This window comes from Python bivittatus, unplaced genomic scaffold, assembly GCF_059951505.1.
Source record: "Python bivittatus isolate LINGU-HERP-01145 unplaced genomic scaffold, Pbiv_v1 ctg000580_np1212, whole genome shotgun sequence".
Taxonomy (NCBI): Eukaryota; Metazoa; Chordata; class Lepidosauria; order Squamata; family Pythonidae; genus Python; species Python bivittatus.
This window is the reverse complement of record NW_028277087.1, coordinates 8,481,400-8,625,578: the sequence shown is the minus strand read 5'-3', so window position 1 is coordinate 8,625,578 and position 144,179 is coordinate 8,481,400. Positions and strand designations below refer to the sequence as shown.

Here is a 144,179-nt window from a genome sequence, read left to right as displayed (position 1 = left end):
AGAAGGTTCCGACTGTGATCTCAAAAACCCCAAGCTAAATGCTCAACAGTCCAGAAGGAAGCTAAGCTGTGGTTATCTCTACATTAGGAGAGAGCTCTGCCATAACAGATAAGAGATCATTTAGAGGAGCTTCCATGAACTCAGAGATCAGCTGACACCCTGCAAAGCACGTGAGCAAAAGTCAACAGCAACAGCCTTCCTCTACTGGTGCCCTCCCCCAGCAAGTCGCAATCAAAGGTAGACTGTACCTGAACATGAAGGCTGCACTTAGCTGGCATCAATAATTCAGCCCTAGTATGCTTTTTAAAAATCTTTTAGCCAAGTGGCAACCCAACATGGCAATGAAATAAATTGCGTGTCATGGTGAAAAGCATGACTTTGCACTTCAATAATAACCTATTAAAGGCTAATGGATGCATTATCGAAGTGGAGCCTTCGTGTTAGGGAGCAGTACATCATCCACAACGGATACAGGGGAGCCAAGCAACTGGAGACATCTTGACGGTCTTCATGCGACCAACTGCCCAGAGGTAAAGTCTAGTATTCTGAATTGCTCCTATTTCTTCCCATATGTCTGAATTCCCACTTGTAATAATCAAGCAGAATGTTCCTATTCAGAATTAAAATTACAAGAAAAACAGGCTAGGGATGAATAGTGAGAAGTGTCGCAAACCTCACTTGCTCCCAAGCAGCATCTAACTGGTCCCAGTGTTGAAATACATGAATCTCCAGCATCATCAGCATGACGCTCCACTTCTTTTGAGAGATTCAGAGTGCTATTAACTAGGCTAAGCGAAATTAAACAGCTGCCCTCAAAAGAAGCGTATCATCAAACAGCACATGCCGGACAGGGAGATAAAACTGGGACAGGGTTGTTACTTTAATGCCCTACTCGTGGGTGTCACGCTAGGCGTAATCAATGCTGGAAATCAAATATCTCCTGGCCTGATCCACCGAAGCTACTGCGCCCATCTAGGCTCCTCTCCTCGTTCCTGTTTCTCCGTACAGCTTACGGTGCTCCCACCTAGCGCCACCCCTTCGTTCCGGTCACCGCATCCCGCCTGCGTCCAGCTGGGGCAACGCCTCTCCACTCTTATTTTTCAGCCCGACTTACCAGCCAGGTGCCACGATTTCCGCCGCCCGTAGCGCGCGCACCCGCCGGCCTGGTCCGCCTCGTAGCCCACCAGGGGTGTGCAGATGCCGTCGGCCACCTGCCCCGCCAGCAGGAGCGCCCCCGCGTGCCGGGTGCTGTAGCCCAGCACCGAGTGGAAGTAGACCAGCAAGTAGGTGAACCACATCGAGGCGCACAGGTCGTTGAGGAAATGGCCCACCGAGTAACTCAGCCGGGCGCGAATAGGCAGGGGCTGGGGCTCGTCCATCGTGCCGGGAGGCGAGGAGCGGGAGGCGGCTCACAACGCCGGGGCCTGGAGCCCGCTGGCCCCAGCTGTGCGTAAAAGCGCACCAGCGGGGCGCATCAGCTTAGGCGTGCGAGGGAAGCGCGGAGGCCGGGCCGGGCCCGAGCGCGGGCAGGGAAAAGACAGGAGAGTTGCAGCTTCCGAGGGAAAGAGCCCGGCCATGCGGCCGCAGCGCGGCTTTTATCGGCTCCGGGGGAAGCCCGCGCTGGTGGCCGGCGGCGTAACCACCGAGTCGGCCGGCGGCGCCCCCAACGGCTCCACCCTGGCTGCAGATAGCCGCGCCTCCACCAGCGGCCTCGGGGAGGGAGCCCGCGGGAGCCAATGGAGAGGCCGGGACGCGAAGAAAGCCGCGCCTTAAAGGAGGACTTGGCTTAACCCGGCGGCCGGCTTCGCGCCCTTCGCTCCGCCCTCCCAGTAAAAGGAAAATCGGCTCCCGGACGGGTTACGTCAACGGGGCTCCCATTGCAGGAATTCAGCTGAATTCCGGGGGCCTCGTTCTTGGAGCCGCGAGTTGCCAACTTACCGGGAGAAAGCAAAAATTTAGCCGTGCTTGTACCTTCCGCGGCGATAAGATTTGCCCCGATTCCCAAGATCTTCAGCTTTTCGTTTGGATGGAGACCCCGGGACAGTCCAGAGGTTGCTCAACTACAGCATTCCCGAGCCCCACTCCCAGCATCGCCATAGAGGTGGATACTGGAGGTTGTAGTTCCGTGACATCTGGGGTATCAGAAGTCCCCACAGCCTTGGGGCTGGAAGGAGAATCCTCATTTGCTCTCCGTGCAGATGGAATTGCTGAGAAAGACCTAGGAGCCCAGACCCCGTAATATTCTCACATCGGCTTCTCCCGGATCAGTGTTTCTTAAACTTTTTTCTCTCAGGACCCCTTCCCGCTTTTATGGACAACCCCGAAAGAACCTTTGTTTGTATGGGTTATATTGATCAATATTTACCATGCTGCAGTGATTCTCAACCTTGGCAACTTGAAGGTGGGTGGACTTCAACCCCCAGAATTCCCCAGCATGCTGGCTGGGGAATTCTGGAAGCTGAAGTCCACCCATCTTCAAATTGCCAAGGTTGAGAAACACTGCCATACTGTATTTAAAATTAAAATATACACATTTGCTGTTGCTACCACTTCTCACGATTGTTTGGTGGGATTTTAATATTGTACTATTTTTCAACATAAGCTGGCAAATAATTCTGATTTTGCAGACCCCTGAAAGGGACTTGGAGGACCCCCAGGGGTCCTAGGACCATCAAGAAACATGGTCCTCGGTGTTTGCAATTTATTGGTGGAGATGGGATTAAATTGGGAGTAAGTCAAAGTGGACACTTCCCACCCCTGTGTTAGAAGGCCCCAGTGCTCTACTCACGTCAAGGCAGCTTGACTTCCCTCCCCACCTTCTGTCCTCAGAGCCAAGCATCTCAACAACCAATGACTGGGCTGGTCAAAACTGGAATGCCACTGATTTCCCCTTCCCTGTAAATCTTGCTCATTTCCCTTGGATTCTAACATATCAACACAGTTCTGTAAAGAGTTGGGTATTGTGATCTCCACTGATTGTATTAAAAATATTTGGGACTTTATACACCCCAAAATATTTCTCAATATGCGGAAATAAATATGATAAAACTTTTAGAAAAGATTGAATTGGATGTAGATAGATGGGTTAGAAATCTCTTAAGCTTGCTGGGTAAAATTAATCCCGGAAAAAGGAATATTGTTCCTCACTTGATTTAGGTCCTTACAGGTGTCTGTAAGTTAATAACAAATACATATTTCCTTCAGATTGATAGGTTACTTAGGATATTTATTTGGGATAGTGGACCCCCAAAGTTTTCCTTAGCTAAACTGAGATTACATTACCAAGGTGGTTTTAATTTATCTGATTTGCAAAATACCACTGGGCTTATATTTTATCAGCTATTATTATGTAACGATTGTTTTAAGGATTTTTCCTGACTTCAAATTGAATTTGGGCTTCCTAATTCACAACAGTGGCAGTATTTTCAAGTTAAGCATGTTTTAATGGCTCAGTATGGGCCAAATGCTTTGGTCGCAACGCTTTCTTATTTGATGGAATCCATAACAGAAAGTAAAACCCATAACACGTCTCTATCAAAACCTCAAAAATATTTTTAGGGTAGGTATTTATGGGATATTCCAAATAGGAACTAAAGAAGTGGAATCTCCTATAGTGCCTGATCAATACTTCAAATTCTTAAAAACATTAAAATGGTATCAACAGAATTGAGATGAAAGTTGATACATCAAAAATTGTATTTAGAGGGTATTGGATTCCTCAAAGAATGTACTTGAAAGGATGAACATCAGATTTTCTTTGTTGGAGATGTAAAACATTGAGAGTTCATAGACCATATGATATGGTCCTGCAATTATTTGGCACTTTTATGGTATGGCATTTTAATTATATAAGTAGATAAAGGAGGAAATCTTTAAATGTTAAAGATGTTAATGTGATATTGAATTATAGATCAAAGCTTTGGAATCTATCAGGAATTATGGTTGTATCGTGCATGAGGGATGGCTAAAAGAATTATGTTGAGAAATTGGAAAAGTGATATCCCAGATGTTAAGGAATGGCTTTTTGGAGGATTCTGGGTGAGTCATGACTGACTGAAGACATCTCTGAACAGTGGAGATGATGACCACTGTGAAGAACGAAGGACCGGAGTGTAGACCAGTCCTTTGGAATCTCTCTGGAGAAGGGAGAGACCGGGAGATCACCCATGAGCGCTCTGAATGGCAGCTCCTTGCGGGGGGACCATAAAATAGCAGTCTCCTGCAGGTTTGAGCACCAGGAACTGAGGGAGACGACATCTTTGCTCTCAGCAGTGACGGAGCCTTTAATAAGGATGCTAAGCCAGCTAAACGAAGGTTCTAATCAGGTTTGGAAATGTTCAATTTAAACTACTTTATGGATCTTAGATACCTTCAAAATGGCAAGCTTAATTTGACACCTGGTGAGTTTTACCTTCTGCTTTGGATTTAAGGAATTTTAAATAGAGACTTAAGCGTTTAAAATAATATACAATTGGCAAAAAGCAAATTAAAAAAAATTGATTTAAGAAAGTTTTAAACAGACTGGGAGACCAAAGAGAGTTGGAATATTGGTTATTTTTACTGTAAGAGTTGAAAAACAAGTATGTCGTTAAATAATATACCCGTGGGAAACAACTGAAATGAAACTAAACTCATATTAAGAACTGAGGCTTGATAAAGATTGCAAATGGGCACTCGAGGGAACAAAAGGACCAGGCAGAAAAGAGTTAAAATGGCTAAGCCGGCTATAACTTTTACTTGTCTCAAAGAATCCTTTGAAAAATGGATTGAGATATTAATAATGAATATCTCAGAAATGATACAGATTTCAGTGGTTAAACTTTTAGAAGATGATGAGAAAAATTTAAAAAAACAACTCTTACCTGACATAGACATTATAGAACTTGAAGGCATAGAAGGCAACAAAATTGAGATTATCAAAATGGGAATACAAAAAGCAAATCAAGAAAAAGATCTGGACATGGAACAGCTGCAACAAGAAATCCTGGATGATGCCTCTTTATGGATTTACAAAGTAGGCTGGTGAAAGCTTTGAAGACGCCACTGGAATGCCAAAGATTGATGAAAGATCAAATCCTGCAATGCCATTGGAATGATTTAAAAGTCAAGATTGTACAGAGGAAAAAGAAGGAATATAACATTGGACTATTTGACCAGGGATAAACTATTGGTTTGATATTTCTGATAACTCCTAATGGACTTTTTGCTGAACCAGGACTGAAAAGATGACAATTTGTGGATTGCACATAGATAAAAATTAGGCTATGGGAAGAAGAGGTTTTGTTTTTTGTTTTAATTTGTAGTTTTAAAAGAGGGTGAAAAGTTATTAGTTTATACTTGGTGTGATGAAGATTGGAACCCATTTCTTTACTATGTTTACTAAAAACTTCAATAAAATTATTAAAAAAAAAAAGAAATGGCTTTTTGGAAATGGGTAGCTTAACCATTCTGGAACAGTAATATTCTGCACTAATCAAAAGATAAAGCAATATGTACAACTTTGGCAGAGATGTTACGACATTTTACAATAATATTTTGTATTTGATTATACTAGTACTACATTGTATTTATTAGTAAACCGGTGATGATAATAAGGTAGAATATTTTTTTAGTTTGTTCGGGTCTTTTTCCTTCTTTTTTCTTTTTCTGGCATGATGGTTTTTTTTTTAACTTTAAGGATTGTTCTGTGTAATGTTGTTGGTTAGTGTATCTTGATGTTTTGTCTGTATTTTGCATTTTGCTAAATTTTAATTAACTAATGAAAAACAGTATCAAGTAGCAGCAAAAAGAAAAAAAAAAGACAAGTTTAAATCTCAGCTTGCATGACGGACAAACCTGGCACTTCATATGAGCTTCTGCTAATTCTGCGGGAACAAACATGTCTCTTTACCACCAGCAGCATTTGATAAAAGAAACAGGACCACCGCCTTTGTGCTCCTTTCTGCTGTTCTAACTGGCCTTGCCTGGCTCCTCCAGTAGGATAATCCAACCCAGCCTCTCTGGATGGGTTGAAGTACAACTCCCATCATCCACAGATGACACTCATTGACACTCTGTTGGCAAGGGCCGATAACCTGTGCCATCTCCATGCAGATTGCTCCCTTCCAGTCTGACTCCAAGGGTTGGGTATGTGTTTGATCACTCAGAAACTAGGCAGATCCACCAGCTTTCTGAACGTTCCCAGAGGCACTTCCTTTGCCGTAAATTGCAACAAGAACACCCATCAAAAACTTGGAACCTAACTCAGAAAGACAGCCTTAAAAAAGGCAGACTCCTTGCACCTTGCCAAAGCTGGCTCTGCCTCCCTTTCTGTTCCTCTGCCCCTTCAGGGATCTAGCACAGGATCACACAGATCTAATTTCCAGCAGTGCGCATAGGCGTGAAGCCTCTGAAGCCAGTGTTGTGTTTCAAGCAGTCTCATGATGCTCCAGCATCAGCGAGCTGTTCCCAGAACGCTTCTACTGACGCTTTTCACTTGGCTTGGAACCTTAGCCTTTGGGCATGTTTGTTAGGGAAGAGGGGAATTTAAAAGCCGTTGCATCTTGTCCCAAGGTCCCTCTTCCAGTGCTTCCCTATCAGCATAGATATGGTAATGCGGAAGGTGCTCCTTTGAAAAACCATTTCAAGTTTCTAGTCCTTAGGAACTTTCTGAAAATAAGTTGTGTCCACTTCAGTAGTCACATGTACACCTGCTTGCACGAATATGGCTTCCAATGGTAAAATTTAGATGGTAGCAAAGAGAGGAGAAAACTCTGTCGGCTGCCCTTCTGCAGTTGTCTGGATTTCTGCAGCCTGTATCAGATAACCTTCCTGAGTTAAAAAATAACACATGACAGTAAACCAAAATGCAATTTATTTATTTGGAGCTAAGTATGTTGTGTGAATGCAGTCCATGTGATTTGTAAATCATGATTTCTGGCTTCATATGTTGTACAAAGCAGCCCACTGAGCTTTATTGAATACATCACGGCTGAAGTTACTGCCGTGGACATCCAAGATGGATGGAAGGAAGGGCACGTAACATTGCACCCATCATGACATCATCATGGTTTCTTCCAGATGCTTTGGTCATTAACTTGAAGGCAGTAACTTTCATCTTGAATAGTTGTTGATGCTATTAGTCCTGACTTCACTGAAGCATCATGTGTCTTTCTGTTGTTCATCACACCTCAGCAAAAAGGTTGCTTCATTCCCACATCCCTTTGGACGGGGCACACATGCAGGTTTTTGTTATTTCACAAGCCCAATTTAAAACATTTCTCAGCATGGCCCTCTTTTACTGCAGAGAACAGTCTGTAGCTTTCCAAAAGATCCGAAAAACCGATTCTACAAATTTATCTGTTTCCCATCTCCCACAAAAAAATTAATAATGCATAACCTGAGCAATGTAGAATAAGCAAATAGGAACAAATGATTGCAAGACAGCAACTCGCTTAGGACTGCTTCTACAGAAGGAAACAATGAATGTATTTATTTATTTATTTATTCATCCATCCATTCATTCTTACAGCAATGTACGTTTAAATTGCCTGATCTCGTCTTGGGCCTGGATGCTAAGCACTCAAACCTGCTAGCTTGGATGGGAGACTTGCAAGGAATAACCATGGTGGGAAGTCAGAAAACATGTAGCCAGGAAGAATGGAAATTGCAAACCACATGGACGTACATTCACATAGTCACCAGTGGTAGCATGTCAACGGCCCGTTGAGCAGCGACATGCTGGTGAGTAAAGCAATAGGTGCTGAATTTGGAAATTCTTGTCCAGGCCTTTCAGATAATGACCAAATTGTAATGGGGGCTGGCCCTATTTTTCCTTAGAGGCCCCTTACATGCTGGTATGATCATCTGATGCTTTGGTTTCCGGGAGCCCCTCTTCTGGGTCCATCGCTATGTTTTCGTAGGCAGTTTGCTTCGGGCTGTAGGGAAAAGAAAATACAATGAAGCTGAGATGGTTCACTTAGCAAACTTTCCATGAACTGCAAAGAGGAGGCCAAAAGTGAGTCGAAAGGCAGCAGAAAGTTAGAACGGTTGGCCATGACACCCACAAGGGACAGACCTTGAGGCCCAGCAGTAATGCTGGCGCTGTCATTTTATTTATTTATTTATTTAGATTTTGGCACCTCCTGATTCCAAGCCGACTCTGGGCAGCTCGCAATATAAGACCAACACAAGTGCAGCAAAATAAATAGAAATAGAGTAAGGGAAATCATCAAAATGCCAGTCCAAACAACTAACATCAAAGCATATGTATTCTATGACAAACATGTAACATGAAGGTTTCATCCGCCCTATCCCACAACCTGGGGGAACAGCCGGGTCTTTAAGACCTTCTGGAACCCCGTCAGGGTGGATCCTGTCTGGATCTTAGGGGGACCTCCTTCTAGAGGACAGGCACCGGGATAGAGAAGTTGTGCTTCCTGGGTCCTGAAAGATGACATGGTTTGATCAAGGGGACCCAGAGTGGCCCTCTCTGTCAGCTCTTACCAACCGGGCAGAAACCACAGGAAACAGGTGGTCCCTTGAGTAAGTGGGCCCCTTGCCATGTAGGGCTTTATAGGTGAATCACACCCGGAAGCATACTGGCAACCAGTGCAGCTTGCAAAGCAGGGGTGGCACGTGGGCATGCCAAGGCAGGTGCACCACCGCTCACTCTGCTTGTTCTGAACCAATGAAGCTTCAAAATGGTTTTCAAGGCAGCCCCATGTAAAGTGCATTGCAATAGTCCAGCTGGGAGGTGACACAGGCATGAATGGTTGTCTGGAGGGCCATCTGACCCAGGACAAAGCATGACTGGGGCACTCAATGGAGCTGTGCAAAGACCCTCTTGGACACAGCTGCCACCTGTTCTTCTGCCAGGGGCTGCAAATCCAAGAGGACTCCCCTCCCATTATGCAAGTACAACCCCATCCAAGGGAAAGGATGGAAGATCCCAGATCTGGGCAGTCCCAAAACCCACAGCTACTTGGTCTTGGTAGGACTGAGTCAGAATCAGTTTCTTCCCATCCAAGCCCACACAGCCTCCAAGCACTGGGAACAGGACTTTGGTAGCCTTGTTTAGCTGGCCTGGGATCAAAGGATATAACTGGGTGTCATCAGTGCAGACCCCAAACTGGCAGATCACCTCACCCAGTGGTTTCATGTAGATCAGTGTTTCTCCACCTTGGCCACTGTAAGATGTATGGACTTCAACTCCCAGAATTCTCCCATGCTGGCTAGGGAATTCTGGGAGTTGAAGTCCACACATCTTACAGTGGCCAAGGTGGAGAAACACTGATGTAGATGTTGAAGAAGAGGGGAGAGAGTGTCAAAATGAGCCTGGGGCACATTTTGATGAACACAGCCAGAGCCATGCAGGCCCATGACAGGGTGGGAGGAGCATGAACAACCATCTTGACCCACTCCACCACTAGATGATATAACATACCACAACCAATGACATAAAATGTCTTTTAAAGATCTATTGAAACAGTAATATTTACCTGGGTCCTGTCTCTTTGTTCTCCATCTCGTCCTTATCATCCTTTCTGCAAAAGGGAACAATATTATTAAAGAATTTGGTGGGGAGGGGAGGGTGAAAAAGCAGAGTAGAAGACCCCCCCTCAAAATATAAGACTCTTATTGCCCCACCCCTTAAACACACAGATACAATCACACAATCAGATTAATCAGATAGGAACCCTGTGACCCTCATTCGTACAATACTCTCAGCTGGATTAGTTTTAGCTTTGATTAGAGATGGATGGGGGCTTTGGGGGGCTTAGTTTTGTTGTGTAAACTCAGCCCCTTCGATTAGTTTATCGGACAATGTTTTGGCCAAATCCGGAAAGGGGATGAATTATGTAACTGAGAAGGGGGGTTGGGTGAAAGCGATGGTGTTTTTTTCTTAACTTTTCCAAGGGGAGCAGAACAGGGATCCAGTTTTAATGTGCTCGTTTGTCACACGAAATGGGTCAGGCTCCAGTCAGAAATTCTGAGAGGCAGAAACAGGACAGAGCTACTTTTGAGCTCCAGAAGCAGCTTTTATTTGGGACTGTCGCTCTCTGGGAAGCGCATGGCTCTGAGGATGGGAGGTCTAAGCCAAGCCTAAAATGGCAGACGAGATGACTTCCTGTAAAGATGCTGGATGTCAACAGCAGATGATGTCAGCCAAATGCCATCCCACAACTTCTAGTGTCAAAGGGGGGAAATTTTCAACAGCCAGGACACACAACACACAACACACACACAAAAATCAATCACCACCACAGCAAACCATTTTTGGGCAGGGCCCTGTCCTCCTGAGCTCCTGATAGTGGGAAAAGCTGGGATTTTAAGAGTGGCTTTGGAGAATATTTTTCTAATATTGCCTATTTCCACCAAAAATTGGTCAGAAATGACCCACTGCTTTTTAGTACGTTGCCACCTAATTTTGGTGGCACCGTGGTGCAGCTCCTCCAGAACAGAAGCCTAAGGCCAGGTTGGCCCGTGGGCTACTTGTTGCTGACGCATTCCAAAGAAGTTTCAGGAAAGCCTCTCTGCACATCTCACTGTTTGGGAAAGTAAGACAATTTTGCTTTCCCTTTTTCCCCTGAGTAGATACAGTATGCAGCTGTTTTGGGATGATCACTCCATAAAGGTCTATGTGGTTGCTAAGAGTTGACACTAATCTGAAGGCACGTAATCAGTCAATCAATGGCTGCCCCAGTTCTGTGTTCAGTGAAACCTTAAAACCCAGAGAAAGAGACCCAGAAGAGACATACTTTTGGAAGAAAAATATCCGATTGATGAGGCTGGCCACGAACATCACAAACAAGAAGACCGTAACAGCTGCTAATCCCACCAGCCAGGATTGCAAAGCAGTTGAGCCATTGGTTGTTTCTGTCACGACGCCTGCCAGAGTGAATAAAATAAAGATTTGAATCACCCTTACTATCTGGGTATTATCTTCCTCTATCACATCCCTTCTGAGTGCTTTGCGGTAGTTGAGGGCTACCAAATCCAACCTGCAAAAATCTGTGTGACCGCTTGATAGCAACAAACAAAGATGGTTTGTATCTCATTGCTGCCATCTATTAGTCCCTGGAGGTTTGCAGGCCAGTTGTGGTAGCCCTAAGTTTGACCTAGGCCTTAGTGCTGGATGTTGTGATGTAATAATAGATAACTCCACCATGGTTCATGTACAGAGTCCATGTTTCATATCCAACAGGAGAAAAAAACACTGCAGCACAGACTGAACTGCCAAATGCATTGCTGGTTCGGCTGTTAGGTTTCTCAATTACGATCATGCAACTGATAAATCTGATTTCAAAATCAGATTTCAGATTGCCAGATACCCCACAGAATGAGAAAGCTCATTTTAGAGGACTCCTGCAAATTCTCAGCTCCAATTTCTGGCTGCTGAGTTTTCAGCAAATGTTGATATCTTGCAGGGGGCCGTTTGTAGCCTCAGGACACAGATGATCCCTGAGACCCTTGTTGTAGTCCCTGAAGCTCCGCGGACCAGGATGAGTGAAAATTGGTGGGCAGTTTTATGCCACCTTGAGGCAAAAAGCATGTGAAAATGAAGATGCACGCCCTAGAATAAATTTCAGTTTGCTTTAAAAAACAAAGACCTCACCGCTCTTCCCCAAATTCCAGCTTTGCTGTTTGCATCACACCCACCCACCCATCATGGCCCATGAGCTCTTCTGGAAGATTAAAGGTGGCCCTCAGAAACTCAGGGGCTGCCCATCTCCAAGTTTGGTATATTATACCCTCCTATTTGCAAGAAATGGGAGACAATAACAGGAAGCGCTGGATTTCTATCTGAAGCATAACAGCTTGAAGACAGTTTGCATGGAACCGGGGGATGTAGAGATTAAGGGTCCAGCTCAGATGGGAAAGACCCAGGTTCTTAGCCATGGAACTCACTGGGTGATTTTGGGCCAATCACATATTCTCAGCCCAACCTGCCTCAATGGATTGTTTTGGCAGGGTTAAAATAAGGGAGACACCTATATGAAGTCCCCTTCAGTTGTGGGAGAAAAGGTGGGATGTATAATTTAACTGAGTGTTTCTTAAGCATTCTGCTCTCAGGACCCCTTCTCACTTTTAAAAATTATGGAGGACCCCAAAAGAGCTTTTGTTGGTAGGGGTTATATTGATCGATATTTACCGTATTAAAAATTAAAATGGATGCATCTGTAGAATATGTATTTATTGAATCGTGTACTTGAAATCAGGAGATACAACTGGAACCGTGGGTGAGTCCCAGCGTGCCTCCATGAGATAGCATTTCCTCTTCAGAGCAGCCGAGGCCAAGGAAATGACGCTTGACAGGAGCAAAAGGAAATGGTTTGGGATGCTGGTTAGATTCCTCTGTGCAACCAAAGGGGGAAAAATTGTTAATGTGTAACGAAGGGGAGAGCCAGTTTGGGGTAGTGGCTAAGGTGCCGGCCTCGGAGCCAGGAGATTGCGAATTCTTGTCCTCTCTTAGGCCTGGAAGCTGGCTGGGGGATTTTCGCCCAGTTGCTCCCTCTCAGCCCAGCCCACCTCACAGGGTTGTTGTTGTGGGGAAAATAGGAGGAAAGAATGTTATGCACGCTGCTGCCTTGAGTTGCATCAAATAAAGGTGGGATATGAATCTAAACATAAGTACAAATCTAGATAAATAAACAAAGCTGTTTTGTTACCAAAGCCATTGCATTACATTTGCTGCAGTGTGTGTTGTCCCCATATCTTGTTAAATAAAAACAAATCTCCAGCCATGTTGGGATGGCTGAAGTTCTCAGATTTCCTAACCATGCTCCAAATGAGCCTTACCAGGGCTGGTTGTGGTTGATGGAAGCTCTATCACAGTGCTTCTCAACCGTGGCAACTTTAAGGTGGCTGGACTTCAACTCCCAACTCTTCAACTTCAACATGGCTGGCTGGGGAATTCTGGGAGTTGAAGTCCACCTATCTTAAAGTTGCTGAGATTGAGAAACACCGGAGTAGATCATATAATGCAGAAATTATTTTGTTAATGATTACATAACAGAGACCAAACATGATTAAAATTATCCTTAACTAAAGATTAAGACCCTCCGTTGTAATGCTTGCTTGCTTGCTTGATTTATACGGCCGCCCATCTTGCAAATGTGACTAACAGCATGTTAAACAATGAAAAAGAACAATATTGGCAAAGAATAAAACACCAAAAATGATCATGGAGGATAAACCCAGACAAAATGATTGACAGAGCCGTGTCCTGGAGCACACCCAGGCCTACAATGCTTCACAGAAGACCAGCAGGGTCAGGGCCAATCTGATCTCAAGGGGTTTGGCGTTCCAGAGGGCATTGTTCAACTGGAGTTAATTAAAAGATGGTTTAATGAGGAACGTGGTTGGAAACAGGATTCTTTCCATTGTCTGTGTATCTTGATTTCTTTGGGCCCATTGTTCCTCTCCTGTCAAACAGGTCATGCGGCTGCACCAATCTGATTTTGTTGCTTTGCTTCTTGAAGTTCAGCGAAAACATTGTAGGCTGTGAAGGGAGCAATATCTAAAGTGGCAATGAAGCAATATCTAAATTGGCAATGTTAACTTCATAGCTTTAGAGCATGCGCAGAGTTCTCTACAGCCAAGCTTCAATACTAACAGCACTTAGCGAAATTGCAAGAGGAAGCAACCAACCACAGACGAGCTAGCTCAGATAATAGGGAAAACAGTCTGAGGCCTGATAAAAGGAGGGAGGACCCAGAAGGAGGGAGTCTGCAGGGACTGACAAGGTATAAGAGTTAGGGGGAACTCCTTTAAATTAATGTAAGCAAACAAGGGCGGGGAATAATGTATTCTGCTTAAGTTTCTTTGACTGGCTGTAAAACTCATCTTTATTATAATGGTACTAAGATCTGCCTTTTTAAAAATACTATAAGAGGCTGTGGTTTTGTCTCCAAGGGTGTGCCACCCTGCTCTCTCTTGGTGCATGGTGGGAGCACCCAGACTTTTGCTTGGCCAAATAAAATGCTGCTTAGAGAAGTCCCTGCTTGAAGTCTTTTCTTTTGTGCTGCTGATGGATTTCACGTTTTCTGGGTAGCCGTGAACCTTACAGTTGAGGAGAGTAGGAGCGATTCTCTATGTCTCCAGACGCTGCTCTCAGACTTGGAGAAAAGACGGGAGGACAGATCGAGTCCCTTTCCCTCACAATCTCAGTAATTCTGCTGACTGCCATCCCCTTCTCTTGCTTCCAAGAGCGTCCACACAGTATGGTCAAAAACGTCAAGATGGTGGCTGCAACCATGTCACCTCCGCCTGTTTTTTACGCATAAAAAAGTGGTGAAGCTTTGGTCCTACTGTTGTGGCTGCCATCCTGACCTCTTTGACCATAACCTGTGGACCCTGCTTCTGTCCATGTGCACACGCATAACAATGGCAGCTCAGTTTGCCACCTGAAGCGCTCCAGAACAAGGAACGCATTGTAAGATTTTAATCAAGTGATTCATTGCATGTGGCAAAACGTGAATATGTACCCGAATACTGTATACTGAAATGGACTATATGCATTGACACACTTCCTTTCTAAGCAAGTGGCTTCTAGAATTCATGGAGGGCATTTAGAAAAAATGAACAAATAAGTAGATATGTTTGTTCGTTTATTCCAACCTGTATCCTGCTCCAATCGTAACGACTCTGAGCAGATACAGAGGGGGGGAAGTGGGGGGGGGGGAAGCCTTCCTTAAGACCCACATTTTTAAAGCTCTTTGAAAATCTAAGGAGGAAGGAATGGCTCAGATATCCAGGGGCCACTGTGCCCTAGGAGGGGGCCATCACCGAGAAGGCTCAACAACACAATCTCTGAAGATTGCTTTCCTTTGGCAGAGGGACCTTCAGGAAGCCTCTCTCCCCGATGCTACTGGATGGGCAGAATCAACCCTGAGCAGATAGTATGAGAGGTATCCAGGATCGAAACCATGGGGGTCTTTAAAAGTGGCCACCAACGCCTTGAATGGTTCCTCAAAGCTGATTGGTAGTCAGTGCAGCTCCTGTGGTAGCGGGGTTACATGAGGAAATCTAGGAATGCCCGTAATTATGCAGGCTGCTGTATGCTGCACCAGCCGAAGCTTATAAATAGCCTCCAAGGGTAGCCCCAGGTAGAGTGCACTGTAGTAGTCCAGATGAGAGAGGACAAAGGCATGAGTGACTATGAGCCAAGCCTCCTGTTCCAGAAATGGTCACAAATTGTAATGGTATGTGGGAACAACCTTGGGAGACAGGAGGAAGAGCCGCAAACTGGACCACCAGCATGTAAAAGATATATCAGCCCACAGAAACAGAGGAGCGTGGGAAACATTTCAGAAGGGATCCTTTCTAGTTTTCCGGAGAGTAAAAGGAAAGGAGGGGAGAAATACTTTCAGTCTTGCAAGATTCTGTTAATGGAACCCTACAATAAAGACAGAATTTGTACTCCTGGTTGTGCTTCTGGTCTGGACTACCTCGAAGGGCTAACACAAATGGTACACAAGAAATAAGTGTGCAAAGGCCTTTCTGGCCAAAGCCGCCTCTTGCTGTTCAAGCAAGAGCTCGTCTCTTTGCTGTTATCGAGTGACCATCCTGAGTTTTGTAGCTCAGAGATCTCTTCAAGCAGCATAAAAGCTAGAAGGCTTGGTACCGCCTTTACCTTCTCTCTGCCTTTCCTCCATTGCAATGTCTCTCAACTTTGGCAACTTCAAGATGTGTGGACTTCAACTCCCAGAATTCCCCAGCCAGCCAATCCTGTTGAAGTCCACACATCTTGAAGCTGCCAAGGTTGAGAAATACTGCTCCAAAGGCTGTAACTGGTATTCAGATTGAATTTCTTTCTTGCTATGGTCAGTTTCCCCAGAGTGGAATTAAGTAATTTTAAATGTCACACTTAAAGATCTATTCCCAAAGTGTGGAAGGGGGGCAGATTGTTGATAATTTAAGATACAACCCCATGTAATTTAAAAATGTGGTGTGCAAACCGTATCTCGTTTGAAGGCTCCTGTTCTTATTAAATTAAACTTTAATTTGATTTACATATAGTGAAGAGAATATAAAATCAAATTAATTAAATTAAATTATCTAGGAACCTGGAGGGGGTAACAGACAATTATTATATCTTCGTTGCACATAATTACTATATTTAATAATGTAATAATGAATGTAATCATTTTAAACCCACTGGGATGAAAGTTATCTCTTGTATTCCCGTAATACTGCCATCTTTTCTCGTTCAACTTTTCTATTAGAATGGTTTTCCAACCTGTTTGTCATTCTATGGAAACGATCAAATTCTTTCTGATTTTTCCAAGGATTTCCAACTCTGTCTGGCTGCGTACAACTAAAAACTATCAACTCTATGAGCAATAAGGAGTCTTTTGGGTTTCTAAAAAAATCTTTAAGGCCAGCTTTGGGTCTAATATAATAGCTTGAGTTGTGCTTTTTCCTGTTTTAATTTTAAAAATCACGCCAAAACAATTGAACTGTTTTACAAGACAACCACATACGATCATAAAATATTACTTCGTTATTTCACCAAGCCATGGGAGCTGTTATGACTATTTCTCCAGATGATGAATTGTTTTTTATTGAATTGAATGCAATTCCCTGTTTGATAACTGCAATTACAACATATGATTTCTTTTAAAATTTGATTGGATACTTGCTTGTTTTTAATCCCAAATTACATGTTCGAGGAATTGCATGCCGCTCAGAGCCGGCTGATTGAAGCCGCCTCTAAGACTTGTCCATAAATTAAAATAAATAAATATTATGCAAGGTTTCCTGTCCCGGAAGGGGCCTTACATAGCTACCCCCAAATCCACCACAGAATGCCCCCCAGATTTTCCCACCTGTTTGCTTCTTTCCCAGAAAGCAATGTTGTTCCATACCTTGGCCATGGGAACAGGGAGCGAAGACAACTCCCACAATCACTGTTGAGTAGGAGAACAAGTTCATTGTGTTTTTTCAGCCTGGAAGCCTTGTGTGGAGTGTGACAGTGTGTTCTTTGCCTGGGCACCTTTGTGGCTCCTACTTTAATAGGAGGAGATGGATTGTTTTCCTTGGAACTTGGACTACGGACTTGGAACCAGAGGGAACTTGATAATGACCCCTCATTAGGGCTTTATGAAACTGATATCAAGCGGTTGTGCCTTGACGTGAGAAAAATGTATAACTAGTTATATCGTGGAAAGGCACATGACAAACTCTCACCTTGGGGACACCAGAGCACCAGAGTGGCTTAACACATTAGGAGACAAATGAGAAAAAGCAAGGGGGTATCAGAGATGATATGCTGATTGTTTGAACCACCAAGGGTCATTTTTTATTGTATCAGGATCTAAAGGAAATCAGAAGGAAGGAAGGAAGGAAGGAAGGAAGGAAGGAAGGAAGGAAGGAAGGAAGGAAGGGAGGGAGGGAGGGAGGGAGGGAGGGAGGGAGGGAAGGAAGGAAGGAAGGAAGGAAGGAAGGAAGGAAGGAAGGAAGGAAGGAAGGAAGGAAGGAAGGAAGGAAGGAAGGAAGGAAGGATTAAGGCTCCCCAGAAAGGAGGATGCAATATCAAATCAGATCTTCCTTGAGTATATGCAGAGGGTATTCCTCAAGGTTAAGAGGAGGAATCATAAAATTCTTGGAACTTCTATAAGCGTGTCAAAAGAGAAATTAAAGAGGAACACCATTTTATCAGAGGGAAAATGACACGAGCTAGAATTTCTCTTCTTAATGGTGTGCAGAAGGCTGATAGTCTTTCTGTGGGCAGGATCAGACCCCGTCATGCTGGGGTGTGTGGGGGGGCTGGAGCTTGACAATTCCAAATTGTGGCCTGAGAGCACTAAGAAAGAATCCTTTAAAATACAACAAGCAATTAAAGTTTGCTTTCCTGTATCTGTGTCATAGGAGGCTTATCAAACGAAGAAAAATATCCCCTGGAAACACTATTGGAAAGTGATGGGAAGGAGAGAGGACAACTGCAAGATGAGGACTTCATCTAAAAGGGCCCTGTGTTTGTATGCAAGCACAGCCTTATTCTACTAGACAGGATAGACCAGAGCAAGCAACTTTCTCGGAAGGAAGTGAAGAGGCGATGGGACCTGTTTCTAGAACCTGTGTATTGTCTTGGAAAGAGATGGAAAAAGATAAGCAGCTTAAAACATACCTGTCTGCTCTGCTTGCTGTATCATTCATTCATTCATTCATTCATTCATTCATTCATTCATTCATTCATTCATTCTGTATGATGCCTTGCTGGCCTGATCTACAAGAGGGGTCACACATTGGAGCTCGTTTTTGTCTTGGGACAATGGCAATGTGATCTGTTGTTGTGGGCTATTATCATCACCCCCTTGTTGTGGATGGATTGCTTCCTGCTTACCCTGGAGTTTTCTGTGCCTTTCCACCACTGCTGGACCTATTCAGACAATCCTCTTCTGGCACCTAATGGACCCAGTTGGGTTTCAGAGGGAGCTGAGGGTTATCCCTGAGGCTTTGACACATGGTCCAGCAGATCTTAATTACCGTTGGAATGAGAAGGTGACAATGGCCTTGGATCAGAGGGTGCCTGTGTGGACATTCTCTGTGCTCTGCGCCCAAATGTCAGTGGACCTCCTCATTTATAGAGGACCTCCAGAGAGGGTGAAGTCGGAGCTGGGAATGTTGTGGGAGTTTGGTTACGTTGCCAGGTTTTTCTGTTTCTGTTTTTCTTGTTTTCTTGCTCTTTTAGTTCTTTGCATGATATTGTTTTACAATAGTTGTAAGCTATCCAGAGTTCTGGTTTTAAGATGGACAGCCATACAAATATTTGAAATAAATATTTTTTTTAACATTTAAAAGACCCTGGAAAGCAAAGGCAATTGAAAAAATGAAACCAAACCTGAAAAACAAGACACTTTTGTCACAGGTACTGTCAAGGAAATGAAAGGATGCAAAACCCAAGTTCTGCATTTCAGTGACTTCTGAAACCTAGCAGCTGCAGGAAAGCGTGAGGTCAACATAATTTGCAAGAAACGCTTGCTTTTAGAGATTCTGAAGGGTAGCAAGACAATGCAATGGATGCCGAGGATGAGCAGGACAAAGGTCTCTATTTTTCCTCCACTGGGGTCCTTCTTCCCCAAAGCGAGGATCAGCCATAGAGGACACAGTGACTGAAAAGTGGATTTGCTGTAGTTATATTTGACCCAAGATGTTCAACTCTAGGGGAGCAAAGAAGTTTCAAATCTAATGGAGGAGTTAAGCTAATGGGCCCAAAAGACAGAAATGGTAGATCTAAATCAGCTCGGCAGCTCTTGGCTGTTTAAGATCCAATAGCCACTGAACATCTTTATACTATTCCAAGCAACCTAGGACAGTTTATATCCTAAACCAGTGTTTCTCAACCTTGGCGGCTTGAAGATGTGTGGACTTCAACTCCCAGAATTCCCCAGCCAGCACTGTCCTAAATTGTTAAGATTGGTGTTGGCGCCTCCCAACATTATAGGCCCCGCCCCTCAAACTTCCAGGGTTCCATTCTAACTTCCCTTTTACCTCTCATGCTCCACCCCTCAATCTATTCCAGCCCCACCTCCTCAGTCCCAAACAATGAGAACAATTATTCTTTTGAATGAAAGGTCCATAACTGCTTTTAGTTTCTTTCGTCAGATACCTCCTGCTACTAGGGAAACAAATCCAAATTCCTATCTTTCTTCTTGCCTGTGAGAAAAAACAAGATGCAACAGGTCAGGAGCAGTATTTGAGTCCAAGGACAGTTCAGGAGGGTGCAGTTAATTGACTACTGATTTATTTGTCCTCCGTGGGCCGAAGTGGGCATGGGCAGCGACATCACTAGATTTGGGAAGGAAGGAAACTTTTGTTCTGCAGAAATAGGGGTCCTTAATTTTGCCACATACGTCTGCAAAATGCACACGTATAAGGACAAACACACCAAAGTTTTAAAAATCGGCCGTTTTGTCACCCAATTTCAGCATCACGAGTTCAGACTGCTCAGAGCACTACTAATAGGTTCGTGGCAGGGGCATTAAAAGTCAAGATGGTGGCTTCGATCACCTGGTTGCAGCAGCCATCTTGAATTCTTAACACACACACGCACGCACACATATGGTCTTGGCTAGGCAGGTTGGTTTCTCATATTTTATTTTCTCCGCCACGCCCTTCCCTTCAAAATTGTCTGGTTGTGACGGCACTGAGTTGCTTCTCATCCTGTTTGTTATAAATGGTCACGAGTCCATGCAGATCTGTACGGTAAAGCACAAAGTGAACTTTGATGCATTTATCGATTCAAATTGTGGGCTACCCATTCCAAACAACTCTGAGTGGCTTTACAAAATTAAAACAACAATAAAGATGAAACAGCTCCAGCAGTTAAAAAAAAAAAAAATGATGTCTATCCAGGGAGCAAAAACACCCATCCAAATTCCCCCAAACTCCTGGAGCCCATCCATCCATCTCCCTCAAAGCTAGTGGGAAAAGTCATTTAGTTTATATTCTTCCTTTTATCAAAACACACTTTGTCATGGAGATAAAGGTAACCTAGTCCATGCCCTGCGAACAGATGAAACCCATTGTTTTCCCATTAGTTTGATCGTGAAGATCTGGTTAACTAAAAGCACTGGATTTCTTCTGCCAATGGAGCTTGGACCAGATGACCGTCAATGCACTTCCCGGTTTTGATTCTATGCAGCCAAATGCACGTGGCCCTGGTTAAGGCAGTCTGCTTGTTAAATTAAGGAGTAAGAATGGCAGAAAGTGAAATTCAGCTCAAGAATTGGGTGCCCCTGTGTGTGTGTGTGTGAAATCAGCCCATTTAAACAACACACAAAGGTATAAACGCATTCCCATCCATGACAGGCTCTGTCTTTGTGGCAGCCCAGATACAATTTATCATATCATTTTCGATTGTTATTTATTTGTGTCTCTTCGGCATGATTTGCTTCTAAGACCCTTGCAGAGCAAATACCCTCTGAATAACGTGGATCCTGCGTCATCCTGCCGGTATTTGCTTTGTGATGCTATACCCGAGATTACCCAAATTGTTGCTAAATTCTTGGAGGAAGTGTTCAAAAGGAAACGTAACCAAACTCTTCCTTGAGGATTGTTTTCCTGCTGTCATCCTTATGATATGCTAATTCCTTGTATTTTAATGTTTGTAATGCCAATAAAGGGTTGAATTGAATTGAATTGAGTTGAGTTGAACAACACACGATTTCTATCCTTGCTTGGTACAAATAAATCCAGACCCACTAAAATGGTAAATTAACTCAGAGCTCCAGATTAGTGTCTGGAGGGAAGTAATGAAGTAAATCAGATACAGGAAAACCACTGCCCAGCTTGTAAACTGTAAGTGAAACTTTCACTCCCAGAGGAGCTGAATTTAAGAAAAGTAGTTCAGACACGGATCTTAATTCCTGAGGTTTTGCCCAGTGCTCAAGTAGTTCTCAGGAGAAAATACTTGTTTATCTTGCAGTGGAACAGAAAAGGCTGGTTCTAGATTTGGAAGTTCAATTTCTAGGGGTCTTTTTCTTTGTGGCAGGGATAAAGATGTACCTTTTCTGCTGTAGTGCCCACCTGGTGGAGCATTCTCCCTCTGAAGATTAGGATGACCCCCCGACCCTCCTGGCCTTTCGTAAGGCCCTAAAGATCTGGTTCTGTGCTGTGACCCTGAGTGTGTGCAGGGACTCACTTCTTGGTTGTACTAAAGGTAGTCCTCACTTAACAACAGTAATTAGGACTGGAATTTCTAAGCAATGCTGTCATAAAGCACAATGTCACGTGACCACTCCACTTAGTGACAGCAATCCCAGCACTTCCTGTTGCCGTTGTTAAGTGAGGACCACGGGTCATTAAGCAAGGGCCTGACGTGACTGCAACTTGCAACTTCCTGCTGGCTTCCAACAAGCAAGGTCAATCGGGAAGATGGCAGGAAGTTGCAAGTACGGGTCACGACAAGCCTTTCCTTAGATGGCTCGCAAGCAGACTGGTGGGTGAGCACTATGGAGTGTGGGTAAGCAGGTCCTACAGATGTGGTATGGAGTGTGGGTGGGTACTACGGGGGTGTGTGCACGCTACCGAGTGTGGGTAACCGGGCAGGTGCTATCTGATCACCTGATAAGGGCTCAAACACAGCATCCCAACCCCTTTCGGAACATCATCAAGAGCAATTGCCATTATTCACTCACCAGCAAAGTCATGGGCCAATTGTCAAAATGGCAGCCTGCAATGGTGTGGCCACCATGATGCCATCAGAGCAGGGGAGGTGGAGAAAGTTAAGGCAAGGGGCCTGTAGGCTGTGAAGACTGTGCAAAAACATGTGTTTCTGCACAAAGTATTTCAGACCTACTATGTTAGGCAATGGGAACGCAGGGGAACAGGTCAGTGTCAGCTGAGGGAGTATGAACCCTTCTGACCACTAAGAGAAAGAGACAATCAATGTATTCTTGAGGTAGACGGCAAGAAAATATTGCCAGAAATAAAGGGAGGTTGGTGAGAAAATGCTCAAACTCGCACATGCCCTTGCTCTGCGGGCTGCATCTGTGGATTAAAGAGCAAACATCATCATTCTGCTCTAAGTATGTGCAGAATCTAACCCCCCCAGCACACCAACCATATGTCAAACTAGCCAGGCAAAGGGCTGTTTGTGGATTTATAACGAATTAAAAAAAAAAGGACAATGGACAGTGGTATTACTTCCCAGAAAAATGGATATAAACCACTTTAAAAAAAACCCAAACACTTGCCAGAATTAAGTGTCCTTGAACACAAAACAGCCATCTATTGATCCTCTTTCTGATGCACCCCGTATGATTCACTGGAGGCATGCATGTCATGATGCAAAAATTTGGAAGAGGAGGGGATGGCAACTCCTCTGAAGGCAGAGAGTTCTCGCACACTGAGATGCAGAGGAATCCAGAGCTCCAATTTTATTACGGAAATAGGGATTTTTCTCAGTTACAGAAATGCAACTCAGAAAGAGGCAGGATCAGATTTGATATTCAGCTCTTCACCATAAAGGAGATGAATCTGATGGTTTATGGCAGCTGCATTAAATGTTCTAGCACTCTCCCTCCCAGCTTAAAAAGAAGGCAGGCACTTCATTTATTTCCACAATCACCCTGGGTACCCTCATTTAATACAGACCTACACAACCTGAAGTTTCCCAAGTGGGATCCAACCTTCAAGTATGATAGCCTCGTTTTTGCTGCCCCACCCCTGCCTCATGCAAACCATTTCTTTTCAGGCCCAATAATTTTGATAGGACAAGTTTCAATCTTGGATGTGTGCAAATCATATAAAGAAGAGATGAAGGGAAATGCTCCCCAGGATCTGGGGAGGTGGGGGAGATAGGAGTGGCTTCATTTGTCTTGGTGCTTCTCAAGTTGCACAGGAACGTGAGGAGCTCTTTTAAGAGTAGTGAATAGAAATGGCAACCAGTTTTCATGGGAAAAGTGTTTTTTTTTTTTTGGTCTGCAAAACTTTTCCATTATCAACATAATTCAAAGTTCTTAAATGACAGTTGTGGCATCTTCCTTCCATCGAGCAGAGAGAAAGAAAAATAAGTTACTGACTGAGGCATGAAGGTTTCTTCTACACTGTCTCCTTCCAGCACTCTTATGGAAATTGCAGACAACAAGTGACCCTGAAATGGCCAATAAAAGTGTGGGAGGCACAACTGAGAGAAGTCCCCCTCCTGACTGCTCCCTTCAGTGGAAGGTCTTCAGCTTGCTCAGACTATCAGCATACTGGAAATCAGTGCTGTTCTCATAATCGTACATGTCCAGTGCCACCTCGCAGCTCTCCCGGACTACGCGCTCTTCATCCTGGGCAAACGCCTCCAGGGTGGCCAGGCAGGAGGCTTTGGCAATGGAGCCCAAGGCCTCGGCGCACTCGTGACGCACCATGGGACTCTCAGCCACGTTCTCCAAGGACGCTGTCAGCTGTGGGATGCAGGCCTCCTGCTGCATCTGGCCCAGCACGTAAGCAATCTCGTGGCGGAAGAGGGCACTGCCACACTGGAGGCCTGGAGAAAGAGAGAAGTCACTTGGACCAAGAGGAAAGAAGAGCACCTGCTTGATAGCATAGCCCGGGATTGGCTGTTCTGCTTGATGGCAGCAACTCAGGGATGCAGGAAGAGAAAAACTTTCACAGGCTAGTTTTGATGCAGGCACGTAAAACCAGTGCTTCACCATGGGGAATGTTCTTTCCTTTAAGGAGTGCTTCCTCCCTGGGAAATCAAATCCACATCTCCAACTGGACAGAGGAAGGTTCCAGCCACTAATGATCCCCACATCTTCCATTTCAATACCTGTAGCTGGATCCTTTCCACGGGAGATGCCAAGGATTGAACCTAAATCTAAACAAGCTCTCCCAATGAATGAATGATAGTGCATTGTTTCTTTCCAAAGGTCACATGGGTATAAATATATATGAGGAGGAGGAAAGTCCTATACATGCAACCCACTTTGGCTACTTCTCAGCTCTCCCCGAGAAGGGTGATGGGCCAATTGTACTGAGATTGAAGACCCGTATCTGAGCCATGAATGGAATACTGGGGAAGGCTTGGAGTTTGACCAGATTCCTGAAACTCACTGAACTGCAAGGTTTCAGAGACACGAACAAAAAGGCATAATATAAATGTAACAAACAAACGTATAAATAAATATCATGCCTCTGCCAGGACAGTCTGCAGTGATAGCATTTGCCATCCCATATTTCAGCCACTGAGTCATAGTCTTTCTCCAAGAACAGAAAGGGTTGTAGGGAGCTAAGCCTGCAGAGTTTCTAAGTGGGAATGCCCCCATGGACTGGGAATAGGGTCAGGATGGATTTTTGAAGATGTTGGAGGGAAGTGAAATTCATTTTCCAGATAAAGAACCAGGTGTACGCTTCCAGATAGCTAAGCCTCTGCATGTTTACTCAGAATTAAGACCTACTGAGTTCAGGGGGCCTTACTCCAGGTAATAGCAGACAAGATTGCTGTGCTGCCTAAGATATCTGCTACACAGAACAAACAGAGCTTCTGTCAGAGTCATGTTGTACCTTGTCCCCTGCCACAAAAGGAAAAAAAAACATTTTCATTTAAGCAGACATGCTTCAACCTGCACAGCAAATGTGCTTTAAGGGAGGCTGCATTTAATTGCAAAAGCTCCTGAAATTTTCTCACAGTAATTTGCAAATTACACTTACAATTAGGTATCAAACTTAAAAAAATCAGTAGCATTAATTTCTCTTTCATTATTTATATTTCAAGTAAGGTAGGGGAAGGGAGAGAGAATAAAAACTGTTTGCCTGCTCCTGTTCACACACCCTTAGGCCATTTCCCCTCTCGTGATTTAAAGCATCTCCACAGCATCACCCAGTCATCCTTGAAGTGATATAAAGCCTGTCCTCAATACCGTTATTTTGATACTATGATGGTTCATTGACTCTAGAAGTTGCTATAAGGCACTAGTGAGGAACAGCCCTAAGAGCCGTACATTAGATATATACGGAATCTCCAACTAAAATAACAGCTTCACAAATGGCCTAGTTTAACTGGGTGCACTCAGCATTCAATTAATGAATTGGTGGAATGAACCCAGTTCCACCCCTCCAAGGAATCACAGCCCCGGGAAAATGTTCTGCCCTTGCATTCTTGATCCAGACTTAGAAAGTCAGCTGCTTACCATCAGCAAGTGCCAAGACTGCAGCTTCTCCTCCAATGTTCCGTAATGCAAACATAGCTTGATAGCGCTCAAAGAGCGACCGTGACTCATCCAGCAGGGTGAGCCTCAGCTTCCCCACATCCTTCTCCTCAGCAGGAGGTGCTGGGTCCACAGAGCAGTAGGGGCTGATGGAAGAGTTTGCCTTCTGCTCCTGAAACCATTCTAGCCTTTTCACAGCCAGCTGACATGTCTCTGCTACCTACACAGGAGGGGAAATGGACATGTGAAACTAGTCTTTGCCATGGTTCAGAACAGTGTTTCTCAACCTTAGCAACTTTAAGATATGTGGACTTCAACTCCCAGAATTCCCCAGCCAATATAGTTGGCTAGGGAATTCTGGGAGTTGAAGTCCACATATCTTAAAGTTGCCAAGGTTGAAAAACACTGGTTCAGAAGACTCCATGCACAGAGAATTGCAAACTGGTTGCCCATGTTTTCAAATTAATGGAAAAGTTTTCCAGTGGAAGGTAGGGGCTCTACAACTTTCTCCTAAATGCAGGATTAAAAGGTAAGTATTAATAAATAATATACATAAAATAAAACTAGAGGACATTGCAGAATAAATTATGATTTGAAAAGATACAATTCTCTTGTTCATTCCCCTAATAGTTCTGAGAATACCATGGATAGCCAAGGAAAAAAAAGGAGGATCACAGAACAAATCAATCCAGAGTTCTCACTCAGGGCTCAAATTACATACCCGAAGACCCAGATCTCTTGAGAAGTGTATATTGCTGGGAAAAGTGGAAGAAAAGAGAAAAGGAGGAGACAACCAGCAGCAAGGTGGATGGACTCAATTACAATGATGGATGGGTTGGAAGATGTGAAGGGCCATGTTGAGGACACAAAATCCTGGAGACAGTGGTTATTATGAGTTAACACCAACTTGATGGCACAAAATCAATAAAAAAAAACCAGTTCTGTTTCAGAATGATTGTTATTTTGCTTTTGAACTACATTTCAAATTACTCAATTCAGTAATTTTGATTTATTGATTTTTGGTAGGATGCATAGGAGTTATTGATTTTCCCCAATCCCATATTCACCTCGACAACAGGGTCTTCAGAATATTGTTTCAAGATGTCCAGTACTTTTGGATTCCCAATAGCACCCAAAGCTTCACCTATGGAATGCAAGAGAATGAACACAGGCCAGTGATGCAAGAATCCTTTCACATGTACAATCAGTACAAAGATGATAAAACAAGGGGTCTCTTTAATCCTTCCAATCAACTGTGTTACTTAAAAGTGGCTAAATCAAAAAATACAATATATGGTCAGAATAATTATAGATTATTCAAACCAATGACAGCATAATGAAAAGGTATAATGCAAAATTGGTCATTGAAACAAATTGCTTTCAACAACTGAAGGAAAAGACACAATGCAGATGTGTGAAGAAAGCATTCTAGTACTAGAATATAAACAACTAGATGAATAAAATTTTAAAAGGGTGTAATTCATACTAGGCCAGTAAGCATTATTATATGCTTTTTCTTCCCAAAAGAGTGGTATATAAAATAAAAATATTGTATTTAAAACCTCTCCCATCAATATTAAAAATACTAGTCAACACAACAGGTGCCTATTTAAAACCATTTTGATCTTAAGGCAATTTTGCAACTATCCAAATGGTCAGACATATTTTTAGTGCCCACAGAAAACTGGATAACATGGTGACATGCCACACTCTATTTGAGAGCGATCCGTGATTGGATGCTCTCTTGAGATGGTTCTGACTGCAGGCCTCCTAAAGTTGACCTTAGTTTCCAGCAGGTCTACATGAAAGGGAGCAAACATCAATGCTCTATGATCTTAACTATTTTGACCTTTGAAAATTGAAATCATTATCAGGAACAAGTCAAGAAAGCAAAAAAGAAGCCAATGAAGGTAATTCAAGATTCACAGTCACACCTTGGTAGGAGGGTGTAAGATACTTTCTGGTCACTTTATTTGGGAGCAACTGAAGCTTCTGAACTGTCTTCAGTAACAGCTTCATGATAAGTTTACTTGCTAAACTTTGAGGTAAATTCTGAGAATCAGACACAATTGAATGGGGGGAAAAAAAAACAAGGAAGATGGAGACTAAATCCAGCTTTTCTACAAAAAGCCACAGCAGATGTCTTTGGCTCAAGCCATTAAAGTCAAGCTCTGCTACTATCACAGGCAAATTCTCAGAGTTTTTAGAACTGGCTGAAATGCCTCACTTCAGTGGTACTGTTCTTGACAAACAAATGCTTTTACAGGTAGTTCTCGACTTACAATGACAGCTGGGACTGGAATTTCTGTTACTAAGTGATGCAGTTGTAAAGTGAGACCACATTGCTTAGTGACAGCAATCCCTGCAGTCCTGGTTGCTGTTGTTAACTGAATTCCACGGTCATTAGGCGAGGCAACTTCCTGCTGGCTTCCCACAACCAAAGTCAGTGGGGAAGCCGGCAGGAAGTTACAAGTCTCAGGCTGGCAGGCAGGCAAGTGGCTGATGCCGGGTAGAGGAGGAAGTGAGGGGGTGCGTGGGGGTGTGAGGGAGGGTCAAGGAGGGTGTGCGGGGATGGATGGCAGTGTGCAAGAGGTGCTATGCAGGTCAGGGAGGGTGCGTGGTACAGGTTGGGGAGCTTGTGCAGGGGTGCGGCACAGGTTGGGGAGGATGCGCAGGGGTGTGCAAGAGGCACTGCAAGGGTTGGGGAGGGTGCACAGGGGTGCAGTGTGAGTTGGGAAGGGTGCATGAGGGTGTGGCGCAAGTCGGGGAGGGGCTGGGGGAGACTTACCTCAGCAACTTGCGATCTTCCTGCCAGCTTCCCCTTTGACTTTCTGGGGAAGCCAGCATGGAAGGTTGCAAATGGTGATTGTGTGATTGCGGGCTGCTTGGCAACTGGTTGTTAGTGCAAATGGGTTGCCAAGCACCCAGATCAAGATCACATGATCGCGGGAATGCTGGGATGGCCACAACTTTGAGGACCGGTTGTAAGTTTCGTTTTTCATAGACCAGCCTTCCCAACCAGGTGCCATCTGAAATACTGAATGTCAACTCCCATAATCATCTCCAACCTGGCCAGCACATAGTTCCCCATTTCTCACCTGCTTCATGTCGCACCATGGGTTCCTGATGAGTGTTCTGGAGCACACTAATGAGGACTGGGATGGCCTTCTCATCTTGCATCTGGCCAAGGCAGTATGCCAGCTCATGCTTCAGGAGAGCAGAGTCATCTTCAAAGGCTCGACTGATCCACTCAATGGCAGCTGGACCCCCCAAATTACGTAAGGTGAAGAGTGCCCGGAAGCGTGCCTTCAAGGGTCGTCTGGGATCCACCAGAATCTGGCCAATCAATTCAACTTCTTTCTCTATCACCATTTTTACTGCTTTGCTGGTCTGAAGGGACAGAGATGTTGACTTTAAAACTCTGGAGGACCTAAACAGAGAAAAAATGAAAATGTCTAAACAAATGTCATCTTGGAAGCAAATTTGACCTTGCACATTTTTTAGAAAGGGAAGTAACAGCATTGCCATTTTTTAATTCATATACTGCTCAATAAAGCAAATCAGTAATATATTTAATTAATATAAGTAATAAGTAATAATCCACTATAAATCAGGACAATGTGCATATGTACATGATAAATTCATTCTGGAGCAAATTAATAATTTGTACACAGGTGCTAAATATACAAAAATACATGCAAATCAGCACAAGCCCATTTTTCTCGTGAGATCTGTCAATCTTATTTTCCCCCCTTAACAAATTAAAGCTACAGATATTACAAGCAAATTCATACACACTGCTTAACCTTTTCTCTTAGCCCTATCTAAGAAATTTGCCCTCAGACTTAGTCTACTGCCCTGTTGTGGCTGAGAACCCCAAAGATTCGCAGCCAATGTTAGACAGACTGTGTGATACGATAGAGTACAGATTTGAAAATTAATGTACTAAATGTCAAGATGGTTGTGTTAGAGAAATATGGAGTGAACAATTGCATGTTGCAGATAAATGGTGAAAAACTAGAGGAAGTAGATGAATTTGTCTACCTTGGTAGAATATTTACCAAAGATGGGGAAATGGATGGAGACATTTTAAGACATGCAAATGCTGATAGGAAAGTTGTGGGTAATATATGGATTGTTGCAAGGAATGAATGTTGAAAGAAGAAAAAAAGGCTACATGTAAGAAGAGTGTGCTTCTGCCTAATTTGGTTATGAATGTGAGAGCTGAGTAGGTCAGATGAGTAAATGCAAATGAGCGAGAATGAGATTCCTAAGAGCTGTATGTGGTAAAACCCAAAAAGATAGGGTCAAAAATATATGGGTGCTGAATGAATGTGAACTGAATACAAATATGAGTGGCCAGCAGGAAAGAATTGTGAGATGGTTTGGTCCACCAAGTATAGTGTATGATTGGGGTGGAGAGGCAGGGAAAAACTTAAAAAGTTGAGGTTGGATGGAATTGAGGTAATCCTCAAAAACAGAGAAGTAAGAAGTTTCAAGAACAGGTAATGTATGAAGATGATGGTATGGAGAGGTACAGTGAATGGCTCAGTTTAAACTAGATTTAACTATATATTTTTTTCTTCCTATCTCATGACTTTGGCTTGTTATTTCTTGCTCCTTTTCGGCATAATGTTTCTTATCCTGAAAGAAAAAAAACACACAATGGGCACCTATAGGGGGCTTTTTATAAACTGAAAGCACCTATTTCAGTATTTTTCAAACTCAGCAACTTTAAGATGTGTAAACTTCAACTCCCAGAATTCCCCAGCCAGCAATTCTGGGAGATGAAGTCCACACATCTTAAAGTTGCCAAGTTTGAAAAACACTGCTTTCTTTGAATCCGTGGAACTCACCACACCATGAAAATACGTGTGAATTAGTATCGCCAACATATATGTAAATATATACAAATCATCTCTAGTTGCCATGTCAATCATGTGTAAATCCATGCAAATCAATTTGGCCTCGCACCCAGCAGGTATACATTTATGCAAATTAGCTATATCCAACTCCCTCCGTCAGCTCCTCAGTAAAAGAAGCTCACCTGCCCCTTCCCGTTCTGTTTCCATAGCAACACGGAACCGCAAGGTCTCCCTTTTACCCCACTCACCGAAACCCCACGCGTTCCTCTGCAGCGCCTGCGCACTCACCCCCGAGGGCGGGCTATCGGAAGGACGGAACCAAAGGCAAACAGGAAGAGGGTACGCGAAAAAAAGCTACCCCTTTCCTCCGCCTTGCATATACTCTCGTTCTTGTTAAATATAGTGGGGGAAAGGAGGAGGAGGTTTTTTCAGGAACAGCTGCCTCAAATGAAATATTCTTTTTTTTTTCTTTGCCCCAGAAATGAGCGAGTCCGATGACCGAGAGCTGTGTGACAAAGAGAGGCGCCTGCGCATTGACACGAAAATGACGAGATACTCTTTCTCCAGCTCATAGGCTGGTCGAGGGACGATAGACGTAAGAGTCTACAAACAGACACACAACTTCTAACTTTTGAGTTGACTTTGGAATTTTTTTTCTCATTTAGTTCTACGTCCCTCCTGTAGAGGAAAATGTATGACAGTGTTTTTCAAACTTGGCAACTTTAAGACGTGTGGACTTCAAATCCCAGAATTCCCCAGCCAGCATTCTTTCCCCCACCCCAGATGCTGGCTGGGGAATTTCGGAGTTGAAGTCCACACATCTTAAAGTTGCCAAGTTTGAAAAACACGGATGTAATCTTTATTGTCAATATTCGAAAAAATTACATTAGCTTTAAAACAGTGTTGTCCAAACTTGGCCACTTTAAGATGAGTGGACTTCAACTTCCAGAATTCCCCAGCCAGCCATGCTGGCTGGGGAATTCTGGGAGTTGAAGTCCACTATCTTAAAGTGGCCAAGTTTGGACAACACTGCTTTAAAACAACAACCAAAGAAGGAGCTGCAGTAACATACTCCAAGCTGAGGAAAAGAAACAGAAAAGTTGATTATTTTTTTATTGTGTGCCATCAAGTTGTAACAAAAGAAAAGAAACCAGGAAAGGAAAAGAAAGGGGGTTTGCAAACTTCAAGTCAACGTTTTATGATTCATTTACAGTTCTAAATTTTCATTTTTTAACTCACTGAAAGTGCAACAGTTCTCTCTAAATCAACACTGTGGGAAGTTGTTTCTTTTAAGTTGGGCAGGATAACACACCCGCCTGTCAGAAAACGACAGACACGGGTTCGGTTATCCAGTAGACAGAAGTTTTTATTGGGCACGTTTGCAAAGGTGGGTCCCTCCCGCAGCAATGGAGGAACCCCGAAGCAAGGTCTGACAGGTTTTTATACCCCCTATCTGTCCTCCCCCTCCTACGAGGGCTTGGCTCACAATCTCACCTTTTTTACCGCCCCGGAGCGCCGCTAATTAACCGCAAAACCGCAGACATTCCACTTCCGAATCCAATCAGCGCAATACACATTCCAATCCCCACTTGACCCGACAGCCGCCCCCTGCCGTTTCTCTTCACTCTGGTGCGAACGTGCCTTTTGCCTGCAGTCTTTCCTCCCTCCTGCCGTCCCTCTCCACTCTGGTGCGAGTGTGCCTTCTGCCCATCCTCCCTCCTGCCGTCCCCCCAAGGCTGCCCCATGGTGCACAGCGCTCTCCCCTAGCAAACATGGTTCGTTTGAGGCCCTCACTTCTCCCTGCCTTCTCACAATCCCCCCTTTTTCTTTTCACGCCTCTGTTGGGCCTCAAACCTGGCTAACAGGATTGCTCCCTCGTCCCGGACCCGGGGCTTCACACACTGGGACAGGTAATTCCCACAAGCAGGGAGGCATTGCATTAAGCAACATACTAGGACCAGTAAGGCAATGAAGCCAATGGCTAGTACAGAAAGTTGTTTTAACCAAGCAAAGTTAGGTAACCAACTAGTGAGCCACGACCAATTCCATCCCTCTGGATCCTCGGATATGCGAGAGGCTAAGGTCTTCAACTTGGCTAGTTTTGCTTCAATATAATTCTCATTGTTGGTTAGGTTAAAGCAACAAAGACCTTGAAAAGATTCACAGCCTTGTCCTGCCCTTAATAGGAGATAGTCTATAGCTATCCGATTTTGAATGACCGCCCTCCTGATCTCAGTGACTTCTTCAGTGAGGGCTGCAATGAGAGAGGATGTAAGGTTGACACTTTTAGCCAGGAGGCAGGCCACCTTCCTTAGGTCCAGATAAGTTCTTCCGCTTAGTGCAGGAACCCCTACTAAGGAGAGGGCCAGAGCCATGGCTTCTGTTTTGGACAAGAGTGTCACATCACTCTCACAATCAGATGGCAGCTCCCTTTTTCTTTTTTTCTTTTGATGGGTGCGCTTGCATTGGAGGCAGGGCATATAGAGAGGTCAGGCGCCCTATGGCACAAGGGCCCCCTGAACTATAGGCTGGAACATAGGTGTAAGCTTCATGTCCACATAACAAAAAGAAACCTTTAGGTAGGTATAGAGGGGTTGAGGCGTAAGGGATATTATAGACCCCTCCACAAGTGAAAGCAGGACCTTTTGAGGGCAATGGGGGGTACGGTTCTGGGTATTGTTGAAATATACACATTGAGTTGCATTGGTTGTCCCCAAGAGATTTAGAGCCATTTGCCTTTGATTAGTCCAGGGTCTTGGTATGGGAGAAGACCCAAAATGATAGAACATCCCCCCCCCCACGGGGATCATCCCCAGTGATCAAAGCTGTCTGTGCCAATTCTACGCCTTTATGTTGGTCATCTCCTCCCCTGCCTTAGTGCAGTTCCTTTTAAGTTTTACTTTGAGTCCGTCTCCCGGTTGGGCAGTCCATGGTCGGGGGTCGGGAGCTCACTTAACCCGATGGTAGTGGGTCCAACCCCCCTGTCGGGTCCGAACCGCTGATTCAGTTGTCAGGAGAACTTGGTATGGTCCCTCCCAAGACGGCTTCAGCTTCTCATCCTTCCACGTCTTTATCCGGACCCAATCCTCTGGCTTGTGGGGGTGTTGGTCTTTCAGCAAGGGGGCCGTTGAGCGAGGAGTCCCTGTTTTCTTAGAGACAAGAGAGATTGTGACAGTACCAAGAGATACTTTCTTAGGAAGGCATCCTTTAGCTCGGGGATAGGCTCTCCCATTGGAGCCAGGAAAGGTTTTCCCATCATCAACTCGAACGGGGAGACCCCCACATCCTTGCGAGGGGCTGTCCGCATTCGAAGCAGGGCAACCGGAAGTGTCTTTGTCCAAGGTAGCCCTGTTTCCAATCCCAGTTTGGTGAGATGTTGCTTCAACACCCCGTTGGCCCTTCCCACTTTCCCACTGGAGTCAGGATGCCAAGGGGTGTGGAGTTCCCATCGAACCCCCAGGCTCCAGTACCACAGCTTTACAGTGTCTACCAAAGCCTGCACCCCCCAGTGAGACCCTTCGTGCAGTTTCTCCACCATCCCCCTCATGTCAGCACGGCTCACTACTGGGGTCCCCTCAATTGTAACCCAATGACCTGCTTCCTCCCTGCAACCTTCCCTTTCCAGCAGCTGTGAGTAAACCCCGTTCCAGCCAAATTTTCCTGAAAGTGTGCACTACTCCCCAGGCGTATCGCGAGTCTGTGTAGACGGTGAGGGACACTCCCTTTCCCAACTCTAGTGCCCGTTTCAAAGCGTGCACTTCACACAGCTGAGCCGACCAGTCCGCTGGTAGTGCCCCCTTCTCTATTGTCTCTCCCTCCGCCGTCACTATCGCATATCCTGACTTCCTTTGTCCCTGCTCTACTCGGCTAGACCCATCCACAAACCAGACCTCACCCTCCTCCAGCGGGACCTCCTGCAGGTCCTCCCGGGTCTTTGTTTGCAGCTGCAACAGGGTGGAGCACTCGTGCTCCGCCGGCTCCCATTCTTTCCGCTCCCCCGCAAGAAACTCCGCTGGGTTCAAATTCCTGTCTGTTCCTACCACCACATCAGGACTTATCCGGAGAACTGTCTCATATTTCAACATCCTTCCTTCTGTCATCCAAGCAGCCGCCTGCTGACTAAGCACACTTAAGATCTGATGGGTTGAATGGACAATCACGGGGCTCCCAAAAGTGAGTTTTTTCCCTTCTGTCACTAGCACAGCAGCGGCAGCCACTGCCTGCACACAAGTCGGCCATCCCCTCACCACTGGTTCTAGGGCTTTGCTCAGGAAGGCCACTGGTTGATATTTCCCAGCCCGTCTCTGAGTCAGCACTCCAATGGCAGTTCCCCCATGGGCTGTAACGTATAGGTGAAAGGGGGGGCCAAGTTCGGTAGAGCCAGAGCCGGGGCCGTCACCAGGCTCCTTCGTAATTCTCCCCACTTCTCTGTGTCCCCGTCTGTCCATTCTACCCTGTCAGATGATCCTTTCAACTTCTCATACAGAAACTGAGCCTTGCTCATGTACTCATCTATCCATAGCCGGCAATATCCTACTAGACCCAGAAACCGCCGCACCTCCGTTTTAGTATGAGGGGCTTCAACTGCATTATCCCCTGTATCCGAGAAGGATCAATCAACTTCTCGCCCTTCCGGAGTACATGTCCTAAATACTTGACCTCCCTTTTCACAAATTGGACCTTCCCTTTTGACACCTTCAATCCTTCCTCAGCCAACCAGTTCAATAAAGCCACTGAGTCTTCTCTCACCTTTACTTCCTTCTCTCCAGACACCAACAAATCATCCACATACTGCAGCACCCGAGAACCCCAAGGGGCCCGGAACCCCTGGAGTTTCTCTTCCAATGCCTGTCCAAACAATATGGGGCACTCGGTGTACCTCTGGGGCAGCACCGTCCATCTCAGTTGTTGCTTCAGCCCACGCCTCCCATCCCGGGACAGCGGGTATTGGGCTTGCCGCAAACCCGTCACCCCTGGTTTCAAGGGGATGCTAATTGGGGCGATGCGAAACCGACCCGCCCCCCCCTCCCCTGCCCATACCTCAGGGTTCACAACCTCCACGTCCGCCTCTCGCAACAAACACATCCTTTCTGCCTGTTCCACATTCCACAGCTCCACTACTAGACTACCCATTAGATCCCTTCCCAGCAAGTTCACTCTCGCCTGTGGGATCAGTAACACATCTGCAGTTACCTCCTTCCCATTCCACTCCAGTCTCACTCCCTCCAGTACGTCTACCTTGACCGGAGAGCCTCCCACCCCCATCACCGATACCGACGTGCCCCGGGATTTCGCAATCCCTGGGATCGGTTGGCACAGCGATGTTCGAGAGGCTCCGGTGTCCACGAGGAACTGCTGTTCCTCGCCAGTGGGACCCACCGTGATGTTTACCAAGGGTTCCCCGTGGGTCCCGGTTGGGGAACCATGACCCCCCTGGTCGTACAGGGGGAAACTCCTCTCATGTTCTCCCGATGTTCAGCATTATTGGGATCCCAATTTGGGTCTGCCAGAGGGAATTTAGTATCTGCGGCCGGGGCATTTGGGACATTTGCATTCCTTTGCTCCCAAGTCCCGAGCGCAGCTCGCCAAATCTGGCCCCTCTCTTCTGGCGTATAGAGGTGGGCTAAAATGTAATTCAGTTCCCCCAGGAGTATTCCACCGGGCCGAGAAAAAGTTCCAATTGTTCGGCGGCGGTATGGGCGTTCTCTTGCATACGAGGGAGGGTCTTTTTTTTTTAATTCCCTCAACTCACTGGGTTTGATGGGAACCGTTACGTAACTGGTGACGGCCACCCCCTGTGCGTTCGTTCCGTTCGGGACTTCCCGGACGGGGAAGGCACTGGCCGACCTTAGAATAAAGGGCAAGTTCTGAATGTCTTGGTTCAGCTGGTCCAGCTCTTTCCGCAGCCCGGGATAGGGTGGGGGCGCCGGAGGGGGAGCGGTAGGAAGAGGAGGAGGAGGAGGAGGTGGCGGCCCCCATTGAGGTCCAGTCAGCCAGAGGTCCTCCTCATCTTCCTGTTCTTTTTGGACAAAAATTTTGGCTAACTTGGGTCGAGGCCCCTCCCAATGAACATGGAACCAGACTTCCACATAGGGTTCCTGTGTTAACATTTTATGCTCCACAATGTAGTTTTTTTTTTTTTTTTAGTTGGGTCACCCAGTAATTACTGGGGATTCCAAGAGTATCCCAATGGTAGGGGAATTCGGGGTCCACTAGTGGATATTTTGGCCATTCTTTAGTGCACAAAGTTATCATGGTCGGTTTTTCCAGACCCCTGGTGAATGGACACAACCAGGGTGTCTCCCATTGTTGCAACAATTGTCCTAATGGAGAATCCGTGGGGATTCCCCTACTGCGTTTTTCCCACTGGCCCCTGGCCTTACACTCTTACTCTGCGCCTTACCCATCCTTCCTGACTACGTTTCCCACCTTACAGAAGGTCCCGGACTCTTCTGTCCCCTTGCGGCGTCCAACGCCTCGTAACCACGCTAATCTCCCCGAGATTATGGGTAGGCTGTACTCACCAGACCTCCCAGAGGTCCCCTCGTCGGCCGACTTCCTCTTTACTTCTGTCTGACTGGCGATTGGAGTCCCGTCCTGGACCCGACTCCGGGGAAAACGGGAGACACCTCAACGGGGTGTTACGGCCGATTACTCACCGGTTCCCCACAGTCCGGTCCATGTCGAGGACTCCTGCCTGGCTCGCCAATTTTGTCAGAAAACGACAGACACGGGTTCGGTTATCCAGTAGACAGAAGTTTTTATTGGGCACGTTTGCAAAGGTGGGTCCCTCCCGCAGCAATGGAGGAACCCCGAAGCAAGGTCTGACAGGTTTTTATACCCCCTATCTGTCCTCCCCCTCCTACGAGGGCTTGGCTCACAATCTCACCTTTTTTACCGCCCCGGAGCGCTGCTAATTAACCGCAAAACCGCAGACATTCCACTTTCCGAATCCAATCAGCGCAATACACATTCCAATCCCCACTTGACCCGACAGCCGCCCCTGCCGTTTCTCTTCACTCTGGAGCGAACGTGCCTCTTGCCTGCAGTCTTTCCTCCCTCCTGCCGTCCCTCTCCACTCTGGTGCGAGTGTGCCTTCTGCCCATCCTCCCTCCTGCCACCCCCCAAAGGCTGCCCCATGGTGCACAGCGCTCTCCCCTAGCAAACATGGTTCGTTTGAGGCCCTCACTTCTCCCTGCCTTCTCACACGCCCTTCAATGGATGCATCCTTCTCGGATGCTGTGGCAGGAATGGACACCCACTCCCTTGGCCAAGCTTCAAACCGCCTTCCAATTTCTTGTAATTTTACAGGAGTATCCACAGAGTATGATAAAAAATCAGAGATGTGAGTATGATAAAAAATCAAGATGTGGCCACCAAAGCTCCACCTGTCTTCTTATGGGCGACCAGATGTCGCAGTTGCCACCTTGGCTTTTTCACCATATGCTGCGGACATCCCTGGCGTTTGCCTGAAGACATCTTGCAAAAGACACGATCATAAATTGGGCTGGAAGGACCCCGGATATGTAAAATAACCAATGGGTGAAAATAGCAGCCAATGATGCAACAAGAGCATGAAAATGGCAGTGTAACAAAGTAGTGTGGACGTGCCTTCAGTTGGCTTTTCTGCATTCCAGAGAATGTTTCACAAAGGGGTGTTTTTGGAAAGCTTACTGGAACCAACCTTAGTTCTGCTCGTGTTTTCAATATCATCACAATATTATCAGCGCACTACACTGCACTACGTCCTCATTTTCCTTCTTCTCCCTCTCAACCACAACTTGCAACTTGAAGAATGTAATGATTTAGATCAGTGGTCCTCAACAGATGAAATGCACCCAACTAGAAGCGACCCTTTCGTGAATATCACAATTGATTACGTGCCATCAAGTCGTTTTCAACTTCTAGCGACCACATAATTTTTTTTCCATGATGATCTGTCCCCAACCTGTTCATTCAGGTCTTCCAACGGTGCCCCCATCACCACTGTAACTGAGTCCATCCACCTTGCTGCTGGTCATCCTCTTCTCCTCTTTCCTTCCACCTTTCCCAGCATCAGAGCCTTCTCCAAAGAGTTAAGTCTTTGCATAATGTGTACAAAGTAAGATAATTTAAGTCTGGTCAGTTTGTTTTCTTGGCCATCCACAATATTCACAGGAGTCTTAAGTTCAAAGGCATCAGTGCTCTTCCTATCCTGCTTCTTTAAAATCCAACTTTCGTTTCCATACATACAATATCACGGAGAATATCATGGCTTGCCGATTCTGATTTTTGTGCTATAGGTATAGACACATCACATTTGAACATCTTTTCCAAGAATATCACAATACTGCTTGTAAAAGCATTAACTATCTTGGACAAAGTTGGCTCTCTGGGTCTATCACAGTGAGACTCAGGTATACTAATACAGAAACCTCCAGGGGAGAGGGACTACATAACCAGTTTCATCCCTACTGGGACTCTTCAGACAGAGGTAGCCAACTTTGTGGGATTTAAATAATGTACCAGGAATTGAACTCACAGCCCCTTGCAGTTTAATGAACAACAACAGCGCCTTAGCAATAGAAGGTCATGGCATTCAGTGAAGGGATATAGCACCTATCAGAATGGAATATACCAGTGTTTTTCAACCTCAGCAACTTTAAGATGTGTGGACTTCAACTCCCAGAATTCCCCAACCAGCCACGCTGGCTGGGGAATTCTGGGAGCTGAAGTCCACACATCTTAAAGTTGCTAAGGTTGAGAAACACTAGCTTTAAGAGGCCATCATTGCAAGAAGCTAGGCTGGCTATGTTTATGTGGAAGTGGGTGTTCTTTGTGACTCCCAGGTTAAGGAACATTCTCCCCATGGTATTGCATATAGAGAGAGCAGGGCCCACTTCAACAACTAACATGTTAGGAGATTAGCTGTTCTTCATCTGGAACCACAATACCTACATTATCCAGGTTTTAGTGGAAAGTACTGAGCTTTGCTGCAAAGGGTGAGAACCAGTTATAAGCAGAAATAATATCAACAACAGTCAAGAGATTTGTTTTTCATTTTTAATGTCAGTTAATAAAATATTTGTATAGAGCCCCAAAATTTCAAAATAGTGCAAAACATCTCACTATCATGCATCCATTGTTGGGTAAAACCATTGCTCAATCCACTTCAGGTATGTATGTACAGAACAGACAACATGAAAACATATTCCAACGTGTGCTACACAAATAGAATTAACTTCATTTTATTGTTTGGGGTTTTAAAATTTATTCTGCTCCATTTTGTTGTTAGTTTCAACCACATGCCGAACAGAAACGACTGAAGAAGGGACTGGGGAAGATGGAGGGAGATGCCTACCCTTGGCTTCTTGCGATCTCACTTTGCAGGATAGGGACGGTGTAAGATGTGTTTGTGCCAAAGTGTGCTGGAAACAGAAATGGAAATTTTTGCTCTACCTCCGCTGCAGTCTTACAGGATTTCAAGACAAGGTTTTTATTGTGCGATTATCCTGCCATGTTCACAGAATTTTGCAGAAGATCCAGACAGCTTTCATTTGTAACCTACTTATTTTCCTGCTGTTGGTTCCATCTTGCCCCAGAAAAAATCTGTTAAGGAGGGAAAGATGAAATCACTGTGCCATGCGTTTTGATTTGCTAGCCACAACAGCTACCTGCCCGGAAGCATGTTGTCTAAGGTTCCCCCCCCCCTTTAATTTTTCAAATGCAGTTTATATAAGTCTGGTGGATTGTGCATATGTCTGTGTGTAAACATTCAACTCAAAATCCTGATACTTTGGTCCCAAGCAATTCATAAGGAATTAAACATTTTTTGAAAAGAGGAGGAACAAATGGAAAAAAAAACAATTCTGACTAATAGGAGGAGGAGCTAAGCTTGGAACTAGGTTTGTGCAATGTTTGGAAGAGGTGAATAGGAGAAGGTTTCTGGAGAGGGGACAGATCGTTCTTCTAGGTTTAAGTGGACATCACTGTCTTTATTTATTTACTTAGGTCAGGGCACTCTTGAGTGTTCTCTAATATAGCAATGACAGCACACTACATGTCCAAAGATTCCTTGGAAATCTCTAGATTTCCAGAAGTTGGAGGAGACCAGAGATCATTGGTGGAACACCTGCTTTACATACAGAAGATCCCAGATGCCATTCTTGATGCCATTCGATGCCTGCTTTTAACAGGATCCTGTGGGTGCAGATAATCAAGGGCAAAATGAGAAAATAATTTGCCTGATGTAAGGCACTTTCCTAAGAAGCCAAGATAGATATCAGGTTATCTAGAGCTGTCCAGCTGGAGAGAGTTAATCCCCTATCAGGTAGCAAACAAGGAAGGAGAATGGTGAGCCATATTTCGGTGGCAGGGGAGCAAACTGGGATGAGGGGCAGTTAAGCAAGGAACTGGCAAAAGCCACCAACTAATGCGCTGGGTGATAAATTCCAACCCATATATCTATATGGCCATAGAAGTATAAGGACAGAACTGGCCAAGTTGTTAGAACTGGTGTGGCTTTCAGAAGGGGCGGCCCTCTAAGATGTGACATCAATCAGGGGATTTAGGACAGTCATGATGGATCAGTTAACTTTTCCAAAAGCGGTGCCATCTCAGCAGCTCCATAAACAACTGTTTTCTTACAGAACGCTGCTCCCTTAGGCCTCGTGCCTTTTCCCAAATATCTCTTCCCTTTAATGCTCTGCCCGTGTTCCTTTACTGGAACCTCTCAAGCCTTGAACTCTTTCCAGAACCACATAGTTCCCTGCCTACTTAAACAGCAAGGTCCTATTTGAGTATTATCTTCTTACAGAATCATGATGCTGAAATGGATGCTGCGTGGACACTCCATGTTCTCATACCTCTCCTTCATTCACAAGAACTACTTCCCTCTATATTCACAGGAATTCTGCTAGAGTTTCTGAAAAAACTCCCTGAAATCTCAAGTCTACTGGCCAGCTCATGCTCTGAAGTTGCATTAATACATGGCGGTGTTCCAATGACACGCTTAAACCAAGTCAGCTAAAAACCAAGCGATTGCATTCACTTGACAGGCTTGGTTAGTTAAAATGTCAGTTAGTTTTTCTTATGGCTCAGCATGTGCAAATGTAGCCTGTTTGATTAGTTTAAAGGTCAATGTACAGTGCAAACTCAGAAAATAGGTTAATTCAATAAACCTGGTTAAATGTGTTGTGTGAATAGAGCTGTAAGTATGACACACTGGAAAAGGACCTGGGCTCAATCCCACTGATCAAATGATCCTTTACTTGAGTAAAATAAAATCTCTTGAATGGAATCAGCACACACGCTCCACTGTCGTTGCTAAGTTTACAGAAGGATTGTTTACAAAGTCCCCTTGACTGAATTTTTCCATGGAACCTGGCATTCTGAATTACCTGGTTTTGCTTCCACAGTGAAACACGGGCATTTAGGACTCCCCATTTTTGCACTTCTAAGATTCTTAATATTCTCACCACAATTTTCAATCCTTGAGCTGCCCATTTTCTCCTATGCATTACTTTTGTATGCACACGTGTTAACAAACACTACAAAAAGAAGTCAATCATGAGAGAATCATGATGGTAGCAAGATTGTAGAGTGGTGTTTTACCAATGCTCAGGGATGATGCTCATGAACAATGATAAAACCTCACACACAAAATATTGTGATCCAGTCAAGATTTGGGGGGGGGGCAGAGTTGTCAATGCATATACAAATAGTAACTCAAGTGTTTGTATCTGTGCATGAGACAGAGAAAAAGGTGCAAATGAACTGTAAAACTGTAGCAAAGTGCATGCTTCACTTCTGGAATTAAATTTAGAACGTGTCCTTAATGTGGAATTAAAGGAAAATGCAACAAAAGAAAATATTCTAAAACAATACAACAGAGAAAAGGAAGCCACAGCCCTTCAGATGATAGATTACAATTCTATCATATCTGATTGCTGGCCTTCCTCGAAGGCCGTAGCAATAAAAGATTCTCGTGCTGATCCCAAGTTGGTGAAATTCATAGCTGCCGCAGTCTAGCCTTGCAAGTGAGGGCTGATAATTTGGAATAGATTGCGTGAACTTCAGGTAAGCCTTTTGGGCACTGCTAACGTTGATACAACTTGGTGCTAGAATTGCAGGGAAGAATCTTACAATATTTGTTTAGCCCTGTCGAAACAGGGCGAAGACAAAGGAAGCTGCCTTTCCCAGCACTATAGATTTGTAGCTCACTGCTACTTCCACTTGGCACAGGGATTTGGCTTTTACATGCAGATGGTTGCTAGTTCAATCCCCAGCATTTTCAGTTCACAAATTAGGCAGCACATGGTGGGAAAGACCCTTCTTTGCCTGAGACCTTAGAGAGCAACTGCCAATCCAAGCTGGAAATACTGGGCTGGTTGACAAATACCCTGACTCGTTGGAAGGCAGCTTCTGATGCTCCTCAACCAGAAATGTGCCAGGAAAGAGGGGACAGTGGGAGTTTATGTTGAAGTGCGGACAGTAGCATCTTTGATTTTTGTCAGGATCCTTTCTTGGCTCTTTCACCTCTCTCTGCGTCATGGGGGGATTTGGCAATGGGCATGTATTTGAGAGGGTAGGTGGGTGATCCTTGGCAGCGGGAGCAAAGCTCCCAAATAAAAGAGCGAGGAGCAGGGAGGGCTGGGGCGGGGGAGAGAAAGGACAGCTCCGAAAACTCTATGGCTTTGACATGGCTGTATAAAAGAGGGAAGGGACCAGGAAGAGAAGGGAAGGCAATTCTAGCAGAAGGTGGGAGGGAACGAGGGGTGACAGGGGGAGGCAGATTGGTCTTAGCTGCTGCTGCCCTCCTCGGCTGAGCGTGTGTCCGACTTCAATTTGACAAACTCCTTGGCCACCTCATCGTTGTTCCGCTGTGAGAGGATGCGCAGCACCGTAAGGCCCGTGTCGTCCATGTGGATGCGCCGGCCCAGCGGCAGCCAGCAGGCACAGCTGCCCCGCTGCACGATGTCCTTCAGCTGCAGAATGGCGATGCCCACTGTCCGGTCTTCCCGTGCAAAGCAGTAGTCTTTGACGCAGACCTGCAGCTCGTAGCACTCTGGCCCCGTCTCAGTGCCGAGGGTGCTGCGGAGGTGCGGGGGGGGAGAAGGACGGGAGAAGGCGGTCATTCACAACTGAAATCCCCTGCCTACATCTTATGAAAGGCACACGGGCTAAAACCTAGATTCAACATTAGCTCAGGGCTCTCCTTGTCCCACTAACGGTGACACATGTTTTGCTCTCCTCATTTTCACAGTTCAGTTCTAAATTGCTGCCCATTAACTATGACTACAGAAAACTTCACCCACATCTCTGTTTTCTTTTCCCATGCCAGATTCTATATCTTGGTCACGCTTTTGGGAACTGACACTTTTATTGTTCCTGTTTATGCAGACTGTTAACTAATTAAGGCCTCAGATTGCTGCACTATGATGTATCAGCAGGAAATAACTGTTACTTGATTTTCAGCCCATACTGCTCATTCAGCCAACACCTGCAATGCAATTATCCAATATTATGGCTGCAAGCTGCAACATTGCATTTTGCAATTTCATTTCCTTATATCTAGGCTGCAAAGGCACCTTCCCAACAAAGCCTACAATTGTGCCTTTTCAGTCTGCAATTTCACTTTCCCTTACTTAGTTTACAACGGCATCTTTGCAGCTTGAAATGGTGCATTTTCATTCTACAACTGCACATTCCCTGTACCCAAGTTCCTAGTTTCACCTTAGCAGCTTGTAACTGCACCTGCTATACAGAGATGAGCCCACAGCACATATTTTTACCTCCTTAATACTCTATATGGCTGTGTAATGCTTCAGATTGAAGCAGAAGCCTTCCTAGCCGCCATATAATCTTGGGAAATGATGCAAGTGCTTTAATGAGACACTGACAAAGGACCTCTTCAAATCCAGTTCAAGGCATTACACAGTCCTAATGATCCATCTTGCCCTTTCCCAGCACCAAAACTACAGTCTTTAACTGCAGGAGAATGCAATTCCTTTACTGCTCCCTTTTTTTTAGTGTGTCCCCTCTTTGCCAAAAGAATTCTGAGGCCAGGACAAACTTTGCACAAAAAAATCCAGTCTTGCCTCTATTCAAGACAGGGAAATCAGAAACACTCACAACTGGATGCTCTCATTGTATTTGGGGGACCAGCTGTTGTTCTTGGACTTGGTAGCAAATTTCCTTTTCTTGTCACTGAGATGTGGCCCAATGATGTTGACTTCAATGAAAGGCCGGAAGATGCCAGATGTTTGCCACTTGAGATCATTGGCAGCCACCACTAAGGCAGAAAGGAGAGAGAGGGGAAATGGCTTGAGGTTTTCCTTACCTCCAAGGAAATAATGTGCCATTTATTAGAGCAGAAAAAGTGTGGAATTGGCAACCTGTAGCACTCTGGATCTTCTAAGCTACAATTGGCCATGCTTCCTAATACACTGAAAGTTGTAGTTCAACTGTTTTTGGAGAGTCACAGGTTGCCTAAAACCTAAGTAGTGTAATGCTATTTGCATTATTCAAAAAGCTTCATGTATATACATCTTTATGACAGCCCTATACGATAAACCAGTTGCTATCATGCTCACTTAGGACATATCTCTCTCTCTGTTTGCCTTTACTTTTCCATGTCTACACAATAAGCTTTTACAAAGACAAATGTTTGTGGCTGGGTGCTGTCACAGGCAAAATGCAGACTACAAACACAAAGGGAACATAAGAACAACATCATTTTGATTCTGGATAGTATATTGTCTCCTCCTTAAGCCCAGAAATGAGCTTGCTCATATAAACCAGTGAAATAATCCAGAATTTTAATGAATCAACATTGGACAGCAGTATGCTGCCTCTCCTAGTAACCAATGACAAATGTATATGGCCTCAACAAACAGAGGTTCTATCTATTTCTACCGTAGCTAAAAAGCCATAATTTATGGCATCTTTTCCAACTCTATATGTGCACATTTCAGTACTGTATTTTCCATTTTTTTAACCCACCCCAATCTGAAGACTCTGGGCAGGGTACAACACGGATAAAACTAAAATGACAGAATAAAAACAACCCAGCAGATGTGACCTCCAAACAACGGAAAGAAAGGTAGAATAAGATGGTTTTAGTGGCTTTCTAGAATGAGTCAGCTCTAGAAGCCTCAAGTGATGTGGCCTTCTGCCACTTTGAGATATGCTGGTCTCCTGGTGATCGTCACTGACCTTTGACTGTTACTTTGTGCTCGCCAGTGCCAGGATGGGTGAAAAGCTCAACATGGACGGAGACTTCTCCCACAGGATCGTCTACTCCAGAGCCTGAATGGCAAAAGGAGGAGGGCAAGAGGTCCCGGAGTGGCCAGGCAAGAAGAAAGCAGAAGAGTTTACCGTTAGTCTTTGCCTGACCAGGCTCCCTGTCCATCAACACCATGCATGGACTCAGGCCTGCTGATCCCTTTGGAGTGATTCTCGTTCAGAGGCACTTCTGGCTTTGGGTCTCTTAATAATGAGCCCTTCCCTGCTACCAGATCGACCAAGTTAAGGCTTCCCCTCTCACCAAAAATTAAAAAAAAAAAGTTTCCCTGAAAATTATGCCATAATAATATCCCAAAGCCTGTCGTCTGTCTATTTATTTAATCGTAGTTATATACTGTATATTGCCCCAAATCTTAGAAGACTCTAAGCGGTTTGCTTCTGGGCCGTGAACCAAAGAATAGCATTGACCTTGCTTTTCCATCAAAGTCAGCAGGACCTTCCCCTTTGCAGTTGTTCCCCATCTCCCACCCCCCAGAAGCAGGACATCAGCTCCTTGTTCAAACAGGCTTCCTCCATGAAGGAATTTCACATGCAGCAAAGGCAAAAGGAAAGGGGGAACGGGTGGGCGGAAAGAGTCAGTCTGCACAGGCACAATGGCCAGCGGTGTGGTTAGATAGCATGGAAAAGATTTCAATCCAAGGTGGGAGCAGCAGTGTCAGAGGGGAGGGGAAAGGGAAAGATGGTGGCAGCAGGGTGGCCACAGGTTGGAAAAAGGAAGAACGGAGAGGGTTTCTGCAGTTTTCCCAGGGTCAGACCCTCAGGAAAGGGGGCTAAGGCTGCGGATCTCAGAGCGAGGGAGAAACAAGATATTCCATGTCCCCTTCCAAAGTAGATGGCGCGACAAAAACAGCCCTAACACCCAACAGGTCTGTAGCTTTTGGATGATGCTGGCCTATTCTAGCACACATAGAATTGGAAGATCATAGAGCAGGAAGGGACCTCCATTTATGCTTTCTTGCTGAAGGAAAGCACGCTAGCTCCTGGACAGCTCCTGAACAGTGTGTGCCATCAGGAAGCTCCTACTGATGTTTAACCAAAATTCTTCGCTCTGTGTGTGTGTGTGTGTAATTTGAATTCGAACACACAATGTGATTTAACATCAGTCCTGGCTTCCCACTCACAGAATCTTAGGAACTGGAGTTCAGGAGTCAGAAAATTCTGTCCTACAAAGCTTGTAGAGAACAGCAAGACCAGACATCCTGGAGACAGGCAACAATCCTGTGCTATGATCTGCCCGTAAGTCCTCAGGTATGGGGAAATAAAACGCTTCTGTGCATGGAGATTCTCTTAGATAATAATGAATGTAGCTAGTGTAGGACACTGATTCCAACAGTGCCCCACATGCTGGGCACAAAGAACAGTCTCTTTCATTGTATTATTCTCAGGATAAATCAGTTGCCTAAAGCTTTTATATGAAGAAAATAGCAGTCTCCAGTAACTGATAAGACAAGAAGAAGAGAGAATGATTTAACATGGATCAAAACTTGAATTCTTCTCATAAACTTTCTGGAAAGGACATTGATTTCCTAGGATTGAAATCTCTCCTTTCATCCCTATCAGCCAGTTTATACTTTAAGAGCAGCAGCAGCAGTTCTCATTGGCCTAAATTTAACAATATTATTATCCAGGGTCTACCAGGCACCATCACTGCAAATCTTTAAAAAAGCCCTGAAGAACCACTACAACTGATTGGCTTTTTTTCTTGATATAGCTTCTTGGACAGCTAAGGGGTCGTAGCTACTGTTGTGCATGGGCTTTAGTATTTTCCAGGAGAGCATTTGAAGGGCTCTTGGAAATCCATCCTCTTGCCCAACACGAGATTGGAACTGTAGGATGCAGTATCAATATCACTAAGACGGCTGCTCAGCCTCTATTTAAATACCTCAAAGAAAAAGAGCGCAAACCCTCTTGAACAGCTCTCACTCCTCCTAGTGCTTAACTAAAATGAGTACAACCAAATTCTGCCTTCTGGAGCAACAGAGATCAAGTCTGCTCCATCGCTGGTGTGACAGCCCTTCACATATCTGAAGATTGCTGGCAGGTCTCCCCTTAGTCTTTTGTTCTCTGAACTAAATGCATGCAAGTGTTGGGTGTTTATTTATTATGATTGCTATCGCTTTGTTTATTTGTAATGTTCTTTGTTCATTTGTAATGTTCTTTTTCATTGTTAATATTTATTTTATTGGATTTGACTGTATAAGTTGCCTGAATAGGTGGATTACATTAAATATGAGCCTTAAAGTTGGCCTAAATACATTTTAAACAACAATAGAAATAATGAAATAAAGAGGAGGGGTATAAAATAGGTACCAGTCTTTGGTAATTGCTTAGATCTGCAGCCTTGCCCCCTGCATGCTTAAGATCCTTAAAAACCCATGCCTTTTGTTGCCAATAAAAGGTTTTAAAAAACCACATACGTACACCCACCTCCCTGATCATCCCAATTCCTGTATCACATGCTCAGACTCGCTTGATCCAGCAACCAAGGCCACGAGGCTTAAAACCAACAGGTCATTTCCATATGCTAAAGGCAAGCAGGGGATGGACAAACTGGTGGAGCAAACCCCCATGGTGTCAACCAAATGCCCCTTCTCCGCCCCGCCCTCCTCCTCCTCCACCGGCGATGTGCTTGCAGAAGGATATCATTCTGATGCATTCGGTGCACTTGCAGAAAGAGGCTCAGCTTGAGGGTACCAGCACCTGGAACAGGGCTAGTTCAGAAGATCCCTTGCCGGAAGAGAAAAGGAACATGGTCTTGGCTTTGGCTGCAAGGTTGCCCCCCTCCATTTCTCTTCCAGATCTCCACCGGGACGGCATCCTGTGCTTCTGACTAGCCTTGGCCAGGGTGGTGGGATGAGGGGTGCATTTGAGGACGGGAAGGAGTGTCAGGACAATGGTATGACACGTACCCTTCTCAGGATAGGTTTCTTCACTAAGAGTAAATCTAATCCCTTTTCCACCATGAACTAGTAATGAGAGAAGGAAGGAAGGAAAAGAGAAACCAAGGAAAAGAAGGTGGTTGGAAGGAAAAGAACAAGGACGAAAGTGCGTAGGAGGACAAGAGAAGGTTGGAGGGGAGGAATGAAAATGGGCAGGAGGTGGAGAGAAAAAGAAAAGAAAGATCAGCCCACGCATCTGCTTTACAAGGCAGCTGGAGAAGGCAAAAGGCAGGTTAGGACAAACGCCAACTTGAATGCTAGGGAAGGAGGCAGAAAAAGGCTGAACAGGAATTATTTAGCTATTGTACTAAACTGATTAGCCCCCTCAATCACTGAAGCAACTTTAGACTAAACTAATGTCCAAGATGCTGAATCCTGGGACAGCCCTGCAAAAAATTCACCTTTCTGGCTGAGCCAATGATCCAGTTTCTCCTGTGAAGCAGAGGTCAGCAACCTTCTTCTGTGTAGGGGCCAGAGGCCATGCTGTCACCACTGCCACCGTTTCCAGGGGACATGTCGCTCTGCCTGTGCCAAAGCAGCTTGTGAAGCCATCGCCAAAATGTTCACCTGAGGAGGTGGTCAGAGGTCTCTCCCTCCCTCTCATGGCCAGGATGAATATATTTCTTTTTAGGGCCACAGGCTGGATAATTTGGGTGGCAGGCCAAGGGCCATAGGTTGCCACTCCTGTTTGCACATATTCTGTTTCTGTGATGGAATGGTGTTATGAAGGCCAAGCTCGGGGAGATAAGCGTTTCCTTAGCTCCCAGCAGGAGCGTGGGAAATTTAAGAAGATGAGACTGGCACCACCCTAAGGAATTCACGGTGTTGTGGCTTGTTGGCTTGGGAACTTAGGTTCAGTCTGGAGAGATTCTGTCTTGAGGTGGAAGCTAATAAACGCAACAGAACTGTATCTGCGCTGTCTCAGGGAGTTCTTTGGGCTGAACCTGACAGTTTCCCACAGAAGCAAATCAGATGCCCCCTTGCAGCAAATGGAGCATGAGGCCAGCAGCCTTCTCACCTTGGCTGCCCAGAAGATTTAGTAATAGCTACCGAAGTAGCCTAATAAGTAGATATCAAAAGACTTGCCCTCTATTAGAATATGCGCTGTAGATTCTGGATCGAAACAACAGCAGAAGCCCTAATAGGAAACCCATAAGCAAGTCCATGAAGTTAACTCCCTTTCTTTAATGTTTCCTCATTCAGCAGAGTGAGAGTGACTCATGTGGACTGCCACTGAATGTGGAGGTTCCATTTAGCTACATAAAGAACACAAGAAGGACTCTTGAAGGTCAAAGTACCCCAAGAACAGCATCTTTAGTCTCCTTGGAAAAGTCTGTGGCCTTCACCAATTCCCACCCACCTAACCTCACTCCTTACCCCCAGTTTCTTAGCAAGCATATGTAGACCCATCTTGGAGCTTACCCTGAGTGGACTGTGTCTGGACGAAGGTTTTGATGAGCAAGTCTGTGGCTTGCGTGTAGAGCGAGAGGGCATAGCGCAGGGATTGTAGATCTGGGCTTTTCTCCAAGAAGGTTTTTTTAAGACCAACTCCTCCTGCATGGAAGTATTGCTGATGGGAAAAGAGAGGGAAGGGCAAAGCAGGAGATCCAACTTCAGTACCAGCCCTGTATCCTCAAGACTCTCAACTATTGGCCACACTTGGACTGGGGACTGGGGGAGAAGGCTTTTAACAGCAGGGGGAGTCCAATTTTCTTTGAGGGTTTGTTGTGTAGCTATGCTTTGTTTATTTATTACATTTAAAAATAGAAATTATAGTTCTCCTTCCATATGTCTGTAGTCATTCAGGCTGCACTCACACAACAAGCTTAATCTCATTACTGAATTAACCCTTTTCTGGTTTGCATAATGAACTGTACTATAAATAAACCAAACTGACTGGGTTTGGACAATGCCCAGTGCAAGATACAAGTTAACTAAGGTTAATCTTAAGCAGACCTGTGCAAATGTAACTGTATGATCTTCAGCTCAATGTTGTTTGAGCCTTTCCACCCAATGATCTTACTGCACCTCTGTTGCTAAACAATACCATCATCCTAGCACTGCATAATACCAAAAGCAAACCACTATGATGAACTCCAAAGCCCTTCAAAAATTGCTTCTTTTTTAATAACGATTGTTTTGTATATACTGATTTTTTTTAGCTCTGTTGTATGCCACCCAGAATCACTTGTGAGATGGGCGGGCATATAAATTTGATGAATAAACAAACAAACAAACAAACACATACACACACACTCTAAGATGGGCTTCTTCTACCTTACTGTGAGGTGTTGGGACTGGAATCTCCCAGATAGCTAGCTTCTCCAGCCATTATACCACTTGACCTCATTTCCACTCTTCTCTATTATGACAAATATCTATGAAATTACTGGGTATCAGCAAAGTTATCCTACTTTATCTTCCCAGCACAGCTAAGATTGGATCCAAGATGGTGATTTCCTCAAGGCTATTCAACAAGGAGCAATCTGAACCAGAACTTCCCAATGGTTTATCCACCATACTACATTGATTCTAAAATGACAAATACTGGAAAACGGGAATTCAAATTAAACCCATACGTACACACTGAAATTGCTTGTTCCCAAGATCTTCTCAACTGGTTATCAAGATCTAGAATTTGGCTGGGATGCAGGATGGGGAAAACACAGAGTTACTCACCTTGATAGTATCCAGAGCAAGTTCCACCACAGCACACTGTTTGGGTGTCAAACTCTTAGCTTCCTCACGTACCATATGATCCTGGCAGGAAGAAGCCATGATATGTAATACCTGTCTGCACAAGATACCCACAACTTCTATTTTCTAAACATATCTAAAAGCCACCCTACACATTCACTTTGAAGATGCATTTGGAAACCTAGACATTCAGAAAGGACATTTGGATGGTTTGAATGGGAGAAGAAGATTAAGTTTTTTGGACTTTTCTAAGTTCCCTCACAGTTCAATTCCCTGGTGGCTACCTTTCTTCTTAGAATCACCCTCTGAAAGAAGAAAAAAATTCTATAGCCACAAGGCACAAAAAGATAAATTTCTTCCTAACAATATAGTTTCTCTCTTCCCAAAAGTCTGAAACAAGTTAGGATTTGCCCTTCTTTTCTTCCCCAATCTTTAAATTTGGATTTAAGAGCCCAGTAAAGTTCTCTGTTATAAGATGAATGCAGAAGGTGGGTTGATCAGTTATTGACTGAGTTCATGCAACCCATGGTTTATTGAATTAATCTGGTTTAATGAGTTTCCACAATAATCTGAATCTTAAATGAATACACTGACTTAATTGGTGCAATATAAGGCATCACAAACCACAAAACCACATTTTGACCTACTGTGTTGTTTGACCTCATTCATTGTCTCACAGTCTGTAGTGTGTAGACTAGTGTTTCTCAACCTTGGGAACTTTAAGAGGTGTAGACTTCAACTCCCATTTGAATTCTGGGAGTTGAAGTCCACACATCTTAAAATTTCCAAGGTTGAATAACACTAGTGTAGACAGTTGAAAGCAGTAGCAAAGTCAATCCCTATGGATGAGAACATTTACATCTAGTTCTTTTTCCCTGCATTTCAGTAGCTTTGGGGCTGTTACTCTGGGGGCATCTAGAATTCAGAAAGTTTAGCCTCTAGCATCCTTTGTTTTCCTTGGTTGTGAAATTTTGGTACTTTGAATTCAGGAGCAGGGTGTTTGCAGGGTACAGTCAAAAAAGGCAAGATGGTGGCCACAACACTGTGATTGAAAAGTAGGGTGGGCCAGAAGAAAGAAGTTTGATCATTTGAATGTATCTCTTTCACAGATAATTAAAATTAAATTAAATGAGTTGTTAAATTAAAAAGTTTTTAGTTTTTTCACCCCTTCTGTAGGGATAAAAGTAAGAATTGAGTGGCAACTTTTGGACTCCGCCCAAGGCTTTCTGGGAACGTTTATGTTTTTAAGATGCTTTTTTCTCTCATTTGGAATACATCAGGGAAAAATTAGATCCTTTGGCCCAGGTGCTATAAAAGGATTGATAAAAACCAGCACAAAAGCTATTTTGATGGTGATCAATTCTGCGACTCTTTTAGTGTGATGTTTAACTAATACTTGTATGTGTCCCTTCTTTAGAACACACATGGACATTCCAAAAATATGGTCCCTCAAATACTTAAGTTCATATGTAATATACCAGCAATTAGGAGAGAGATGTCGATTAAATAAAAACTGGCACATTTGATAAGTTCTTCTAGTTAAACCAGAATTAAGAATTAAGGTGACATGGATATAGCAGACAAAGTGAAGGATTGAAAAGGGGGAAATGCATTCATTCTTTTCAGCACCAGGTATATTCCTTTTTTTCCAGGCATTTTTAGTTATTTTTAATTTTTAGTTGCAATGTTGCACAGGGTCAATGGCTTTTATGTGTTTCATTATATATTTCTTGCATTATTTGTAATACACTTTACTGGCTTTTTACACATGGCTTTTGGTGTTTCAGGCAACTTTGTATAACTTTGTATTTCATCCCAAAAATTCTAGTTGCAACTGGTAATTTGGGTAATATAAAAGTATAAAAAACAAGAGCAATGATAGTTTCTGGATAGAAATGTATTTGTGTTCTTACCATTTCTATGATGTCATTGTCCCTCTCTGTCCTCTTTCAATATGCTGGTAGAGCATCGGCTGGCTTTCTGTCTGATCCTGACTTTGCTAAGGAACAACCTTGTCCATTGCTAACATTCCGCTGCATTGCTTACCTTGAGTTTTGAAAGCTGCCCTAATTCCTTGGCTGCATTGAAGATCATCTGTGTGCCCTGGAGAGCAGGAGGAATGAAAAGAAGAAAGAACATATAATAAAAAGAAGGAGGCAATTGCATACCCATTAATATTATATGGAACCAGAGATACCTTTTCATAATTTATGGTAAGAAAATCAGATGACCTTCTATTTAGGGGAGCTTGTAATGTGCTTTCTCAAAAATTCACAGGGGTTTCCATTATAATATATAGTCGGTCTATTCTGCCAGTTATGTTATGGCTTCTTGGTAAGGGACTGTCAAGTCAATCATACATAAGTTATGGCAGCTAAGGATTTAAGGGATCTATGACAATTTGGGCTACTAGTAGCAAATTTCTGGAATTTTCCTCATTGGATAATTCCTTTATTTCTGAATAATCTACTTTCATTTCTAAGGGGAATATTATTTATTTGTAATCCTAACAAAGATAATTAGATATGTAGATACATACCTTCCAGTTTTCAGAAAACCTGTTGTTCCTTTTATCAGGTCCTCATAATCTTTAAAGAACATTTTAAATGAAAATGCAGAATCCTTAACATAACATATCCTGACTTAACATTATTCACAATTTTTACCTGAGTGGAAAAGAAAGAAACCTCTAAACTTATTTCTGAATTCAAATGTATTTGGTTTTAATCTTACAACACTGAACCAGAGTCCCTGCTTATGATCTGGACCAGTGTTTCTCAACCTTGGCAACCTTAAAATGTGTAGACTGGCTGGCTGGGGAATTCTGGGAGTTGAAGTCCACACATTTTAAAGTTGCTAAGGTTGAAAAACACTGATCTAGAACATGGGTGCTCCTTACTTTCTATCACAAAAATGTAAGAAAATCCTGTTAGACTACATAAAGTGATATGGTAGATGTGGTTCATTAGTCTAGAACATTTGTTCTTCTATCATTTAACCCAACCTCCCCTAGCCTGGCACCCTCCAGTTTTGTTAAGACTATATCTCAGAGTTTCTGAGCTAACATGTCCTCTGGCTACCAGTCCTGGGAAGACCATCTTGAAGCTGCATGGGAGGGAAGCTTGATTTGACTTCTGCTATTGGCCTTATTCAGCACCTGGACAGCACCCCACAAAGTGTAAGGTGAGCAGATACCATGACTAGAACAATGTTTCTCAACCTTGGCTATTTTAAGATGTGTGGACTTCAACTCCCAGAATTCCCCAGCCAGCATGAGGTTGAGAAGCACTGCTCTAGAATGATAAGGAGATGCCACAATTGCTTTGAGGGACCATCTCTCTCTCTCTCACTCACTCACTCACACACACATAGTAAGTACACACAGTAGACCCTGACATCATCCACTCAAGAGTTCTTAAACTACACAAATGTGAAATTGCTGACCTCCTAACAAAGATACCTAATGTGCTCCTCACATTCAGCTCACTGAAAGTTATCCAATGTGAACCCAATTTTTAAACAGGGAAATAGGTGAAATTATAAGCTGATCAGCTTAATGCCTGTTATGGGAAAACTGGTAGAAATGATAATCAAAGAAAAAATAACTAAGCCCATAGAGGAACAAACCGCATGGATTCTTTAAAGGCAAATCCTTTTTCACCAACTTCCCAGAGTTCTTGGAGAATGTCAACAGCCGTGTGGATTGAGGTGACACCCCTGCCCCCCACCAACCACTACTATACAGTATTCAGTAATGGAACAAATCAGAGATGATATTAACAAGGTATGATCTTTTCTGACATGATTCTGACAAATGGTTAGTTCTTTTTTGTAAACGATCTAAACTTACTGGCTATGTGCACAATTTATGGCAATAAGTTCCACAAATATAAATTTACAGAGTAGTCCTAACTCCTACCACTTGAGTCGATTTCCAAGAATGATCCTGAACACTGAATAACATGGTTCATCTTCATACATACATATTCAATTCTTTACAGTTGCAACATTAGTGAAAACACCATAGATAGCTTCTTGAAGGCAACCGATTTGCACTGGTAGAATAGTCATACATTCTACTGTAAATCACAAAATGCCTAGTAAGAGGACATTTGAACAGCCATAATTTCTAATCCCAGATTTCCCAATAATAGGCCCCCAACACTGCATCTTGTGGGTTCATTGTGAGTGGCTATCCAGACTGTGTTTTGAATCATTGCTACCCTCAAAATCCAACTTATACCCCATCACTATTTCAGAAGCCCACTCAGTCTCTGGAGCAGGGGTGGGCAACCCACAGACCACGTGCAGCTTACCAACTCACTCTGAGGCTCCAGAACACCCCTGGAATGGACAGAACCAAATATTTTGGCCTGGCATTTTTGTATTTTAGGGATAGGGGTGTTAAAAGACAACATAACACTTTAAGTCAGAGCTCTCAGACTTGGACTAAGGTTTGAGTCTCTCATTTCACTCCTTTGGCACAAATAAACCAAGCCTTTGGGTTCTGACTGCTCTGATGTCATGGTATTATTGGCCGCACCACTACACCAGATGTTGTAGCCAGCTTTAGACTGACACAAGCATACGTGTTTCTCCCTACCTACAAGCTTTGCTCATTTCACCCTCAAAACAGAAAAGTGAAGTTACCATTGCTTTCTAACTTGTAAAAGTTCTCTCAAGTTTGTTTGAAAGTTCCCTGCTGAGAACTTTTGGCTTGGACCTTACACTTGTCCTTCTTTTGCTTCCTTGAAGATTAGAGGTTTTGCTGCAAGGAAGTGAAAGCAAATCTCTTCAGACAATGAATTCTGCATCCAGTTCCAATCTGAGATGATACAATTACAGAATTACTCAGGATTTGTTACCTAAAAAAAACAACCTCCTAAAAGGATCTTGCTATGCTGCAGGTAGGCAGTCTATGGACCTCCAGATTACTTCCAGGCTGCTCTGATAAAATTCAATGACACTCAATTTCCATTTTTAAGAAAAACAGAACAAGTAAACATTTCTGGTTGGTTCAAGACCTCTGGTTTTAAAAAAATACCATAAAAGCCCTCTACCAAAGCTAGAAAAAATAGCTATTTTCACTGTACAAGTCTTGGTGGGGCTTCTGTACCACCACCAGATTCTTTGCATCCCTGAGGCTGATTTTTTTTTTTTTTAAGTGTGGCTTCAGCTGCAGAAACTTGTTCTCCCTGTTTTGTAATCTCTGATTGAAGGAATAACAACAACAGAAATTCAGATTATTTTCCTCTCAAACAGGAAGACCAAATAGTTTTCCTCGAGTCTAGGTCTCTTCAGAGGCTTGGGGCCATGTGTTACATCAGTTTCAAACATTGGCCATTCTGCTGAGTCTGGTGGGAGTAGGAGACAATGTTTGGAGTGACCCAGATAGGGAAAGCTATAGGAGGTTCTTCTTTTTTGTTAAATCTGGATCTAGCTATCCATGGTTGACGTTCTAGATCAGTGTTTCTCAACCTTGGCAACTTTAAGAAGTGTGGACTTCACCTCTGGCTGGCTGGCTGGGGAATTCTGGGAGTTGAAGTCCACACATCTTAAAGTTGCCAAAGTTGAGAAACACCTTTCTAGATGGTTGATGTTCTAGAACTTTGCTTCCTTTGTAACTGTCAACACATTTCTCATGAGCAAGGCATTCAGTCTCAAGACTCAAGAGGGTACTCCACTGCATGAAGACTTTTAATTAAAAATGAGCAGATTTCCCCTGTGCCATTTCTTTGCTGTTTTTGCAATTTCAGTCTTGACCAGGTGTTAAGAGATTTTCTAAAATTCATTCCAGAACCAGAAGATATGCAGAAGTCTGCAATTTCCAGTTAGTTTGTATTTCCTCTCCACACACAAGCATGTAGAAAAAAGTTTATATCAATTATGTCCATGAGCGCACAGATAACTGCAAGAAAAGCAACCCTGATGTACTTGTAGTGAAGGGAAAAATTCCCCATGATGCAATTTACAAGTGCAGACCACATGATCTGCTTCAGCCCACTGGGGACAGAATACAAAGTCCTGCACACTTGAGGGTACAAAGAATTTTTATACTGTTCTATAATAAATGCTGACCAGTAATGATGTCAAATGCCAATAATTTATTATTTTTGAACTTCCTCCCCTGTCTGCTGCTGCTGTCAGACATTCTCAGCAGCTCATCTTTGGGTGTCATCTTACAGAAGCACTCTTGGATGCTCTGAGTTTCATCCAGGACAGCGGCTTTGACACACACATGACCCCACCTGCCCTCCTTCCGGCTGGTGTATATTCTCTGGGTGCTGGACTTGGGGTGGAAACCTCTGTACATTGTAAGGAGCTTCCAGGTCTTCACATTGGCAGCCTCTATGTCCTCCTTTGGCCAGCTCACTATATCAGCAGGGAATCTGATGACTGGCAGGGTGTACGTGTTGATGGTGTGGATCTTGTTCTTCCCATTGAGCTGGCTATTCAGGATCTGTCTTATCCTTTGGTGGTACTTGGATGTTGCTGTCTTCCTTGCCTCCTTATCATGGTTCCCATGTGACTGTGGGATACCAAGGTACTTGTAGCTGGTCTGTATGTCTGCTATGTGGCCTGCTGTTAGTTCCACCCCATCAGTCTTAATTACATTCCCCTTCTTTACTACCATCCGGCCACACTTCTCCAGTCTGAATGTCCTTACTGTAGATCCGTGTCAGGTGGATCAGTGAATCGATGTCTCATTCATTCTTGGCATACAGCTTGATGTCATCCATGTAGAGGAGGTGGCTAATGGTAGTTCCACTCTTGAACTTGTATCTGTATCCAGTCCTTGTGATTATCTGGATAAGGGGGATCAAGCCTACGCAGAACAGCAGTGGAAACAGTGCATCACCTTGGCATATGCCGCACTTGATGGCCACTTGTGCAAGCTGTCTTGAGTTGACTTCCAGTCCCATTGAGTTCTTGAGGAAGGTCCTTAGTGTCCTGTTGACTTTGTATAGTGCCAGGCATTCACAGATCCATGTGTGGGGCATTGAGTCACAGGCTTTCCTGTAGCCAATCCAGGCTGTGCTCAGATTGGGCTGCCTAGACCTCAAGTCTTGGGTGACTGCTCTATCTATGAGCAACTGGTGTTTTGAGCCTCTGGTGTTGTTCCCTATGCCCTCCTGAGCTATGCTCACATACTGGCCCATAGTGCAGTTTGGTGGCTATGAAGCCTGATAGGACTTTCCATGTTGTGGGGAGGCAAGTTATTGGCCGGTAGTTGGATGGTGCTGTTCCCTTGTGGGGATCTTTCATGGTCAGCACTGTCCTTCCTTGTGTTATCCAGACTGGGTGGGAGCCTGCTGCTAGCAGCTGATTCATCTGTGCTGCTAGGCATTCATGCACTGCTGTTAGTTTCTTTAGCCAGTAGGTGCGGATCATGTCCGGGCCAGGTGCTGTCCAGCTCTTCATGTTCTTGACCCGCTGTTGGATTTCTGCTACTGTGATAGTGACTGCTTCATGTTCTGGGAGATTGTTGTGGTCTGCTTTCAGGTCCTGCAGCCACTTTGCACTGGTGTTATGTGTCTTCTCTTTCTCCCATATGTTCTTCCAATACTGTTCAGTTTCTGTTGCTGGTGGCTCTGCTGTCACTGTGTGGTTGCACTGCAGTTGGGAGTATACCTTGGATTATTCTTTGGAGAACAGGGCATTTATCTTCTTGGCCTCTGCTTCTCTAGTGTATTTCCTTAGCTTGGTAGCCAGTGCTGTGAGCATTTGTTTAGCGGTCTCTAGGGCCTCAGATGGAGTCAGGCCCTTATATTTTTTTCAGTAGCTGAGTCTTATCCTTAATCTTCACACCCTTCTGTAGTTCCACCAGCTGACTAACTTCTCTCCGAGTTGCCTTGATCTTAGCCTCCAACCTCATTTTCCGGGGGGGGGGGTAAGTACTGCTGTTCTTATTCACTGTATAGCCAAGCATCTCTAGGATTAGAGCGGCTGCAGTGCATACATGTTCATTGGTTTGAGTTATGCTGGTAGTAGGGGATGTTGTGAGGACTCTAGTGGCATCTTCTAATATACTATCTGATGGTACTCCTCCACTGCATCTTGGTAATTGGTCTTGAGGGTTGATTGTAGCTGGTTTATCCATGATCTTATGCCTCCTATCACCTGCTGTGCTCTGTAATGGAGGGAGTGGCAGTGATATTCCAGCTTCAGGTGTTGGCTGCACATCCAGTTGTTCCTGCAGGTCTTCTTGAGTCCGGGATGTAATGTGTAGTTGGTCTATCTCAAGTTGTGAGAGCAGCTTCCTCTTCACTATGTTGAAGTGTTGGGTAAGTAGCTGTTTCTCGGTTAGTGTGGGTGTAGGTCTTCTATCCATCCATAGTTCCCTCATACATTTCATATATCCTCTCTCATTAGGTCTATTGTTGTAGTAGCATTCCATCAATTCCAGGTTCTCTTGTCTCGTCCATGTATGGTTTGTTCCAGTAGCCCACTTATCACGAGATTGTCCTGGTTCCCCAACATCTGGTGCGGACCTTGTTAATCCAGGTGATGTCCGAGCCAGTATGACTCTCTTAGTTCGTGACACTCTCATATGTGAGGTATGCAGGTGAAGCATTAAGGGGTCTTTTCCCAAGGACTCCTACTGGTAAGGTAGGTACCAGTTAGGATTCAAACCCTGGTCTCCCACGTCAAAGGGTGGCACTCTAACCACTACACTACCTAGCTGCCCTTATATATAGCCAGCCTCCTATATATATTCATGTGAATTTGGAAAAGGAGAGAGGAATCATTTCAAACTTCAGGAATTTCTTCTGCATTACAGAGACATTCTTGTGTGCTTAAAATGTTGCAAGGATTGCAATAAAACTGTGTGCACAGTTCTATTTACACTATTTTGTTTACACTCTTTACTGAGGTGTAGACTCCGTATAATATCAGTGAAACACTACAGGAAAGGACTCTTGGCACAACCAGGCTGCGTGCACTTCCCTATGGTAAGAGAAAGAGGAAAACCTAAGAATGAATGGAAGGATTTTGTATGCCATCCAGCAGCACATGTGGAAGCTCTTAACATACTTTGGCAGCACCTGGCCAATCCCTGGAGCAGATGGGGCCAACCTGAGGGGTGGGGGTAGGAGTTGTGTCTCTTCTGGGCTTTGGAACAAAATGGTGCTTTAAACTTACAGCAGTTTAAGGCCCCCATTTCATCCTTTACCCCTTACCATTAGACTATTTTCCCACTATTTTCTGAATATGGGCAGGAGGCTTTAAGAATGAATTTGGATGCTATAAAAATCTGCAAAGTTTAGGGCACCCATTCTATCCCGTAATATCCTCAAACCCCCCAAAAGGACCAAAAAATCCATCACATTCCACAACAGACTACTTTCATCTGGATCTATTACATCCTTCTATTTTCTCTTTGTTTCACAGACACTCAATATTATCAATCGATTTTCCATCCATCCATCCATCCATCCATCCATCCATCCATCCATCCATCCATCCATCCATCCTCTTTATGGCTTACTCCTCTTACATTCCAGGCTGCAATTTTCCATGGTTGTCTCTAAGTGAGTCCATAGGTATTGACCCCCACCCCAGCTTTGATCAATTGAAGCCTTCATATACTGCTTTTATTCTTATGGCCAGGAACTATCCTTTTTTTGTCCTAATTGTGCACAAGACTCTTTGGAAGTCTTTTCAGCTGAAGATCAGGATGAAAACATTTTAAGTAGCAACACACACAGCGTATAGTGCCTCCACCCCTCTTGAAAAGCCACAGTAGATCCTACCATATCCACTCAACCATTTTCCCATATATTCTCTTTACACCCTTATACCTCCCTTTCTGCCCCAAAGGCTTGGATGCCCCCAACCCCCAACCTCCCATGCCCTCTTTCTACCCACTCCCATGCAGACAGTCAAGCAAGCAAGCTGAGCAAAAGATTTCAGAAGGAAAATATATTAAAAAAATTGCTTTGGGTTTTGGTTGAAAACAGAGACCAACAAACATGATTTGAGCACAGGTTTTAAAAGAGCAGCCAGCTCCAGGTAGCAATTTCTAGTAAGAAAGAAGGACAAGAGAGACAAACGGACATAAGGATTCAAAGGACCACAGGCAAGAAGGACCGGGAGGTGGGGGATCTCTATGGGGAGGATAGGCAAGAAAAAAGTAGATGAAGCAGAGTAAGAATTAAATGGAGAATCCTTACTTCAGTGTGACTGGGGAGCTTCACCCTAGTCTGTGGAAAGAACAGCACTGTTTGTATGATTACAGCATCTAGAAAGCCTATCATAGCAATGCAACACCCTCCCTTCCCCACAACCACGCTGACATCAGATGCCATCTCCACAATGGCGATGCTGGCTGGGGTGATGGGGTTTTTATTCTGACACATCTGGACAATACCACATCTGGAGGAAAGCTCCATTTTTACAGTAAATTTCATGACCAGTTTAAGAAGCATCGATCTGTATTGCTATTTTAAATGGGTGAACAGAAAATTAAGAAATAGATTAAACTGGAGTGGTGATACTCTTCATAACACATCCCAAAGAACAACCCTTTTGTTTGAATTTACAGCTTACACTTTAGATCACATTTTCCCATCAGGTTAATTATTATGGGTTCATGGGGCTACTTTTGAAATTCTCCTCCTCCTTGAATGCTGGGTTTTCATATTCTCTACTCTTGATCCAAATTGGAAAAGTATGCATCAGTGATAGTCCACTGTTCTGTTTTTTAAATTTCTACCTCTGTAGGACTCTTCTGGTAATCTCCTAATCTTCTGCTAAGCGCCTCCTGTTGCATATACAACCCAGCCCAGTCAGAATTGGGTGGCATCCCATTAAAAATATGATAGAAACTAATTCAATTTTTGGAATATAGGCAGGCTTAAGGATTCATGTACTCCCTGTCCCAGGAGAGTTCACACACAACATGTGTAGATCTCTGATCCAGGAAATCCTCTAATTCAGGGCCAAATTATGAAAAAGCCAAAACGTTTATCTACACAGATTTAAATAAGTGACAGAGACAATCAATGGAAAGCAAATGATGTCTTCAATAAACACCACTCATCCAATCTTTGTTTTCTAAGTCAAGATCAGAACAGCAAGTAAATGAATCTTATTCCCGCCACTACTCTTTGCTTTGAACATGTGGTTGAGAAGAAGAGAACATCCTGCTTCTTAATTCCTTTAAGGAAGGAACGGTTGACTTTTACAGAGCTGTGCACACTTCAACAATGATTGACAATTCGTTCAGACACACAGCATATTTCTGCAGTTCATTGAAATATGCTTATCTTTTTCAGGTTTACAGTATATGTAAGTATTTAAAAAAGAAAAAGATGTCACTGCTTTAAGAATTGCCTTAACTTTAATAAATGGGTTCCTTAAACAGGGGCCTTCCTTTTTTGTTTTTTTTCAGGCTCACAAAGAAGTGAGAAAAAAGTTGGTCTCCTTTGCTGCTGCATTTGTATGAGATCCAAAGCACTTTTCCAGGATCATTGTCAAAATATGCGCACTCTCAATCCCACTTTATTCACATAACACCTTGGATGGGGCTTGCTGATCAACTACCCTCAGCTTCTGTCTAACTATCTAGCTTCTGATCTAAAGTTTCCAAAAAGAGAGAATTAAGCCCCCCTCTGGAGGACTGGCTCTATACCCAAATTACTATCAATATCAATATTCCTTTTCTACTGTTAAACCAGAATTTACACCTTTCATCTTAAGACCTTCATTCTTTTCTGCCTAAGGACACTGCATCTTCTAGAAATGGACTTCCCTTTGACTTTGGTCTTTGTTGTAACTGCTGAAAAACAATCTAAATGATAGCATGAATAACATCCAACAACTTGTTGATATGAAAGAGCTAGATTATTTTATCTGACTTTTTTTGTTCAAAATATATTTTTTCTGTTCAGAAAAGCTGTTGTATATGGATTATCCTCAACTACTGAATTACCCATTATCATCTCATTTTTGAACACTCCTTTTTTGTGTTCTACTTCCAGAAGGATTTAATGCCACACAGTTGTTGGTCACTAGGCAGCCCTAAAAAAATAGGAGGGGGTCCAACAGTAGCCCCAGAACACAATCTGGTATTCCTGGATCTTAATTTTATAATATCATTTCAGTGATCCTTCCTAAAAACTCACATTTTTTATTTATTTACTTTACATAATTTGTATTTTGTCAACTTCACTGGATTTTGGGAGGCTCACAAAAGTATATGGCAAGTTAAAAAACCCACCCCACAATAAGGAAGCAATAATCAATGAATCAATTTACAGAAACAAAAGATAGTGCACAATGGTAATAACAAATCCAACAGAATTAAAAAGAACCACCAGAAGTTTGAACTTTGGGAATCTATCTATCATCTCTCGTCTGTCTGTCTGTCTGTCTGTCTGTCTGTCTGTCTCTCTCTCTCTATTATCTATCTACTGTATCTATGGCATTTGGGGCTCCTTGGGCCTATGGGAACACAATTCTACAGACAGAATGCCACCCGCACCCACTGCCTCATATTTTTATCCAAACTGAAATAAAAATCTTGGCCCATGCAGTTTCATTCGCTGCAATTGTTCTGGCGTTCTTCTGCACCGTTCTGTGCCATTCCTCCCAAACAGGAAACAAGAGGTGTGTCTGATGTAGAGCAATACTAGGATAGAGGGGCTTGGAAGATGGAGATGAACTCCCAGATCAGGTGGGTAGCCCAGATTTGTCCCACAGGCCTACCTGTGATATCTTTTGTTGGGAGTAAGACCTACTGAACCCAGCAAGGCTTATTTCTCAGTAGAGCCAAGATTTCACTGTCTATAATCTGTGTATACTGTACATACTCTGCCCTGTATATACTCTATGTATATTCTGCTCTGAAATTCACTGTATGTAATTCACTGCCCTGAAATTCAAGGTATATACCCTACCCTGCTCTTCCCCATATACCCCATACAAAGAAGGAAAGTTACACCCTTCTTTTAGCAGGCAACCTTTCCAACATAGACCAATCTGGAGTGATTTGGAAAAGATGTCCAATCACAAATTTCTACAGGCCTATCTTGGAGTGAAACATGCACTCAATTTCTTTTGTCCCATGGACATCACTGGTTAAAATGGATTGGTGGGTGGCTGGACCACAGACTGACCCGATCTGTTTACCAGAGATGTATGGAGCTACACATCATGCATAACAGTGACATCTCCATGTTAGCTCCTACCTCCATCCCTGTTATCTCTTCTCTGTCAAATTTAGGATGATAAGTACCTTTGGGCAGGAACACTGGAGTTCCACCTTCCTTAAACTGCTAACTGTAATGGAGATTGGCATCACAACTAACTGTAATATACATCATGTTCTCTGAACTGCTGCTGTACAGTATGGACACAGATACAGGTCCCCTAGAAGACAAAATCCATGCTCCAACACTAAACAGCCCCCCTCAGACAAAAACACACAACAGTATATATCTCAACAACACAAACTATGAAACGCAATGATCAACCCTTATTGATGTCAAAGCCTCGGGTGACTCCTTGAACCTTTAAGCTGGGCTGGGTGAGTTGGTGGTGGAGGCAATGTTAGTTGGGTCTTTTGCTACAGACAGACAAAAGAGTGAGAATGGCTCATTACCTTCTCAGTCCCCTTGCCATGCTTTCTTAAGAGGGTTCCCTGTAGAAACAATATCACAAATTGATCAATATGGAAGAAGAGAAACATGTCTAGGTATGGGTATCACAAGGGAAAAGGAGTGAGGGAGGAAAGGAGGGATATTTAAGTTCCATTACCCTGGGATTACCTCCAGAGAACAATCCTGTCAGAAGATGTAAGCTAAACCTGGCACTGAATCTGTACTTTGCCCCCAAAGAATTACTTATTCTCATCCAAACAGCATCCCAAATTGGTCAGAAATAGATTTAGGTCACAAAAATTGTCTTATGACACCTAGCTCTGGAAACAATAATTCCTGCCCTTAGTGCCACATAGCTGGACTACTACAATGCATTCAGCACAAACCTGCCTTGGAAGACTACCCATAAACTGCAGTTGGTTTGAAATGAGCAGCCTTCTCATTGATGAATGAGAATTGCTGGAGTCAGGAAATGCCTGTGTGGTCAACCATGCATTGAGGTCAACAGAATTCTAGATGCAATACTGTAACCTATAAAGCCCTAAATGGTTTGGTCCCTAGGTACTTGCAAGTAGAGTCAATCCATCTGCTTTGTATTTTATAGCTTTTTAGAGTTTTGGGGCAGGGGCCAATAAATATTGTTTCTTGGTTGTGGTTGCTGTTTTATGGAATAGCCTCCCTTCTGCTCAACTTGAGGCCATGTTAACACTTGATTTTCCAAAACCTAGTGAAAAATGAGCTCTTCCAGAGAAAATTGGAGCAAGATAGGTTTGTGCCCTTGGATATTAGAGTTTGTGTTTATTGTTATTGTGTTTGGATTTTACTTTGCTTTTACTGTTTTGTTGAGTACATCATCATATTAACTAATTAACTGGAACCATCTTCCTTCCTTCTTCCAAATTCTGCAACTGTCAGAATGACAAAAAGGCAATTCTGCCCCATCTTCCTGTAGCCATGTACAGTATGGGTAGAGCTGTCATGCATTTACTAGTTCTGTTCACCCAACATGCTTAAGATAGCAACCTAGCAGGTGTCTTCACACACATTAATCTTGGTTAGTTTTAACCTTGGTTAGGTTGGTGTTGGTGTGTGTCTGGCTTAGTGTGTTGGACAAACCTGGCCAATAGAGTTCATCTATTGTACGAACTCTGAAAATGCATTTTTTAAATAATCAAGTATATATTTTAAGGTGAAGTGCAAAAGTTATTTATATTCATTTGCCAAGTCCAACATAGCATTGGTAAGATGAATAAATACTTATCATGTAAACTGTTCTGATAAAGGTGATCCTTCAGTGCTTGACTTCTGTTTACATAGAAGATTTAGACCTTGGGTGCCAGATCCAATCAAAGCCCAACCTTACCCAATAGTCTCTTCGACTAGAGACCAACCAGATAATTCTGGGAAGCCCACAAGTAAGAGATGGGAGCAATCATATGGTCTTCAGAAGGGTGATGTAGGGGTATCATGATTGGCAAGGGAATAGCAGCTGTAATTTGAGATACTTCCAAAGATCCTTTGGCCAAATGCAAAAACTGGATTTCAGAACAAATGCTGGGGCAGGGATGGTATGGAAGAAACTAACCAACTTCTGCCTTTGTTGCTACTATTTTTATATGTTCCTGGAGGTTCACTGCTGGTCCTGGCATAATAAATTATGTTCCCAAGCTAATTGCCACCACTTTGCAAACCCACAAATCCAGCAGGGGTGGAGGAAGAAACAGGCATTTAGTGTTTATTTCCAATAAGGAAATAGATCAAAGGGACTGGATTGCCATTTGTAAGATATGGGAAAGGGGTACTGGGAAAGGATTCATACAACACATTTATTCAGGTCAGTTAAAGACCTGGCAGCTATATTGCACAACTTATTAAATAGTTTTTTTGAGGCTTAGACGCTTGGTTAGTGTATCAGTGTATTGATTCAATGTATTGTGTAACCCAGAAAACAGATTATTTTAGAAAATTGTGTTAAGCATTTTGTGTGAGCATAGCTTGTGTGTGTGCACCCTTCTCCCTCCTTCCATCAGAGTGTCAGATAAAGGACAGAGATTTAACAGGATTTGGAGATTTTTGTAGAAAGTTGCAGTGTTCCTTAGTAGGGCAGATTTGGGTTCATTTTTTCAAAAAATTTTTTATGAAGAAATTTATAGTCTAACAGTTTTCCTAAGTATCTCCTTAAATACAACTGAATTAAAACGATTCCCATTTCATCTGATGTCCTCTTGATATACAGTAACTGTAATGCAGTAAACTGCATTAATACTAACTAGCCCGGCCTGGGGATGGTGGGAATTGTAATCCAACATACCTGGAGGGCGCCTGGCAAGAGAAGGTTGAATTCACAGAATTATAGCTAAGGAAGGGATGAGTACCTTAAATGCTTGGTGTAGGATCTGTTAAAGCAAATTAGAAGGTCATTGTCAGAGCACTGAGAAGGGACAATGCTTTGTCTATGGAAAAGAATGCTGAAAACACAGAAATAATAGTCTCCAAGGGAGGGGGGGGGAAATGACACCCTAACCTTAACCGTAAAGAACCGTGCAGGTGTGGCCTCTTGACCAGATAGGCCTGGGAATGTGGGTGGCCCTTATCCTAAAGTGTGTGGAGGGGGGAGGGATTTACTTGATGAGAGTGTACACACACTGCTGATATGTGCCCTCAGCCTGTATGTTTTGGAAAAGTCAGTAGCTAAGGTCCCAAAGTATAAGGCAGACTTACACAACTTGGTGTCCACTAGATGGACACCATCTACAGATGGGCATCATGTTGGCTGGGAATGCTGGGTATTGCACAGCCACCAAATCTGGTGGAAACCAGGTTGGGGAAGGTAAGTCTCAGATATTGCCTCTGAAGAGCTCACACTGATATAATGTGCAATAGGCATGTCCTCTTCTCATGACATTTCCCCACTTTTTGGCCAGTGCACAGTAATATATTTGTAGCAAGGTGCCCACCACAGACCACTTGGGATATGCTGTCTACCCAAGATTTCCCCCAAGTCTGCATCCTCCCATATCCAAGGAACATTTTCACCAGAGGAGTTGCTCCTTCACAACTCCAAAGAATCCAAGAGGAAGGGAGACTGAATTTGGAGAATGCTCTTCCTCAAAAATTGACTTCCTCATCCTTCCTGTGAAAGTATCACAGGCAGATCGGACCACCTTGTTCTTCAACTCAATGGCAGGAGCAACCCTTCCCTCCTCCCAGCACCCCGGGAAACAACCACATTATAGTTTCTGACATGGAGGAGTGAGGGACAGACTTTCCACCAAGACGTCATAGCTGGCGCCAAGCAGCTCAGCAACAAGGGGAAGAGGGCACAGAACAAGAAAAGGCAAAGGCATTGGGAAGGGGCAGGAGCAGGAAGAGAAGGCACGGGGACAAGATAGGCAGCCACCACAGTACAACAGAAAAACCAGCTCAAGTTACTTTGGGTAGGAAAGATACTAGACGCAAGGCACATGGACAGGGCGGGAGAGAGAAAGAGACAAACATGAGAGACAGGGGTGACCTGCCGTACTTACAATCATCTGCCAAGGTGAGAGGAGCGGAGCAATTAGAAAGAATAACCATCACATGAGTAGGCCATCACCTTCATATCCATTGTGTTCCCACCCAACTTATTCTCATCCCCACAGCCTCCCACAAATACTACAGTCCCACCTGATACACAACCAGAGAACTGATGGCAACATCCCTGTACAACACAAAAGTGTTGTCCCATCTGTGAACACAATATGAAGAATGCCTGGCAATCATAGAAACACCCATGTTGATTTAAGATCCATCCCTGAAGTTCCTGTCCACACCTCCCTTAATTCAATGACATGATTCATCTGTTTAATGACAGGGACTCAACTTTCATGCTCATTTTAAATTAGGCTTACATTTTTAGAAAGACCATTTGAAAGCAGAACTGCATATTGAGAGGTATGTTCTCACCTGAGGATCTCCTGGGGAAAATGAGCTAGTTAGAGGAAGGACATTGTGGAACTTGGCCAGCCAACTCACAAGTAAATACTTGGCTTGCAAGATTTTACCACTGAGCTATTCATCAGCTCAGCTTTAGAAAGAAACAGTGAATTTTTTTCTAAGCATTTGCAAAAAGGCCGAGTTATTTCTCATGTATTTGTCGAAGCGCAACAAAAGTATATTCTTTAGCTAAGTCCATCTTAGATGCAAAGAACGTAGGTACAAAGAAAATTTCAGTGAAAGTGAAATGAGAACAATGTAAAGGAAGAATGAGATGAGTCACAGAAATGGGTATCTAGCTTTTATACCATCTTTTTCTAACTTCTCACCTTCCAGCTGTTTTGGATTATACTTTCCAGCATCTCTCACATCACATCACATCCAAAAATCCAATCTGGCTGAGGATGATGAGTTCATGGTCCATTGCAGGTGACCAACATCAGACTGAGGAAGACTATTCTGTTCCAAGAAGCATCTCTCCTATTCTTTGCTTCCCAAATCACCTACATTTTTTCTTCCCACCCAATTTGCAATCAGAAATCTTGAAGGATTCTAAGGTGGCCAAAATATAAAGGCTATCCTGCCTGGGATGAAGAAAAAAGGAAAATACCAGTATTCCTCTTTAATGATCCTGGCCCCATACTCCCCTCGATGATCTCCTTTCAACAGGAATGTTAAGCTTCCCAAAATCTGGAAATTTAGTTTATGCCTTGATTTTCCCTTAATTGCCAGTATTTCTCAAGACTTAGTGCACCCCACCCCCCAAGGTCTCTAGAAGTCGAGTTTCTCTAGGAAAAGAACCATTGAACAAGGGCTGTCCTGCACTGACCAACATAGCTGGAATGAATATATATCATTCCAACTATGTTGGTCAGTACAGGACAGCCCTTGTTCTATGGTTCTTTTCCAAGTCAAACCACTGTCTTGATTTTCCCTTAATTTCCCGTAATTGCCTCAGTATTTCTCAAGACTTAGTGCCCCCCTCCCAAAATCTCTAGAAGTTGAGTCTCAAAAGTTAAGTTGCCACGCAATCCAACACTTCTCCTCAAGGTCTGTTTTAAACTGGTGATGAAATATGGTAGACCAGCCTTCTTCAACTTCTCAGAGAAATTGGATTTCAGGTCCCCTAGTTCTCCAGCCAGCTTGGCTAACAGCTGTGCCACCTGAGGACCATGAGAATAAGGAACTTGCGTAGGGGAAAGCAATCCTGAACTATTCTGCAATATGTAATCATGATGATAAGTAATATCTCAGTCAGGGAACCATCTTCAAAACTCCCAGTATTGGAAGAATGTCCCAATGTTCATAACTGAAATGCTGGGAAGTTTAGCAGGAAGCGCTTAAGGATAAGTTTCAGGTCAGAGTTAAAAAATGATGGTGAGCAACTAGGTCTTCTTATAGGGCAGCAGCTCTTAGAGCAATCTATCAGAGAACTATATCAAAGAATGTTTAACAGGAGAACTTACACTGTCCGTCATCAGATAGTAATAATTCCTGACATGCAAAGAAAGACCAGTCACTCCTTCGCCCCCTTTTTGGAAATTCACAGTTGGAATCAATTGAATTCAGATTTTTGATAAAATTGAGATTTGCAAAATGGTCTCCTCAAAATTGGTCACCCTTCTGAAATTGTAATTTTGGGGAAGATGGAATTATTTGAAAAGTTGTGGGCAAGGGACTTAAATTAGTGGTGGAGAATGGCAGATTCTTTTCCTTTGGTGCTGTATTTGTGTTCAGTTGCTGGCAGGGATGAGTCTATAGCTCTTCTCTGCAGCTACTGACAGACAGTTGTCATTTTGTCCCCCAGAACACTGCAGGGGGCACTGTTTGAAGGGAAACTGACAGACGCCATTAACTCTTTGTAAAATCTGCCATTTCCTTTCCAAGAAGCCCATCTCTTTTTCCCCTAAAAACAAGGTTAGAGGATTAAAATGCACTGCTTTTTAAAAAAAACATAGTTATAAGCTGTAGGGGAGTGTTGTCCAAACTTGGCCACTTTAAGAAGAGTGGACTTCAACTCCCAGAATTCCCCAGCCAGCATGAAGTCCACTCATCTTAAAGTGACCAAGTTTGGACAACACTGCCGTAGGGCAATGCAATATTCCAGCTTTGAGGGCAAAAATGTGCTTCTGAGCATGAATCAGTGCATCTTTTTGTGGGAGAATGATGCAGCTGTGTGATCTCTGGGAGTTTGCTGATTTCTTTATTTTGTACCCATCCCAATTCTGATGGACCCTAGGTAGCATACAACAAAATAAATTAGATTAAAACGTAGAATGAAACTAAAACAATCATATTCCTATTGAATACTCTGACAGTGTCCGCAATCACCTTGGATCAAAGGTGTGATGGAATAGCCCTGTCTTTGCTTGCTTCCAAAAAGCAAGGAGGAGTGGGGCTCATCAAATCTCGGGGGGCAGTTGCAGACAGGTGCTTGCAGGAATACCCCTGCATGCTCTGGAGTACCTTTTTGCTTTCAGAGCCTGAGCACAGCACAGTCCACCTTTTCAAATCTTTTAGTTCCAGTTCAGAGGAAAGACCCTTTTCTGACTTCCAAAAAAACTTGAGAACTTCCCCTTCAGTCTTATCAACTGGGACTTTCACTAGAATATTCATAGCTATAAGCCACTGTTTTAAGTTGGAAGGTGAGAGAACCCCAGGAAGAACACTACTGTGTGTAAGTAACATTTTTGCTTTCATCTCCTCTTTGCCCCAACTCTGCATCACATGTCTCCAAGCATTTCCTAAGTCTGAGCTCCCAGAGGGCTGGTGTTACTCTTACAAAGAAAAGGGGAGTTGGCCCACTTCTGATTGGAGATGGGACCTCTTTGAATTACATTCTCCCACTGGAACATGTATTTGCATATCAGAGAAAAAGCTAAGCATTGATCCTGAAATGCTAGTTTTCTATGAGACAGTTATTTGTTTAATCATTTAAGGAGAGGAACATTTATTCATGCCAGCCACCATCTGCAATGTAAAGAACAACAATCCAGAAATACATCTGTTGATTGTGAAAATGACATCTCTGATTCAGCTGTAGCTTCCAGAGTGATATTTGGGGTTTACCCTCTCCCTGAATTAGGCTGGAAAAGCTGCCTGTGCCAAACCTTGGTTATCCAATTATGACATTGGAAGGTTGTAAGCAAGCCACAGGAACTACTCCTAAACTCCCTTTCCAGTTCAGTCAATTTACGTCCCATCTTAGCCGTTTCAAACTTTTTAAGGGAATTGGTTAAAAGGAGCTTCACCCTGGCCTGCTATTGTAATTTAAGTACAGAATGGCCTCTGAATATTGGAGAAATGAGGAAATGTCTGAGACATCCTAAGGCTTCCTGTGATTGAGTCACAGAGAAATTTAGCTCTGAAGAAACATAAGGTCAACACTGCACACAAATGTGAATCATCTACCCAAGACTGGATCCATGTTTCCAAAGTATCACATCTGTCATATCTTCATCACCCATCAAGTAGAGAAGAGAACCATCCATAATGGAGAGCTGCCTTTATTCAGGGAGGCTCACCTGAAATTTCAAATCTCATTTCCCAGGTTCAAAACTGCATGGAGAACTTCCACAGATCAAGGCCCCTGCTGCAGAAAGTGCCCTCTAAGTGTAACAGGCAGTGAGAACGGTCTCCAAAGAAAGAAAGGGGCAATGCCCTTGTCTGTACTCCCCATTCTCATTTGTTAGGAGATGGGTTGGGTCTGAAGAAAGCTATAAGATCTGATTCCACAGAATTCTAATTTACTTCCATTTGTCTTGGGAAGAAGAGGCTATAACAGGAGCTTGAGCCCCTCCCACAAAGTTTTGGCTTTTGACCATTTGCAAGAATAGACCCAAAGCTTTTAGGGACATTGTAAGTTACAACAATTTTGTTTATGTGAAACAAACATCTGAACAATGAAGTCCAGAAGTATACTTATTTCAAATCCAAGTTGAGAATCTTGCTGAATTGTGTGGCCAGTGCATAATTTTAACAGGATACCAAGTCACCTTTAAGTTGGCCTCTCACAGAAAATGTCTGGTTTTCCACGTTCCCAGCATGTTGGGAAGTGGATTGCAGGGGCAAGAAAGAGTATCAGCCCATGCTAGCAGGACTCACCGTCTGGTCAGTAAGTGGAGGAAGTACAATTGTCTTCTCCATTGTATTCATGACAAGCTTCCAGAGCTCCTTCAGCACTCGTTTCAGGACAGTCTTCTCGCAAATTTTAGCAAAGAGAGTCAAGCTAGGATGAAAAAAGTTAATGGAATAAAGAAGAGGGTGAGCATTTTAAAGTTAACAGCTGAATGAAGATGAGAATCTCCAATACTTTTGGGCCTGGAATAGAGTGGGAAAATTTGGGCCCAAACACCATATGTGCTGCTCGGAGAGGGATGGTCAAGAAAATGCCTATTCATGTGCATGCACTCACATGAACAAAGACTCCCCAAGCATCTTCTCCCTCCTAGAAATCACATGGCAGTTGAGATTGCTAGGAAGGGAGTTGAAGCCACCCATGTCCCCTTCTCTATTGATTTGGATTGCAAAAGTCCAAGTACTCACAGATGGCAGCAAAGAGATGCAGAAAAGTCTAGCTCTTTGTGATCATCTAATGGTTACCTGGATTTTTATCTTGCAGGTCTGGACACTTTTGCCCATGCCTAATGTAGCAAAGTTGCAACCACTGCCAACTTCAGCCTGTTTCTGAAAGGCCCAGTAATCATAGAGTCTTCCTAATGAAAAAGGCAGAATGTTGAAAGCAGTTGCTTTTTGACTGACTTTTCTCTTTATGTACTGAGCTACGTGGGAAGAAGCTGATATCTGGGACCACAAAGGTGCAGGCCGATACAATATGCTCAGGACAAACCACAGAGCACAGAGAAGACTCTATGGCTGCTGTCCAGTACACCAAATCCCACTATGGAGGTGCTTCTGAGTTTGTTTTAATTGAATCTTCTCTCTGCATATATAAGTAAAAACATAACCTGCCTAGAAAAACTACACTGATAAAGCAGATTGCGCCTAACCTTCAAAAATCCAGTTCAGCAGCCAGCTTATACATTAGCAACTCGCCTGAACAAAAATCCTTCTGACTGTTGCTCAAAGAATAATTGAGAGAGAGAGAGAGTTAAACACTATTTTTAATAAAGGTCAAGAATCAGGAAGTGTTTTAGTAAAGTAAAAAATATATATGCAGGGTAAAAAGTAATGGAAATAATTTTAGAAAATGAAATAGAAATGCAACCAACCAACCAACACCCAAACCCGGGTAGCTAAGATTTCTACCTTACCCCCCTGAATCTGCACTCACTTGCTATCCAAGAGGTCCATAATAGGCTGCAAGACGTTGTCAGCATCCTGAGCCACACTGCTGCAGGCACTGGCAGGCACATTCCCGGTGCCTTTCACCTGGCTCAGGATGTCTCCCATCTGCTTCACACAGTCCTCTATATGTGGCTGAAAACTGGAGAGAAACAGAAGGGCTCACCTGAAGTTCTACTAAAGCAGAGACACAACCAGCCTCCCTTAACATGGCATGGTGCTGATGGGTTCCGTTGGCAACTCCCATAATTTCTGGCTGGGAATTGTAGGCTCAAAAACAGCTGGAAGATGCAAAATTGAGGAAGGCTGGGCAAGAAGAGTCTTGAAGCAATTTCATAGATCTTGTGTTCTCACTGATTGATTGGCCTGGTCCAGTTTGCAGTCCCCACCCCACTGTATACATCCAACATCACATGTCCTGCAGGAACATAACCTCAGGTTAACCTCCCGTTGTCTTCCAGACTAGTCCTACCTGGTTGCAAATACTCGGCTTAGCTCATCCAAGACATTGTTGAGCTTCACCTGGAGCTCCTTGAGGATATCGCTGGCTTCTGTGTCCAACTGAGAGGACAAAAAATAACAATGTTTATGAGCAGTAACAGAAATCAACCTGCTTAGATAATAGAAGCCAGTTTCCAGAATTTATCTCAAATAGAGTATGTATATATGTATGTATGTATGTATGTATGCATGTGCTTACTTATTTACTTATAGGGGCTTATATGCTACACCAAACTAAAGGGACCCTAATATAAGTCTGTTGTATTTAACTGGCAAATGCAATGCTTGTCAGTTTAGGGCAGTGTTACTCAACCTTGGGAACTTTAAGATGTGTGGACTTCAACTCCCAGAATTCTCCAGCCAGCCTGGCTAGGGAATTCTGGGAGTTGAAGTCCACACATCTTAAAGTTCCCAGGTTGAGTAACACTGGTTTAGGGATTGGCTAAACTGGCGTGATGTCACAGAAAGTTTGGTTGCTCAGGGTACTAACGATATCTGTCAGTTTGGCTGGAATTAAAATCTTACCAAGAAGATTGGCAGAGGGCTGAGATCTGGTCTTAAGGAGGTAGAAAACTCACTATCTTTTGGAATGCTATTTTTGCCTACCCTACAAACTTCTGCTTACTTTATTATATAGTTTATTATTCCTAAGATTAAAATTTTTTAAACTGCCCTGGAAATCCATTTGGTGAAGGATGGCAACATTAATATTTTAGATAAATCAATGTAATACAAGCACTGAAAGTGAGAAAAAGATGGAGGGGAGTGGGGAAAAAAGGCTGGTCAATTAAAAAAAAAAGGCAGATAATTGGGCCAAGGAGACAGTCTTTTCCCACATGATCTCTTGATGTTAAACCAATTACAAACTGATTTAAATTTTGCATTTTAGACATTTGAAATAGCTTTTGGCAATTAAAAGGGAAAAAAATCTAATAAATGTTCTACCTGCTACCAGTTTGAGACTTGTATCCACTATCCAAGATGAGAAGGCAAAAAAAGGAAATCAAAGAATCCAGAAATTGATTCTGGGATCTTTTGAATTAGTAACTTCAGGCATGTCAGACTGGGCACAGCTTATCCATCAAAACCCACCTTAGCCAAATGAAAGAATTGCACTCAAACGGGTCATATAATTCCAGCATGATTCCTTATGTGGGTAGGACAAATGTCTTGGCTGATATTTTGTATATTCTACCAACCAAGGAATGTATAGATTAGTCTACTTCAGTTCCACATTTATCTATTCATAAATCCTTTCCTTCATCAATCTGTTTTTTTTCTCATTCATGTGTTTTTGTTTAATTTGCATGAAAAAGTCCATATTAAAATTCCTATTTAAATATTATTTATATGGGCGTTTCATCTGAAATTACATTTTCCCTCATTAAACACACATTGTCTCAACAATCATACATATTTCTAAAAAATTTTATTGCTGTTTTTTGGTCAACGTTTGAAGAATTGCACCATGGGAAGTTAATTCCAGCTGTGATTGGCACATTCCTAGGAGGAAGATCCTATGAAGGATTCCCTTAGCCCTAAACACAAGATCAGAAGGAATTTACAGAGGTGATGCAGAAACACAAATACAGATAGGCAAATCTATTATGTTTTTGCCCAGTTTCTCATTTGGCAATTTCAAGTTCCATTCAGACCTCTTTCCACACTATTTTAGATATTTGGGTGAAAAAAAATGTACATGAACATTGATCTGTTTTTGGTCCAGTGTCGTGTAATCCTTAAGGTGTTGGATTAGGGCGGGGGAGATCCAAGTTCAAGTCTACCCTCAGCCACGAAAGCTCCCGGGGGGACTTGGGGCTAGCCATTCTCTCTCAACCCACATGGTTGTTTTTGTGGGGGGAAATTGGAGGAGGGAATGCTATGGACAATGTGCTGAGCTTCTAGGGTTCTCCCAAGGCTGAATGTTAACCTAACAAACAAACAGACCAATATAAGTATATATAAATAAATAAGCCATTTTTTCAATAGGAAAGTGCATATCTTTCCCTCTGATTTATCAGTTTCATTATATTTATAATTTACTCTTAATTGCACCTTTTTGCAAAACACAAGAATCTGATGAGTATGAATTTTATATGGCACAAGTTTTCCCTTGTATTTGGGAGTCCTGAAATTGGAAGATTGATCTGAGAATTCTGATAACTGGAATTTCTCATACACCCCCACAGGTCAATAGCCTTTCCCTTACTGATGAGAAACCAAATCCACCCTCTAAATCTAGTGGATGAGTGGAGAAGAGACCTTGCATATCAACAGAGATGATGTCTGCAAGAGATGACTAAGACCCATCATCTCTCTCTGCGCCTCTCTGGCCCACTTCCAGCCCAGTTGTCCAAGATCTTTTAGAAATGCAAACCTCTTTTCCCCCCATAGCTTCAAACATCTTCTCCAGCTGGACACGCAGCTGCTGTATGTTGTTCATCAGGATACAGGGCTGGAACAGAAGAAACACATATACACAAACACATTTAAAGGCTGTTCTATCTCTGATCAACACGCATATGAACACTGGGGATGAGATGTACATCAACGGATTGTGGTATGAAATGAAGCAACTGTTGCCTTGGAGAGCAGGACCAGAACCAATTGGTTGAAACTGCAGACAAGTAGATTCAGGTTAGATTTTTGGAGGAATTTCCTGATGGTATGAATTATCAAGCAATAGAATAATCTATCTTGGGAAGTGGTATGTTCCCTTTGCTGAAGATCTTCAAACTAAGGGTGGATGGCCATGTGTCCTTAGCAGATCCCGCACCAAAGAGAAGCTTGGACTAGATTACATCTGAGGTCCCTTCCAACTCTATGACTCTACGGTCTTCCACTTTCAGGGGCAATGCTAGTCATCCCCCCTCAGTTCTGTTAAACCAATATTAGGGAGACTGCAATATAGGAAAGGGTAAAACTCTGAAACAGTCAAGCAATCTCCCTGAGGCTAGTATTCTTCAGATGCATTGGACCTCCATTATTCACTTCCAGCAAGGAAGGCTGAAAAGGCCAGTTATCCCCATCAATGTTCACCCCCTAAATAGCTCTAACTTCTATGAAAATTGCAGAGTTAGGAGGGTCCTGAAGGCTACCTTAACACATTCCCACTTGTTGCAGGAATCTCACAACTTCAATATCCCTGTTTCCAACTTTTGCTTTAATCAGTGTTTCTCAATCTTGGCAATTTTAGGATATGTGGACTTCAACTCCCAGAATTCCCCAGCCAGCCATGCTGGCTGGGGAATTCTGGGAGTTGAAGTCCACATATCTTAAAGTTGCTAAGGTTGAGAAACATTGGTTTAAATACTTCCAATGAAGAAGAGCCCATTATTTTCTGAGACAGTCTGTTTTACTTCTCAATAGCTTTTACTCTGCAAAAAAATCCCCATAACATTTAGCCAACATCTACTTCCCTGAAATTTCCATACATGTTCATTTTGTTCTCTATTCCAGCTCCAGTATATCTGCCCTCCAGATATTTGTATTGGAGATCCAAATTCAATGGCAATGAATCTTCATACCTCATGATCTCCTAACCACAAAGGGGCTGTATGGTGCAAATAGAGGATTAAGGATTTATTTGGTTTCCCCTCTTTCTCTGGCTCTCTGCCTGCTCTTTGTCTAAGAAATTGCTAGCTCTGAGCTCACATTCTTCTACCTTTCTTCTCTGGCATATGTAAATAAAACACATACTCTTGGATTTTCACCCTGGTAGATGTAATTAGCCGGGCATTAAGCTTTGTCCATTCCTATACTGTATTACCTGTAAATAAATCTCCTTTCTGTTAGAGTTATAAACCTGCTTCACTAATCATTGCTCAGTGTTGATTCCTACTCTCAGGAACGCTCACACATGCACACACAGAACCTTTCAACCTCCATCATTTTGAAGGCTACTAAGAGATGTCTCCAGTTACCAAGCTAAACCTACAAAGCTCCTTCAACTGTTCCTCAGAAGTTTTGGTTTCCAAACTCTCTGCTTTCCTGTCCACTTCCCTCGAATCCCAATGTAGTTTTGTCAGCATCCTTCTTAAAATGCAGCATCCAGAACTGAACATAGCATTTCACTTCACAACAGAGTGCCATCGTGTTGTCTTTTGCAACTTGGACACTATGCTTCTGCTGATGCCAACTGAGATAATACTCACTTTCTAACACATACAGCACATGAAAATGGAATCCATTTTTAATGCTGGTCATTTATGGCATCATCTTATAGCCAAAGACACGCTTCTGGTGCCGACAAGTGTCCTGCCAATGGTATGCACTACTTCCTTTAGCAACTGCCCCACCTCACCCGCATCCTGGAGCCCATTGGGCTCTTTGGGACACCCAGTTCTGCAGGAAGATTTTAAAAGAAAAAGAGTCTCAGAAACTGAAGGCATGAATGCAATACATCACCACTTTTTCCTTCTCCTTGGAGCAGTAGGAAGCAAAGCCCTTGGAGATGATCTCAGCGTACTGCAGCAGGACATTGCTAATGGTCTGAAAAGCAAAGTAATGTCAATAAGAAAAACAAAGAGGATTTGAGCTGACATTGTAATCGAATTGTGGCTTTGCTGGATTACAGCAAGGCCTTCCCCAATCTGATGCCCTTTGCATGTGTGGGATTACAATTTTCAGCATTACTCAGCCGGCAAGCCCCATATGGGAGATGGGTGGTCTATATAGTCAGTATCCCCTTTTGAACAGTATTATACAGATATCGCCAGGCAAACCATGACAACAGGGATTGAAGATAAGGGCACTCCCAGAGGTATATGACTCTGAGGAGGGAAGTTCCGTATTATCTATTATGTTTAATATCTGGAAATAGATCTGTCGATTATGGACATTGAATGGTGTTTCTGTATCATATCCAAGATCCATCTAAATCAGCCTTGATGTCCTCCAGATATGATTCCCCAGCCACAATCCTTATCTGGCTTCCCCTAGAAGCTAGGTGGATGTCTTCATAACTCGCTTGAGCCAAATAGAAATTGTCCTTCTATAGCTGTGAAATCCCTTCTAAGAAAAGGTGGAACAATAGGATCAAGACTGAAGGTGTTCTAGTACTACCTAGCAATTGCTTTTAGTTCAGAAAGGTTCCTTGGCTGGTCAGCTTCTCTGTGATTTGTTCCTTGCTATCATTGGCAAGGCAGAAATCAAAAGCACACATCAGTAATGACCATAGCACTGGAACTGCCCCTTACCTTGGCAAACCTGCGCATGTAATGGCCTACAATCTGTGGATCAGGGCACTCCAACTTCTTGATGATTTCAAAGCTCTGGTTGAGTTGGGAGAAGACATCAACCACAGAGCAGGAGAAGAGGGCATGTTCTGAGGTTTGTTGGAACTAGAAGCAGACCCAGAGAAATTGAATGAGAAGCTAACTACCTTGAGACGGAAAACAGGAAACTGCTATCAACTGAGTTAGAACATTCATCTTGCTAAATTCACTCTTGCCTATTCTGGCAGTGAATTACCATTCTGAATTTCAAAAAAGATTCTTCCCTTGTTCTACCTAGAGATAGCAAGGGCCAAACCTAAGAACTTTTGTGCACAAAGCTTATGCTCTATAACTGAACTCAAGAGATGGGATTCCAGTGAATCGACAAGATTATTTATCAGATAATAATACTTTGCAAAGTTGTTGTGTGGATAAATGTTTGACATGCTAATTGTTATGCCACACTGGTTCTTTCTAAAATCTCTCTCGCTCAAAAGCTGCCACAAAGAGCTGTGCTCCAACAGAATTCAGTTCTAAGGTTGCTTCTTTTTATTAAAATGCTGCTGGAACCAGATGCATTGATATAAATCTCCAGCTTGATACATTACCCCATCTTTCTTGTCCCGTTCTAATGCCCCATGCAAGAAATCTCGTGACACTTCCTCATTCTCATCCAGCCATTGGATAACAAAAGGCTCAAACCATCTAGGGAAACAAATAAAAAAGAAGCGTAAGACTGAAATCAAGAAAATCTCTCTTGGCCAACTCAAGAGAATTTGAAAGTAGAGATGGGTGAGAATTTTGTTCAGTTTGAGTTTTTCATCAAAACTTACTGAACTCTGCAAATCTCATCACAAACAGGATGAAAAGAATTCAAGTTTTTTTTCTTTAATGAATGAGGGAAAAGTAAAAAGTAAACAAGTAAAAAAAAAAAAGTAAATCCTTTTGAAGTTCTCCACCTATAAGTTCCTTACCAGCTTTTGGAGCATAAAATCTCCTAGTGTAGTTTCTGAAGAACATCTAAAAAAACTGGCCTTAATTTTCTAAAAACTAAATGGGGGTGATATTTGAAAGTTTTCTTCTAAAACATTAGAGTTGGAAGGTGCCATTGAGGCCATGAAGTCTAGCCCCATGCTTAGTGCAGGAATCCGAATGAAAGCAACCCTTAGAGATGGTTGTCCAGCTTCTGCTCATTCACAAGGCACTTGAGGTGTTCAGTCTGAAGAAAAGAATATTGTTGTGAAGCTCAGTGGGTGGTGGGAGATAAAATAGAACCAAATAAATAATTTGAATAATCTGAAGTGGGGCCACTGAATGGCTTAGTCTGGACAAATGGGTACGACCTGGAAAAGGGAGAAGAGGTGAGGCTTGCCTAGAGGTAATTACAGGTATGGTTCCTACCCTTAAGCAGTTGCTAAGCAAGAACTGATTATTAAGAATTCTCCATTGTTCTACTTTATACTGGTTATACTTTCTAATTCTGCACTTTTTATGGAATGCGGTGCTTTTGATTCTTTTAATATATCTTTTACCTTGAATAATGTTCAGATGAGTTCTGCTCAACGCTACAAAAAGCAACTCAATATGCTTTTGGAATGGTACTTTACCAATGTTCAGGAGCATGCAGGTGCATAAATATAGCAAAAAAAGAATCTCCATGCAGTCACACCCATGAAATTGTTGATAACTTTTCCCCAATGTTTTATCGATGGGTCTGCATTCACTCATAAGAGGATGCAGACTGATGCGTGTGAACCAAATGACCTGGACATTTTACAGTTGAAGATACACATTTTTCCCAATTAAACCAGAATGAAGGAGGAAGAGATAGAATATAATAGCCTGAGATGAAATTCTGAAATAAGAGAGCACCAGTTAGCAATCATAGGCTACAAATGGCCTTCCAGGGCCTTATATATGGTTCTCTAGAGACTGTTCTTCCCTCCATATTTGCTATATCCCATCAATTTCTGGAAGACCCTATTCCTGGAAAACACAGCAACCAGTGCCGATATCACTACAGAATCTTCTGTACTGAATGGGTTTGATGATCCCAGAGCTTTGCAGAGACAGGGCCTTTCAGGAAATTAACAAATGTGCATGAATGTGTGTGCATGTTCACATACCCATATATGGGCAGTTCCTGACCCACCACCCAACAATTTATGCAATTTTACTGCTAATATGGTTGTCCACCTCAAACGGGCTTTGAAAATTTCTGACCTTCCCAAACTGTAAGTATCTACTTGGAGGCAGATATTTAAAGTTTGGGAAGGTCAGAAATGTTCAAAGCCCATTTCAGATAAGTAAGGTTGAGATTTAAGCACGAGGAAACAAAAAAGGGACTTACGCGGGGTATTCAGGAACCCGGCTCTTGAAGGAAGGAAGATCTGTGACATATTCATTGTACAACCATTTCACCTTAAAGTGCAGGTTCATATAGTCTGCACTCTTGCATAGACGATGCTTGTCATGCTCTATGAGGATGAGGAGTAGAAGAGGAGAGAAAGACAGCGAAAGAAGTAAGAAGCAATGGGAGTTCACAGTTCTTGCAACAGGCTTTCAGGTTTTAGTGCTGAGTTAGCCAGGCAGAATTATGTCCAGGGATAAAGCAAGATCCAAAAGCAAATCCTGGGAAGAGGCAGAAGAAAAGTAGGGATGGATGGAGGGTGGTCATAGCTATGGGCCAGGGAGGAAATGAGATAAGGGTTTAAACCTGTGAATGAATGGGAAGGTGGGTGGTCTCCCACCAAGTGTTTTTATGTGCATTTAACCTGGGTGTATTGTTTGGCATGGTCCCATTTTTGTCCAGAAAGATCAGAAGCCCAAGGGATCACTGATGGAGGGAGAAGATACATGATAATTGCTCTGTAAGAATGAGCAGTGCAGCTTCTTCTGAAGACCCCAAGGAGACTTACCTTCCATCGCATACTTCATGTCCTGAGCAAAAAGGTTCCACATAACTTCTGCACTGATCTTTCCAACATTCAGCTCTTGAGGGAATCTGTTAAGAATTCAAAAGCAGAACTTCTTGGCCACAGAAGCACTTTTATGTCATCATGAAAAATTAACCAAGATACCTGAATCCTGCTGAAGACCAGAAACTTAATGATTTGTGCATTTTCTTCCCCCTCTTTTGGACTCTCTTATCTTGTACTTACTGGTTGAGGCAAGGCGTGTATGAATTCTTATCTTCCTCAATGATTGATACTATCAAAGTTATAAGTTTAGACCAAAAGTCTAGATTCTTGATGCTGGGACCCTGCTCCTCTGGTGGCAGTTCACTCTTCTTGGACTAGAATGATTGTATGGGAAGGAAGAACAATGAAAAAAAATACACATCAGATTAGCGAACTCATCAGTGTGTCCCCTTGTAGAAACTAGAAGATCAAGGAGAGATGGAAACTGAGTAGGGCATAGCATCAAGATTAGAAGTCTTCCCCAACATGATGCCTTCCAGGACATCCCCAGTTCCTATATTTCCCAAAATGACCAAAGGTATCTTTGGTAGAGCGCCAACCCACTCACGGGATCAGTTTGGTATTCACGACTGTAGAGTTCATGGCAGTTGTTGAAGATGTACTCATAAGTTGAGTTGAGGCAGGCCTTCACACAATCCTTCACCACCTGACTGGCTCGCGGTGGACTCTGGAGCTCTTGGACCTGCATAAGGCAGTGATGAAAAGGGGTACCAATTATTAGAAACCATAGACTAATATAGTGCCTATTTTAAGAAACTTCAAACTGAAAGAGGTGTAAAGGATGATTAGAGATTAGAAACTAAGTCTTTGAAGGCAAGACTGAGGAAACTGGATATGTTTAGCCCAGAGGAAAAAACATGTGAGGGCGTATATGAAATACTTGAAGGGGTGTTGCACAGAAACAGATCAAGACCTGTTGACTATCATCTCAGTGTGCAGGACATAATTACAGGAAAGCAGATTCCACTTTAATGTGAGGAAAAGCTTTCTAGTATTAAGAGCAGTTTGGCAAGAAACAGCTTCTCTAGGGAGGTGGTAGACTCCCTTTCATTGGGTTTTTAAAAAAGAAGGTGGATGGCCATCCCTTCCAACTCTATGATCTTATTATTTTAATTTCCAAGAACACCTCTTGACTCAACAGGCATATTCTTGGAAAACCTCTATTTTTCTGAATCACTCTCTGGATTGAGAACAGCCAGAGAGATCTGGGTTTGGCTGGGCTGTTTCTGGAGCTTTGGAACAGTGGATCAGGCTATTCTTGCACAGCTCTAAACCCAGATTACACCCCACAGCAAGTAGTGGCAGAAATGAAGAAAGCACAAAATGACATTTCCTTCCAATTTTCTAGGATGGGGAGGAACTGGAGATTTACCTTCATCCGAAAGAAAGTGATGCTGGTCAAGAGGTCCACCGTTGATTTAAGGTCCTGCAGTCTTTCAGGACTGCTGGCAGGGAAATTATTCTGAGAAATAGCAGAAATTACAGTAATCATTTGACACTCCTTAACACTCATCTGTGAACCTGTGCTTCCTACTACCTCCTTTAATCTGCTTGTACAAATCTTTCCAGCATCTTTATGGACTGCTTTTTGGCACTACTACAGTTCTTAACAAGTCAATCCTGTGTATATCAACAGAAAATAAGAATGGGAAAACATTTGTTTTCACTGTATGGGAAATTACCCAGTTTGTAATTCCTGGGTTGGAAAGTGCCAGGATCTTCACTCAAATTAAATTAAAAAAAAAAAAAATTTAAAGGCTGAAAACATTTAGAGTCACTAGATATCATGAGATGTTGAGCAAAAAACAGAACTGGGGGAAAACAAAGGAAAGAAGTACTGCAGAAAAATTCCTTTCCTTGGGTCCACCGGCATATTTTCATTTAAGTGAATGTAAAAAAGGTGTAACACACACACCACACACATGAAATAACTGAAAAAGAAAAGTCCTAATAAAATTTATATATATACTGTAGCATCAAGACAGCATTGATTGCACTTGTGGATGACTTCTGGTAGGGTTGGGATGGGAGCAGCGTATCCACCCTGGTCCTCATTGATCTCTCAGCAGCTTTCAATATCACAGATCATGGTATTTTTCTGGACCAGCTGAGGAGGTTGGAGGTGTGGGGCATGGTTTTCCTCCTTCCTTCAAAGCCAGTTCCTCTCAGGTTGTTTTGGGCTTGAGTTTCACTTCTCGCCTTGTATCTCTGGGAATGAAACTGGCTTATCTCCTTCAAGGTCATTTTTGGTACTCTCTACAAAAGCCCTGCACAGCATGGGTTACTTTTGGTACCACCTCTCCCTGATGGTTTCTGCCTGCCACATCAGATTGGGCAGAGTGGGCATCCCATCAGTGAAGCGGTATCACTTGGTGGGTCCTAGGAAGTGTGCCTCCTCTGTCATGGCATCTATTTTATGGAACAGCTTCCCTCTGAGATATGGACAACTTTGATTCTCTTGGTCTTCTGGAAGACCATGAAGACCTGGCTATTCCTCCAGGCACTGGGGCCACGGTGTTAATGGAGCTCTGATGTGTATGTGGGTGCACTTGTTATGTTGTTATTGAGATTTGGGGGGAGGGGAGACTTCAACTAGATTTTCTTTAATGGATTCTGAATTTGGTTTTGGTTTATCTTTCTTCATTACCCAGAGTCCTTTTGTAGATGAGCAGCCATATAAATACATTAAATAAATAAATAAATAAATAAATAAATAAATAAATAAAAAAAATTTTTGTTGTTGTTGTTCAGTCGTTAAGTTGTGTCCGACTCTTCGTGACCCCATGAACCATATCGCACCAGGCCTTCCTGTCCTTCACTGCCTCCCTGAGTTTGCTCAGTTTCATGCTCAAAATAAATAAATAAATAAATAAATAAATGCACCAGAAAAAGGTGGGAGTAAGTTTAATTTTCAGTAAGGGAGATGTTTAGAACATTGTGCTCTTATTAACTACATAAGCAAAAAAGAACTAAAAACTTGCTTCTTTTCATACAACAATGACAGATGAAAATGCAAGAAACCAGCCTTTGATACCTCAAAGAATCTGCTTGTTTCCCCATTCTAGGCAAATGCCCATCCTTACCCGATACATTGAGAGATCGATCCTCAGGGAATTGTGTAGCTGGTCCAGCAGTTTGACAAACCGTTCTTTCTGCAGAAAGAGAGAGCCCCAGAAGCAGGTAAATGAAGTTAAAATAATGGGAACTTGAACCCACCCCTCTGTGCCCAACTGTTGGTCTTGACCTTGTTCCGGCTTTGTCAAGTTAGTATAGCAAAACTTATTAATTAAGAAATCATTCTTGTACTTTAGGGCAGAGAATTGGTTGAGTGATGCAAAGCTAAGAGACACCTACAAACAACCTTATTCAGCCTATCCTCTTTTGGATGTTGGTTGGAAGAATCCTAAACCCCCCTTCCCTCCAAACTACCCTTATCATCTTCTTTTCATGAGGAGCACTCCAGATTGGGGCACAATTATTGTTGCAGACTGACAGAGAAAGAGCAAGAAGCCCACATTTTGGAGTAAATGACAAGCGACTGGAAATCCCAGTTCCCTCTTTATGGAATCCTGGTTTAGCTGCTTATGCCTCAATCCAAGAAATTGGATTTGTGAACTTGGCAAAACCTGAAAGCTGTCTAAGCATCAGACCTGTTTTATCAGGGAACAATCCCACTTGGCTATCTGACCTTAAAGATGCTGTTGTAATGCCCACTGTTACAGCAGTAAGCTCCAGAACTTTGTTCTGTTTTTTGCAGAGAGAAAAGGAAAAATCTGATTCGATTCTTCAATCCAAGGATGGGTAACTTATAGCCCTGAATTTCTTCTTTGTTGATGTCTGGGAACCTGGGAAAGATTGCCCACTCTGGTTCCAACTTCCTATACCTAACCAGGATTGGTTTAACCTACTGGGCTCTATCAAGCAAGATTTCCTGGTCAAGACGCTTCTGCCATCATTACTACCCCAGTTCCCAAAGATTCTTGAGCAAAGCAGAGGAGACAAGGGACTTAGCGTTGGTGCGACATTGCATGCAAAGAGCAAAACAGTCCTTTAGAAGACGGTCACCCATTAGGGGACCTCAGTCTTTCCCCAATCCAATTACAGATAGGCTAGCTCCCATCCTTTTTAACTGTGTTTCCCTGCACCTCTTCTACTATTCCCTCTCTGGCTATCCAAGTCCTGGCTGATGCTCTGTTTCTTAACAGCACTGGGCATGCACAGCCATGCATGGTGCAAAACACTGGCCACAAACTGCCAGACAGATATCAAACAGATTCCCGCCTGGCTACCAGGCTGCAGCCAAATTTGCTGTTCTTTTTAACATGGCACAGTGATATTAAGAAACTGGACCCATGCCTACCATTAAGACAAGTAGGTGGAGAAATGGCATTTATTAGGACTGTGTTGTAAGTATGGGTGCTGATAATCTGTGTATCTGGGATCCGTGTCAGTGGCTCGTCAGCCATGTACTATCGAAACAGATTTGTTTTACCCAACTCTTCAGTGTAACTTCTGTGATAATGCATAATTCTTTCCATGGCTAAGAACAGCAGATAGTTACAGTGGTACCTCTAGTTACGAACATCCCTCCTTACGAATTTTTCAAGATACGACCAGCTCCGGCCCCAAAAATTTACCTCGACATGCGAACTCCGCCTCTACTTACAAACCGGATCCGCGGCCATTTTCCCTGCTGCCACGCGGTCACGGCTTCCTGTGGGCGAGTTTGCAGTAGCAAGGAGACGTTCGGTGAGGCTTGTGGTGTGTTTTGTGGTGTTTGGAAGGTTTTTATGGCATTTGGAAGGTTTTTGAGGTTTAAAAATAAAATGCATATGTTTCAGAACTGTTTAGCCGTATTTACATTGAACCTTATGGGGGAAATTTACCTCGGGGTGTGACCAAATTCAGAGGGCGGATTAGCCATATTTTCATTGAACCTTATGGAGAAATTTGCCTCATGGTGCGACCAAATTCGGAGGGCGGAACGGATTAACCGTATTTACATTGAACCTTATGGGAAACTTTACCTCGACTTGAGACCAACTCGAGTTGTAACCAGAGTCACGGAATGGATTAAGTTCGTAACTAGAGATACCACTGTATATGGACACATCATATATTTTCTTTTCCTTTACTCATGCCTCTATCCTCAATTCTGCTATTGCCTCTGTTGTTTAGGCTGTGATTTTCTCAGGGCCAGAAGACATTCTCTTATTTGTGACCCATGGATGAAGCCATTCCAGGGTAGTGTTTATTCACTTCTATGGGAGGAAGAAAACCAACAACACAGGAGCACATTTGACACCACTAGGATAGTGGAGGGGAAATGTGGCACTCCAAGGTCTGGGGAAAAATAAATCCAAACTCCTTCCTGATGTTGCAGTTGCACAGAAGTGAATGGGAACTGTTGACAGTTTAACCCTGGTTTATATAACTCCACCATTTAAGGTCACATAATGGATGTACTGGAAGTGTATTTCATGTTTATGGGGGTTTTAAGTTCTCAGTGGCCCTGACTCCCTGATAGGCAAAAAGGTAGAGTATAAACAGTAACAACAAATAATACATGTTCTATGTGTTGATGAAATAGCAAGGGCAGATTGAATGACCTGAGGCTTCATAGCAAAAGCTACTCCCTAGAGCAGTGTTTCTCAACCTCAGCAACTTTAAGATGCGTGGACTTCAACTCCCAGAATTCCCCAGCCAAACACCGCCCTAGAGTTATATCAATTGACCATCATAGATATGCTCTTCAAGCTGTTCTATAATAAATGTAAGAAAATGTGCTTCCCTCATTTGACTTATAATGCTCTTCAGCTGCTGAATGCTAGAAAAGTACCTATAACTGAGTTTTGATTTGAATAATTGTTTGTTATATCTTCAGTTCCTTCAGGTCCTTGGTGGGATTCTCATTCCATCTGTGTTACCCCTGTGCTTATGTTAATTGATAAAATGTTGTAGGGAAAGCAATTTTGATGGAATTGTGCATTTCACTGCATAAACGTTCTTTTTGGGCTACATTTCTCTGCTACAGATTTATTTTCTTGCATTTCAGTAAAACACCACACAGAAAAGAATCTTCAGAATATCAGATGTATAATCACATCAAGATTCCATTGATAAACTATTGAGGGAGGGAAAATTTCATGCAGGAATACAATGGCTGCATCATAAATCATTTTATGTAATGTTTTATTGATGCATATGAGTCCTGCTGAGAATCAGTAAAGTGCTAGAGAAAAAAAATCTTGATTCAGTCTGAGGGGCTTTTTGAAACAGTTTAAAATAATTTGTGTGTGGGAGGAATGATTGCATCTAGATTTATTTTATGTGCTATTTTACTCATGAAAAAATGATGAGACTTAAATTTATCCCCTCAAACACATATACTGTATTAAGTGTCAGCAGTGACAAAAAACATAAAGGAACTGAAAGATGAAGTAAATTATCCATGAAATTAGGAATGTAAGAAAACAAAAAACAAAAAGATAGAGCAACTGACCCTTAATGTATCAATTTCATTCAACAACCAAAACCAGAACCTTTAAATGTATGATGATGATGATGATGATGATGATGATGATGATGATGATGATGATGATGATTTCTAACTGTCTTTTTAAGGCAAAGATCTGGGAAGAAATTCAAATAAAGAGCATTTCAAAAGCATCTCAGATTTTAACTTCTTTCTTTGGTCCAGAAACTTTGGGTAACCTCAACCTCTTAAATGAAGCTGTTCCTTGCTAAGGCTAGTGTTGGAAAATACATTCAACATGGACTACTCAATGAACAGAACATTGAGTAGTCCATGAAGTAGAACATCAACCAGGGGCATCTCAGAGGGGTCAAGATGGCAACTGAAGCCCAGCTCCCTTTTTACATGCATCACAACCACCATCATCACTTTTTTGTACCCCCTGCAGTGGACACCCTTGACACCCCAATCAAACATTTCCCACTGTAGCATGTCAAGGTTTTTTGGGAAGCTCCTGCTTGGCTGAAATAGCTAAGGAATTTTAAGGGAAACAAACTTGCTTTCAGAAAGTCTGACATGATGTCTTTATTCCATGTATGAATTCATTTTTTGTTGTTGTTACTGTTGTAAAGAATGTCTTTTGTGCATAGTGGCGGTCTTGTGTGTGTGTGCTACAATCTCCATTTTAAAATAAGCTCAGCTAATTATACAGCTACCCTCCCAAACTCTCCTATCTTTCCACCTATACTTGCTTCACAGCTCTCCCAAACTCCCTCTCCCCCCAATTCCCCCCCAAACCTGGTCTCTGCAGGCATGCATTGCTGGCTCTTCCCCTTCGCCCCCTCCGCCCCCTCCCTCCCTCCTTCCCCTCCCCTGTCCTGCCTCTTCCTCTAGCGCTAAGGCACAAGAGACAACGAGAAGCCATCCTTGCAAAAAAAAGAGCACAGATGCACATCCGGCAAACATAGCCTCCGTAGCACGCCTTAGCACCGGCCACGGCACACAGAGGGTTAAAGCGACACAGTCTGGTTTTTTGGGGGGGAGGGAAACACCCAAATTTTAGGCTCTCTGAGAGGAAAAAAAGAAGAAAGAAACAAGATTTGTACAAAGCCTAACATTTGCTTTATCAAAACAATACGACTTTTGCAGCGGTGACTCAGACACATAAACGGAAAGAGGCCCACACAGACCTTAACCAGAGGACAAAACTGGCTATGTGAAGAAGCACATTCAGAGGCTTGTTAAGACACATCTCTGTAATGACGAAAGGAGATCGGGTTCCCTCTCCCCCCGCCCCACCCGAACATGTGCAATCTTTGCTGTTTGGGCTGAACGGTCCCTAATAGTTTCAAGGTTCAGTGATGGAAACTGCGGGCTTATGGCACATGACGAGGCCAGATGTAGCTGTGAAGTTAGAAGTCTTTGGCTTCGAACTATGGAGCAGGAAAACGGTGCATGAACAAGCCTCCGTCTGCTGACTTTTGAAAAGTGCACGAGAAAGAGAAGATGCATTTTAGAAACGCTGTTCAGGTAAAACATGGCGTTTATCATTTGAAAGAGACCACAGTTCAAGGTCACTTCCCCCAGGGCAAATGTGTAAGGACCTCACTGGACAAATCCCCACCAGGAACAAGAAGCAGAAGGCTAAAGCTGAGGTCCTAATCTTGTGAAGCAATACTCTAAACCAGTGTTTCTCAACCTCAGCAACTTTAAGCCGTGTGGACTTCAACTCCCAGAATTTCCCAGCCAGCATAGAATTCTGGGAGTTGAAGTCCACACGGCTTAAAATTGCTGAGGTTGAGAAACACTGCTCTAAACCCAGAATTGAAATCCACACCAGTTTTGACACACCAGTTCCCAGTTGCTCTGTTTTATAAGGTTTTCTAGTTTTCAGATTACAAAGGTATATTACATCAAAGCCGCTCAACCATGATGCTATGTATCTGCGATCAAAGAATACACGCAGGAGAACGCCTGAGCTTGACTTCTCTGTTATCACTGGACAACAGCTGCCTCCTCTGATTGGCAGATGCTCCCCAAGAGCTCAGCCAATGAGGTCTCTTTGCAAGATCTACTATAATGCAAAGACTTGGGAGATGTGAAGTACCTAAGATGAGGCAATGGGCATGCACTTTGCCCAATGCTGCCCCTTTCAGAACTGCATGCAGCTCCAAGATGGCCCATCCCTCCCTGATTTTAATTCTTTTGCTGCAATACTGTCTGTGGATCAGTGCCCATTTTCTCTGGAAAACTCCCTTCCTGTTCAATATTGGAACTTCTTCTCTTTTAGATGACTCTTTGCTTTTCTGAGAGGGACAGAAGATGGCTTCTTCAGTGTTTGATTCTCCAGTGCCTTGGCCAAGCCAGGATCCCCCACAACCCTTTCCCATACCTGACCATACCTTGGAGGCTTTATTATGTGGCTACTTCCTAGTCTTTATAATGCTTCCAGACATCACAATTTTAGGGAAGCTGCCCACAGAACCTTGCCTGAACAGGGGTGCTCTGAGGGAAGTGATCTCCAAAATGGTCTTGCTTTTTAAAAGTTTTAATTTGGGGGGGATCAGCCACATCTCTTTCAGACAACATCCTGTCACCATTTGAAAGCCTTCCTGGTTTAGTAGTTAGTTTTTACATCTGTGTATAAAGAGGACTCTCAGGGCTGCACAGACCACCACTCTTAAAAGAGCAACAACAGTAACGTCTTCTGCATTGTTAACCCTGCCCCCCAAATCCTGAATTTCCATTGTCCAAATAAGAAGCAAGAATGGTTCCAACTCCTCCTCTTAACTTCTAGAAGTTATGATTATGATGATTTCTTTCATATTATGCTGTTTTCTTCCATCATGGGACACAAGGTGGCTTGCAGAGAGATGCCCAGGCAATATCCCATCTGGCCCTCAGTGGAGTTTGGACATGCTTAGCTGCAACTAGGTGACCCCAACCCTTGCTGGCTTAAGAGCCTTTCAAGATCAGACCGAAGGTTGATCTAGGCCAGGACTGCTTCTCAGGGCTCCATCCAGGTGCTTCTGGAAAATCTACAAAGCTTTGCCTATCATCTGGCATTCGCAGGTTCTAACCTGGTTGTTATTTTGACTTTCCAATCTATGCTTGTAATGGGCTGTGAGAATAACCTTGAGAAAGAGCCACAGTCAGATAAGAGAAATCTGAGTCCAAATGGATCCAGGAATGGGGGTGGAGAAAGTACCCCAGAATTGACCCTCCCTAGTTCTCTTTAGGATAAAGGCAGAGAGGGGGGAGGCACATTCAGAGTTGCAAGATTCTGTTATTGTAACCCAATAATAAAAGTAGTTTTAGTATTCATACTTTGGTGTTCAAGTCTGGTCTATTTCGAAGGGCTGACATAAATCTTGCAACTCTGAACAGCTCTTCCTTCTGTTCCTCAAGGTTATTCTCACAGCCCATTACAATGCTGTGCCCTGGAATATCCTGGTGGTCTTCCATCCATGAATTAACCAGGTCTGGTATGGTTAGTGTTTTGAGAACAGTGAAACTTGGCTGGCTGCAGGAGAGATCCAAGTTCAGATCTTCCTCTCATTCCTGAAGCTTCCTAACCTTCACTCACTCTATTTCCTTTACAGTCCAGCCTACCTTTCAGGATTCTTATAGGGATAATGTGGGAGAAGGAAGTACATGTACTACTTTTTGCTCCTTGGTGGACAATGGGGTAAAGATAAATAAATTAATTGAAAAGGAAGGAAGGAAGGAAGGAAGGAAGGAAGGAAGGAAGGAAGGAAGGAAGGAAGGAAGGAAGGAAGGAAGGAAGGAAGGAGGTTGTTCTAATTATTTGGAAGTCTAGAACCACTAAACCAGGGAGCTTTGGCCAGGTTTCAGGTAATGATCACTGCTATGGGAGGGGTCTAGGAAAAAGGCACCACAGAATTGGCTATATCATATTTCTAGTCATTCCTCCCTGGCCAATTGTTTTTCCTTTATTAAACCCAGCCCTGTTTGAGTTTGTTCTTGCTCACATTGAATCATAGCTTACCAACTGCTGCATTGACTTATGCAGGTTGAGCAAATGTACCTTCTCTTTCTATCTGAGAGGTATGTGCAGCGTAAATACCACCTCCAACCCCTGGCACACATTTCTCTAGAAATCATTCAATAATGCTGTGAGGGTTTTCTTTCCAAAATTACTCTTGGGGTTGAGCAAGTGATTGCGTGCACAGAATCGGGTGTCCTTTTTCGTCAGGCCGCCCCCTCTATCATCATGCACCCCCACCCCCAGGAAAAAGAAAAGCATAGAGTAAAAGTAAGAAATGAGTGTTCTACGCACCATCGGACTTACCCCGAAATTGGAAGCAGCAAAACGGTCAGAGGCAGAGACATTGGTGGAGGCAGTGGTATGCGCATAATAAGCATTAATGTTGGCCAATAAGGTACTCATTACAGCAGGCACCCCTGGGCACATGTATTTTGAGGAAAGGCAGGCGAAGTGCCTGCAGCATGGAAACACAGAGGAAAAAAAAATCTCGAGGCAGTTTCTAACCCAAGGGCAGGAACAGTCTGGAGCTGGTGGGCACATGTGGCATTTTAAGAGCATGTTGTGTGCACTGTCACAGAATCATTATTACCATGGGTTTAGCCTTTCAAGGTAAGCCAGGTCAAGAAACAGATATCACAAAAGCTATTGGAACTTTACTTTATTATTATAGGGTATCACAACAGAATCTCAAAAGCTGACAATGTTTTCCCTTCCCTCCCCCTTGTACCAAAGAGAATCAAGGCGGGCTTAACCTAAGTTTCTTTCTAACAGCCCCTTCAGTTACTGGGCTTAATTTATGTTTCGCTAATTGCCATGTTCCTTCTCCAAGGTCACCTCTGTAGTTCTCTACACTGGACCTACAACCACTCTAGTGCTGCAGTCTTTACATCTTTCTATTGTCTCTCCAGCCGCTCACAATTTCTGACCTGCAAGTTCCCTGTAGAAGGACATAACCCATCCAGGTAAACTGTAATGCAAGAGCTCTACTATGTATGAGAATTTTACCAACATTTTCTAAACAGGAAGGACACAGAAGCTCTACCTCCGAACCTCTGGAAGAGTCGCTCTGGGATTCAAGGTAAAGTTAATACACAGTCCACTCCTATATTCCACAGATACTCACGTCATGGCCTGATAGATAGACTCTACTCCGTATCTCATAGCAAATTCATCCACAATCTCCTGGGCTGTTTCATCAAAGTACACTTTCCAAGCGTCATCACCCTTTGCATCTGGGATTTTGACTACGCCGTTGTTCTGGATGTCCGTCACGAAATGGAATAGGTTCTAAGAGCCATTTAGAGAAGGGATAAAATTAAATCAGAAGACTCACACTACAGAAGAGGCTGAAAAAGGAGAATGGTTTGTAGCGATGTCAACAGAACATTGCTATTATCTTGTAGAAAGACTCAGGCAGAACCATTGTGCTTAGATGTGTTAAAACTAGGTATCATATCCATAAGTAGACCTGCTTTCCTTTGGAACAGAAATCATGTTTTATGGAATGTGTGGGTTTTTTTAACGAACAATGTGTCAGGCTCTTTAACAGCTACTTAAAACCAAGTGATTCTTTCCCAGTACATTTCTCAGTTTTCTTTTTAAACAAGATTTGAGAAGAAAGGGATGGGAATACAAGAGTTCCAGCAAATGAACTAGTTCCCATTTAGAACCAGTATCCCTCTGTGGACATTGCGGCAAAGACTTCTTTATTTTCTTTCTAACAGCCTTCCCGTGATCCTCCAAGGAGGCAGGCCACTTCACTGTCAGTGGGGAAGTCTGCAGCTGACTGTTTAGATCAATGTTTCTCAACCTTGGCGACTTTAAGATGTGTGGACTTCAACTCCCAGAATTCCACAGCCAGCATGGAAATTGAAGTCCACACATCTTAAAGTTGCCAAGGTTGAGAAACACTGGTTTACATTACGGTCTCATGAACCTTTACTGCTCTGGGAACCAACCAGTACATTGCTGCCCAGTTCTATAGCTGGATGAGATGGCTCCATGCATCTCCCAGTATAGAGGGCTGGGACAGACATGAACCATACCATAAAAAGCAATCTCTGCATTGTTATATGCCTTTTCACTCACTTCATGGAGGCAGGTGTACTGCACATGGTATGGTGCCACTTTCTCCTCTCCCTTGATCTCCACACTGATGTGCAATCGGATAGCTCCGGATACAGCTGACTTATCTGTTCGCTTGTCTGAAACAGTTAAGGGATGGGGAGAGAAGAGAGGCATTTGGTGTTACAGTTACAGTATTTGCAGGATTGATGTAGGAAAGGGGATTTTTATGAAGTCTGTGTGAACATCCCAGAATAAGCAAGAATATAAAGGGTTAAGGTTAGGGTTATGAATATCCCAGAGTAAGCAAGAATGTGAAGTGAGCCAGCTAGTTGAGACAATACAGCCTTATGCCTCTGAAAGGCCCATAAAATCAAGAATGCCAGCAGTAGCTTCCCCTCCCTTGTAGAGCTTAGGAGCAGTTGGATTGTTGCAAGCATTTCTCTGGACGTACTTCAGTTCCATTTTTTGTCAAAGCAAATGATTCACTCCAATATTCCTCAGTGTGAACTGTCAATTGTCTTACTGATCTGCTAGAGATGATAAGTGTGGGGCTTCAACTGCAAGCCTGGCCTTCTTGAGCTTTCCATCTGTGAAGTCAAGGGCCAACTACCAGATCTAGATTTTGTACTTCAGACTGAATGTGTTGCTAGTATAGAGACAATGAATAACTCTAGATCTCTTTTCTGAAGATCTCGTCTGCCCACTTAGGACTTTACAGATGCCTATGACCCATTCAGATGGAAAGCTGTCCAAAAGATGTCCCTGTTGAGGCTGGATGACTGCTTACCCAGATTGTACCAGACATCCATCTCTCCGCTCAGCGTCCGCACCTCAATGATTGTCTGACCCAGGAAGTCATCAGATTCTCTCTTAAAGCGCTGCTTTACCCTAGACTTGATGTCATCATCTTCATCCCATACCCGAACTTTAATTCGATCGGAGGAGTTATGACATTCACTGATCGTGGAGAAAATTGGGAAAAGAGGGGAAGTAACAGGTAAGAGCTGTTTAATGTCACTATGTATGGGGACATAGATGCTAAGAGAAGGGTGAGTGGTTCACATTAGGGAGATTATTCTGCATCCTGAAACTGAACAGAAACTGAATAGTGACTCCTGAACCAACAGAAAACCTTATGATTACTAAGCCCATTACACATTCCCTTGCAAGATCTCTCTATCCTCAACATTAAGTATACCCCTCCCTCCCTCCCCCAATTTCTCTCCATTTTTAACTCTGCAATATTAGTTTTTCAATCAATGCTTTCTTTGCTTAATTAAAAAATCCACCTATATTATGGAATGAACTTACAATCATTATTCATTTGTCATATAAATTATTAATGTCTAACTGGAAATATAATTTTATGGAAGTTTGGGAAAACGGGGAGTAGCTGAAAGGATGTTAGATACTCTAGACCTTTTTCTCTGTAGAGAAATGGAGGTCTACCAGCAGAGAAGGAGAGGATGATCATCTACCTGCCGTGGCAGAAAATTCTACAGCAATCATCAACTGCTTCCTCTGCTCTGTGGGCAGTGAACTTTACACACGCATTCATTAAGGTAACTGGGAGGAAAAAGAAGATAAAAACTCAAATTGGGGGTAGAATGGAAAATCTTTCTTCAATCTTCTCCCCTGGGAAAGTTTAGGTACATTACCCTGCCACATATATATAAAGACACATCTAAAGGTCTTCATACACAGGAATGACTCCCTCCAACAACTTTTGAATTGTTGCTAACTAAACATGTTCCAGTTCCAGAAGCAAGCTACAATCCTACATTCTTGGATAGGCAACCTTTTGATATCTGGGAGCTACACTTAACATTGAACCAAACGGGTCCTGACCCTACCTACTTCTAACTAGCCTGGGTTCTGGAGATCATCTGTTTGGTGCCTGCAGGCTACAATAAATATGTTTGAGGGGTGGAAGAATGAAGGCTATAGTAGGCAGTTAGCTTGTAATTTCTGTATCCTGCCTCAAAATCATGGGTATGTCTTGTGGTTTGGGAGGGGAGAGGAAGGATTTAGGCCCTGAAATTTATCCCCCTGCCCCAAGAATATAGCCCACTGGAATCAAGGTAACTTCTTTTCAAGTAAAAGATTTAGCTTGGAAGCGTAGAAGTCAGAGCTAACCAATCCTTGGGACAATATCTGGAATGGAAAGTAGAACTTTGCTGGACACCTTGAACCTGTTTAGCCACATTCTGCTGTTAACTGATCTCAGATCTGACTAATGCAGGCTCTTAGCCTGCTAGTGTGCTGGCGTGAATTACTGGTGTGTCAGCTAACAAGGTAACATGCCCATCCAACATGCATTAGAGACAAGTGCCTTATGATTCACTTACAAGTGGAAGTTCTCCTCCCAGACGGGGTTCAAATTTCCATAAATGGTTTTTGTTCTCTTTTTCGTCTTTCCAACCTGGACAGTAACATACGGGTCGCTGGAGCCCGTTTTATCCTTCGCCTGCAGGCCTTGTGCACAAACAACTACCAAATATATAAGCCACAGACACACACACACACACGTGCCAGGTTGATCGGGTGGAAGGATACACACATACCAGCACCCCCAAAAAACCAAAACAAACGAAACCAATAAGACAACACATGAACAAAGAAAGCAAATGAAAACAAAAGTTAGGGATAGATAATAGACAAAAACAAGTTTAATATTTATTTTCCTTTTCTAGGTTGATTTGAATAAAAACAATGTATTTTCCCATTTGTGTATGAAGTGTTTTGGTTTTTTTTAATCTGTGCCTTCAAATCAGTCTTGACTCCTGGTGATTGCCTGGACTAGTCCCTGCAGTATTCTGGGCAAGATTTCAGAAATGGTTTGCCATTGCCTGCTTCCTAGGGCTGAGATAGAGTGACTGGCCCAAGGTCACCCAGCCGGCTTTGTGCCTGAGCAGGACTAGAATTCATGGTCTCTAGGTTTCTAGCCTGCTGCCTTAACCAGTACCCAAAACTGGCTCTTGTGTGAAAGATGGCCAGCCCTAATTTATTGGTTTGATTCATAAGCCACCTTTCAGTATAAACCGAGCACTCAAAGTTTTAGAATTGTGAGGCAGCTGAAGCGATATTCAGTGCTTCTCTAAAAGTCACGGGGATCCCCTCCATCCCAAAATGTGAATGAGGGAAGATAGCTTTATATGCTTGTATGTCTTGACCCTCCTCAACCTGGACCAAGGGAAATTAAATGTGGATGCCTCCAGAGTCCATAATTGTCTCCAGAGATGGGGAGACACCTGCTCAGACTGATCTTAAACCTACAAATGAATTCAAAGACAATCACCCTTCAGTATTCTCCCTTTTTTGAATTTCGTAATGCAGTTTTATGAACACCAACAAAAAAGCATACAAAATTACGCATACAAAAAAGTGCATGGGGAAGAAAGAAAAGTACTCGCCAAAATTCAAATACTAGTGGAAAAAATCTACACAAGTGTCATATAAGAGGGAAAATTACTTGTACAAATGAATACATTAGAAGTGCATCAAATAATGTTTAGAAAATAATACATTAGAAGGTATGTGCTTCAAAAAGACATGCAGCTTTCCATGCAGACCTTTTAAAAAAGAAAGAAAACACCACAGAGATATGAAAATAGGGGCAAAAATAGGTTGGAAAAATGAGCAACAGAGCAAAACTAAACTTAACAGACTGGTCTGTTCCTACGTATATGCCTGTATAGAAGAAATCCAGAAAGTTGTCGGCATGGTACCTGTGATGCTGATCTTGGCTGACCACTTTGAGGTGCCATCCAGAACGCTCTGCTTGACCGCCTTCATCTGCTGGGTGTGAGTGGTCTTAGAGACAGCAAAGATCTCCTGGATTAACTCAAAGATTTCCGGTTTATTCCGCTCACGGATCTTCATACGGTCTTTCAGCACCATAATAATATTCTGTGTGCGATCTTCTGCCCCATGTTTAGAACTTTTCTCTGCTGCCCCTGAGCACCAGAAGAAATATAGCATTGATAATCTCACATGCAACAACAGTTATTATCATTACTGGTTATTATCTGTGTTGATAACAACACAGGTAGGCTAACTGTGATACTTTAGCAATCCACAAAAGTATTTTTTCTCAAATGAATTTTGGTTTCAAACAACACCCTTTTCCTCCTGTCCCCAAAACCATCATGCAAGGGGATCCTCACTTTGCAAGCAATCGGCGTTGAGCAGGTCTTGGCACTTTTCGTGGCATTTCACCCCACACTCGGTACACCGCATTCCTTGGCGTGCAATGCCCCAGAGGAGGCCTTCACACTCATAACAGTAGGTGGGAGTGGTAGCAGTCCACACCTCAAAATTATGGGGGGTTGTGCAAGAGATGGGATAGATTAAGGCTTGGAGGGTCTTCTTGTAAACATGGTTTTTCTGTGGGGAAAGAATAGAGAGTATACAGGTTGGAATAAGAAAGCCAAATGTAGTGGCTACATATTATAGGACTTTCCGTGCTTGCCCTGGCAACATCTTTTTTGTGGCTTGTCCCCATGGTGTTGTCTTCTTCTTGTCCCCAGCCCAGGAATGAGACAACCTTCATTTGTCCTTAGATGTTCCGGTGTGAAAGCAACATTTCCTCCCTTTTTTGGTCACTGTCCAAGGGCAGCTTCAAGATTCATGCTATGTCATTCTTATCTTGGAGGGAAGTCATGAGACTACAGTGATTGGAAACAGAACCAACAGGGGCAGGAAAAGGTTTGGCAACAATTTCAGGCTGTGATAGTTTTTTGCTATTTTTGGGTGGAGAGCTTTCAATTCAATAGTGGGGAAAGGCCCTATGTTCTAGCAAGAGCCCTCTCCTAGAACCATTCTTCTTTGACACATGTTCTATAATCAGAAAAAAGAGTAGGCAATGTTTTTTTTTTTCTTTTATGGGTCAAGTTTCTCTAGGGCTAATATTTTGGGGGCCACCTGCTAACAGAGGGCACAGCATTGTGAGCAGAGCAGGGACTACAACTGGCTGACATCACTCCTCCTCCTTTCTGACACTTTCCCCCCCTACCTGAGACCTCCTTTGCTTTCCCAGGTTCTCCTTCTGACTTCCTTTTGTTCTCATGCAACAGGCTGTCAGAGAATAGAAAAATCAGTGCCTTCCATAGTTCAGATTTTTTGCAGAGAGATTTTGGAATTGAGAGTTCAGGGCTGTGGAAGGCCTTGGGTCAAGATCTTCTAGCCTCTAATTTTCCTGGAGATGCCAAGGACTGAGGTATGGTTTGGGATTATACATGCAGAAAGATCCCCCAATCCCTCCCTTTCTGTTAGATAAAGTTTTAAAAAAAGTGGGGGGGGGGGAGAAATTAGGTCCCAAGACTAGGTAAAGAGAAATAACAGGGGCTTCCTTAGCCCTTGATTAAAGATTGGAATCTACATGAAGCTAGAAAAGGTCCAGAGAAATAAGTAGAAGATTTTGCTTCAGGAATCTGTTTGTCTTTAAGGAATAGGTAAACCAGTCTATCCAGAAAACTAAGTTAGAATTTTAATATTTATTTTCCTCCATGTGTGTCTAGTATCGAACCTTTATTGTCTCTGGTATTTATGTTCTCCGTACAAGCTCAGCAACTTGTGCTTTCTGTAACTAAAGGGTGGGCTCAATGTTCTTGCTTTGCTCTGGGCCCTTCCCCAATCACATCGTCCTTTTCTACATGGGTGCATTTATTTATTGGAGTTATATCTTATCTTTCCTCCAGGTGCTTAAGACAGTATGCATACCATGCCTGCCTCTAATTCCCCCATCCCCAACCACCCAACCAGGTAGGCTGAGCTGAGAGAAAATGACTGGCTCACTTAAGGAGCTTCCCTGGTTGAGGGTGGACTTGAACCTACTATAAGTGTCCCTGGTCCTACTCCAACATCTTAACCACTATACCACGCTCACTCCTTATACACTCCATCCCATAATCTTAGGTCAGTAAGGCAGCTGTTTCATGTCCTACCCTGGCTCTGTCTGACCTCAATGGTTCCTTCTGCTTTCTTCATGGAATGATCCATATGATAAAAAAGCAATGTTCTCCTAGAGTTGAAGCAAGGCTCCTTCTTATTATAACTTAGGAGGGGGCTAACATTTATTCACCCAGGCCTTTTAACGTTCAGGTGTTTCACGTTACAAGTTTAATGTTTATTGTTCAGTGTTTTATAGTTCTTGTTTCTAACACGTTTTTATTGTATTTCTGTAAGCCATTCACAGCTGTTAAGCAAATGCTCAGGATATCCATTTCCTACATACATGTTCTAAGTAAACAATTAAAAGGATGTTGGAACACTTACTAGCTCTTCATTGTTTAAAGTGCTTGATGCAAGTGCTGATGTAATACCAGCTTTCCTGGACTGGACTAAGGACTGTTGGAAAGAAGCATAAAGAATAATTAAAGCAAAGCAATAAAGACCATACATGTTCTTGATCATGAATGAACCAGATGTGTCTTCATAATTGCCATTCACTTTAGAGGCAAATAAAACACTTCTAAACATAATCCTATACTTTATATTTTAAAAAGTCCTTAGGGCTCAATATATTGCTTTATGTCATTGTCTTGTTTCCTCACGTGTATTTGTTTTTATAGGGGATGGATGAATTTCTCCATATGTTCAAATACGGGTACAAGATGTGACAGAATCTTTGGGACATCAGAAAGTGGCCAAGCGCTCATAAAGACTAGCAGAATCCAGATTAGCAGACATCCCTAAATTTTAGCAGATGTGTGAACTGGGAATGGATTTGCAAGGAATACATGTTAAAAAAGAAATACTCACCATAGCCTGTAAAGTATTGGAGGGTGAAAAAGCACAAGAAGAGAGGAAAGAAGTTGTTAATATGATGCAGAAAATCAGACTTTTCTTCCAGACCTTCCCTATGATAAGCAAAATGGCACAAGACTCATTAAAGATTTGGGGGACTCATAACTCTTTTCCTATATCAGAGACAGGGAACCAGTAGTTCTGGGGCCCTATCTCTAGGGAATCCCTAGTGGTTTATCTCATCAGCTCCAGCCAATGGAGTTCATTGAAAAGGTGTGATTTGGAATTCAAAAAGCTTTAAATCCACAGGTTTCCACCTTAATCCAAGATCTATTAAATCCACTTTCTCCAATCTTAGGTCCTCCAGATGTGGTGGGACTTCAGAAGTTTCAACACATTCGGGGGTCACCGTGTTGAGGAGAACCATAGGAACTCTTACTTGGTTTTAGACTTCATGTCCATATTCCCTCATAATCCCACCACAATTTCTCCACTCACCAACACCAGCACTTTTTTAGTGTGTCCATTAGTGGCTTGGAAGGAAAACAATTTCTACAGACTCAGCAACTTCCCAGGGGATGAATAAAGCAATGCCTATTATGCCATCACATATTTCTACATGTCAAAGTATACAGTCCACAATATGCAAGCCTGTCTTAACCCATTGGCTGTTCAAAGCGCTGTTCCAACCCACGCTCAAAAGTTTGGTACTTGAAAATAAGACACAGACCTCAGCATCCCCCCTCCCTCTACTGCAAAAGACACAAAGAAGCTGCCGCATCAAAGAGGAGTAGAAGCTCGGGCAAAAGACAGACAAAGGAAGGACAATAAAATCTAGATGTTGCAAGCAGGAAGTTAGTAAGAGAAAGGCAAGCAAAGGTGCAGGGTAGAGGGAATCAGACCTGTAGGTGACCGAGATTTATATCATACCAGAACCTAGCTTTCAAGGATTCCTGAGCTTCAAGTTAAAATTATTTGAAACTAATTTTACTTTTTCATATGTTTTATCTATAAAACTATAATTCCTGAACTTCTTAAAGTGACTTGTGAAGCATCCCGTCTAGGCTCTATAGCACCTTTTAGATGAAATAGAGATCTCAGATAACAAGCCTTGGGAATTGTAGTTCTATGGAAGGCCTGGGACCTAATTCTTTGTGTTCAATAGTGAGCTATAATCCCAAGGTTCCTTGATGACATTTGATCACTCTGATCATTCTCCAGCTAAGGAGCTTTGGGATCTAAAGAGCTTTGGAGGGCTTTGGATTTCTAATATATTTATTTATTTATTTATTTATTTTATTTATTTTATTTATTTATATGTCATATTTATATAGCCGCCCATCTCACACAAAGTGACTCTGTAAATATATATAAATATTAAAAAAACCATATGGGTGGTATGTGTCTTCCTCAATCTTGGGTCCTCTACCAGAAGCCTGGGAGTTTGAGGGTTCTGCACAGTATCTTAGCTGTTCCTAACACTGCCCTCTTTTGGACAGAGAGCTCTGATGTTGTTCCTGGGATCTGTTGGAGCCATTCTCCCAGCTTAGAAGTCACAGCTCTAAGTGCTCCTACCACCTGGGACCACTTTAGCTTTTACTTTCCAAATTTTGAAATGTTTTCTAACATAGAAATTTTAATATATCCAAGACTGTAATCCCCAGAATTGCTTGAGTGCAGAAGTTAGCAAAGAAGGGTAGCAACTAGGTAGAAGGATTTTTAGTTATTACATTTTATACAAATTGTTTGTCTTAGAATTGAATGATCTGACACAGCTTCCTGTAACAGACCACCAGAATTGAACTTTCAAGGAAGAAACTGAGAATGATGTTAGGAAATCTCTAGATCACTTTTTGTGATCTATAACTATTATTAGGTCTCCTTGTTAGGGACCTGGTACAACAACTGGAGTAACAAGGCAAAGAGAAAGACAATGACTTCATTGTCTTTAAAAAGACATAAAACAATACAGTTCTATCTTTAGTATATCAAATATTGCCTATGTCATTTCTCCCTCATCTAGCGCCCTTCAGATATTTTTGACCACAATTCAGATCATCCTTGTCTGGAACTAATGAGAGTTATAGTCCAAATACTTGGGGGGAATCACATGGTGGAAGGTTGACCTGAGTTTCTTGTACTTCTTCAGGCTGAAGCTCAGGAATTGCTCAGTACTATCCCACAAGGTAAGCTGTGTCACCGCAGCTTCTCCATTCAGAATTGACCTCATCCAGACTGGTTGCTGGTTTCTCTTAGTCTCCTCTCCTGAGGAATCAGGAAACACATACAGGACTTCCTGTTTTAATAGCACGTTGTTGAACAACAAGATTTATCTGAGCTTCCTCGTCTTTGGTTTTTCTGAATCTGCTCTCTTTTCCTAGCTACTGAGTACAGTCCATGGTGATAAGATGAGCAGAGGAAAGTATTATCCTATCTCCTGTCTGGAGATGCTGGGGACCTAACCCAGGTTCTTTTATCTACCACTGAAGCATGGTTGCTTTTGGATAACAAATATATCTTCCCAGTATTGTCTACTCTGACATTTTAGCTCACCAGTCCTGCTACCTGAGATACTTTACCTGAAGAATCTCCTTAAAAAGTAAGTTCTCACTGAACTATGCCTTCCCTGTAAGGTTGTCAGTAAGGGAAGCATACGAGGAAAAGTGCAAGAGATGCAGTGAATCAAAAACATGTTGAAGGGTAGACCTTGCACAATGAGGAAGGGTTGTACCTTGGGAATAGTGAGGTTTGGGAGTGTAGAGTTAGGAGGAAGGAGACAAAATTGGAAAATTAAAATGCAGGAAGACATTTGGTGCTCCTTGTTGGACAAGGATTTTGTACAGCATCTGTTAAACCAGGCATTTGCAATTGGTTGCCTCCAGATGCTGTTGGGATCCTGGGTTTAGGGGAAAAGGACTCCTGGGGTATTCTCCCTTTCACCTCATTCTCACCAGATCGCTGATCACTAGCGGAAGAGATTTACGTCCAGCCTTAATGTCGGGCATGCTGTTAATGCAGCGCAGAAACTTTACTGCTGCTCCCCTGAGAAAGATGCACCCACAACAGCATCAGCAAGCAGAAGATGGAAGAGAAATAAAACAAGCTTTATTAGCGAAAGCAAAGCAGAGGCAACTGAATAAGATGTGGCACACTGGAGCCGAAGTAATGGAGGATGTGATCTTTCCTCCCCCGTCAATCCTGTTTTCAGATTTTGTTATGAGCTACATTTTAGGGCAGAAGGGGGATCATGAAAATTGTCACAGCAATTATTATTTCTTGGTGCTATTCTATGCCTTTGGATTTTAAAGTAATTAAAAATTACTCTTTGTAATAATTTGAGAACTGGTGCAATGCAACTGCTAGAGAGACATTTCCACTGCAGGGTTTTAGAACTTGTAGTTTGGTGAAGGAGACATCTCTGCTTAATCCTTGTTAACCCTTAATCTGAATTCTTAAGAAAATGCTTTTGGGGAGTTTTTTATTTCCAGCCACCTTTCTACTATAATGACCACTTATGTTAGCTAACTCCACTAAAATATAAAATAAAATTCAAGTGATATTCATATATGAATGACATTAAGTTAAATCACTTATAATCAGGATTTGGTAGCAAGTGAAGCTTTGTAATAAGCAAGTCCTAAAACTGTCTGTGCTCACTAGTCAGCAGTCAATAGTAGACCAAGTGTCATTTCTAGCAATTTTAAGAAACAGCCCCACTTATAGTGGTCTCCACAAGTGGCAGCATCTGGCTGATTTAATTTAACTGGGAAGTTAAACAGAGTTAGGCCTGGTGAGTACTTGGATGCGAGGCCTCCATAGAATCTAAGAGCAATAGGCTTGATTGGAAGCAAAAAAAGACAAGAACAAACAATTTTTGTATTGTTGCCAAATAAATGATATGGATGTGCCCATGAAGTCACCAACAGCCAATCTGGGTTTGAAGGAAACCTTCTTCTATACTATAATATAGTATTAATAAAATATAATATAATATAATATAATATAATATAATATAAAATAATAAAATATAAAATAATATAATATAAATAAAATATAATATAATATAGCTGTACCCCCCCCCTTGGAATATCTTGCCCCTGGAGGTGAGATTGGCCCCCTCACTCCTGGCTTTTCAGAGGGATCTGAAGACCTGGCTCTGCCATCTGGCCTGGGGCGAGGAGGGGGATCATCAAGTGTGGGGTTGGCTAGTCCCTTAGTGGCCAGGCGTTGCTGCCTACCATCAGCCTCCTGGATTTTCTCCCTTTCGTTTTTGTGAATGTGTATTGTTATAGGTTTTAATTGTATATTTATTTATTGTTTTAACATGTTGTGAGCCGCTCAGAGTCCCCCATTGGGGGGAGATGGGCGGGGGACTAAATAAATAAATAAATAAATAAATAAATAAATAAATAAATAAAAATAATAATATTGTACTCCAAGGAGGATTTAGTGAAAGGTTACATCGCTGTTACTAGATCCAATTTCAAGGCAGTGGTGCCTTTGGTGCAACAGCCTTAATCGTCCAAATACTTTCCTGATGACCACCGAAAATCCAACAAACAACTTTGGAGGGCCCCAGGCTAGGGATGGCTAAGACAGGTTTGCAAATGAATAGGTATATCCATCTCTCTCAATAAAGAGGAAGATCTTATACATATAATAAACCCTTGCCTGCCTTCCCATAGCTCTCATCTTTCCACACGGGAAGTGGGACAGCAATGAAATCAATCAATCAATCAATCAGTCAATCTGTCAAACAAGGCTACATAAGACATTTACAATTTCAAGAGAATTTGCACTTGGGCATTTTTCAATTCACTGTCTCAGGCAATAGATTACACCAGATCTCAAATGACAAAATACTGAATTCAAGGACTTAAATATTATGAATATTTATAAATATATAAATATAAATAAATATATAAATATTAAATGTGACATTCATCCTTCCATTAGCTGGCTCCAGAGAAACATTTAGTGGAATTCTTGCTGTTCCAGAGCAGATAAAGCCAGCAGCTGCTGGAGAGAGAGAAAAGAAAGATGTTAGAAGAAGAAACCTCACCAAATCGCTAACTAGGGGTATGGGTTTTCTTTTGCGAATGTCAGGCATACTATCAATTATGATCAACCCGCCACCAGGCCTGGAGAAGAGACAAAAACAGTCAGATCATACAGGAAGACAGGAAGGTGAAGGAAACAAGGTTAGGATAGGGAAGCAGAGAAGGGAGAGGAAGGGAAGGCATCAAAAGATGAGGCAGTGAAAGTATCTGGAGAGGCACCTGCATAGGGCTCAGCATTGCCTCTGTGTTTCTTCTATACTTGGAATGGGGTGGGGCGGGAGGAGAGAACTCTGATGTTGTCCCTTGCCAGACAACCGACTTCCTTGCTGGAATGTAGTAATACAATGGCTGATTTTAGAGACACAAAATCATCACTTCCCAAGGCCCCAGACCCCCCTTTCTTTTACATCATGGCTACGTCTTATCAAACCAAAATCTGAAAGGGTACAAAAACTTGCACAACTTGGCAAAGGCAGAACTGTACACTCTTCTGAAACAACTTTGGGTGAAGAAGTATGTACTGGAAAAAATATTGACTTGCAAGTATAGAGGAGTAAGAATATGGGGGAGCACAGTTCAGATACTTTTGTTCCAGAGCAGAAATCATGATGTCATCTTTCAGAATGGTATTTGCCCATGTTGGAAGCATGGTGGCCAGGAGACAGGTCTGGACTGGCACATTGTTATTTTAGTAGTCACGCTAAGTTTGACAGTGAATGCCATGGTTGATGAGAGAGATGTAAAACTATTTTTCCTAGACTCACAGTTTTAGAGAGATATATGTGCATATATCCATGTACATACTGTATTTATGTCCCAAGCACATGCATACAGCTTTCTGTGATCCTGAATTTTTGGATTTTGTTTTGGGATGAGAGCCATAAGGATGAGCTCTGGGATATCAAATTTCACAAATTTTACCAGCAGGAATAAAAAGCGATCCCCCACTCAGAACTTAAGAACAGCACTGCTAATTAGGCTAAGGGCTGTCTAGTCCAGCATCCTGGTTTGAATAATCAGTAGATGTTTCTGGGGTTGTCCCAGGCTCTCTGGCTGGTGTTTCCCCATAACTGCAGTGTTCTTTACCTGGAGGTTTATGATTCAACAGGGCAATTGTTTATTTATGATTTGGTCTAGGCACCCTTTGAAAACAGTCTAAGGGGCCACTACGAGCTCCTGTCATTGGCATCCCCTCAAATTAGTGATGGATTATGTGAAAAAGGAATTCTGTTGTCTATTCATTGCCAATCAACTTCTCATGTCGTTGGATCATGGGAGAAGGAAAAAATATTCCTTTTCCATACCCTTATCCCTCCTGCATAATTTTATACACATTATCAATACTTCACACCCAGCTTAATATATTCTTTTAATTAAAGTTTAATTTTTAATTTCTTTTCAATGTTGAAAATACAGTGTGCAAAAGTTGGAGCAATCCTGGAAATTAAATTTTACTGCTCAGAATTTTGAACAATTACAGGTTTTTGAAATCTGCCTTTTACTATTGAAATCTCGCCATTTGAATTTCAAAAGGAAAATGTAAAAGTCTTGCTAAATGGATGGCCATAAATCTTACTAAATACTTTTGTAAGACATTTGTCAAATCCTGCCAAAAGCTACTGTTACTGCATGCCATCTGTCAAACCTAATGTGATCTTTAACTGCTAGATGTCAATTCTTGTAATAAGTACTGAGCATTACAGTAATGTCATCTATCAAATACTGTCAAGTAGCGAGTTCTGCATACTAGATCTGGTTAAATGGAAACTATTCCAATACCCCATCCGTCAAAAACAATTGCTATGTTCTGCAAAATCTTTGCAGAGCGAGATTACATTTTACGGATATCTGCCATCTGAATGTGCAGATGAGATGAGATTGCTGATAGCTTTTTTTTTTTTGGTGGGGATGGGATTTTTTGTCTTGGCTGTATCATGTCATAACATTAATAATACAAAAGATCTATTATTCAGTACCTACTTGGATGGGGAAGATCTCAGCGCTATGCAAACAACCCACAATTAGGACAGAACCCTCCCATGGCAATCTACGAGTCATCTGAAGAATGTTTCAATTTTACCCCATTCTCAAGAACTCACCCGCCTTTAAACCAGAGGGATTTTGATTCTCCAGAGCCTTCACCTCGAGCCTGAAAAACAGAAAGCAGTGAACTTAGCTGAGTCCCTGCTGTGACTTGTTGCAGCCGGAGATTCTGCTACAGAAATCTTTCTTTTCTCTGAACCAATGTGCTCTTGTCGTTGCTATTAATATTAGTGGCTTTGGATCAAAATGCTCCATCACTCCACCCCACCCCAAAAAACATGGGTACCCTAGTTGCAGCTGCCAAACTGGAGGAGTCCTTCTGACAGTTTTTGAAGAGGGCGAAAGTGGGTGTAAGCTGGCCAGATGTATTGATTGGGCCCTGCTTAAGCACATCAGGTAAAGCCAAGCCCCACATGGCTGGGCAAGACCAAGGAACCAAGAGCTACACAGATTTCAGTAACTACCTTTGACGCTCATCTGGGGTCAGTACAGAATCTTGGAGAATGTAACAGGAATTTCTAACCTTCATGGATAATGAGTTTGTTAAGGTGGACTCTCTTTGGAGACTCTTGAGGTACAATTTCCCAGATGTTCTCCTGGGCTGAGCTGCCAACTATGAGATAATGAGTTGTCTGCTAATTCACTTGCTGCTCCCTGTTCCATTTCTTTCCCATCTCACCCAAATGTGAACCTCGGCTAGCTCTTTTGGGACATGGTATGTTGCAGGGGCATCCACAGATATATGGATATATAGATATATAGATATAATTCTCTCTCACACATGTAAGCACTATAGATGCATAAATTTATGCATTCTTGTGTGGGAGAGTAGTGTTTACATGTGTGAGAATGGTTGTTTTCTGCAGAAGCAGGATTCACTAATTTTCTGACAGCATTGTTTAAATGACCATGAATGAAAACAGCAATATACAGGCAATTAATTTTAATCAATACATATTCAATTAGGGTGTAGTTTGCTTGCTTGCTTGTTTGTTAGTCCTGACCCTGCCCTTTTCTGGGGATTATGACTACTGAAAAATGTCTCTCTCTTTGTGTATGTGCAAGAGAGATACACACATACAATTGTGAACGATGCACATATTTGCAAGGGAAGGGAAGATCTCCATGATTGTTTTGCTGGTGTTAACCTTAGTTTGCAGAAGCTAGGTGACAGGATTTTGTCTCGATATATATGTAGACGTATATCGCATACACGTATACCCATATACATATACACATGTACACAAATATGTAAATATGGCCTTGAGAATCTTTCTTCAGTTATTTCTGCTTAATTTTTTTTTAAATGCAAAGTCTCTGGTGGGTTTAAGATGGAAGAAGAACTGGGACAATTTACTTCTTAAAGGAGAATGTGTCTGTCAAATGATCTACTACATGCTGCAATGATGGAGTTAAATAAGAAGTTCTGACAAGCCCCAAATAGGCACATTGCTTCACGCCAACCGGCTTTTGCTGCCACACCTTTGCAGGATTACATCTGTTCTCTACTTTTCCTTCTTCAAATAGCCCTGATCTGTCTCTCCTGAAGAGAAGATAGTCTGATGCATGTTTGCATGGAATACTGTCTGATCCAGACTTGCCTTGTTCCATCTGCTAAGTATTTCCAAATCACTGCTTTCTGCAGAAGCTGGAGAAAGGGGGAGATCTTCTACTTTTACTCAGGGTATGGAAGAGATGATCATTTTGTAATTTCTGTTCATGGTCATTTTAAAATTTCATTCCCTTGCTTTCTCATTCATATTTCTAGTGATTCCCCAGGAAACCCAGCTGCCGTTCTCTGACAGCTGCAATTTCAATGCTTTCCATCTCAATGGCCACCAATTTGCAGAAGTCCATTATATCCCCATCTGTAGCAAGTGGCTGCACCAAGCTGGACCTGGGCTGAACTTGAAAAAGCTACGCCAGGTCCACCCTAGTTTCTACTTGGATGGGAGACTACCAGGAACTACAAGAATTTAAGCTAGCCTGGGGAATTATAAAAAAAAAAAAAAATCCTAGAGAAAGGCAGTAGCAAATAATTTCCATATTATTACCAAAAAAATTACAGAGATGCCCCCATGAATTAAGCTTGTAATTGTCAGATGAGAGCGATGTTGGACTATGCGGATCAAAAATCAGGCGTCTGGTAGCTCCTTTTGTAATAAATACAATAAATCTAGTTGGTACAGGTTGAAGCATGATTTTTATAGATGCAGATTTCTTCCCCACTATGGGAAAGTGTATACATATAACTGAGGCCACATTGAAGCTGCGAACCTATACATATACCTGGGAGTAAGTCCTATTCAACTCAGTGGGATGTACTTTTGAGGAGATATGCACAGATTGTGTGCTATTAAATATATGCTTTGCATACCTCATTTGAGGCATCATTGGTTTTCACAGAAGAGTGATTTCCCTTTTTTTTTTTTTTTAATCTGTTCAATCTTGTCCAATTCTTGGAGACTTGCCTGGACAAGTCCCTGCAGTTTTCTTGACAAAGTTTTTTCAGAAGTGGTTTGCCATTGCCTCCTTCCTAGGGCTGAGAGAGAGTGGCTGGCCCAAGGTCACCCAGCTGGCTTTGTGTCTGGGTGGGACTAGAACTCATGGTCTCCTGGTTTCTAGCCTGGGGCCTTAACCACCACACCAAACTGGCTGTTTACCTGTTCTTTAATTTTCTTCTCTTAATCCAGGGTTCCTCAACCTTGGCAATTTTAAGACAGGTGGACTTCAGCTCCCAGAATTCCCCAGCCAGCAAAGCTGGCTGGGGAATTCTGGGAGTTGGAGTCCACCCATCTTAAAGTTGCCAAGGTTGAGGAACCCTGTAAATCCATTACTTCTCAATGCTGGTTAAACTAAAAGAATTTCTAAAATTAATTTTGGAATTGAAACATAGGCACTTTCAGTTCTTCACTTCCTCTACATCAGTGTTTCTCCACCTCAGCAACTTTAAGATGTGTGAACTCCAGGAATTCCCCAGTCAGTTGATGCCCACACATCTTAAAATTCCTGAGGTGGAGAAACACTGCTCTTCATCATTGTCACTCACTAGACTATGTATAGACATTGATGAAACTGGAAAAAGGTAACCCAGATGAATTGTACACGTTTTCATGAAGGGTCTTTTTGGGTGGTGTTTCATCGAGGCATACAGGACCACCCTGACAGTGTGAAAACATACAGAAAACAATTTTGACCTAAGCATAAATCTAATCACATCTGAGTGCATTATCACTGCACACCATACAAAAAGAATTATGCTATCAAGTATCCATGTACCTTTTTGCAGTACTGATCACTGGTAATGTTTTTATGTATTACTGATAACGTGTGCACAAGTCAAAAATAAACTGAAGCAACTACTACTATTTGCTGTCTACAAAAATCTGACCATTTAAAATCAATATTAATACAGGAGGATTCCTGATGTACCCATTCTGTTTTAAAAACAAAACCAGATAATTCAAAATGGCAAAAGCCACAGAGAACCTCAGAGAGAAAACAGTTGGAAGCATTTTTAGCTGGAAGGATATCTAATGTAGGAGGGAAAAAAAGATGGGTTTCGTCAGTTTATTGATTTAAACTTAGACTGTGCCTTTTTCATTAGAAACAAGGTTCAGGACTTTGATGCAGAGTGGTATAGAAAACTCTTGTCTATATAACAAACAGCAAATGGCGTTTCCCAAAAATGTCCCATGTATGTTCCCAGCTTCACAAGAGATACCTGCCTCTTGGAGTTGCATGCAGACTTTGTTGAACGCCCGTAACCAGTTGGCTTTTGCTCGTGCTTTGGGGTCTACCACTTCAACTTCCTCCTTCTCCCTGTAACCAGAATGCAGAGGTCAGGCACAATGCCCAGTTTCTGATCTCTGGCTGAGAATTTACAGGAAACAGCCGCACCAAACTGCTTTCTGCTAAATAATTTTACACTGATTTTTTGTAACCTTTTAGTTCCATGTCATGAAATAGCATCACACTGTATTTAAGAACCCAAAGAATATTGTTCAAGGGAGCCAGCCAGCAGAAAGGTGTTTCCCTCTAAGTCAGAGTTCCCCGAAGTGGTCAATATTGATCCCCAGGGGTTGATGGGACTATCCAAGGGGTCAGTAAATGTTTGGCGGTCAATAGGTGGCTGATAAATGATGGAAGGTCGATTAGGGTCTATTAATCTTTTGGGGTCTCTGTAGAGCTCCACGCCAGTCCCTAGTCCTGAAGGTAAGGTAGGTATCAACAGTTTCAATAATAAAGGTATGTTAAATCTTATATTTTTCATATTTTAAATATTACCTATTTTTATGGTTATTATTATTCATAGTACTATTAGTTAAAGTCGTATTTATTAAATTATTTTCATATAATAAATGTTTGGGGGTCGATGAACAATCTGAAACTTCATGAAGGGGTCGATGAGCTGAAGAGTTTGGGGACCCCTGCCCTAGGTGTTAGATTTAGCAGTTGAGGCTCTGCCCCATCTACTTAAGGATCCAGGGATTAAAAACAGGCCTCAGTCTTCTCCATCCAGTATGAATTATGAAATTAACTTATCCTGAGTCCAAAGTTATAGTCCAACACATCTGCAGAGCTCCTGGCTTACAAGGGCTATGCAATGTTTCAGAACTAATTTGAAAAAAGCTCTTTTAGAGGGGGCAGGTGCAGTGTAGCATCCGACTGCATCTCATTAAAGCAGCCACATCTTTTACTGGAATCACATTCTGGGAGAAAACATAGAGTTGTAGTCGGGTGCTATACTTGTATTTCTATATGTCCTTTTTGGAATTGAATCCAAAGCACCACACCACCTTATTGTTTACACTGATGGCCAGAAAGATCTGAACAGGATCATGCAATCCTGTTAAAACACTGAAGCTGAAGCTTGAATCCAGAACACCAGCAAGTAAAGCAAATGCTCCATCACTGAGCTACAAGATCACATCAATGTCAGGAAATGTTTAACACTGTTTATAACATTCTCTTAATTGAGTAGCACTATTAAAAAAGAGGGGGCATCAAAGATGGGAGCAGCTGCATCATGTGTTCTATCTTGCAAGTTTTTAGAATTACTTCTATGTTTTGGCAAGTTTTATGCCACAGATCATAAGTTAGGGTAGGCAAACCTAGGCCACTGCCAAGTTCATAGGCTCATGGAAGACCGCAGTACTGTGTTAATCCCAGCATCGTTTATCCCTGGAAGTTAGCAACTGGATGGCAATTGGACTGAAGGATCCACAGTTTTATTTGTCATATTGTCCCCAATATAATGTCATTCTAGTGAACTATGGGAAATTTAAATAACATTCCCCAACAGGAATTTGACTTGAGGTAAGCAGTGAGCTGGCCAAGTTGTGGATCATAGGAAACTACTTAAGTTAGTCAAAATCAAAAATATTGTGATGAACTCCAGGTCTCTTTAAACTGGGTGAATGGTAAATCAAATGCCAAATGTGGTTCAGTTTAAGGATTGTTAATTGATGCACACCAGGGCAGAACCTCCTAACTTCACATATACATGGATGAAGTCTGAGATGCCCATAACTAATGAAGAGAAAGATCTTGAAGTCATAGTAGATAGCTCATTGAAGATATCAGCTTAGCTTGCAACAGCAGTGAAAAGGGGAGATTGCATGCTAAAACTGCAAATACTGTAATACTCATACAAATCTTGACTATACCCCAACAGTATCCGGGAAATGGTCAAAAATGTCATGATGACAATTCGAACTGCGCAAACAAAGTGCTGTTCCTTTGTATGCACATATATACATACGATCAGACTTGACCCCACCTTGATTTCACTTAGGATGAAGATCAAAATTGAGTTCTTCTGAAGATCATTTATACACTGAATGTTTGCTGCTGAATATATTCCTGAGACATATTATTAGGGTTTGTCTGTTATTTAGTTTTTAAATTGATTTATCTTTACTGTGGATGTTTTATGTATGTGTTATTGAGTTCTTACCAGGGATGCTTTATCAATTATTTACTGTGGAAATTTTATTTGACAACATTGTCAACCACCAGGAGTCCTATGGGATTCAATGGTATGAATGAATGAATGAATCAATCAATCAATTAAAGCTATAAAGCTATCTATACTAGTGGCCATCACTACATCTTATGGCAGTATAATTTCCACCAGTTAATTATAAGCTGTGTGAGGAAATACTTTGGGGGAGGGGGGCTCATCTAAATCTCCTCCTAATCAGCTTCGTTGGATGACCCCCGTCCTAAAGTTTTGAGAGAGGTGACAACTGAGGCAGGACATAGAATGATGCTGTATGAATGGTATAGAGGAAGTGAACAGGGAGGAATTTCCCCTACCCCTAGCTTTGTTTTCATTTTAGTCTCCCGCATTTTAATCTCCTGCACTTCCCCAGTATGATGCTACACCAGGGACACTGTGGGGGATTAAAATGAGGTTTCTGGCTCCCTGAGGCAAAATGTAACATGGCGGATGTACATCCCTGTTGCCAAAGGGACCCACGAGGGGGCAAAGGCTCTCTCAGCTCAAAGCTGCCCCATAGCAGGACAGAGACTGACCTGGGCAGACTAGGAAACTCTGACTTTTACTGGTTCCAATGACGAAGAATCTCTTACTTCTCTTCCATCTTGGGGGGCTTTTCCTGGAGTGCCTTCTCCAGGGCTGGGGTCTCTTCCGCTGGTTGCTCCTCCTGCAGAACAACTGGAACCTCATCCACCTTTTCCTCTTTCTGGACCTGCTGTGGCAGCCTTGGTGGCGCCTGCTGCTGTGGCTGCAGCTGCTTCTGCTGCACGGGCGGTGGCTGGGCCAGCGGCGGCGGCTGCTTCTGCTGCCCCTGCAGAGGCATTTTGGGCTGCAACGGCGGCTGCCTCTGTTGCACTTGCGGTGGCTGCTGGGCCTGTTGGGGTGGCTTCTGCTGGGGCTGTTGCTGGGCCTGCTGGGGCGGCTTCTGCTGGGTCAAAGCAAACGGCGTGGCTTGCTGGAGCTGTGGGCCCTTCAGCTGTGGCTCTTGGGGCTGCGGATAAGCCTCCTTGGGGTAGGGCTCATGTTCAGCATCGCCCGTCTTGTCCTCGGGGTAGAACTCTTCGTTCTCACTGTACTCTTCGTTGAACTCGTCCTCCTCCAGGTAGAAGTCGTCCTCTTCTTCGTCCCAGCGCGGGGAGTCCTTGTGGTAGCTCACGGAGCTGTGGCAAGAGTGATAGGAGTCACCGTCCCGCTCGTCCAGGCTGACGTCATCGGGGTCAAATTCGTCACTCAGCTGCGAACTGCCCTGGCTCAGCTCGGCTGATGAGGCGTAGCGACTGCTCCCAGTGGGGCTGTAGGGATGGGCAGGGGTTGGGACAGAGAAACAGAGGCAGAAGCCAGGGAGAAAAAGATACACCGGGGCTTATAAATGAGCTTACAGAGAACACTGTGGACTCACCCAGCTACAGCCAATCCCCACTTCTATTTCCCTACAGGTCCACCTAGCACAACTAATGAGCATCATCTATGTCTCTATTCCCCCACCCCCCCAAAAGGATGGGTTGAAATTTACATCTATACTGGCCTTCCTAACATCCAGAACACCCTGAGTGGCTGAGCAACCAATCCTACAGGGGTAACATGCTTAGATTACATTTCCAAGTAAGTCCCATTTCGGGCATCATTTCAATCATCTTTCCTAAAGGTCTGGGGAACTGTAATTTCACAAGGGGGCTGGGAATTTCTCCATGTGAGATTTCTAGCTTACTTTTAGATCTGTGCAGTCCTTTGATTGGGAGCCCTGGGAATTAAAGATCAGAAGGAATCTGGGAACACCGTTTCTGACTAACAAATGTTATTAAAAGGCATCTGCTTTCATAAGCTGCTGCTCAATAAAGGAACAGATTAGGGGAAATGTGTGAATAAGCAAATGCTGCATTAAGAGAGCTTTATAGGTCAAAACAACATAAAGTTTAGGAATTTGCAATTGTATGTAACTCCAAGCTTACATGAAATTGCATGTAATCTACTCCTAGCTACTAATAAAGTACACATTTTTGCAATCAGTTCCAACTGTGGTCATACCACTGTGCCGATATTCAGTGCCATGGGATGAAGATAGGTTGATGGCATCTTGGTCCACTACTCTCCTTCAAGTTAGCCTTCCAGTGTTCCCAGTCACTGAACAATGATCAAACTGGCCAGTCCTGAATTAGAGTCATCCCCACATGTACAAACTGGAGAACAATTTGCATCAGTTAGACTGACTCCCTTCACAATGCCCAGAGCCCATTCCTAACTCCTTTTTTTTTTTTCAAGGCAAGGTTTTTCGGAAGTGGTTTGCCATTGCCTCCTTCCACCTTCTGCTAATTCTACAGATTCAGCCAAGCCACCAGCAGCAATCAGTCACAGAACAGGACAGCAGCCATAGACGCAGAAACATAGAACAATAAACACCCAGCCTGCCCCTTCAGTGATTCAGTTCCTTTAAGGACATCACAGTTATAGACAGGACTGGGTGATAAGGCCAAATAAAGTTTACACCTGCTGCTGGTATAATAGGAGAGAGGAGATAGGTGGGAATAGAGAAATAGTGTACACTTTTCTGATCAGTGGTCCATACATGAGCATTTACACAGACATACACATACACGCACACACAGACGTGATGGAATTGTACAGATTATTTTACAGGGATTACTTTGTGTTGGATACATGATCCCTGTCCACCCAATTCTTTCTTTAATGGTGCAGAACCTGGTGTCCTACTTTCCATCTCTATTCTGCTAGTGCGATGTAGCAAAAAGGGTTAAAACTAGAATAACCAAAGGCCATTCGCTTTGGGACTGTTCCTGCTAATTACCCACAGTATTATTTCCAATGGCCTTAGAAAGCTCTGTGCCTTTTGATACACAGATATCCTGTAATGGTTGATACTAAGCTCCTTATCCTTTTTAATCTCTTGCTGGTTGTTCATGTCTCTCTCTCCTTGCTTTTACCTGCCTTTTATCCTGGATTTGCCAGTTAACTATTTCTGATGTTTAATAAATAAAATTCAGGCTATATTTTTTGCTAGCTGAATGGAGTAGCTGAATGTGCTTGCTCTGATCTGGACACAAAGATTGACTGTGAGCGTGCTGGGTGCCAACTCAACTGGAAATCACCCACCATAATTTTTCAACACTTTGTATGGTGTTTGATTGATGTGCAACAGGATGTCACCACAAAATGAATCCTGATGCAGATGTATATATGCACCACAACACCGCAATGGCTTTTTTTGCAGAGTTTTACCAACTTGCTGAAAAAAAAAGAAGCAAAGTAACTGCAGGAATTTACCCATCAGTTAGAAATTTTTTGTCTTAAAATGGAAATTCAGCAAGAGTAGAATAAACAGAAAAGCAAATCCATGGGTTGGTAAAGGAAGAAGATGGGAGAAATCCATTTCTCCAAACGCTTTGGCCAAAGAATATCAATGCACTTGGATATATTAGTCTGATTCAGATACAAATTATATCCCATTGGTCTCAAACAGCCTTTCTCAATCTCCTGCCCTCTGCATTAGTCAAGATAGCTGGTATTTCTTAGTATTACAGTCCTACTATATCTAGAGGCAACATGCCTGATACAATATTGGATGAGTGGACAGAAATAGATGTCCCCGATTTAATGTCTTATTTTCAGGTGGCAAACTAGGGCGCTGTTCCAGAACCATGATTTAATCTCCAAATTAGTCAAAGCATGGAAAAGACATTTATATGTATATTTATGAAAAAAAAAAATCAGGAAGCCTCACCCTGTTTCCTATATAAATTCCCCCCGTCCAAACAACAAAGAAGAATTTAGTGCTCTCGCACTGACTTTTTCTGGGGTTTGCTCTTCCCCCCCCCCATTTCAGAAAGAAAGTCCAATTAGCATTAGGGAAGAGTACCAAAGAGGCATTGATGTGTTTTATGGAAATGCATTATGGTTCTGCTTCTGTGATATTCCTGTTCTTGTACGCAAGGTTGAAATAAAATTCTGATTTCACTCCTCCAAATAAACACACAGATACACACACACACACATACATAGATTGTACCTCTCGAGCAAATGTATTCATGTATCCAAATGAAGTGGATGAGGCCTAGGGTGGTAAAAGGGGGTGTACCCCTTCAGACAGCCTTGGTGATCCCACCTGCTTAAAAATAATACAGACCCCTGGATACAGATTACTAGCATTTCAAGGAGAAAGGAAACAAACCTACACTCTGGAATGATACTCATACAGGTAGTCCTTGATTTACGATTATTCATTTAATGACCGTTCGAAGTTATGAAGGTGCTGAAAAAAGTTACTTACGACCAGTCCTCGCACTTATGACCATCGCAGCATCCCCACTGTCATGTGATCAAAATTCGGGTGCTTGGCAACTGGCATGTATTTACGACAGTTGCAGCATCCTGGGGTCATATGATCACCATTTGCGACCTTCCCAGGGGTCTTCCGACAAGCAAAGTCAATGGGGGAAGCCAGATTCACTTAACAACCATGTGATTTGCTTAACAACTGCAGCAAAAAAGGTTGTAAAATCGGGCACGACTCACTGAATGATTGCATTGCTTAGTGATGGAAGTTCCGGTCCCAATTGCAGTCGTAAATCGAGGACTACCTGTACAAAGTTTCCACTTATCAATTTTAGTCCTCCGAAAGGAATTCCTCTTTTCCTCTGACAGGGTCACATTTGATTTTCACACATTCTCAGAAGATAGAATAGCACGTTACAGAAGAAAGGGGTATAGGGATCAGAGGAGGGGACACAGAAAGAACAGAGGAACAGGTGGTTTCACTGTCAGGGAGGGACAGCCTTAGATCCCAGAAGCTACATTACGGCAGACTGACCAGACTGTCTCTAAGCAAGCGCAGAGGCCTACGGGAAGCACATGCAGACACGATATGGGACACACCTGGATTAGACCGAAACCACACTTCCAGCATTGGCAATGGGGGAGGGACAAAGGAAGGTAGCCTCACAAAAGAATGTGGGTGCCTGTTTGTTCAGCTTTTGGCCTGGTGGAGAAAGGGAAAGGCATCTAGTCTTAATGGTTTGGTTGCAATTCTGGAATCTTTGATGGGGGAGTGCACCCAATCGCTTTATGAATCTGCACTTCAGTTTTTAAATTTCTGGATGTCATAAAGTGAAGGGGTACAGACGCAGCTTGCAGAACATTCAGTTCCTCTGTATGTTTCCCTCTCCTCTGCAGTCCTGATGTGCACATTAAACACCAGTAAAACACTGCAAGGCAGTTGGGATCAATCACAGGTTTGATTCCATTATGTCTGGGACAAACGCCTGCAGAGGCCACTAGAGATTCCTGGATGACAACAATTGTTGGCCCAGAGTTGCGGCTAATGCCATACCTGAAAACCAGAAGGGCACATTTCCAAGAGGGGAACCACCTCTGGACACAGTCAGGTTTTGATAATGCATGTTGGCCCTCTCATCTACAATTAATGAAGTGTAATTGCTAACACACTATGTACAAACAAATACACCATATTATGGCTTGTGTCAAAGGCCTGGTTCTCACAACATGCTAAGACAATGGATGTGTTTCCCAGAGCACACTGAATTACAGACTTCCCAATTCCATTTTAGCTTATTCAAGCATATTGTGCAAACTCAGTGTACGTGCAGTTCCACTGAGCAAAATGCTCACATAGCAAAGGAAGAGAATGGAGGTGGTGTTGATGGGGGAATCTACTTAGTTAAATTCTTCAGATCCTGATACAGGTAGTCCTCAACTTACAACCGTTTGTTTAGCGACTGTTCAACGTTACAGTGGTGCTGAAAAAAGTGGCTTACAAACAGTACTCACACTTACAACCATCGCAGTCCCCACAGTCACATGACCAAAAATTGGGCACCTGGAAACCGGCATGTATTTACATTGGTTACAGAGTCCCAGGGTCACGTGATTGCCGTTTGCGACTTTCCCAGTCAGCTTCCGACAAGCAAAAGCAATGGGGAACTGCATGATTCACTTTACAACCACATGATTAGCTTAACAACCTCCACAAAAAAATATTGTGAAATCAGGTGTGGTCACGTGATGCCTCGCTTAATGACTGCACTGCTTAATGATTAATTTTCTGGTCCCTATTGTGGGTAGGTAAGTAAAGGACTACCTATAGTGGTTTTGTAGCTGAAGCTCTTGTAACTACCTTGATCAGGGAGGGCAAACTGGTCAGAGAAGATAGCAGTTTTAACCTAACCCACGATCCCTAGCAAGCAGGCAATTACCTATGGTTGCTAAGGGTGATGGGAGCTGTAGTCCAAATGGACTAGAGAAAGGGAAAATCTGCACTAGACTGCTTCATTTTTAAAGTGGAGGACATTGCATAGAATCAATGCAAGGACATTGCATAGAATCGATGGCTGGTGTGGGTCTTCCGGGCTGTGTGGCCGTGTTCTTGAAGTTTTGTTTCCTAATGTTTCGCCAGCAAAGCATAGATTGCATAGAATCCTTTAAATCATGCTTAGCCTTCTTTATGTTACAATTGCCTGTTAGGAAAAACTCCCCGCATGTTGCAAAGTGTGTATGTGTATGTGTGCGCACATGTGTGTATTCCACTGAGAACTAATTAAGGAGAGTTCAAGGCCTAGCAAAATCTGGATTTCAAATTCAGTGCTGTTTGGAAAAAGTAAAATATTTGGGGGGGTGGAGTGGGAACAGCAAAGGAGTCATAGCAGCCACTGCTGGATAGATGCTAATGGCCTAATCCAGTTTGCAAAAACCAAGAACCACGTGACTCTGCAAAAGGCACACAGCGAAAAACAAGAGAAAGACCCACCTATCAGATAGGTCTAGGGAGCGCCTGCTCTCGAGCGAGGGCTGGCGGCTCGTGCGCCTGCTTGACCCGGAAGCAGACTCAGCGTCACTGTGCCCGTTTGCGGCAGAATCTACACTACCATAGCGTCTGCCGGGGAGGGGAAGAGGAAAAGGATCAGCATATAAAATGGCAGAGAGAAAAGACACCCCCCCCCCCGTCATGGGAATTCCAAAGGGAGCAGAAGGAGAGGGCAGAACACAAATTTGCTAGCCAAGAACTAAGACAGGGAAGTGGGTTTCTACCTGAGACCTATTTTATATCCAGATAGAATATGTCCAGGCCAACCTCTGCAACTCAATGCCATCTACTTAGGCTGCCTCGTAGCTCTCATCATTCAGAGCCAGTTTGGTAACAATGGTGGAATAATTGGAGTTTGCTTGAAGAATGCTGGCCTGGAACTATTCAAAGGGTAGACCTGATATTGGGCAAAAGAGAAGGCTATTCTGAAATACCAAAAACAATGTTGAACTGGGCTGGTTGCAAGGTTTTTTTCCTCCATGATTTTCTCAAAGAAGTAAAATAAATCCATTATCCAAGCTGGCTAACAAGAAGACCCTGTGATTTGCAGAGGACACGAAAAATCACACTAATTTGTCAGCATTATTAAAAATGCTAGGCTATGATGAATGATTAATGGCCAACAGAAGGTTTGGGGATGGAATGGAGGAGGGTTTTTTTTTTTTTTAAGCATATGATTTGATTACTACTATGCAAGCAGCAATTAGGAGATCCACTGTTGTCCCCCCCGCCTGCAATCTAGCCCAATTCTTGGAGTGCTATCAGGGTTTCTAGCCCCCAGGCCACCCACCACACCCCTGTTTTATCATGCCTCCAAGCTAAGTTTTAAACTCTTCCTCCAAACTTTGTGCATTCAGGGGTCCTTGGCAGGATTCTCCCCATCAGCTCCAATGTACATGAGCTAAAACCCAACCTGAGGAGAGGGAATAGCTAAGGACATTGAAGTCAGTTGTGCCGCAGAGAAGAGGTCTGTTTGTTAACCATCGCCCAAAATTTGGCTCGGGATCCTTTGCAATGTTTCAGCTCTTGAACGATGCCACTAATGCAGTGTTTCTCAACCTTGGGAACTTTAAGACGTGCGGACTTCAATTCCCAGAATTCCCCAGCCAGCCATCTTAAAGTTCCCAAGGTTGAGAAACATTGGACTAATGAATGGAGTTGATCCTGCCAATTCTTTGGCCTTCACTCCTTCTAAATAGGACCCTAGTTCAAAAGGAGCTGTCAAAAGGCCTTGAGTGGTAAGGGCTATTACCAATGACAGCTAGGAATGGACCTTCCGTGCTCTGCTGTATACTCTTGAATAACCAGATGCAGAGATCAAGAGCAAAGAAACCACTTTTGTATGTTTGTGAGCATATGTTGGGTACTCTGGGTTGGAGACAGAGGGTTGGACTTGACAGTCTGTTGCTTTGCTCCATGTCTAGCATGACATATCAGGTTCTCTTCCCGTGTTACGACCTTCTGGGGGTAGGACAAGAATCCCTTCCCTGCCCAGATACTTAGATACTTTTCCTAACAGTTCCAGGCTGCATCCACTCTACCTGATTGGCCGATGGTTGGAATAGTCCATCTCGTAACTCTGCATGGAATCTGTATAGGAGTCCCGGGATGCTCGCTGTTGATGGCGTATGGGATACTGGTGGACTGAAGCATTGGGCTGGGAGGTTGTATAGTAAGGGGGTGGAATACTGTTGCTGGTCTCACTGCGGTAGTCACTGTCCCGGTCATCCACAGTGCTGTCAGGGTCATCATCTGTAAAAAGGAATCCGATACCATGATATGAAATCACAATGGACAAAGTGTCCATTACTATAATGGGATATGTGAACATTCTTTACGTGGGAGGGACATGTGAGTGAAGTATGTGTACATCTGTGTGCGTTTACAAGCATCTGTATTTCTAGAGTGTCCACATACGTAAGTGCCAAAAGGATGCAGTGTCCTAATGTGACGGGGAATAACAGAAAAGCGACTCAGCTGGAGAACAGAAAATTTGGTGGTTTCCAGAGGATACTTATAACTGAAAAGAAGTGGGGAACACAGAAAGAGATGAACAGATTAATGATCAAAAATGGAGTATGAAGATCTCACGAGCTGGTTGAAGAAATTTAGAAACAATATAAGGGCCTCCCCAAGCTGGTACCCATCAGATGTGCTGGATTTCAATTCCCCAAATATCCAGCTTGGCTGGGCATTTGGGGAATTGATGTCCAAACTAGAATACGTTCAGAGGACATGAACGTGGGGAAAGAAAAGAAAGCCACATGACTGTATAAAAAGGGTGGGGCAGGAAGCTGTTTACACAGGTCACAGTATGGCATGGATTTTTTTGCAAGGGTGTAAGTAGAATGGAGTGGAGAGAGAAAGAAAGGGCATGGGGAATGTACATTGGGGGTGCAGGTTGGAGGCTGAACATTTCCTCGGCATGCAAACCTACTTCCTCATTCAACCATTGTGTCTTGAGCTTGCTATATCTGCGAGCAAGCCAGCACATGATGGATGCACTGCATAATTATCCATAGTTCTCCACTTTTCCCTCACTGCTGGGTGATTTCTCAGTTTCAGAAGAACGATCCTGATCAGTGTTCAGTGATCCTTCTTTTCAAGCTCTCAATCAATAATCCAATTAAAGCTTACATATATTACAGCTGAATCGTTAACTTTTTTAAAAAGAACATTTATGTCAGTGCAGAAAAACAGCATTCCTTGGCATTTTGGGCAGCCCTTGTGAAAATGTTTTCATTAATTAACTTGCCTCCACTCTCAGTTGCTCTGTTATATGCCCTGAGTGGTATTATTTTACAGCCAAATTAGTTGGTTATAAAAACTAAGCTGTCCTTCTATTCACTATGTGATGCCTGACGGATGGGATTAGCTTCAAAATTGGTCCAAGGAGGATGATATGGAAGCTACAAAGAGTGCCAAACATGCATATTTTTAAAATAAAAAATAATTTCTCCCCCAAAGCAATTCCTGTCCCAAAGAAAACACACACTAAGACATCAGCTTGGCCGTGTTCAATTAAACCATTCAAATCGTTTGAATTGGACAGGAACAAACCCCTCCCGATAGTAACATGGCACGAAGCCTCAGGAATCAAGTTATCTCCTTTTTGATCTAAGTGCCATCTCACTGGTTGGATTCACAAATGGACTAAACAAAACTCCTGTCTTTGTATTGTTATGCCCCCCACAAACATGAACTGAAACAATGGCTGAGTTCCCACAACATACTCAACCACAAAGGTCTCAACCCTGTTTTAGCCTAGTGTGTGGTACAAACTCAGCCATCAGCTAAGTGTACAACACTCTGAGCTTGGTTTCTGAATTAACTCATTTTCTGGGTTCACTTAATACAGTGAACTATAAACTTACCAAACAGACTGGGCTTGCACAACAACCTAAGCCACGAGCAAAACTAACACTGTGGAGTCCTTGGTGCTCTCTGACCTTGGTTGTTTGCTTGCAGACATTTCATTACCCAGTTAGGCAACATCATCAGTGCTAATGGGGTCTGCTCCCTATTTATATAGAGTAGTTTGCCCTGCCAATGTTGGTGGGGGTGTGATTTTTCTCCTGAGTAGTTCCTTGACTAGGGTAGTTCCTTGATTAGTCAATACTAACATTAATCAAGCTTAATATGTTGTGTGGATCCATCTGCTACGTTTTTATCATAAGTGTGTTATGTGAACGTAACTGTGTATTTGAAAGAGAGTGTTCGGTCCATGACTATATATTTTAATAAACTTATCTGAAAGAAAGATTGCAGCTTAGCTGGCACTGACAGAATCACTCAGCATCTACACAAAACACAATAGTGTAGTTTTTGGTGGAGGCCATTGACACAACTGGTTAAGGGCTGGTTCACACATCTATACCCACACTTTTGCTGCTCGGCATTTAATGAATGGCTGGACTGATCCTCACTAAAACATTGTGTTAGGGTCTGCATGAACATTTTATCTATGGTGTTAGACCTATGGGGCCCAGGTCATCCCTTGACATTACAAAGCATCTCTTAGACCAGTGTTTCTCAACTTTGGGAACTTTAAGATGTGTGGACTTCAACTCCCAGAATCCCCCAGCCAGCCATGCTGACTGGGGAATTCTGGGAGTTGAAGTCCACACATCTTAAAGTTCCCAAGGTTGAGAAATACTGTCTTAGACAATGAACAGCCCAAATATAGTAGGTAGATACAATTTAAGGAAAGCTGCTGGGTTCATCCAATGCCTCAAGTCAGTTAAGGACTTAAAGACTGCATTTGCACAACAGGCTAGACTTGGTTAGATTAATATAGAAAATGGATTAATGCAGTTTATCAGTCAATTAATTAATTTTTAAAATGTTGGCTAAACCCAGCCATGGTTCCTAGTCATCAATAGTTCTAGCCTCAGACAAGCCCCAAAGGAGGAACGACTCACATCTATTCATGTAATCCTAACGTCAGAAAGCCCCCAATTCAAATTTAATCACTGCATTGAATGCACTAAATAACTTTAGGTAAGTACTTTCCCTCCAGTTCACTCTCTGTATCTGGAGTCTAGTCAGTAACAACACTGAGAGCAAAGGCTTCCGGAGGGTAGAATTTTAAGACTCGAGAGCCTAAATCACAAGCAGTATTTGAGGCTATTCTAGCTTTAAAGGTATATGATTTGAATACCTGAAACTATGCAAAAAATTTTATTGCCACTGTTGCTCCAGTTTGCTAACTGAAAATATCTGCTTCGCCTCTTGACCTCCAGATGAAAAGGAGGGCCATGTTAAGATTTGACCCACACCTCCTCCCCCTGAAGTAGAAGTAGTAAGAAAATATTTAAGAATAGTGAAGCCGGAGGGTATAGGGTCAGGATTGCATACTTACTTTGTTGATCTCCCCAGCCAAAATAATTCCAGTTGCCTACAAAATAAAAGCCAAGAAGACATGTCCCTTTAAGAGACAGGCCAATTCTAAATATACTTAGTAATTCTAACTCTAGAGGGAAGAGGAGGTTGTAGGGAAGGGGAGGTGTAAATTCTACATCCAGATGCACTTTGGAAGCGAACAAGCATATAAAAAGCAGGGAGGGACAATCTGCTGCTTGGGTGGGGTGTTGACCCCCAGCTCCCTTTTTGCAGCCCTCTGAAATTGCACTACCAAATTCTGATAGCAAATTGCTGAGAAACAATGTAGTTTACCATCAGTAAAAGAAAAAAGTAGTATGCAAGCTTTTGTTTAAGATCAGTAAATCCCACTCTTCAATCTACTAATCTCACCATATTAATCAAAAAAGTTCCCTGCCCCATTCATTTTGGTGGTGTTGTTCTACCTTTATTTTGTCTACTGTACCTCTTAGCCACATTTCTTAAAAAATATTTATTTTATTTATTTATTATTAAACTTGTATGCCGCCCATCTCCCCCAACGGGGAGCACTGGAATGTGGCCTGCCCTTAATATATAAGGAAAGGCCTTTCTGCACTATGCTTATCTTCTAGTCTAGTGTTTCTCAGCCTCGGCAACTTTGAGCTGTGTGGATGTCAACTCCCAGAATCCCCCAGCCAGATTCTGGGAGTTGACATCCACACAGCTCAAAGTTGCCGAGGTTGAGAAACACTGCCTTAGCCGTGCCAACCTCTCCAAAATTATTCATTCATCAAAAGTCTGTTGAATCTGTGGTGGGAAAACATCAGACTTGATGGATCTGCTTTGTTCTTTAGCAGAGCCTAAAATCTGCCAACCAGAGCCAGATCCAAAAAAGACATGCCTGCATGCATAAATAAATAAATATTCTGAATCTAGGAATTTGCAGCATATCTATAGCATGTCCCCTAGAGATATACCAATAGATTCCCTATTTCCCACCCACCTCTGCCTGTGATCTTCTCTGCCCTTCTAAGAACTCTGACAGGAAATGCATGCAATGCACAGCTGCAAGAGGTGGAGAGGGCTAGTAGCTTGAGAAAGCTTTAAAATGAAATGGGGCATACAGTATAGATAGAAGAGGAAGCAGGGCCGTTCTCAGGGACAGGTGGTAAAAAAACTCAGGATGGCTGCTGCAAAGTCTAACGGCATTTGTGGGTGGTCAAAATCAGCAAGGCAGCAACAAAGCATCAAGATGCAAGCCCCGCCCCCTTTTGCATGTGCTCAGAAGGGGTGGGGTTTGCAATGCAACACTCCATCAGCCATCTTGCTAATTTTCACACCCTCCCGCCCCCGCAGATGCTGCTTTTTGCAGACAGTTTAAACAAGTGTGGGGCAGTTGTGACAGCAGACAAGATTACTCCTAGTCTCTTGGAATAATTACTATCTTCCCATATATATTTACTTTTAAAAAGCCACTAGTGTACTGCCTTGAAAACCAAGAACTCCTTATCCTAATCTTTGCCTACTCACCTGAATTTCTCACCCCCACCTTGTTGGAAAGACAAGTTTAATGAAGGTGAAGAGGGAGAGGCAGGAGGCCTTGAGATACCCCTGAAAGGAGCATTATTTATAAACAGGCTGCCTGATTAAGCTAACCATTTTAACTAATTATAAAGTAGAGTTACTGGGAATTAGCCAAGAAGATAAAGGTGTGTGCTTCTTTAAAAAACACACTTTGTTGCTCTCACATGCCCTTAGTGATGTCAGTGCAGTCAAATCAGACAGGCTATATAGTGTTGAGAAATTTCATCTATAATAGGATCCCTGATTGAGTGGGATCACTCATGCAAATAATCCAAGATGTGACAGAAGCTAAATGATATGATGTCACTGGTTACAAAAAGTTGAAGAAGAAATTGTGGGGTTCAGACACTGAGGAGCAAGATTTTGGGAACAGCTGTATTCAGTATTAGCAATAGAAGCTAGATGGCTCCTTGGTCTGATCAATAGGGGCTGGCTTGCATCTGTTTATATGGATAGTGCATCTTTCAACAGCTATTAATCGTGATATTTAATGGAGCCTCAATGCATAAGAGCAGTTCACCTCTCATGATTAAATGCTGAGGACTAGCAAGATTGTTGAACAGTGTTGGGCTTCAGGCTTTAGTGACCATGGTCTAGAGAGCAGATTTCCTGACGTTTCTCTGGCAACTGTGGCTGGCATCTTTGGCTTGTGCCTGATCCTGATTGGACCAACAAAGAACCAATCAGAGACCAGCCCTCACCAACCTGCACCAATCAGAAACCAACTCAGCTAAAAGCCAATCAGAAGTCAGGACACCTGGCTATAAAGATAGGAGGCCAGTCGGTCCCTACTCAAATGCTTGTGGTCTGTGTGGTGGACCATTTTGTCTCTGGAGATGCCAGTCACAGTTGCTGGTGAAAGGAAGTCAGTTCTCTAGATCACAGTCACTAAACCCTGAAGCCCAACAGATACTGGCTGTGAAAGCCTACACCAGTATGTTACTAGCAAGATCAATCTCTTCCCACCCTGCTGGTGGGCTTCCCATGAGGGTATCTGGCTGCCAACTGTCAGGTGCTTGTTTGATGGGCTTTTTACATTGGATCCAGTAGAGTTCTTCTGTAGTCTGATTCAAACTGGCTTGCCTTGTGTTCTTGGGTTGTGTTGCAATAGTTCAAGGGTCCAATTAAACAGAAATCTTTTTACTCTTTACAATTAGCATAATAGTTAGGTTATTTCCCAGGATGGAGTTAAAAGGGGCTGTTTTTTCTTTAATGGCCTCTGGAAATCCTTTGTGTCTCCAGCATCTGCCTTCTAATCCATGCACCCATCACCCCAATAAATCTTCTGAGACTCATAAGGGTAGGAAGACATAAGGGAAGAAATGGCATTAGGAAGACACAGAGGGGAGGGATAGGAAGAAAGGATGAAGCTTTCATTGACCAAACTGTAAACAGCTCTGTCTTGGGCCAAACCCTCGTTAATCTTGGAGTGAGACATTGGTTCCAAAATACTCCAGCCAAAAAAGGAGGGGGGAATCCATCTTACTTGGAGAAGTGTGGAGGGAACACTTCATGTGCAAACCCTAATTTGCAACAGAAATTAGGAAAACACAATCATATGCCCAACCTTCCCAAATGAATGAAACACTTACAGCACTGTGAGCCGGGGACTGGAAGTGGCTTCTCCTGCTTCTCCCAGAATGAAGGGGAGAGGAACAAAGCAAAATTAGGATCTGTCTGAGAAGAACCAACATCCCTTTTCTCAAAGCCCTCTGATTTAGGAGCCCCAAAGCAAGAGCTGAAACCAGCAGTAGATGGAAGAGGAAAAGAGTTAAATAAAATACACTTAATTTGGAAACAGAATTTATGACAATGAGAGCCAAGGGAACTGGTTCTATTTTAGACTTCACCGGGAACAGCTTGCTGGCTGGCTTTTAGCCATCAGAGATTCAGAATTGTTCTGATCTGTTGAGTGACAGTATTCCTCTGTATGCTAAAAGAAGGGGATTAACAGACAGAGGGAGCTGCTCTATTTGAGGCTTTCTAACACAGATATTTGGTTAGCAACAGCTGAAAACAGCACACAGGTTTAAATCAAGTGTAGGCAACTTTTGACATGCCCGATACTGCTAAACTACAACATCCAGCATGGGCAATGGTAAGGAATGCTGGGAGTTGTAGTTCTGCAACATCCCGTATGCCTCAAATTGTCTATCCCTGGTTTAGGTAATTTTGGGGATTGATCTAGTATGGGTTATCTTATGTTTTCAGACTCTTTTTCCTGATACCTACAAGAGTTTATTATGCATATTTGAAAAATTTCACCAACATCATAGAAACAAACTTAATGCGACTTTGTTTGCAATTCCAACATGTTTTGTTACATTTTGCTTTTATACATGCATGTTTTGTGTTTTATTGGTTGTTATGAGGGAAAAGAAATGCTTGCATGCACTGATCAAATTCAGGCAGAAATTAAGACGTGTGGATTTTTGGAAGCAAAAATAGAACAGCTGATGCATTTTTCAGTTCTCAGATATGCCCATCCACTCACACGTACTTACATCATCTTGGTCTCGCATGGCATTCAGACGTTCCAGCTCCTTGACCCAGTAGCGTGCCTCTTCTTCAGGAATATCTGCAAGAGGGGAAAAAAAGGGGGAGATTTTTCTCATTAACTGAACCCCATTAGCAAAATCAAGCGGTCTAGCATTTTTAGGACTATCTAATATCAGGCCACAGCTGTGAGGTTGTATTTTTTAAATACAGTCCCTTGAGTGGGGTTCATGGGGAGAGGCCAGAAAAGACAAGATGGTGACAGTGACTATATGATCAAAGCCACCATCTTGACTTTTTTGACCCAACCTGCAAATGTGCTTGAGTTCCATATTAAGGGGGGGGGAAACCCAACCAGATCTGTGCATTTGGACAGTCAATATCATATCCCCAATCTTTTAATGCTGGGTGTAAACATTTGGAATTTGGCAAATTCTCTATGGAAGTTTTCTAAAATGGCTGCTGAGGGGGACATGCCTAATCATAAAATGGCTGCTAGGAAGGATATCATTAGTTTGAAGTGCAGAGTTACCAGAATGCAACCTGTTCCCTCTGCTACAACTCCTGCAGGATATCTTATCCACTACTTAACCTCCAGGTGTGGCACTTGAAGGTGTGGCACCTTCATATGACACACTGAACTGCTTCCCCCCGTTATTTTTATTTTTTCAAAAAACGTATGGGGCTCATTCTTAGATATAAAGATGCTACAGAAGGTGACACATTATTCTGCAGCATTCCAATTTCTTATTTAAAGGTATATTATTTTTTAAAAGGTAAAACATCAGGAGGAGCAGGCAACTGATAGAGGCCCAAGGAAGTGTTGTTGAGCTTTGCTGCCTCCCTGTGCGATGTTGGGCAGCCAAAATATAAAGGTTAGTGATGAATTAGGAATCAAGAGACCTTTAGGGCAACAATCAGTACCAGAAAAAACAGAAATTGCATTGATTTCATGTATATTTCTTCTGCATCCAAGCCTGCAAAATTCTGCAATAGGAAAAGCAGGAGTCTGCAAGCTGAACATCATATATACTTGAAGATTAGCCCATCCATGGATAAGCTGACCCGCGAATTTTTAACCAAAATACTGAGAAAAATGCGCCACCTGCAGATAAGCCAACCCTTGAAATTTCCGTATGTTTTAATTTTCACACTTGGCTTATCCACAGGTGGTGCATTTTTCATGGTATTTTGGTAAAAATTTGAGGGTCAGCTTATCCATGGATGGGCTTATCCATGAGTATATATGGGATATACAGGTATTTTAAAAAAGTATTACCATATATACCTGCAGATAAGCCCATCTGCAGATAAGCCAAGCCCAAGTTTGGCGTGTATTTTGGCACCTAAAATTCTCACCTTATCCACAAGTATTTATGGTATATATATTTGTAAATGTGCATTAAAAATCTTACTCTTTGTATGGCAGAAAAAAAAAAGTTGCATTCTCCCACACCACAGACACCTACTGCTTGCAACATATCCTACCAAGTGGGAGTTCAAAGCGGGTGTCCAAGAGGATACGGTGGAAGGTGGGGTCTTTGGTCCCAGAGATCTCATTATCTGTCATGATGACATGAGAATCAAGAGTCAGCCACTCTCCTGGGCCATCCTAGGGAAGAACAAGGAGAGAGAGAGAGAGAGAGAGAGAGAGAGAGAGAGAGAGAGAGAGAGAGAGAGAGAGAGAGAGAAATTGTGCTTGATCAGACCAGTCTAATCCTGCATCTTCTTCTCCAATGGGCTTACTATGTTTCTGGGAAGAGTACAGTAGCCTCTTATTTGCGTCTTTCCCCTTCAACCATACTTGGTCCATCGAATACTGGAGGCAACATGTAACTATCATGTCTCCCAAACACTGATATCCTTCTCCTTCCTGATAGCCTGGCAATTGCAAAAAAAAAAAAAATTCTTCCCCAGTAGAAACAAACAAACAGACAGACACTTGCTACCCAATTGTCTTTGTTTCCTGAACAAATGCCTTCATCTTTCCTTATGAAGAAGCCTCACATACTTCCTGGATCAGGTGGGGCAGCTCTCTTCTGGATTCGGACCAGATTGAAAATGCCCTTTCCAAGATGAGAATAACCAAAAGGAGGTTCTGGAAACTACAATCCCACACACCTAGAAGGCACAAGCCTGGACAGGAAGAAAACAGTCCACTACCATTTGCATTGTTGATGTTTTGATACATCCAAACCCCTTCTGTTGGGGAGGGGGCTCAAGTCTACTCAATGAGCAAGGAGAGCTCCAGACATCTGGTTATATACGCACCTCGTTTGATTGGCGGATTGTGCTTAGGGGGATCCAAACCGTGCCCACCATGGTGTCCCAGATAAGACCTTTGTTCCACACTTCCACTGTCAGCCCAAGGTCTAGTCGATTAATCTCACTGCAAGAGGGAGGTACATCTGTCAGACTGGGCCAGAGTGCCCATCCCCAGAGCTGATATCCACCCACCCCATTTCCACTATGTCTCCCACCCTGCCTCAACTCAGATCAGGGGTCCTCAAACTCTTCAGCTCATTGACCCCTTCATGAAGTTTCAGATTGTTCATCAACCCCCAAACATTTATTATATGAAAATAAGTTAATAAATACTACTTTAACTAATAGTCATTGGAGAACCCTGCTGTAACTAGAACAGGCTTTACTTTAACCAAGGGTGTCACCTGTTAATCACTAAAGAAAGAACTTCAATTCCAAATGATGATCTTGGCTTTTAATATCCAAAGAACATCACTTTGGATTCAGTTCCAAAAAGATGCTTGGAAGTGCACATGTGGCACCCGTCTACAATTCTTTAACACAGCCATGTCTTTTCCCTGGATTGCATGGCTGACCTTTGCAGCTGCTACGTGATTCCAAGAAAAGGTGAGGCTGTTTTGAAGAACTGCAGCAAACTGCTGCCCTGAACTCCCAATCTCCTTTTACAAAATTAAATCCAAAGGATTGCACAGCCTTAGTCCTCAATATCTTGGGCACCCAGATCACTGGAGAAACTGCTGATCCTGCTGGTTGTTTTTGAGATAGGTCAGATTGGTTGAACAATGGGAATAGGGATTTCTCCAGAGTAGCTATGATTTGTGGAATTCCCTTCTGAGGGATTTCAGTCATGGTATTGAGAAGGTCTTTGAAATTCTCTCCTTTAAATGAGAATTTTGCATGAGAGCCTGTCTCAGGAGCATGGCTAAAAAAATAGCTACTACTGTTGGTGAAGTAACAAGCTTTGGCTGTGTACAAACTGAAACCTTAAAAAAAACAATACAATCCTCCTACAATTTTATTATTATTGTGCATCATCTTGAGAAGGCTTTGCCCCAAATATGATTGATTTCTAAAAAATAATTTAATTAGGAAAATATTGTCCTTTCGCACACCTTGGTGCCATTTTCAATAAATGCATGCATTTATCACCAGCCCAACCAGTACATTTCTAGTAGGGACCTAATTAGCCTAAATTTAGATAGATTTAGTCCTAGATTCATTTAGCTATACATTTTAAATGTGTAAGCACCCAATATAACTGAGCTTTGTAGCAAAGATAAGCATATCTTCCATTGCCATGAGATGAGGTATCATCAGTATGCTGATGATACCCAATTGCAGGTAGTCCCCGGGTTAATAATGCCTGGGTTACAGACAACCCATAGTTAAGGACAGAGCCTACTGTAGCAAAATTCAAGTTAAATACGCAATGGTTCGAGTTCATTATACAATAATACTGTTCTGGCTTACATACAGGTTCGACTTAAGGACAGACCTTGGGAATGGAACTCATTCTTAAACTGGGGACTATCTGTATACATCTCTGCCCCTGGCAAATTAAGCAATGCTGTGGATGTCCTATCTCAGTGCCTGGAGGCTGTGAGGGTCTGGATGAGGAGCAACAGGCTTCAGCTGAACCCTGGCAAGACTGAGTGGCTCTGGGTTTGGGGGCCTTCTGGTTCTAGGACAATGCCCTCTTTGGTGCTGGATGGGGTGGCACTGCCCCAAGCAGACCCTGTATGCAATATGGGAGTCCTCCTGGACTCACAGCTCCTGCTCAAAGAGCAGGCGGCAGTCGTGGCTAGGAGGGCCTTCGCACAGCTTCGTGTTGTGCACCAGCTGCACCCATTCCTAGATCAGGGAGCTCTGCTCACTGTCACTCATGCGCTAGTCACCTCCTGGTTGGATTTCTGTAATGCGCTCTACATGGAGCTGCCCTTGAAAAGTATCCGGAAGCTTCAGCTGGTACAAAATGCAGTGGCGCGGACAGTTATGTGTGCCCCTAGAGCAGTGCACATTACACCTCTGCTCCAGCTGCACTGGTTGCCGGTTTGCTTCTGGGTCCAATTCAAGGTGCTGGTTTTGACCTTGAAAGCCCTTCATGGCATGGAGCTGGGTTATCTGAGGGACTGCCTCTCCCCGATTACATTTGCTCGTCCCATCAGATCTGGCAGAGAAGGCATGCTGCGGGTCCTACCTGCCAAGGAATTCCATTTGGCGGGTCCCAGGAGGTGGGCCTTCTCTGCCATGGCACCCACCTTGTGGAATCTCCTCCCCCCAGAAATGAGATTAGCCTCATCCCTCTTATCATTCCGCAAGTCTCTCAAGATCTGGCTATGTGATCAGGCCTGGGGATCCCAGGGGACGGAGGAGATTTTGCAATGGCTCCCTCACTACGATTAATATCATCCTCTCTTGTTCTGTGTGCTTTTTATAGTTATTTTTTAACTGTGACTGTTTTTATGTATTTATTGTTTTTAATTAAGTGTTGTACGCCGCCCAAAGTCACTTTTATGTGGGCGGCTCTATAAATATAATAAATAAATAAATAAATAAAATATGAACTCCCAAATGTTGAAGAACTCCAGTGCTAAGCAGTATCACCAAAGGTAAGGGATAATGGGATGGGAACAGCAATCTCTTCATTTTTGGAGGGCCACAAGTCCTGTTTCTGGCACATATTATTGGCCTACACAGCAATTTCACATCATTGTTGGCATATATCTACCACCAATATTTGGGAAGGCAAAATGGTTCCCACCCCGACTTACAACATGAAATCTTGTTCCCAGGAGGGAAGGTTCCCTCGCACTGCAATTGTCGTGCTCTTTACATTCTGAACTTTGAGGGTCACGTACGTATTGAATTTTTCTACCAGAGAGAAAGCAACACATAAAGGAGAACATAAATGGAATATCACAATTGGCAGCACTGGAAGAAAGCACATGAAAGATTCACGCTTTATCAGAATATTACACCATCCCCCATTCAACAGCTGGTTTTCAAGTTGCGTTATGCTTGTGAATTCTGGGTACTTCCTCTCTTATCCTCTCCTCTCCCCTTCCCTTCCTTGTTCCTCTTAGAAATGCCTAAATCACAGCATTTTAAAACATACTTCCCCAAGTGGCCAACTTGATGCTTCTGTGAAGACCACAAGGGCATCATAACTACAAAACGAAAGCACTTTTATCACTCATGTTCCTCGATGGCTGCTACTAAGAGACCTGGGCATGGAATGAATATTTAATTATCATGATTTTGATGACCTTATCCTCTATGAATATATCTAATCCCAATTTGGCATCTATCTTGTGCAAAAAAGGATCTTGTGAAAAAATCCTCCTCCTTTTTGGTCCTAGCCTCCTTCCATGTAGCTCCTCTGGATGACCCAGGTGTTATTTCAAGTTTTCCATACTCATTTTTTCCAAATCATGTATACTGTTATAGTTTTTTTATCATAACCTAACAAATAAAAATGAAGTAATGAAATATCCGCCTCCCTACTTACCTTTTTTTGCACCTCAAATAAAGGAAGGTTTCCTTCAAGATCAGTTGATATGGCAATATCTTGGCAATCGCATAGGAATGGTTTATTAGTTTTTTGAGATCAGCCAAGATTGTTAAGGTGTCCCCACTTATCTAGGTCTTTCCTCAGTTAAAATTCCCCAGCATTGCAACCATCTCAGAGGGGAGATGTTTCTGTCCTCTCAACAGGTGACTCACTTTTATCCACACTTTGCATTACTCAAGAACAGGGTAATTTCTCAGGACTTTCAGCCATCAATTAAAATTAAAAACAATAGATGGAGGCTAAGTAAAAGGGGGTGAAGTTTCAATGGCAGGATTGCAGCCAACATCATGACTTTTTTGACACCTTCCCCCCTCCCCCGACTCACCTGACAACCACAGAGGATGGAGCCACAGAAAAATCTGGTGAGAGGACTCCCTTTTAGCAGCTGTTTGAGATAAAATCATGGAGCCACTTTTCTTTGCACAACTGCCCCTCCATGTAGTAAGACCACAGAACAACATCCTCATCAACAGGTAGTAGCCATAAAGGGTTGCTATTTAACCCTGCCCTCCACCCCAGCCTGATGGCTGCCTGCCACTCAGTTCTGAAATCTGCAGGTCCTCCAAGAGAGGAGCTGAACTTGATTCATCAAAGTAGATCCTGGTTGAATTTGGATTCCTCCAACTTCTCAGGAGTTAAACGGAGCTAATCTGATCAGTCACCTTTGGCTGATCTCAAAAGGGTCAGAACAGGTTAGTGTTTGAATGGGAGACCTCCAGACACTGTAGGGTAGACTGGGAAGTTGAAAACAACATACCAGAAGCAAACAACAATGTCTGCACTTTTGCTGGAAAAATGACATATTTGTAATCTCAAGGAGGATGAAAAATACAGAGCGGGGAGTCCAAATCCATTTCCAGAGCAGGGACATCTGCAGTGAAAGTCACAGGCTTCAGAATGGCAACCACAACCAGATGCTCAAAGTCCTACCCCTTTTTACATGCGTGTAATGTGACTGTTGCTGTGGATGCTCCTGTTTCACCCACAGGTCCAAATGCATCTGGCAACCTGGGTTAAGAAAGTCCCCAAATCTGAGCCCCACAAGATTCTTTGGGCAACTCCTTATATCCCCCTAATCCTGGCATGAATATGTCCAGGCAACTGTTTTTACATGACATGTCCTTCTGAGGTTACCTTTGTCTTATCCCCAGGTGAAAGAATTTCAAGTCAGCTTTAGCTGTTCCAGGTTCAAAGCATCGCTTTCCATCTTTGCTTAACACAATTTCTAGTGTGGACATGATCTAGTGTGTTTTGTTCATGATGTGGTCAGGCATGGGATCTGCCCAGCAATTACTGGCCACTATGGCTGCCGTGGGCACATTCTCCTTGCCCTCCAGTTACTAGAAACTACCCTCCATTTCTGTTTTGGCCAGAGCTGTCGAAGAGAAAATATATCTTTTCTGCAGAGATGTCTTTTTCCATAATGCTTGTCTGATGTCTTCTGAAGCGCCTGATAGGTCTTGTGTGAGTTCCTTATATACAGAGGTTTAGGGCTCTTTTGAAAATGTGCTAGATCTGGATTTAAAAACAGGACTTAGCACACTTTTAAGAGGACACTAGTCAGTGCGGCATAGAAAGTTGATTCAAACCAGCTGTATGTTGCTGGTTCTGTCATCAATGAGTAGCTTTCATCTACTTCTGTCGACAAAGGGTTTCTTAAGGCTGTACTTTTCACTATTTTTATTACTCTGGGTTTGCGTGTGCCAGTTTGCCTTCTCCAGAGGCTATCTCCAGTGGGACGCTGCCAGTCACAGGCTACTCACTGCCAGGCCTGCCATTCCCTTGGATGGGAATTGAAGACAAAACTCCAAACATGCTCATGATCAGTCACTCTCTCTTCCTTCACCCTTCTTGCACGCCTGCAAAAGTCATGCTATTCTGTGCTGCAACGGGCTATTTTGGGACGTGGGTTTAGCACTCTTTCAAAAGAGCAGTAGACTCGGGTACAGAAATAGTCTGTCATGTCATAGGAATGAACATTGTGCCTGCCACCGGTTAGCTGGGCAACTTGACAGGTGGCTAAACCTGCCATCCCAAGCCCCCACCAACACTTGTTCAGCCCCATCCACAAGAAGTTAAGGGTTGATTTCCTACCAGCACATGATGCTCACTAAAAAGAGACTCTAAGCCAGAGGAATCCACCAATTGTTTTCCTTAATTTGTCTTGCCTTAAAACTGTAAGGACAGCACCATTCCCTGGTCTTGTTATTCAGGCAAACTAGGTCTTGGCTGTCCAGGTATCAGATTTTATGCTAGTATATTTTTCTGCTGGTTCAAGGGCTGGCAGATTGTGTTTAATCTGGCTATTCCCTTTGCTGGGCTTGCTCCAAAATCCAAGGTAAAAGCTGCCTTCTAAAAGTTTTGTTTTCCTTTTCTAACCATTTTTAGCTATTTCTTCTCAATATTAGAGATTTCCTTCTCTTACCTGCTTTGATTAAGGTTCTTTGGCTGACTGTAATGCTCATGTGCAATTAAGTAGATTGTGACAGACAGATTCCATGAAGACAGTTAGCAAAAGGGTTAACTGCTGAAGGAATTATTACTGAGATGTTGCTAGAATTGTGGTTTCTGAGCTCTCCTGGGGGTAAGCAATCGGTGGGCAGGACATTCATGTGTAACCTGGGCACGTTTTAAAGTTATTTCAATGCACAAGAATGGTGGAATGAGACTAGGTACAAGCACACCGTTAATGTTTAAACTTCAGTTCTGTAGCAATCTGCACATCCACAGACAATGAATGGTCTTAAACACATGCCAGTACTGGAACTAGCAACTGTTTCAGAAAAATGTCAAAAATTTGTGATCATTCAAACACCTCCTACTTCTCCCACATTTAACAATGCAGTGGTTAGATGAATGCTTCGTGAACCATGAATGCTGCATGATGGTGTTGTTCAAAATGAAACAAATGCTGTTTCATTTTGAAGAAATGCTAGCATAATGGTGTGTGACATATTAATAGGACTGCAAGGGTCATTTCCATCCTATGCACTACCCTGAGAATATTGATTATGGGGGAATTAAAAGTATAATAAATACATTGCATAATTAAATACTTTGTATACTGTTTGGACCAGTGGGGCGCTCTTAAGTGGGAAGAAGCAGCTTTACTTGAAAGCCCAACTTAAGTTCACATTATTTTCCATATAGAACAAGGAGAAGAGGAGGAGGTGGGAACTCACCTTGTGGGCCATCAAACTTGGCTTTTTTGACTGGAAGGAGAAAGAGAAAAGAAAACAGTTACTGCTCAGCTCAGGATGCATAAAATCTGCACGACCTGATTTGCATGACCTCTTAAGCTGTTCCAAGCTTAGGTCTAGTATGTCATGCAAACCAGACCATGAATTAAGTTGTGGTTAAAGAGAAATGTGTTAGCCATAGTTGCTAACCATGGCTTGTTATTAGTTGACCTTAACCACAGTTCTTAGGGGGACGCGGTGGCGCAGTGGCTTAATGACACTGAAAGTTGCTGGCCAGAAATGGTCGACACTTCCGCAGTTCGAGCCCAGCTTTCGTGCAGCAGAGTGAGCTCCTGTTTCCTCCCCAGCTCCTGTCAACCCAACAGATTGAAAACTTATGTGAGGAGATAAATGGGGACTCTCACTCCGGTGGGAGGAAAAATGCTGGTGGCACCTTACAAAAGGAGTCGGGAACAGTTGCCAGTAGCGCGGAACCTGCGCACGCCCAAAAAAGGCGCGAAGCAACGGAAACCCCGCCTCCTGTGCTCGCCAGCTGGGCTCTGCTCTAGGAAGAAGGATCTGGCAAACCACTTCCGAAACACCTTGCCTTGAAAACTGCAAGGACTCGTCCAGGCAGTCACCGCAGAGTCAGTAACGACTGAGTGCGGATTAAAAAAAAACAAAAAAAACACAGTTCAGAGTGTCATCTGGAACCAGACTAATGTTTACTTTAAGCAGCCATTAGAGAAGGCAGGGAGAAGCTGCACCCACAGAGCAATGCTGGTCCTCCAAGGTGTCTATGTGTGTGTGTGTGGGTCAAAATCTGCAAGATGTTGGGCATGGCATTGAAATGGATGTTTCAATCATCATGCCACATCTGCCATTTTGCAGATTTTGACACTCCTTCCCCCAAATGTACCTGTTGCTCATTTTCCTACACGCCCCCAGATATAAGGAAGGTTATTTTTGAAAACAAAGAAACTGCAGGAAGAATCATTGGATGGCTTTCAGGTTTTCTTTCATAATGTTTTAATATTCAAACATCAAAGAAAAAGTACCTAGTGAGCATGCCCACTATGGCATATATGGAACTTCCCTTAATATCATAAATTCCTTGAATCTCAGATTTTTGCAATATTGCATCTCAAAATGTTAAACTTTCACCTGGAGAGGAAACTGGCCATAGCCATTCCCAGTAAAATGTAACAGTGACTCCAGCTTAGAAGATATTTCTTCAACCTGGTGGTCTCCAGCTGTACTTGGACTACAACTCCTAGCATTCCAAAGTAGCTATAACCGCTGGGTTACATCAGGCTGGGAATGCTGGGCCTTGTATTCCCAGCACATCTGGAGAGCACCAGATGGGAGAAGTCTGGCTTAGAAGAACCCCATCACTATTTCCGATACTCTTTGCAAATCGTATTTCCAGTGTGGCCAGAGAATTGGACTAATTCCATTTTCTTCGCTCCTGGAACATCATTAACCTACTTCTGAGCCATGAATGACATTGTTTTCAGCATTGTGATGAAGCCCCCAGGCAAGTAATGAGAGAGAAGGCATCTTTCCTCACTTGCCCTGAATTGCTGAACTCCCACACTCTTGAATGACTCAGGACTGTTACAGATCATCATCTTTTTCTGTATGTAGTTTTTCATATGTCATTTACAGGTAGTCCTCAACTTATGGCCATTCATTTAACAACCATTTGAAGTTACAACAGCACTGAAAAAAGTGACTTACGACCGGTCCTCACACTTATGACTGTTGCAGCATCCCCATGGTCATGTGATCAAAATTTGGGTGCTTGGCAACCAGCATGAATTTACAACAGTTGCAGCATCCCAGGGTCATGTGATCGTCATGTGTGACCTTCCCAGGAGGCTTCCGACAAGCAAAATCGAAGCCAGATTCACTTAATGACCATGGTGATTTGCTTAGTGACTGTGGCAAAAAAGGTCATAAAATTGGGTGTAACATACTTAACAACCACATTGCTTAATAATGGAAGTTCCAATCCTAATTGTGGTTGTAAGTTGAAGACTACCTGTATAGGTTTTCCAAACAGTTGAAGCATGCACGCAACCTCTAAACGCACACACTGGCACTGTATTCATATTAGCCTCTTCCTCTTTCTTGAAGGATCTCCTGAAACTCAGGAGCACCACTGGCTGCCCCTCAGGACATTGACTAATCACCATGGAGCAACCCTCTCTACCCCCCTAAGGGCATCCAAGTAGCCCTTGCAGGAGCTAAGGTGCTAGACTGAATCAGGGGATACCCTTTCAAGATCTCACTTGCTTGGCAGAGTCATCAGAACCAAAGCATTGCTATCAGATAACCAAAACCAAAGGTCTTTTAAAACAAGCCTTAAATCACTGACTACTGCAATCTTAAGCAGATGTCTGTTAGAGGTAATCATAGGATTCTCCCACATCTATTTCCCTGTTTGCCAGCTCTTAATGCTATACAGTCTCCAAAAGTGTGTCTGTACCTATACTTTTTTTTGGGGTGCCTTCAAGCCAGTTTTGACTCCCGGCAATTACATGACAAATCTATGCAGTTTCTTGGCAATGTTTTTTTTGGAAGTGGCTTGCCATGGCCTCCTTCTTCCTACAGCTGAGAGCAACGGGCCTAAAGTCCCCCAGCTGGCTTTGTGCCTCAGGTAGGACTAGAAGTCAGGGTCTCCTGGTTTCTAGCCTAATGCCTTTAACCACCAAACTGGCTCTCATCTATATCTACATCCATCTATCTCTAGCCACACACATACAACCTAAATTCCAAGTGAATCTTAAATAATATAAAGATTGATGGGCAACTCAGAGCCTTTCCTCACTTGCACCTAGCTATGGCCCAAACACATCCTGGCCACCTCTTTTTTGTGCTGTGTCCTCACAAAGTCACCATCTTCTAGTCCTCAGCACACACAGAGGCTGCCCTTAAGTCCAAGAGGTTTCCCTCTTTTATCCTGACCCAAGGACTGTGTGATGGCCGGCATGGTCAGGTGACTCCTATGGCCAATCCTTATTGGCCACTTTAAGCTGGGGTGGGCACGCCCTCTCCCTTTTATTTCCCTGCACTGTGCTGGGGGACCATTTTGGCTTTGGCCCTGGGGAAGGCCTGTCTCTGTTTTCAGCAGAGGCCTGGCTGGTGAGCAGCAGCGGCGGCGGCGGCGGTGGTGGTGGTGGTGGTGGTGGTGGTGGTGGTGGTGGGCAGGGACCTTTGTGATGAAGTGGGAGACTGAGAGACTCAGGAACTCTCTTTTGGCTGGTGCTTTGTGTACAATGGGTTTGGGGTGCTTTTGAACATGGGTTTAGGAGTTGCTAAACTGTCTGCTTGGTGAAAACTTGCTTTCTCCTTCATTCCCATCCCATGTTAAGGAGTACATTTGGTGGATAATTCCTGCCAGTTTGGTGGGGAAGTGAGGGAAACGAAGCCAAGGGACTGATAACTATTCTTAACGTACTCCACAAATAAAGACAGCATCATTTGTAGAATATTATGCCCCTGGCAGGATAGCAGCAGCCCTTTGAGGTAGGCCAGGTCAAGAAAGAGACATGGGAGGGGTTCCAGGAATGCTACTTATTTGCTACTTATTTGTTGTAGGGTAGATCTGTAAAGCCTGTCACCTTTTTAAAGACAACATGGGGAAGGCAGGCTTCCTCACTTCCTGCTTTCCCAAGGACTAAGCAGCAGTTTCACCTCTCCCACCTCCTCCTCAATGCCAGAGCAAAATTCTTTTGCAGAGAGTGAGCACAACAATTTATCCTCATACAGCTTTCAAGGACTGATAGACAGCCCTTTAATTTACTGTGAGGAAAAGACCACAGGCAAAATCTCATTAACAGAAACATTGGGGAAGATTAGGAGTTTTTGCATACAATAAAAAAGATCCGGGAATGGGATGATGAGATTCCACAGAAAGCAAAAAAACAAGTTCTTTTTTCATTTAGTATATTCTTAATTATTCAAGAACTTTTCAGCACCCAATGAAAGCCTGCAGCCTATTCCTACAT

At 43.0% G+C, this 144,179-nt stretch overlaps 4 protein-coding genes across 8 annotated transcripts in view; all 4 read right to left on the bottom strand.

Annotated features, from left to right (window-relative positions):
• The window catches only part of MFSD12 (major facilitator superfamily domain containing 12), a 25,999-nt gene extending 24,335 nt beyond the window's left edge, over window positions 1–1,664 (bottom strand). For both annotated transcript variants that reach the window (XR_001560157.3, XM_007440659.4), the window contains exon 1: window positions 1,115–1,664. Coding sequence is in view for 1 of the 2 variants with exons in the window: in XM_007440659.4 (XP_007440721.1) it covers window positions 1,115–1,379 (265 nt within the window). In the remaining variant the exon portion in view is untranslated. The remainder of the gene's footprint in view (window positions 1–1,114) is intronic.
• A 5,801-nt stretch (window positions 1,665–7,465) lies between these two features.
• On the bottom strand, window positions 7,466–17,000 carry SMIM24 (small integral membrane protein 24). 2 transcript variants are annotated; one of them, XM_088149516.1, is made up of 4 exons: window positions 16,812–17,000; window positions 10,740–10,869; window positions 9,480–9,524; window positions 7,466–7,916 (listed from the first exon to the last, which is right to left on the bottom strand). In XM_088149516.1, exons 1-4 carry the CDS (start codon window positions 16,915–16,917, stop codon window positions 7,826–7,828), a joined length of 372 nt encoding a protein of 123 aa, XP_088005642.1. In that variant the 5' UTR covers window positions 16,918–17,000; the 3' UTR covers window positions 7,466–7,825. The 2 variants fall into 2 exon arrangements, with proteins under 2 accessions (XP_088005642.1, XP_088005643.1); XM_088149517.1 differs by having other exon boundaries at window positions 16,851–16,997.
• A 5,867-nt stretch (window positions 17,001–22,867) lies between these two features.
• DOHH (deoxyhypusine hydroxylase) lies at window positions 22,868–32,831 on the bottom strand. Of its 3 annotated transcripts, none has more exons than XM_088149515.1 (5): window positions 31,985–32,831; window positions 28,724–29,055; window positions 26,693–26,769; window positions 25,608–25,845; window positions 22,868–23,962 (listed from the first exon to the last, which is right to left on the bottom strand). In XM_088149515.1, the coding sequence occupies exons 2-5, from the start codon at window positions 28,995–28,997 to the stop codon at window positions 23,646–23,648; spliced, it is 906 nt and encodes a 301-aa protein (XP_088005641.1). In that variant the 5' UTR covers window positions 28,998–29,055; window positions 31,985–32,831; the 3' UTR covers window positions 22,868–23,645. The 3 variants fall into 3 exon arrangements, with proteins under 3 accessions (XP_088005641.1, XP_007440723.1, XP_007440724.1); XM_007440661.4 differs by lacking the exon at window positions 31,985–32,831 and adding an exon at window positions 30,673–31,011; XM_007440662.4 differs by lacking the exon at window positions 31,985–32,831 and adding an exon at window positions 30,739–31,011.
• A 6,726-nt stretch (window positions 32,832–39,557) lies between these two features.
• UNC13A (unc-13 homolog A) lies at window positions 39,558–143,161 on the bottom strand. The gene is made up of 46 exons (XM_088149903.1): window positions 143,137–143,161; window positions 140,170–140,199; window positions 136,188–136,287; window positions 133,423–133,540; window positions 132,640–132,763; window positions 131,156–131,233; window positions 130,786–130,796; window positions 130,248–130,287; window positions 127,091–127,126; window positions 123,771–123,981; window positions 115,991–116,689; window positions 113,122–113,215; window positions 109,450–109,499; window positions 107,353–107,431; window positions 102,306–102,311; window positions 101,820–101,891; window positions 99,710–99,929; window positions 99,272–99,499; window positions 97,892–98,033; window positions 96,331–96,500; window positions 95,565–95,680; window positions 94,600–94,763; window positions 93,780–93,930; window positions 86,076–86,144; window positions 84,365–84,454; window positions 83,540–83,674; window positions 83,173–83,306; window positions 82,930–83,015; window positions 82,362–82,488; window positions 80,620–80,716; window positions 79,994–80,137; window positions 79,203–79,286; window positions 77,173–77,250; window positions 74,767–74,855; window positions 74,284–74,436; window positions 73,095–73,218; window positions 68,543–68,548; window positions 65,018–65,056; window positions 61,587–61,616; window positions 53,458–53,514; window positions 51,394–51,474; window positions 50,137–50,284; window positions 48,685–48,741; window positions 45,686–45,778; window positions 44,603–44,762; window positions 39,558–43,561 (listed from the first exon to the last, which is right to left on the bottom strand). Exons 1-46 carry the CDS (start codon window positions 143,159–143,161, stop codon window positions 43,270–43,272), a joined length of 5,337 nt encoding a protein of 1,778 aa, XP_088006029.1. The 3' UTR covers window positions 39,558–43,269.
• Window positions 143,162–144,179: the final 1,018 nt, after the last annotated feature.

Coding starts and splice junctions, on each gene's coding strand:
- DOHH (XM_088149515.1), bottom strand. CDS start 28,997: ATGGTGATAGAGAAAGAAGTTGAATTGATTGGCCAGATTCTGGTGGAT. Junction 26,770..28,723: donor CATGGTGCGACATGAAGCAG/GTGAGAAATGGG, acceptor TGCATTCCATAG/GTGAAGCTTTGGGTGCTATT. Junction 25,846..26,692: donor CTGAAGACCCTGTTGTCGAG/GTGAATATGGGA, acceptor CCTCCTGTGTAG/GTAGCAGAGACATGTCAGCT.
- SMIM24 (XM_088149516.1), bottom strand. CDS start 16,917: ATGAACTTGTTCTCCTACTCAACAGTGATTGTGGGAGTTGTCTTCGCT. Junction 10,870..16,811: donor TCTGGGAAAGAAGCAAACAG/GTGGGAAAATCT, acceptor TCACTCTGGCAG/GCGTCGTGACAGAAACAACC. Junction 9,525..10,739: donor CGGATATTTTTCTTCCAAAA/GTATGTCTCTTC, acceptor TCCCTTTTGCAG/AAAGGATGATAAGGACGAGA.
- UNC13A (XM_088149903.1), bottom strand. CDS start 143,161: ATGCCGGCCATCACACAGTCCTTGG. Junction 107,432..109,449: donor TCCCTCTGGTTTAAAGGCGG/GTGAGTTCTTGA, acceptor TCTCTTCTCCAG/GCCTGGTGGCGGGTTGATCA. Junction 53,515..61,586: donor AGCTCCCCAGTCACACTGAA/GTAAGGATTCTC, acceptor CCTGCTCTCCAG/GGCACACAGATGATCTTCAA.